The sequence below is a fragment of the Suillus subalutaceus genome, assembly GCF_016647625.1.
Source record: "Suillus subalutaceus strain FC151 chromosome Unknown DFJ58scaffold_98, whole genome shotgun sequence".
Taxonomy (NCBI): domain Eukaryota; kingdom Fungi; phylum Basidiomycota; class Agaricomycetes; order Boletales; family Suillaceae; genus Suillus; species Suillus subalutaceus.
The window spans coordinates 5,912-128,170 of NW_024540347.1; the positions used below are offsets into that span (position 1 = coordinate 5,912).

The following is a 122,259-nucleotide window of genomic DNA, read 5'->3' on the forward strand; positions in this document are numbered from 1 at the left end:
TTGAAAGAAGTATACTGTGGATTTGAAGAAAGAGACTCGTACCATCGATACAAGTATACTGCTAGTCCTTAGTGTTGCTGCGAGATTAAGCTGCCACAAGTTCGTTCTCACCTCAATGATTTGGAAGCTCAACTGAAGCTTTGGTTTAGCCGTGAATCGGATAATCTGGATTACATAATAAACTCATGACATCCACCTTCACGCCAGTACTACTAGTGTCCACTGTCGAGTAATTATCAACACCAATTACTTGTAGTTCCAGGGCACGACCTGGTGAGACACTCGCAACTAATCCGCTCTGCTAGTAGCACGCTTTTGTCTTTCTAAAACTATGGCTTTATCATCTTCACCCATGAAAGACTACGAGATATTCATGTCCACGGTCCAGAAGCCGCCCGAACCAGAGCAAAGCTTTGAGGTTTGCCATCATATTAATTACCCGTCGCTTCGACTCAATATACTACACCATCATCAGGAGATACGCGTGAAGGACTACGTCAAAGCATACACAGCGACCGGTCGACCACCAGCACCAGTCCCAGATCTACCAAATACCCCAAATGCTAGATATGCACTCGGCTTACCACCGATATTTTCTCCCATTCCAATAGAATCGACTACGAGCATCAGCTCTACAGGCACTGTGGCCGAGAAGGCCATAACAAACCCCAGTGATTTGCCCACCATCCAAGTATTTCAGGCGACTAAAACACCAATCGAAGGGCAGTTCCAGAGCATTACAGCACAGCCTACTTTCAGTTTATTCTCCTATGAGGTATGTAGTGATAATATCGCGCACTCGCGGCCTATTTTTCTTCATTGCTCCAGCCACCGGCTCAGGAATATTGACGACCGCCTATCGAATCCAGGAATTGCGGCTTTATGCATATCTTTCAGGGAACATCATGCCTCCGACCCCACTTCCATCAGAAATACTCTCTTCGGACAACGCGTCAACACAGGTCGTCCATCCATTTTACGCCAATGATTCAGCAGCAACTGCGTTCGCGCGTACCAGTGTGGGCCCTGACGCTCCAGATGCCTACATGAGCATCACAACGTCTCTCAAATTCAACAAACATTCATTCGAGGTATATCTCCCTATTTCTGAAGTGTTCCTTGCGGATGCTCTCATCTTGGATTTTTGCACTTTAGGAACTACGGCTAGCACACCATCTTTCTGGCAAGGAGCTTACCTCCATCGAAATTCCGACACGTGAGTCTCTAGAGTTAGAGACAGACGAAATCGATAATGTTTTTGGTAGCTGCCCAGGGTAATATTCTGGGGCCAAACCAAGGCCAAATCTCCGCAACTGTACCTGCCCCGGCTCCTCCACTCCTCCTTGGACGCCCCCGTGGCGAAACAATACGATAGCGAAACCTTTACATTCTTTTTGAGCTTGGTTGTTGTTTGTGTCACTTGCCGTATATCATCATCGTTTCGTGCTATCATCGCTTCGTACTTGTACCACAGAATCATTGATGTTGTTCTGGGTAATGATCGAGAAGTTTAATGTACACAACATGTATTCGAGTCAAATTAGGTTTTTGGGGTGTGTTGGTTAATTCATCATTGACCTCTCTGCTTATACCGCAACTTGCTCAATCCTCTCAGCTGAAGATTCAAAGTCACAAATGATTCTTCGAGCACTACATGGCCTACATAGGTAGTTCGCGTGCCTAAGCTTCCTCTTAATCAAAGGAAACGCTAACTGGATGGGAGAATTCGTTAACTTGGCACGAGCACCAACTGACGAAACACGCCCTTCATTCCCCACTCTCAGCACGAGCGTTTGTGTTCATGTGGTACCCTCAATTTTTGTTTGACTGTCATATTATCAGAGGCCATACAGACTCGACCCAAAAACGAAACGAACGAAACGACAGTGCTTTATCAAGTGGTTGATCTTACGATGCAACAAGTCAGAATTAGAGGAATGGAGTGATGAGCTCTTGTGTACGGGTAGAAGTAAGGAACGTTTGTGGAACTTTGGGAACGCATTACCATGCCAATGCAGGAAAACGCCCATGAGCCATATCTACCTTGACGGGGAACAACAAACGCTAGGTCATATACAAGATCATATGAATCAAATATACGAACGTTATACATGCGGTAGTTTGACTGGTCACAAATCTCGTCGCGAAAGAGAAAGTAGCGAAGTCCGACCCCAAAACCGATAGAAACAAGGAAAGTGCTGCAGAGAGGCCCCACTGATGTGACGGCCCCAGTATACTTGAGCACTTGAGCGCTTAAACGCATCTGGCAACGCCTTTGTCGACGGCGTTTTTGGTACTCCTGCATGATACATCCTACTATGGCCGCAAGTGCTAAGGCCTACGCTTGAGCAATTAAAAAAGCAGATTGAGCATGTAAAACGGATGCCTAAATTGAGTTCACATCTATTATACTAGTAGCGCCTATGCCATGCTATTAGCAATATCACCGATATTTCCTCCGAGTCAAATGACAGTTTTGTGAGGGAAGTCATCTAGAATGCTTCCCCCACCATGGTCATGACGCAACGAGGGTACTACCACGCCAATGCACAAAAACGCACATTAGCTGGCAAAAGATGAACGCCTATGAGCCATATCTGTAGGGAATGATAAATGCTAGGTAATAGACAAGGAAATGTGAATAGAAATACGAACGTTATACAGGCGGTAGGTTGACTGGTCACAAATCTCGTCGCGGAAGATAAAGTAGCGAATTCCGACCCAAGACCCCATAAAAACAAAAAGAACGGTGGAAAGAGGCCCCAAACTCCAAAATGATGCAAGCGCGAAAGAAAAGAGCGGAAGTACACAAAGCATGTAGATACGAGATCCTTTGGGCGTTATAATCGGCAATGTTCGTCGTCCTGACATGCGATCACCATCGACGTCGGCAAAATCTTGCGCATGGATTGTCAGAAGTATGACAAGCCCGCTGCAGAAAAGTGCTTTTATGCTCGTTCCGTCGAGTGAAAATTCCCTTGCTAGAATATAGATCTTGTCAACGAAATATTATCCCTCAGATGGAGAATGGCCTACACAGAATCAACAAAGAACCGAGTTCACTTGTCATATAACCTCCTGCGTTGCACAAATTCTTGAAAATGGGATGGTGACCGAGATGAACATCGTCATGCATGACCATGAACACGGTGTAAACCGCACTAGTTATGAACAAGATTTAAGCTGAAAATGGAATGAAAGGCCCAGGCAGAAAACCAAGAGTGCCCAGCGCAAGGTACGAGAATTCTCGACGCTAATGCGCCCGGACGCCACAGGACGCCATGGTTTGTTCAAGACATCTTCATCGGCAGAGTAGGATTGGTTAGACGCATTGAATTGAAAGAGATGGAACCAAAGCCAGCAGAGAGCGCAAGATAGGCCTAGCGGGCTATGGCGAGGAGATACAACAGTTGCAAATATCATCTACCACAAAAATTCAGCGTCGTGCAGTAAAAGTTGTTGCGGGAATGAATACCACGGGGAAAATTGTTGTCTTGAAGTCAGATCTTGTGAAAAGCCAAGCAGTCTCGAAGTGATGCAGCGCACAGCGCAAAGTGGTCGCTGCGAAGTGGGACATTGGTATTTGGAGTCTTTTTGCTATCTAACATCATTATATAGCTTGAAAGGACGGCCAGGCTGAATTTTTGGTTCCCGTCGTTCCATTTCGCATGAGCGATGACCGGCAGACATGGGCCTATTACCCAGCATTATACAGTTCGAACAACGGCCAGGTTGAATTCTCGCTTCCGGTTATTCCATTTCACATGAGCAGTGACCGGTGGCCGGCAGGCATGGATGTTCGCGATCATCCTGGCCTCGTTCAAGTAATACTTTGGGAGGACATTATCCAAGCTGCCGGTGTAGAGCAATTACAGTTCGCAATATGCGAGTGATGACGATAACATTCCTCGGCATATGGAAGTACGTCGTTTGTTTTAATGATGCGAGTAGGCAGGTTGCTTCGACTCCTAAAGGCGTCACTCTCGGTAGAGTGGTGTATAGTTGACCGCAAGCTATATCTGGGTCCATTTGAAGGTGGGCCCGGGAGCTGTCATGCATGAATTAATTGCCAGCCCTTAGGCCTCAATAAGCGCTCTATTGAATATCATTTTGTGGTTTGTGGCGAAAGCATGATGGAAGACAAGCTTACGAAAGGTACAGCACGGAGCCACATTGTGTCTGGATATCCCCTCGCTAGCTCGATCGCAACATAGAAACATTTCGATGTGTACCGCGATGAGGAATGCTCGCACTACCGAAAGTCGATCAAGTTCTGTGAAATCGCGCGTCTAAAACGGCCAGCAGGAACGGCGGACTGGTGGGGTACGCCTTACACCAGGGCATTCGCGGATTCAGAGGTGCGAACAGGGCACCGGGGGCCCCTAGACTAGATCGTAATGTCCTACATAGAGCTGCTCTGAAAGGACACAAATTGCAACAAAAAATTGACAAAATAAAAAAGTTCTACCACAGCATTGATAGCTCACTGTGATGGCTAACATATTTGTCCGAGTGTCTGAGTGTCCGAGTGTCCAAGCCCGAGCCAACGAGCAAAAAGGTCACCGTGGTGAAGATGGTTACCATTTGAATCTTTCTCGGTTCCTGCGAACGATTTCAAACCCTCAGTACTCAGTGAGCAAAAAAGAAAGTCCGCGGACACCCTCACGTAAGATCCGAATGATAACAGGTTATCATGAACTCTGGCCAGATCTAGGACCCCATGACGTGGAACAAGTAGGCCCGCTCAATTTCCGCGTAACAGCATTGCTCATGAACTCACTGATGTGACGGCCCATACCTGAGCTGGCGTCCATGCGAGGCCTACTAGCATCCCTCAAGTACAGATTCTTGTAACTTTAAAAGTCTGCAAGGCAGCAGAAATTTGGGCAGATGCATCCGAGTACATCATGATAGTGTCCTTGACTAGTCTATCCATTATTCTACTTTGAAGAACTTCACGATCTCAAAGGCCTCTGGTCGATCTTCGGGGTTAACAGATAAACATTTCAATCAATACTCCCTGTGTGCCTCTTTAACACCAGTGATTTGACGGAAGGGCTCTATTCCTGAGACTCTTGCTACAATAACATGAAACGGTTGCATTAGCCAACGATAAGGCACATGTTCGCACAACAGCTGCACAATATCAGCAACTTAACTTACATGGAATCGAATGGGAGTCTACACACCTGAAGCATGATGCAACCATATGAGTAAACATCTGCGGCTTTGGTGGGCATCACCACTCCTCCTTGTTCAGGTATAGCGAGCATCTCGGGTGCCATCCATCGCACATGACCTGGGTGGCAGTCATCGAAGGGAGAGTTTTGTGCTTCTATAAGGATCATCGAGAGACCGAAGTATGCAAGACAGAGGTTCCCGTCGTCGTTAATCAGAACATTGGTCTGTAGATTGTCGAGTTGTCATCCTGAAATATCATAGATGCAAATTTTTCACACGTACAGATGTCAAATCGCCATGAACCATCCCTCTGCCATGCACTAACAAGTTTATGAGCACGTCTGATCCAAACACTGAAAAAATATAGATGTACAGTAATCGAGGCCGGCTGCAATCTGTCTTGAATGAAGACCCATCAGGACTTGTCCTGTTTTGCGAGATACGGTGCGTACCATTCTCAGTTTGTCGGCTTTGGAAATAATATGTCCCTGTTTCAGGTGACAGGTAGGTATCGAGCGACCCATTTTCCGTCCACGGAGAAACTAGTGCTGGAAGTAGCCCGAAGCCCTCGGTGATGCCATGAAGGCTGGCGAAGTCGACATCTGCCATTCCAGTACGCCTAACGCTTATAAACCCTGTTGTCTCCGGTCATATTGTAATCTGGATGCGGATACACGCACAGATTACTGAGATTTTATCAACACGTAGTGCACTGTCATATCATGGATCCATGCCTACGATCGAGGAGCTCTTGATGGTCCGGAATTCGGAGTTGGAATACTACCGCAGTATCAGTTAAGGGTTAGTTACTGACATTGAACACGCCCTTCCCCACTCTTAGTATGAGTGTTTGCGTTCTCCAAGTGGTACCCTCAATTTTTGATTATGCCTGTCAGAGGCCATCCAGATTCGACCCAGAAACGAAACGAACGAAACGACAGTGCATTATCAAGTGGTTGATCTTACGATGCAAAAAGTCAGAATTAGAGGAATAGAGTGATGAGCTCTTGTGTTCTTGTGTACGTGTAGAAGTAAGGAGTAAGGAACGTTTGTCGGACTTTGGGAACGCATTACAAGCGAATAAACTATAGCTGGTAGGAAATTTTTAGTGGCCTGTAAGGGATGTGGGAAGCACCAAGGTCCAGAATGATTGCTCGTGTCGTATGTGCAGTCAATGTGGCTCCTTTCCGCTCACTGGATACAGACGCCCAATGACCGCCGGAGTCCATGATCCTGGCGCAACAAGGCAATACTACCATGCCAACACAGGGAAAAGCCCATTCTCTGGCAAGAGACGAGCATCCATGAGCCATATCTACAGGGAACAACAGACATTAGGTTACAGACAAGGCAATATGAAAGCATACGAACGTTATACTGGTGGTAGTTTGACTGGTCACGAATCCCGTCGTGAAGGAGAAAGTAGCGTAGTCCGACCCAATAACCGATAGACAAAGAAAATGCTGCAACGAAGCCCCAGGCTCGAAAATGAGTTAAGGAAAGTAGCGAAAGCACACAAAACATATAGATGCGAGATCCTTCGGGTGCCACAATCAGCAGAATTCATCGCCATTGACGTTAGCAACATCCTGCGCATGAATTGTCAGAAGGATGACAAGCGCGCTACAGGAGATCGCTTTTATGCTCGTTCCGTCAAGCGAAGATTCTCCTGCTAGAATATAAATCTATTCAACGAAATATTACCCTGAGAGGCTGAATGTGACTTACATAGAATCAACGAACAACCGACTCCAGCAGTCACATAAGCCGCTACATTGCATAAATTTCTGAAAATGGGATGGTGACCGTGGCGAAGATTGTCGTGAAGGATCATAAGCACAGTGAACACCCCGCTAGTTATGAACAGATTTAAGCTGAAAATGGATGAAAGGCCCAAGCAGAAAACCAGGAGAGTCCAGCGCAAGGTACGAGAATCCTCGACGCTAATGCGCCCAGACGGCAAAGGACGCCAAGGTTTATTCACGATATCCTCATCAGCAGAGAAGGGTTGGTTAGAGACGTTGAATTGGAAGAGATGGAACCAGAGCCAGCACACAGTGCATGCCAAGGCTAGCGGCTCAGGACGAGGAGATACAACGGTTGCAAATACGATCTACCACAAAAATCAGTGTCGTGCGGTAGTAGTCGTTGACGGAATGAACATTAATACCACTGGAAAAATTAGTGTTTTGAAATCGGATCCTGTGAAAAGCCAAGCAGTCTCGCAGTGGCGCAGCGCACTACGCAAAGTGGTGGCTGTAAAGCTGGACATGAGTGTTACTTCTTGTCAATTGAATGTGGATCTTCGGTTCGCGGTCGTTACATTTCGCATACTTAACCGTAACGGCGACCTCTGGGCGTGGATACCACTAGGTACTTGTATACCGCAACAAACAAAGGAAACTGTGATTAAGATGCAGCGCCCTATGGGGGTCCGCGTTTGGCATGATATGATACACTTCAAGTTCCTCCTCCTTAAGCCCTCCTCACTCTACCTATCCATCTCCTCTGCTCCCCATCTCATCACCCTCTCTTCGTAGACAACGAGATAGTAATAAGACACTGCACAGTGATTTTAAAAAGTTAAGAGTGGGTTACGTGTAGACACAATAACCGACTCAGTTAGCGAGAACCATGAGTTCTAGTGTTGTGGGCAGAACTATTTTGAGGCAGTTCTAGCAGAACCATGTTCTGCCAGTGTGGCAGATGGCAGAATCACGTGTTTTTTCATGGCAACATGGAATCAATATAGAAGCTTTCGTCACATGTCACGATCACATATACACAACTCAAACACTAAAACTACTTCAAGTTAGACAGGTACGATGATTTCGACTCCCCCATCAGCTCTCTTCAAATCCGCCGACCACGCCTTCGTCTCATCCACAGTCATCTTCAAATTCTCAATCCTAAGATTCAGCATCTCAAACGCGTCCAAACCCATAGGCAACCGCTTCGGTATATTTCCTCCCTGTACGACCTCGTACACAGTGCGTGTGAATTTGTCCGCGTCTCCTCCGAAGACTACGCCCTCTAGCATCTGACGCAACACGGAACCCGCAAAAGACTTGTCGGCGTATGCTGGATGCTGCGGTAATACCACTGCCCCTTTCATTCCGTTTGTGTGGAATGCCCCGGGTTCGATAATGCAGATCTGTTTTTTTGTCGTGAGTAGAAATTTATTGGTGAAGAGAACAACGTGCATTTATGTTCCAGGAAGCCGGCAGCTCTTTCGCAAGACCATCTGAGAACCCCTCCAGCGCTGTACATCAAATACATCATCAGCACTTTCCATTCTACACGCATCCAGATTCCTACCATGTTTGCTGCAAACCCATCAGTATCATCTCAACCAACATCAAATTCAAACCGCACTCACGTCGCAGCGTAATAACTCAACCCAGGGAGCGCATTAAACCCAGCAACCGAACTGAGCTGAAGAATCGTCCCTCCCTTGCCCGCTTCATTGACCTCCCTAAAAAATTTCACCGCAGCACGACTGACGTTTGTCGCGCCCCAGAAATTTGTATCGAAAAGCTCACGCGCTTTATCATCAGGCGTGCCTTCGATTTCTGTGATAATTCCATATCCCGCATTGTTGAACACTACGTCCAGCCGTCCGAACGCCGAACGCGTGCGCGCAAATGCTTCGTCGATGTCTTCTTGCTTCGTGACGTCGACTTTGAGCACGAGGAGCTTGTCTGCTGAGTATCGTGCTGCGAGATCTGATAGGACCTGTGGTTTACGGAGGGTTGCTACTACGATGTCGCCTTGATTGAGCGCGTACTCTGTCATAGATCTTCCGAATCCTGAGGACGCCCCCGTTACTGTGCGTGGTGCTTAGTATCGGTCGAATTACAAGTGAGTAGAGGAAACACTTACTGAACCAGACTTTGGGAGAGGACATTGTAGCTCGTTGATGAAATGATAGTTTCCCTGCCCTGGCTGTGGCTTTTATCTCATCCCATCGTTCACCAGGAATATCAGTCAGACATTTGTAAAATCCGTCAATACGTCAGAGAACTGACAGATCAACAGCTCGTATGCGCCGTTGAACGTACGTCACTTCGGCACTCTCGTCAATAGTTCATCTTCGGTGCTTTCAAAGAATCCATATAATCAATACTTGGTACTGGTCATCTACTCGACCCATTACTGTACTCCGCAAGTCTCGGGAATATAACTGACTAACGCTCTTCGGCCCCAGTTCATGGTCAAGATTATCCGACTACTTCGCGATTCGGACGTAGTAAGTTACTACTGATTTCCCCTCAACTCCAGGCTGAGGATGAACCTTGGCATTCACCATCAGCAGGCATCAGCAGGAAAATCATAACGCTGGAGATACTGTCTAGGCGTCATACTTATGTGGACCGTGCTCGCGTCAGACGAAACTGCCTTAATACCACAGTTGTCCACAACTTGATATGAGCTTACGGACTAGCTCAATCTCGCTGTCAATAGTCGAGAGCTCCTCACCTTACCTGATTAGAGCCGAATGTGTCGGGGTGAGCGCCACTCATAGATGGTATAGGACTGGTGTGTATCTGGCAAGCACAAGCGTACTAAATATAAATGAATTGAAACTCTGTGAAAACCGAAGTTCCCGCAAGCAAACTTGGCTTTGCCACGTCAGTTGGCCCTACTGCTCATGCTACTCGAGAGGGGCAAGAAATAGCAGGGAACGTTGAAAATCGATGGTACAAAGACAGGTCATAGTATGAATATTTGTTGTAGGCGGAATGGTTATACACAACACAATAACCGACTCAGATTAATCATTAACGAGAGCCATAACACATGCTAGTACTACTAGTACATCAACATCTTCATGGGAAAATTGAACGTCGACTTCCATTAAATCTTTGTTTGTCCGGGGTCATTTCATTTCAGATTATGCCAAGTGCATACATAATTATAAGTAGTCTGGACTCTCTACGCAGACCGGGTCACGAATCATTGACATGGGAGGATTGCTACAAGATTATTACATAGACAACTGTAGTAGAAGGTAAGAGAAGGTTCACACGCCTAACCCGAATCGGTTTCTATAAGCCTCGGTTCTGGATTCCTGGCATTCCTGCAGGCCCGTCACATTCAGAACATGGACCCTGAGGCCTGAGGCCTGAGCCGTTGCATTACAACGGATATCCCAACAGACCCTAGGCCCTAGTACCTTCGCAATAAAATAGAAGTGCAGAACATAAGGCCGCGTGCCACGAGGCAAGGTGAAAGTCAGCAGGGCCGGACCCTAATAGTTGGGAAACATAATGATTGGTACTACTGCGGGCGTCTCACAACTGATATATATCATCCCACAGTACACCAATCCGTGAGTTATGATTGGGTCTTTGGTAGGCGTCACAGGGCCAGCCACTGGCATGCCATCGATTCGACTCACAGGCCCCTTACGAGGTGGAGGTATACTTTGGTCTAGAACATGCTTGTCCATGGATTTTGTAGAGTAGCTCCGATGATGAATGACTTGAAAATTGTTATTAAGAACATTACAAATAACCTTCAGCAAAACCGCTGGCTGGAAGCAGACCAGTACCCCCAACACAAGCACGATTTTGAAAGTAAACGAAGCAGGGAAGCTAGGGATAATGAACGAAAACAACTGGAGCTGTCATCATGGAAAGAGGCTACGTGTGAACCATGTGAAAAATCAACCAATACAGATGAGAACAACTTCCTCGAGCGCTATTTAAGCAGGCCACATGCCCAAGCTTCCTCCCAATCAAAGGAAACACTGAACTGGATGGGAGAATCTCCCAACTTAGTCCGAACACCGACGGACACGATATGCCCTTCCCCACTCTCGATGTAAGCGCTTATGTCCTTGGGTTCCCAGTAGGCCGAGTGTGGGGGATCGAACAACGTCAACAGTTCAACATCCACGTTTTCCTCGCTCAGACTTCGTCTTCGCAGCGACCGTGAGCACGATTCGCGGCAGCACCAGCGAAACTGTTCGAAGGCGTTTGAACGAATTCCATGGGACGCTTGCCATCCACTCAGGGAGTGGGTATTTCCGATGTTCCAAGTCGTCGAAGCAGGGATCATAGGTAGGGAGTAGATGAGTTTCTGCTCTCGCGGGGGAGAGGAAGGAGAGGCGTGAAATTGAGGCGAGGAAAGCGGATCCCTCGGTAGTGCTTGTGAGAGGGCGCCATCGATTAAATTCCCCCACTAACGTCAAATTGTTGGTGCGCCAAGGAGGAGGGACACGTTCTAGGTCATTGTTGTGGATGTGGGAGTTCCATGCGTACTCGAGGCAGCCATAAAGAAGCCACAGACTTTCAAAGTCTAGTGCGAGGGAGGGTGCGGATAGCAGCACCGGCGCCAGTAGGCTGAAGTCGGCGTCAAGCTCAGACGTGATAGATGAGGCAAAGTTGCTCTGCACGGGAGCTTGTGGGGGAGGTTCGCAGATTCGTCCAAACCAAATCCTGTCTACGCGACCAGCGTAATCGAAACGGAGGTCATTTCCTTCTAGAGCGAATGCTTGCTGCATGCGCAGAGCACGGACGAAAGCCGTGACGTTGGTATATTCCGGGAGCAACACTGTGCGCAGAAGTTCAGGAAGAACGGTGCGTCTGACGATTTTGGAGACGTGGCATAGTGAGAGGGCAGATGCATATGGATTCTGCGACGCATCGTCGCTAGTTTCGACGAAAGTAGGTCTTGCAGCGTGTGCAAAGGTGAGGAGGATGAGCTCCGTGGAAAGATTTGCAAACGGAAATGGAGAAGTGGCTTGCATGATGGGAAAGAAGGGTGTGAAGCTGGTTGGATGATGCACAAATTCTCGTTGAGGCGCACCTTATAAACCAGTGATGATCCATATGTGGACTGTGGTCTGGGACAAAAAGGGTGTTGAACGCCAAGGGTCCACAGTCACTGCGGCGCACATTGTCCACAGCGGAGATATGCCAGCGCATCTGAGCAAATGTAGTCCACGGGTATTTATTGTTCCATTCGGTTGCGCGATCGCAGTACTGCGTGCTGTGGCAGACATCTATGGCTGCGAGAAATTTACTCACTACCAGTGTCCACGAGAAAGTTCAAATTGGGCCTGGTCGGGGAATTCGGTTGATACAAAGTTGCTGGCCGAAATAGGAAGGAACAATATGAAAATTGTGTCCGTTAGACTTCGAATTTGTAATTATAACCTAATAAAGCCTTCCCTTTGTACATCCTGCAGCGAAAGCGTTTTACAAGCCTTCTGAAACAGCTTGAAACACACGGACCTAAAAGTTACACAGCAATGTAGTACCTCATGTCTATCAGCGTGGCCTTGATACCCGGTCGGAGGTGCTGCGTATGATGTTATGCCGGCTTGAATCGCTTGGGCGTATCGTGCCACAATACTGGTTCACTGTGACTATATTGATGAGCAAATTTGTGGATGATTATGAAGCTTTGGAGACGCCTTCATAGGAATTTGGACAAGTTTTTCAGAAAGATACACCTTGCTGTGTGGCGTAGTTCTTGACAAAACTTCCGTTATCTACATATTGTAAGGATGGAACGTTTGATGCCGCGGAACCAATACGCCTTGCTGTGTGGCGTACTAATTCTTGACAAAGCTTCCGTTATTATCTTGTAATGTACAGCTCACTGATCCATCAGCTCATGAGGCCACTAGCGTACTTGAAATGGGTAATAGGTTCCTCCGTAATTCGTTGATTGACGACGTTTTGTACAGGTCTATGGCATCGGTTGGCAGCGAGCCAAACATCTTGAGCTAATATGTCAATGCTATCCCCTGACGAGGGCTGTACGCAGTCTCTTCAACCAAGCGGACCTAGCCAGACCCACTCAGAGGGAGGACAGGCATAAAATTTGTTCGGTCTATCACTACACCGTGACAATTAACATGTCTCCGCGCCAACTTAAACACGGCTGATATGGTCGCCAGTCTAGCGCTTACTATGGATAAATCCGTCGATGAGCGCTTGAACGTTGGACCACATAAGAGTGGGTCTTGAGTCAGGCCCAGTGATTCGCATCGGTGCAGGGAATTCTTGCGACTCGGAGGTTGCGCTTCATAGTAATCGATGTCCAGATGTTGTGCATGCTGAGCGGTGAATCAACAGAAGTTCCAGAACAGCCTTTCTTGCATTCCCTGCGACCTAATGGTTTGCCTTGACCTTATACCATCGCCAAGCCGATCCACAATGTCACAGCAGGCGATGCAAAGATCCGAGAAAATGCGTGAATTTTCATAATTATGGGGACCCAAACCTATATAATAAACTATACAGCAGTCATTGCAAACGAGAAGAAAAAATGCGGCAAGAGTCTATGAAGCAATCTGATGCGGTCCAAATACTAATCAAACAAGACACCCACCCTGCTGAAGCATGCAGTGAAGATTTTTTTCAACCTCTCCGACTCCTACTAGACCGGCGTTTACAGGGGAAGGCGCTGCTTCTCGCTCATGGAAGCGGGCTGAGCGACGATGTTCTGTCGTAAACAAGAAAGAGGAAATGACAATTTGTCAGAACGGGCACGATACCAGGACCGACGTTGGAAAGGGTTCCATAATCCGGGTACTGGCTCTGAAGTAAGTGGAACTGACTCACCTCGTCGTCAGCAAGGCGGATACGAGAGTTCTGAGCCTTGGCACGGGCGTTCTTGATGAATTTGGAGAGGATGAACATGCCGAAGAGGAAAACAGCAGCCAGAATGGCAAAGACAGTGCTGGAGATCGCGTTCTGGGAGCCATTGTGGACCCAGTCATCAGTAAGACCTGAGCTGCAAGCAGCGGCCCATTGCTTCTGGCTGGTAATGGCGTAGTTCTAGAACAGTGGTATTAAGTAAGAGCAATTTGAAAAAAAAACTAGCGCAGGTGCCTACCTCGATCCTGTAGATGAATTCCGTTGCAGCAATGTCAGACTTGTGGCCGAAAGCGTGGTAGGTCTCGAAGTCGCCGCGGGTGCCGTTCTTGAACTTGATCCTGACGAAGTCGCGGTCTTCAGGGGGAGGTCCGCGACGGAGCTCGAAGGCGAGAGCAGAAGCATAGTTCGCTGTAGTCTTTGAGCTAATCGGCTAAATGCATTGAAGTGAGATCATACGCACGGATACCGGCAAGCTCAGGGTTCTCCTTAATCATCTCAAGCATGTGGAATAGGGAGATAAACGGTTGGTAGGAGGTCTCAACGAGGAGGAACTGTAGAGGGTCGCCGTTGAATGCAATCCGCTGGAGGGAGTTCAAGACCGTGTGGAGGATCGTGCGGCCAGCCACTGAAGAAAATAAGATTAGTGGTGGACAGCGTACGTGAATTGAAATTAGCTCACAGTTACCAATACCACCGACGTGCTTGTCCGAGAAGATGGCATTCTCGTGGAAGTCAGCAAAACCACGAGCCTGCTCAACCAAGGTGGGGAGAAGGCGGTGAGCATAGGTCTTGTTGTGAGAGTGCCCAGTCGAGATGTAGTCGTAAATCTAGAAGAAGTTCAGCACGACATCAGTAATCTAAGTTAGATGGCGACACACATTCCACTAAATCACAGAGGTAATCAGCATTTGTATCAAAGAATGAGAGACGTAACCTACAGCGTTCTCAAGAGTAGTAGGGCGGCCGAAAACGTAGTCCCTAACAGCACCGAAGAAAGGACCAGCAGCCTTTGCGGTTGCCTTGAACTCAGAAGACGAGTACACCTTGGCGATGTGTTGCTCAAAAGCCTGCAGGTCATGGTGAGGTCGCGGTTCCCCAGGTTTGAATCTTTGTATTGCTTACCGGACAGTCAATCCATGGCTCAAGGGACCTGTCGTTACCGGGATCGACGGTCTCGATGGGAACGTACTGGTAACCGCCAAGGGGAGCAACGACAGTGGTCTCGTTGGCAAGAACAATCTTGTTGGCAGGGTTGGGAGGGAAAAGACCCTGGAGGAGAGCGACAGCAGAGTCAAAGATGACAGCACCCTCACCGCCAGCCTTGGCATGGACGTGGACCTCATGGGTGTCTACGAGGTCGGTTTTCATGTTCGCGATGTATGAAGGAGAAGACGAGGACATGTAGGTCGAGCGAAGGAAGGATCCGAGCTGGTGAGACTGGACCTGTAGTGCATGCTGCATTAGCTAGGGAAGTTACAAGCCGCATGCCAGTGACTTACAACACCAAGAGCAGTGCTTTCGGTGTAGGAGCTCTCATAGGTCACAGGGTCCTGGTAGTACTCTGTGCGGTCACCATTACGGGCGATGATGAGAACACCAAGAACGTCAGTCATGTTGGTATTGGGAGTAGGTAGTTGGTGAGTGTTGAGGAATTGGAGAAGAGGAATGCTGCTGTTCTGTTGTGACAGTTGGAATTCTCGTCCTTAAATCATGGTAGAACTCCAGCCTCTGCGCCATGTATGCCTTGCACTTGTCACTCTAGATCACATTAGGTTAGCAAGGAGAAGGCTTGGAAAACGCAAGGAGGGGACAGCACGGAGTTAATGCATAGAAGCTTGCGGAAAGCAGTATGATGGCCGTTCTGTAAATTGAAAAGTGCATGCTTACACTTGCTTCCTGACGGCAGTAGGGCCAGCTGAGTACCTGAGTACTGATATACGGTACTGAGTTGGCAATTGAGGGCTCCAGCGCTGACTGTACCCCACGTGACCGTAGCATGCACAGCAAGTACTTGCTAGAATCAATTTCCGTTGAATACCGTTACACAGCAAGTTGCTTCACAGCTTCATCCTTGCTCAGATCGTCACCGTAGCATAAACTCCTGGTTTCACGACTTGTCCTTTCCGCCTTCCCTCAAGTTGCAGCTTAGACTTTTTCGATTTACGTTTTCGTACGTCTGAAGTTCCTCGAGATAACCTATATGATGTCTAATCTAACCACACTGTTGATTCTTGAACACCAGTGCTGATCTTTCTATTCCAAAACTCGCCAATTGTGTCTTATCATCAACCTTTCATCATGAGTTACCAGGATCAATGTCAGTATTCACATCTCTTATCTCTTTCGCATTCTAACCTCCTCAACAGCTCGATCAATCGAAGGAACTTGGGAGAAGCTTTCCCAGGTTGCTGTCAAGGGTGCTGAATATGACTCCCGTGAACGCCAGCCCCATCCAAAATGTCTAAAAGGAACCCGGGTGGACCTCCTCAACTACATCTATGGGTTCTTAGACAAGACAGATAAGAATCGACTTATCTGGCTGCACGGCACAGCGGGCGTCGGAAAGTCTGCTGTTGCGTTCACTGTAGCTGAAAAGATGAGAGGTCTGAAAATGACAGAAGAGACGAAAGTTGAAAAACGGCTCGGGGGAATCTTCTTTTCTCCCGCAAGCACACGAAACGCCGTACTACCGGCTATTTCTTTGCGACCCTTGCCTATCAGCTTGCCAGTAATTTTCCCAGCGTCCGAGGGGACGTGAACAGAGCTATCATTGAAAACCCCGCCCTTCTAGATCCTGACAAGTCTCTTCGGGATCAGATGGAGGCGTTGTTTCTCCGACCTCTCCGGAAGCTTACACTCAGACTTCGCAATTGTCCGCCTTTGGTGTTTGCTATCGATGCCCTTGACGAATGCACGCCCGAATCACTCTCACTCGAATCTGAATCACTTGATGAACCCACCTCTGAAAGCGAGCTTACTGATCTCATATCCCTGCTTGGCGAAGCTCTTTCTGAACCTGATCTTCCCATCGTCCACATTCTGCTCACGAGTCGCTCGGAAGAGCATATCCGGAAAGCCATGCAGACCGAAGAGATGCGCCCGCTGCTGTGCGAGATACCAGTGAAGACTTCAGGAAAAGGCGTTGCTGCGACCATCTCATTAGATGGCGCAGATGTTGACAATGACATATACGTTTTCTTGCAGCACTCGTTCAGAGAGCTAGGAAGTCGCCATCCAGATTTCCCACAGCCATCGACCGATCAACTTGCACGGCTGGCGAGCCGAGCGGGGAGACGTTTTATTGTTGCATCTACGATGATGAAGTTCCATCGACGATCGAAACCATGATCCCCGTGATCAACTTCAGCTCATGCTCGAGCTAACGAGCGAAATGCTGCCAGGGACGGAGGTGTACAAGCTCTACGACCGCATCCTCTCCACGTGTGCCGACCCGACGCTAGCATACCTGCACTTGTCTGTCGTTGCTGCCCTCGCAGACCCACTTCCAATGTCGCAGATATCAAAACTTCTTGGCCCTGGCCATGGCAGGGATGTCGAGACAGTACTGACACAGCTACGATCTATCATCAATGTTCCCACCGACAGCAGTCTCCCCGTGGATATCTATCACTCGTCCGTTCGTGACTATGTTTCCCACCGCTCAAACTGCAGCCTCCGTCAAGTACAATACATCACATCACCGCACTCCCTACTCGCTCTTTCCTCTTTCCGCTTGATGATGCGGGACCTTCCAGATGGCACGGCCCTCGTAGATGCGCTTTCTGAATTGAAGAAGCACAGCCAAGCTACGCAATCCCAGGACCCCCAGGACTTGAAAACGTCATTATCCTTCATCGTCCAGCCACCGGAGCCACTGCAAGTTCTTATAGGTCTGCTATGGGTTCGTGGACATCGTGGCTCGGAGCTGCAATTCTGGCTAGAGACCCTTGATGGGCATGCCTGGTTGCAGACTCGGGAAGGGAACGACTGGATGCTGACTGACGGGGGGAGTCAATGGTTATCGACCGAGGGGGGAAGGGATTGGTTGCAGACCCCGGGCGGGCTAGACTGGCTACAGACTCCAGCCATGAAAGTCTGGGTGCGGACCCAGGATGGGTTAAAGTGGCTACAAAATCAGGCCGGGTTAGAGTGGCTGCAGACCGAGTACGGACGAGACTGGCTGCAGACCGAAGATGTGGATGGCTGGGTGGAGACTCAAGGTGGACGACAATGGCTGCAGACGCCGGATGTACGGGAATGGCTACTGACCGAGCGCGGGCGAATTTGGCTGCAGACACCGAGCGTACGAGGCTGGCTGAAAACCCGGGGTGGGAAAGATTGGCTGGAGACCTCTGGCGGACACGTTTGGCTGGAGACCCCAGACGGGCATGGTTGGCTGGAGACCACGGCTGGGCGAAACTGGCTGCAAGCCGGGGACCATAGAGACTGGTTGCAGACTTCGGGCGGGAATGACTGGCTGCGGACCCGAGGTGGGGAACACTGGCTGCCAACTGCAGATGGGAAAACTTGGATGAAGACCCCGGGTGGGCGAGTCTGGATGCAGACCTTGGGTGGGAAAGACTGGTTGCGGACCCCAGCTGGGAGATACTGGCTGCAAACTGCGGATGGAAGAGCCTGGGTGGAGACCCCTGGTGGGCGAGTCTGGATGCACGCCGAGGACGGGCGAGAGTGGCTGCAGACCGAGGACGGGCGAGAGTGGCTGCAGACCGAGGACGGGCGAGAGTGGCTGCAGACCGAGGACGGGCGAGAGTGGAATAGAGGCATTCTGTTCAACATGGTGTCAGGGTCGCGGAACTTGGTGCGGATGAAGGTCGGGTCACAGTGGCTGTGGCCCGAAGACGGGGGAAGGTGGCTGCGGACCGAAAGCGGGCGAGAGTGGCTGTGGACCGAAGACGGGCGACAGTGGCTGTGGACCGAAGACGGGCGAGAGTGGCTGCGGACCGAAGATGGGCGAGAGTGGCTGCGGCCCGAAGACGGGGGAAGGTGGCTGCGGACCGAAAGCGGGCGAGAGTGGCTGTGGACCGAAGACGGGCGACAGTGGCTGTGGACCGAAGATGGGCGAGAGTGGCTGCGGACCGAAGACGGGCGAGAGCGGCTGCGGACCGAAGGCAGACGACGGCGGCCGATCTGGAGCGCGAATAGGCGAGGGGGAGAGTGGCTGCAGACCCTGGACGGGCGAGGTTGGTTGCAGACTGTGGACGGGGATGAGTGGCTGCAGACCCTGGACGGTCGAGATTGGTTGCAGACTGAAGGCGGGAGAGACTGGTTGCAGACCCTGGATGGGCGTGGCTGGATGACGTCTTTGGATGGACGCGCCTGGCTGCAGACCCCGAGGGGACAAGATTGGTTGCACACCTCAGACGGGTACACCTGGATACAGTCCTTAGGCGGTCAAGACTGGCTGCAAACTCCAGGCGTGCAAGAGTGGCTGCAGACCCCGAGCGGTCAGCAGTGGTTCCACACCCTGCCCTCGATCCCTCAACCTTTACTGCCATCCTCCGTATCATCTACGTTCATCTCCCAGCCATCCTCACAACCACCTCAAAATAAGGAAAATCAGCTACAGAGCTTGGACGAGGGAGCCTGGTTGAAGGTCCCAGGCAGCCTACGTTGGTTGCAGACCCCTGACGGGCGAGAGTGGATGCAGTACCGTGGAGGGTGGGATTGGCTCCCGACCCAAAGTGGGAGAAATTGGCTGCAGGACACAGGCGGTCGAGACTGGCTGGAGACCTCGGGAGGGCGAGACTGGTTGCAGACCCAGGGTGGGCAAGACTGGCTGCAGACGTACGGTCGAGACTGGTTGCAGACCCAGGGTGGCCAGGACTGGCTGCAAACACCACACGGTCAAGCATGGCGTTTGAAGACTATTTGGGTGACTGTCGAAGAATTTTCGAGCACATTAGAAGCAATCAGGGAGTACATAATCGCCCTAGAACTGCCTCTGCAGCCAGCCTTTCAAGCAATCCAGCAGTTCAAGTCCCTGCCCGATTTCTTGATGTTCCCGGCATTCCTGGCGTTAAGGCACCAGGATCATTCCACCTCTACATTACCGCAAAGTTTCCCACCAGACATGGAGATCATTCATGCTATGAAGGCTTTTTCAACTTTCGCATACGAAGCACGCGTACGCAGTCGAACAGCTTCCTACGCCCTCAATTATGCATGTCAAAACTGGGCTATCCATCTCTCGCGGGCTCCAAATCCGTGGGACGAGAGGCTCGCCTATTTGTTCAAGTCTTTCTGGAATCATAATCTCCTCTCCTGGCTCGAAAGGCAGTGGAGTTTGAAGGATGTACCGTCTTGTCTCGCTATTTTATTCGAGGGCCAGAAACTTGCGATGGTGGGTGTTTCCAACGCTCTCTAGACTCACAACATCGAGGCCTGATCTGTGCATATAGGAACATCTTCTTCAGGCTCCAGGGTCATTTTAGCCACGAGTCTGACGGTGAAGATATCAAGATGCCACATGCCACGCTGTCTTGTTACTGTACACTCATGTATTCCTCTCACGTTGCTCAAGTATGCAATATTTATAGTGTCGGACAAAGTGATGTGAACGAAGAATACGAAAGTTATGTAGATGGATGTTTGACTGGTCACTGGTCACGAATCTCGTCGCAGAAGAGGAAGTAATGAAGTTCGACCCAGAACTGATACAACCAAAGAAAATACCGCAGAGGCCCCATGAGGCTCCGCAACGAGGCAAGTGCAAAGGATAACAGCTGAAATGCACAAAGCATGTAGATGCGAGATCCTTCGGGCACTACAATCGGCAGAGCTGATCGTCCTACAGAGGTGCGATCACCATTGAGATACGTGAAATCATGCGCATGAGCTGTCAGGAATCATATGACAAGTGTGGCGCAGGGAGATGTTTTATGCCCCTTCTATCAAGCGAAGATTCCCCTGCTAAAACATTAATATGGTCAATGAATCATTATCCTGCCAGTGTGAGGCAAAATTGCCTACATAGAACCAACGGCTCGTAACAATCATGACTCCAGCAGTCAAAATCCGTACATTGCATGAATGAAAAGGGGATGGTGACTGAGACGAAGATCGTTGTGCAAGATCTGAAACGCTAGAGCAGAAAACAGGAGTCCCCAAAACAAAGAACGTTCAACGAGAATCCCCGACACTAATGGGCCAAGATGCCGAAGGTTGTGAGCAAAGTAGGATTGGTTAGAGACGTTGAATTGGAATGGATGCAATCACAACCACTGAGAACAGAGATCATTGAAGTGAGGGTGAGTGACGGGTTGTGACGAGAAGATACGAAAGTTGATTGCAATTACATAAGGAACGCTGTCAATTTCAGTATCTTCTCTCGACGCAGCGCACTAATGGTTATTGCAAGAATGAATATCAATGACTGGGGATATCCATTTGTCGGTTCACAGTCCTGTCGTTTCTGATAACTGCTTCTCGAATCGGGATGGGTTTGGGGGGTTGTGTGAGCCGTCACGTCGACGGCAACACTGACAATCAGGCAGTAAGGTGGAAGAGCGTATGATTGACGATACGGTAAAAGGAAGATGAGATTCGAGTATGTATGCGTCGAGCTATATATACGAGTCGATGTGCATCGGTCCAAACACAGAACAAATAGTACTCGCGGTGTCCAATCAGGGAGAAGTGAGCAAGCCGCGTCTGTCACGTGGTATGCGTCATACTTAATTGCGTGTCCAGAGTTGGCACACATTTTGAAAATATGACGTACAAGGACGCTCCGCTTCGGTCGGCTCTACGACAACTTATTGTGTTTGCAGTAGTAACTCATGGAGGACAAGCACTGGGAGGTCACAGTCACTAGCAGTAAATGTATCAACATCACAGCAGTTGCCGCATCAGTCTGATCACTCAGGTGCATTTTCACGATGCCCCTCCATGCATCGGTGCATCGATGAGCGCCCGGCGTTGGCTGTACTCTATATGTGTGGCAGCACGCACAGCAAGTGCCTGACTCTTACTGGAATCACTATCCGGTAAATCTCAAGTAACCTTGGGGATATCTAGTAATTTTCTACTCACTCCACAGTTGCTTCACAGCTTGATCCTTGCTAGCAGATCATCACCGTCGGACTCAGACGGACTTACGACGCCAATCGTTTTCGATTCACGACTTCTCCTTCCCCCAGCCCTTTCCTCAGGTTGCAGCTTAGACTTTTTCGATAAACGTTTTCGTACGTCTTTCTTCGAGATAACCCATACGATGAGTCTAACCTGTTGATTCTTGAACACCAGTGTTGATCCGTCTATTCCCAAACCCACTAATTGTGTCTTATCATCAACCTTTCATCATGAGTTACCAGGATCAATGTCAGTATTCACGTCTTTTATCTCTTTCGCATTCTAACCTCATCAACAGTTCGTGGCAATCTTCGATCAATCGAAGGAACTTGGGAGAAGCTTTCCCAGGTTGCTGTCAAGGGTGCTGAATACGACTCCCGTGAACGCCAGCCCCATCCAAAATGTCTAAAAGGGACTCGGGTAGACCTCCTCGACTACATCTATGGGTTCTTAGACAAGAAAGAGAAGAATCGACTTATCTGGCTGCACGGCACGGCGGGCGTCGGAAAGTCTGCTGTTGCGTTCACTGTAGCTGAAAAGATGAGAGGTCTGAAAATGACAGAGGAGACGAAAGTTGAAAAACGGCTCGGGGGATCATTCTTTTTCTCCCGCAAGCACACGAAACGCCGTACTACCGGCTATTTCTTTGCGACCCTTGCCTACCAGCTCGCCAGTAATTTTCCCAGCGTCCGAGGGGACGTGAACAGAGCTATCATTGAAAATCCGGCCCTTCTAGATCCTGACAAGTCTCTTCGAGATCAGATGGAGGCGTTGTTTCTCCGACCTCTCCGGAAGCTTACACTCAGACTTCGCAATTGTCCGCCTTTGGTGTTTGCTATCGATGCCCTTGATGAATGCACACCCGAATCACTCGAATCTGAATCACTCGATGAACCCACCTCTGAAGGCGAGCTCGCTGATCTCATCTCCCTGCTTGGCGAAGCTCTTTGTGAACCTGATCTTCCCATCGTCCACATTCTGCTCACGAGTCGCTCAGAAGAGCATATCCGCAAGGCTATGCAGACCGAAGAGATGCATCCGCTGTTGTGCGAGATACCGGTGAAGACTTCTGGGAAGGGCGTTGTTGCCACCATCTCATTAGACGGCGCAGATGTTGACAATGACATATACATTTTCTTGCAGCACTCGTTCAGAGAGCTGGGAAATCGCCATCCAGATTTCCCGCAGCCATCGGCCGATCAACTTGCACGGCTGGCGAGCCGAGCGGGGAGACGTTTTATTGTTGCGTCTACTATGATGAAGTTCATCGACGATCGAAACCATGATCCCCGCGACCAACTTCAGCTCATGCTCGAGCTAACGAGTGAAATGCTGCCAGGGACGGAGGTGTACAAGCTCTACGACCGCATCCTCTCCACGTGTGCCGACCCGACGCTAGCATATCTGCACTTGTCTGTCGTTGCTGCCCTCGCAGACCCACTTCCAATGTCGCAGATATCAAAACTTCTTGGCCCTGGCCATGGCAGGGATGTCGAGACAGTACTGACACAGCTACGATCTATCATCAATGTTCCCACCGACAGCACTCTCCCCGTGGATATCTACCACTCGTCCGTTCGTGACTATGTTTCCCACCGCTCAAACTGCAGCCTCCGTCAAGTACAATACATCACATCACCGCACTCCTTAATCGCTCTTTCCTCTTTCCGCTTGATGATGCGAGACCTTCCAGATGGCACGGCCCTCGTAGATGCGCTTTCGGAATTGAAGAAGCACAGCCAAGCTACGCAGCCTCAGGACCCCCAGGACTTGAAAACGTCATTATCCTTCATCGTCCAGCCACCGGAGCCACTGCAAGGTCTTATAGGTCTGCTATGGGTTCGTGGACATCGTGGCTCGGAGTTGCAATTCTGGCTAGAGACCTTAGATGGGCATGCCTGGTTGCAGACTCGGGGAGGGAACGACTGGATGCTGACTGACGGAGGGAGACACTGGTTGTCAAGATTGGCTGGAGACCTCGGGCGGGCAAGATTGGCTGAAGACCTCGGGCGGGCATGGTTGGCTGGAGACTACGGTTGGGCAAAACTGGCTGCAAGCCGGGGACCATAGAGACTGGTTGCAGACTTCGGGCGGGAATGACTGGCTGTGGACCCCGGGTGGGCAAGACTGGCTGCAAACTGCAGATGGGAAAGCCTGGATAAAAACCCCGGGTGGGCGAGTCTGGGTGCAGACCATAGGTGGACAAGACTGGTTGCAGACCCCAGCTGGGAGACACTGGGTGCAAACTGCGGATGGGAGAGCCTGGATGAATACGCCAGGTGGGCGCGTCTGGATGCAGACTGAGGAGGAGCGAGACTGTGACATTCCGTTGGGGGTGAGCCTGTGGCTGCAGACCCAGTGGTTGCTGCAGACCGATGATATAGAGTCGCTGCAGTCCGAGCATATAGAGTCGCTGCAGGCCGAGGACCGAGCCATTCTGTTGGAGGTGACAAACTGGCTGCAGACCATAGGTGGGAAAGAGTGGCTGCAGACCCAGGACGGGCAATTTTTTTTGCAGACTGAGGGCGGGGAAGAGTGGCTACAGACTCAAGATGGGCGAGATTGGTTGCAGACTGCGGACGGGAGAGACTGGTTGCAGACCTTGGATGGGCGTGCCTGGCTACAGACCCCCAGCGGACGAGATTGGCTGCACACCTCAGGCGGGTACGCCTGGATACGGTCCCCGGGCGGCCAAGGCTGGCTGCAAACACCAGGCGTGCAAGAGTGGCTGCAGACTCCGAGAGGTCAGCAGTGGTTCCACACCCTGCCCTCGATCCCTCAACCTTCTCTGCCATCCTCCGTATCATTTGCGCTAATCTCCCAGCCATCCTCACATCCACCCCCAAACAAGGGAGATCAGCTACAGAACTTGGACGAGGGAGCCTGGTTGAAGGTCCCAGGCAGCCTACGTTGGCTGCAGACCCTTGACGGACGAGAGTGGATGCAGTACCGTGGAGGGTGGAACTGGCTGCCGACCCAAAATGGGAGAAATTGGCTGCAGGACACAGGCGGTCAAGACTGGCTGCAGACCTCGGGCGGGCGAGACTGGCTGCAGGCCCAGGGTGGCCAAGACTGGCTGCAGACGTATGGTCGAGACTGGTTGCAGACCCAGGGTGGCCATGACTGGCTGCAAACATCACACGGTCAAGCATGGCGTTTGAAGACTATTTGGGTGACTGTCGAAGAATTTTCGAGCACATTAGAAGCAATCAGGGAGTACACGATTGCCCCAGAACTGCCTTTACAGCCAGCTTTTCAAGCAATCCAGCTTCTCAAGTCCCTGCCCGATTTCTTGATGTTCCCGGCGTTTCTGGCGTTAAGGCACCAGGATCATTCCACCTCTGCATCACCGCAAAGTTGCCCACGAGACATGGAGATCATCCATGCTATGAAAGCCTTTTCAACTTTCGCATACGAAGCACGCGCACGCAGTCGATCAGCTTCGGACGCCCTCAATTATGCATGCCAAAACTGGGCTATTCATCTCTCGCGGGCTCCAAATCTGTGGGACGGGGGGCTCACCTATCTGTTCAAGTCTTTCTGGAATCATAATCTCCTCTCATGGCTCGAAAGGCAGTGGAGTTTGAAGGATCTACAGTCTTGTCTCACTATTTTATCTGAGGGCCAGAAACTTGCGATGGTGGGTGTTTCCAATGTTCTCTAGATTTATAACATCTTAATGTCTGACCTGCGCATATAGGAACACCTTCTGCAAGAGGGACGTCCACCACAAACCAAGGTAGCTAGCTCCCCAAGACTTTCAAAACGGTCCTAGTTAACAATCACCTTAGCGCGGGCTAGATTTCAGTGACAGCGACAATGTCGACCAAGACACGTCAATACCTCGGAAGCAAGGAAAGGTGGCACTGACCACATCTTGAGATGATGCCTGCAACTGCGCAGTCGCTCGTTCAGAAGAAAGAAAAATAACATTGTATACGGAGGAATCGGACTACAATGTAATAAATACAAGGACTCCCCTTCGGTCGGCTCTACGACAATATGATATCATGTTTACAGTAGCAACTCAGGAAATACAATGTCAGCGTCGTCTCTGCAAATAGATAGTGTCTCTTCGCGTTCTCACTTTCGACAACACCATGCACAATCGATCATGAGCGAAGGGATCAGTCCAGAGGTCGAGCACGGTTTGCGTTAGGGTCAAACCTTAACATCCATTTAATGTAGTTGCATATGCGGGTCGCAGGGGAAACTGTTTTCGGTTCGCTGTCCATGGCGAACGGTTTGTATGGAATGCGGGGGATGCAGCGGCTGTCAAATGTATTGAGAAGTTGGAGATTGGTTGAGGAAGCGACGGTGCAGCACGACGACGCACACGCGCGCGTTTCTGATCAATCCCATTTCTAGCAAGAGGTTACATACTCCAGGATGGGTTAACATCGCAAGATAGTCGAGTGTGTATTCTGGTGCGTTCAATCGAGTCTGCTCAACTTCTTTCAGGCTGTCATAAGATTCTACATGACTTCGTCAGTGAAATGTGTGATTGCGATGCTTACAAATATCGCCTGGCAAGTTGTCTAGAATTTTGTCACTGAAAATCCATCAACATAGACGTTGAGAGGGGAAAGGAATGCACGGTCAAGACAGCTTTCAGCGTCTTCGAGAATTGCTAGAGGACGTCAATGGTGTCGTCGAAGTTTGTGGTCTAACAACGCCGTGAAATGAAGCAGAGGTCCCCATAGTACTGAGCAAAGAGCCGTAAAGAAAACAGAACATGAACGTTAAGAGGAGACAGAACGCAACAATACAGCATGACGTAGTGGACGCAATAGCACCCGATGCCGGCGGTATCTGGTGCTTAATACATGTAGATAGATGAATTGTTTACACTACAGAAAAAGACGTCTTTACAGTCTCATGAAATAGAAATGAAGCAGAGGTCGCCGTAGGCAAAGAACGGTGTTCGCAGTGGACGGAAAGAGCCGTGAAGAACGCAAACAACACAGCATGACGTATGGACAACATCGCCGGTGGTTACAGTATGGGGAAAAATATATCTGATACGCGATGCGCAGTGCACACCTCTTGACGTATCTGATGAACCTCTAAGTAAAAGCATTCTTCAGTTTTGAATTCATGGACGATTTCCGACACTTCACCATGTAAAGTTCCAAGACCACACGACCCACGCACGAATCCGTCGTCTAGTGCAATACATAGAATAATGCTACAGGTATAGTGTATGATCCACAGATGCATAGTACGGACAGCAATGCTAATGACCATGCGAATATAAAGTGTAAGTATGTATGTAATAGCAAGACCCTCACGTCTCACGCGCTCGCAGCAATCACAGGCGGAAGCTCCATAGCCCTTCCCTGCCCTTGTGCTTGCGGACCCGGTTTCTTCTTGCCTCCTCCAGCTATACCCAAGGCCCCCCCCACCCCCTGCTCCATTGGTTCCCCCACCTAATCCATTAGTGCCACCACCGCCAGCTCCAGCTCCACCAACATCTCTTCCCTCCACCCCAAGCCCATTGAATGCGCGCATCGGTTCCACTGGAACGGCATCCGACATATCGGGCATTGACATTAGCACTGGCTCCTTCGCTTTGTTCTTCTTCTTGACAGCCCCTGCAGCAGCGCCTGTCTTGAGTACCTGACCCAAAGGTCCAAGCTTCGCCTGCGCAGGTGCGGGTGCATCGTCTGGGACCGTGATGACCCGTGTGAACTCGCCTGATGAACTTGGTACATAAGGTAATGGTGGAACGCCAGGGTGAGGAAGTAACCCAAATTGAGGGACAGGTGGGAGATAAGGGAGACCTTGGAAGGTGCCGGGAGGTGCGAGTGCTGCAAGCCGCATGTGAAAGTAGGGACGCAATAACCCGATCTGATCGCCAACATTCTTGCTCGTGATAGGAAGTAGCGAAGGCGGTGGTGGATATGGCGGTGGCGGTTCTGTGGGTTTTGCTCTGAGAGAGGAATAACATTAGACGAGAAATCGAAAGACTGGATGGACAAGACGTACTCGATGGCAGCCCCTGCCGCTCCCCGTGATTTCCCTTTGAGTAGCTTCTTTGGGATAGTAAGACTCGATAGCCCCAACTCCGCAGCAATGCCAAGCTCCCGTAACCCGAGAAAGTCGTCACCAAGTGAGTCAGAAAACCCACCCATGACAAACGCACTCTCGTCCTCTTCGTCATCCTCGCCAGCGAAAAGCGCATCATCATCGAGAACTTCCACCTGTGTCTGTGCATATGGTGAGTACAAGAGATGTTGGTCCGTGAAGGAAAGACTAACAGCTTCGCGATACGCTCCAACAAGCTTTTTCTCGAGGTCAACAAGGCGCGAACCGTGCCGGACGACGTCGTCCTTGATGTATCGCTCAAGATCTTGAATTCTCGTGACTCCACTTTCGAAGAGTGTATGCAGGATGATTTCCTATAACACACTGCCAGTGAGTTCCAGGTCAACGATGGGAGAGAAAAGGTGAGACGCACCTCTGGCGTCATGCTCTTCGCATACTTGTCGCACATGAATCGTAGCGTTCGACCGACATTGAGGAAATACTCAGACGTCACCCCCACCATCACATCTAGTGCAGCGCTTGACGCCCCTGGACATACAGTAAAAGTAAGTACACGAATCTCTAGCCGCCTATCACGCCAAACAAAACGATGATGACGAAGGAAGAGTATGGAACGCACCTTGGAATCCTTCATGCTCTAGCACCTTCCGATTCATCCATTTCAGACATTCGTCCGCATTCTTCTCACCCACTTCTAGTTCCACTGGTCCCTTCACCTGTCTAAGACCAGCATATCTCGCTCGCCACGGCCGCTCATCTATCACCTCATCAACCATGCCTTCTTCCCCCAGTATCTGGCGGCTCATCTCCCATTCCACCCTCTTCTGTGTTTAGGTTGAGCGCGGCAAACTTAGCGTGGGTACGTCGGACCCGTTTAAGAGTTTTAATGTTCGTGTTCATGAGACTGAGGAGGGTGTTGGGCGCGGGAGTATCTCTGTCCTTGTATTTTGCTAAGGACTGAGGGCGGAGTTTCCGTCGCTTGCGGGGCCTTGCAAATTGTGATGAGGATGTGGGCTGGGATTGCGGATAAAGAGGTCGATGCAGCGAAAGGCTGAGGAAGGGCTGGAAGTCCATTGGCGAGATATGAGTCGGATTGAACAGAGGACCACCAAGGCGAGTTTGGGTCGTCTGCCGTGGGAATAGGCGCAAAGGGAGCAGGGCTTAGACGTACGCGTTTACGAGGACGATAAGATGAACCGTTTCTGCATCGAATAAGCGAAGAGGTACCGCAATCAGTATTTGCCGATCAATGTACGGAGGATGCATTGGTAAAGGAACAAAAAGGTGAGGCTCACAGCTTGCGTTTCTCCCCCGAGTCATTATCTATTGACATTAATGTTTCGTCTGCTTCGCTGTCGTATTCATTTGTAGAAGCAGATGAACTGTATCCATTCGGGATGCTTGATGGACCGGCTTCTGACTCGAGTGAATGGAACGCAGCCATACCGTGTGGCGTACGCTCAAGCGCAGGGGAATCGGCAAAGGGAAGATCCATGCGCTGCTTCGGGGTGATGGTGCTTTGCGTTGCGGTCAATGACGGAGATCGTCTGTGGGTGTATGTCGTGCCATTAATCTTGGGCCGTGCCGTCGCGTTAGGTCTCATTGGGATGGGAGAAGCGGAATGCGAAGGCTGGGATAAAGCAGCAGGTAAAGGAGGGTCAATTCGTTCCTTGCGGTCCGTGATGTTCTTCAGTAGTCTATCGGCTTTCTTCTTGAGGCGCATTGCGCACTGGCGGAGGGGGTGGTCCTGCGCGGCACAGTGGGCCTCACCACGCGTTTTCACGACGGTGATACATACCTCAGTCGCATTGTAGGTGAAACAGTTTGACCATATCAGATCTAGATCATCCGCAAACTCGCGCTTGGACTTGTATTGCTTTGATTTGACCTTCTTGAGCATGGATTGAAGGTCCATGGGGTTTGCGATCACTGGATGGTATGAGACGAGACATGTTGAGATAGGATATGTGCGCGCACCATCGTAGTAGTCGGGAACATCGGATTTCGCAACTGGTTTAAGGAATGCCTCTGCGTCGTGATTATCCTGTGTATGATGTCAGCGGGGTAAGATAGCGTTGATCCGCATGCACACACCATGGTCACTGTACGCAGATCATGAAGTAGTCCCTCAAGGGAGTCATAAAACGGTTCTGATACCTTGGCATCGAAGCTTTGGCGCTAGAATGATTTAATGCATTATTTCTGCTTTAGGCACAGCACGGAACAACAAGACTCACGCGTGCGTCCTTGACAGCACTCAGAAGGAGTCTGAGGTCAGGCGAGGGCTTAACCTGGCTCTCGGTGAGTGTCCTGAGGAGGTTCTGCATACTGTTAGTTGTGTATGGATGGATGGCTTGACGAGGCTTACATTCATCCTCTGGTCGCGCCGGCTGTCATTAACCGCGCAACGGACTCAGCGGGACAACTGCATTGTTCAGTCGGAGTTTGAATGTCTATGGAAGTTTCCGACCAAGGACAATGTGCTTATGATGGGATTTAGCCTATGTAATGGTTGGCTAACTTTTGAGTCGATTTATACACTAGTACTTGTAAAATAAGCAAACACAATATCCAGTGACATCCATCCTCCAAACGGAAGTCACCCCCCCTTCCCCACGCTGGCCCACCTCCTCCTACAACCTCCTCAACTAGAAGTTCATCGACAAAAGTCTGCAACCAAATCTGGTCCCTAACCCCTCACGAACTCACTGTCTCAGCAATACACTCGCCCAAAACCAAATCTGTATCCGAGAATAACATGGTAGCGTCTTTCGCGGTGAGTACCTATCACGAGCGCGGTCTCTGTAATTGAGCTTGGTGCATCTTTTAGATCCTGTGATTCTTTGCCGGCCGAGACGGTGATCTTTGGTGGTGATTAGAGAAAGCGTTGTTTGATGGGCGTTGTACTCGTGAGTTATTGGGTTTAGAAAGATGGTGAATGCTAATGCATGTTGTAGCGTTTGATGCGAGCATTGCGAAGCTGTTAATGAACATTTGTGAATCTCTGCTTTTGTCACTGTGTTTCTGTGGTCGATCGTTCAACGTTATTGATCGGAGCGGAACTATCAGGTTCAACAAGATATCTTATCGTCTAAACAAAACGTAGTTTTGTGGCCTCCGGATAAATACGTCAAGCTAGCACAAGGTGCACACCCCCTCAGCCTCGACAACACGGTTAACCGAAAAAAACGACAACAGGGCTGACAGAATGTATTCCACCACTGCGACAGCGACCGCGCCAAACTCCGAGACCCCCTCCGTCAAGGGCACAGTATTAGCCAAGCCAAATATGGTACGTCGCGACATTTCTTCTCCCTCACTCGAGTTGCTCCTCCGCAAAGTTGCCCTCTCCCAACTCGCTCTGCTAAAACTATGCGAATCCAAAACGGCACAGCTTCCAACGTCACTGGCGCCTATGGTGCTGCTGCTGCTATCTGGTTTGATAGCTTCGTTCGCGCTTGTGTAGTTATCAAATTGAGCAGGGCACTTCAGGGTCTTGTATTTATGATCAGTATACTTGAAGTGGTCGTTTTGGGATGGAATCAGGAGTGTGTACTTGTAGTTTCTTGGTAACAGCAACGAAATAATGCATGTGACTCATGTCTGCTTTCTTGCAATTATCATACCAATAATATCGGAATATGATCTGACGCAAGTCTGTATTGACATCCCATCCTTCCCGCCCATCATGTTTGCTGTCTCAGCTTGCTTTCTTTCGTGTTTGTCCACTTCCTTTCATTTCTCGCTTGCCCATACCGATACTAGGCCTATCGTAACATTCAGCCCAACTTGAAACCGGCCATTTCGGAGATGTCTTGATTTCAGCCAAATGACAAGTCGTTAGGTTATACTCGTGCGGACGGTCACATGAATACTGCAATCAAGTCAGTGGACGACAGTCGTGTGAATCTGGTCTGCCCTACCCATAGCAATCTCGTAGATTCGGAAGGAAGACACACCGGCGGTTTGGGGATTTTGCCTTGGGCAATATTTTAATCGAAATGAGAATAAATAATTAGCCATTCGCACTTTGAATTTTACTACTGGGATAACGGCAAATTGCGACTGAGGGCAAAATGCGAATGCAACACAACCCATTTTGACCAATATTTTCAGTCCGGTCTAGTATTTAAAGTTTTCCGCCGGGAAAATGACAATGCAGATATTAAACTTAGCAATCCAATTTTGTCTGAAGGAAAATGCAAAATTTGAGGCGAATAAAATGGTCGGTAAAATATTATATAATGACTGACATTCATATTCCCGTTGCAAGTATAAATTTTCACAATGGTAAAATTTGATTGCGAAAACAAGAAATTTTATAAATAGTAAAATGACCTGCGCATCCGGCGGGCATTCATCGCGCGCTCACAAGGAATCCATCGGGCATTGATCGGGCAGTACAACTCGGGCATTTTGGCAATTCAGAACACGCGAGAACGAAATGCTTATTTTGTGCAGTAATGGCAAGGAGTAATAATACAGGCTTCCAAAGGTACTGTACTAAATGTCATTGGTTGAAGGAGGCAAGATTTTCTAGACCAAGATTACTGAGGGTCTCAGCGTTACCCTCTGAATCCCTCCTACGTTTCTTACTAGTGGGTGTGAGCAGTCCCGTCACGTCCTGCGAGGCGCACAGTGACTTCGTATACATATGACGTCCATTGGGTTTGTCAATCGGATGCAGTTTTCGCAGTACAGCCGCATCCTTATCAGGCCAGCCGGGTGATTCAAGGTGTTTGTTGTAAATATCGATGACGGCCTTGTGTGATTGCAGTTTCTTCATCCCCATCTCCTTCTGGTAGGCAACCGACTCCAACAGGACTTTTTTTGCAGCATCTATAATCCTCCACTGTACAGCCGTGGGCGCAGGCCCAGCTTCGTCATCAATACATCCGTCCAATGAGAGCCGCAATTGTACAAGCATCTCCTGTGCCTCAGGGGAGACCACAAAGTATCGATGCGAAAAGAACTGCGCGAATTCAAGAATGACATTGTCGAGCGGTTTGCAGTCGACGAATATATCCTGTGGAAGATCAGTTCTTGCGATGAGCCAATTCGATTTCGCGGATCCTCCGGACCCCAGTAGCGGATCAGCATCGAAAACCTGCAATATAAACTGTGTCCGATCAACGGAACTCATGTAGCTCTCCTTGAACATCAAGGCTGTCCACAAAACGACATAAAGACTGGACTCTAGGTCATCCTCTACACCATGGACGGCATCGATGTTTTTGACGAGGTGGGCAGACATAACCTGCCAGGTTCCCTAAGAATCAGCAAAATCAGTGCAATATGAGTGTGAGCGTGAAATGAACATACCGTACGGGTTGTCTGTCGAGGACCCTGAATAATAAGTAGCTTTGCTAAGTCCCAATCGATAAGGAACCCCTTCCCTCGGTAGATGACGATATTCCCGATGCTCAGATCTCGGTGTAGTATTTTTGCATTTTCAAATGCATCGTGATGGGCTGGATAGTAGGGACATCAGATAATATGCGAGGCTTTAAGGTTAAAAATACATACCAACCAATGCGTCACGAACAGACTGAACAAGTTGACGAGAGCTCTCGAAGTCAGTTAACTTCTCACCCACAATATCAAGAACCAGGCGGTGAAGAGTGTGAGGAGTGACAGCTTGGTTAGGACACGCCCATTTGGCATTCCGAAACTTGACGGTCTGGGTGTTTTGCTGGGGGACAGGGTGGATTACATCGTGAAATGCGATGCATGTCGCGACATTGCGAACTTTCTTTGACTTTAATAGTCTGTAAGTTTCGCCTTCCGGGAGAACATCCTTGATCGACACGCGCCAAGAGTCCTTGAACATCACAACTGTCTCATTGAGGATGTCAAATGCAGGGCACGTGCGAGTCCAACGCCCAACAAGTGGATAACCTTTTGCAACAGGTTGGGGAATAATGAGCGTCAACCAGCCAGATTTTTCGGCAGCTGGATCCTGAGGGACCGCAACTTTGAACATGCATATGGTAGGGGCAAGTTTGAATGCTGTCCTTGCGAGGGTAGCTTCTTCACCGCTAGCTAGCGTTATGGAAGTATCGACACCATGCAGTGCAGGTGATGCTCATGCGAAACGATAAAAGAAATCGGCCAAGTGAGGTTCGTGCTGGTAATCGAAGGCGTTCATGACGATAGCTCCCTCCCTATCCCATCTGATGAGACAAGCACGGTTACGAATGACGAGGACGGAGAATAAATGGGTATGATATTGAGCACCGAGCTGAGTGGCAGCATAGCTCGTTATTTGACCGAGTGTACCAAATGCCTTGTCAGTCTGAGAAACAATAGGCTTATCAACTCCAGGATTTTTGCTGAATGCGTCGAGAGCATCATTCCACTTGAATTTGATGTGTACTTCGGCTTTGGTGATACCACAGCTGTCAGATGTTCCATCGGCGTATACGCATACGTCCGGCATGACATTGAACGTAAATGATGTGCAGTTCTTCGTATCTGCATGTTTCGAAGTGTTCACAAATGATAATTGAGGGGCAAATTCTTGCATGCCGTTAATCTGCACTTAAGACTGTCAAAAATCTCAATATTATAATTGCGAGGTGACTCACGAATGGTTGGTAAACGTCCTGCTCTCTTTGAATTGATCGCAAGTTGAACACATCGGATTCTGAGGCCGAAGCGAAGCGCGAAGTGAAGTCCGAGATGTCATTATCTCCAGGGTTCAGTAGGAACTTGTCGATGAAGTCCTTTACCGGCATCGGGCCAATGATATAATCCTGCATCTCCTTTCCCATGGAGTTAAGCGTATCGACTCAACATCGTGAAGGGTAGTAATGTGGAACTTTCCCGTTTGATGGGAGTGTCAGTGATAGCCAGTGACGAGGCAAGCGCAGCAGGCTGTTCTAGTATTGGTGCTGCAGCAGGGCTTATGATCCCTGTAGAGCTATCAGGGTGGACTACAGTAGCAACAGTCCCGTCAGAGCTGCCTATGTCGCGACTAAGGATCATGATATTGAATAATATAAGTATGTATGGTCAAGTGTATGTACTGGTATATGGGTATATGGTAACGGCAAAAAACCGGACCGCTTTCACAAGTGCGTGCCTACAGATATGGTATAGTAACAGGAAAAAGGGTTACAAATACAACAAGACGAGGTTTATATAGAGAACGGAAATGGAACTCAGTCCGGATTTTCCCGCTGGGAGCGTGTATGATGTAGAGTATATGACGTAGAGTGTATGACGTTCATCTAGTAAGGTGCATGGTAAGACGTGACTGTTCTACAAGACAAATTTGATCAAACCGCATATTGACAACAGTTGAAGGGGAAATTGCAATATCAGCTGTGTTCTTTTTGAGGTGGCACTTAGCTACATTGCAAACAGAACCGCGATAAATGCCGTCTAGAACAATACACTGTTGATTCTTTTTGCACGGGGGGGCTGGGCTAAGATCTGTAGCAGGTATATGATAGTGCTGGATTGCAGCACCTGCACCATTCAATGAGCAGAATACCGCAACACAACCCTCGGGGGCTGGTCCGTTAAGGCCGAGGAAGGGGTCAGGACAAGCTGTTGACACGAATCAATTGTGTAGCCTGCCTCGCATGAAAGAGGGCGAGACTTTCAACATCGTGTGATAGGTTGTGAATGTGTAGGAAAATTCCTTGTTCATCAGCCAAGCTAGTGGGGCTAGAATGAAATAAGTGGGAATGCTGTGACGATTTGTTGAAGAACTCACTCTCTTTCGGTTTCTCTCCTCCATCAGTGCCATCCAGCACGTCGTTGATATTGACACTCCAGGGGTCGGGCGCAGCAGCCTGTGAGGGACTGAGGCTAGAAGGGTTGCCTGCCGTGACAATATCCTCAGAGCTGCTGGTCCAGGTGGTCCACGTGGATGATGACTTGTCTATGGTGGAAGCTGACAAGCTGGAATGGATCTTTTCAGGGGGAGGGGTGACGCTTCGAGGTGGTGGGGCCAAGTACAATTTTCTGCGTATCTCGCAGAAAGATAACATCTCAGTTCCTTCGAGCATGATGCCGTTCAACCTCATTCCATACCTGTATACACTTAGAATTAATTCGCACATATATGTACGTGTTGCTTACCTAGTAACAACATCCTTGAGTTGAATCGTGGTGCGCTGCTGCCCATGAATGGCAACAGTGCAAGTCTCAGATGAGAAACTGTACAGTGTGGCTTGGTAGCCCTTGCGGTCACTGCCAATAATGAAAACTTCTTGCCTGATGTCTTTTTTGAAGGAATCTAAGCTGGCATTTTGTAATTTGATCACGAATCCGATGGGCACATTGACCTGTCAGAAATCATAGTTAGACATGCACGAGGCGAATCATTAAAATTACTAACTAGTGAGTGATCAATCTCAGAGAGTAGGGTTAAGTGAGCGTTTATAAAGTCAACCCTTCGAATGACGCCTTTTGTCGTATAATTTGGACCACAGGCGACTCTCACAACATCTCCAGGCCTGACATCATAACCTCTGTCTTGTGTAAACTGCAGAGTTTGGAGGTTGGGGATTCGCTGAGCAGCTACAATGGGAACTGGAATAATCAGTGATCCATCCTGAAACCACAAATAGTTCCCTCCTTTGGAGAGCCAGCGCACGATGCCAGTTTTCCCCATGTGCTCCTCAACAAGCACATTTACAGAGTCACCAATTTGAATGGCATCAATATCAGGGGGGGGGCTTGAAAAATTGCTGAGTTGGCAGCTGTGCTTGCAGGGTGTGACTGAGCGGGCGACGATCTAGGTAGTATTTGGAAACTTCTAACTGTGTGTTGTGTCAGACAGTATTTTTTGAGAATGATGAGACATTAACCTCTTCCTTCGAGGCGTGCTGACAAAGGCGAAATGTATCATCTGCCATCTGAATAATGTGCCCTTCCACGCCCAAGTATGGACCTGCTATCACTTGAACTGTATCGCCAACCCAAAAAACGCGATCTATGTCATCTAATCGGATGTCGACTTCCTTTCGGCGACCACTCAAGGTCAACTCCAAGGTAGCAGAATTAGCAGGATGATCTGTTGAGATGACTTGACTGGTCTCTGAACTGAGGTCTCCTCTGACAATTCTAACCCAATCGCCTGTGCGCAAGAACTGCATAGAGAACATAACCACAGTTTTCTTGAGGAAGGGTTGGCCCCACCCAGATTGTAGGTGGAGCCAAATGTCATCAGCATGAGGACAAATGACAAGTTCTAGGCGATCACGGTGAACAGTCTTGAGTAGGAGGCCCATGTAATATTTCTCTCCCTTGTATGTCCATCCTATGACTTCCTCACCGCAATTAATGTTGGAGACCGCGTCCCCATTCAGAAGGCGAGATCGGTCGAGTAGTGAGCGAGATCCCCGAGGCATGGGATAGGGAAACTCTCATGGGGGAACCAAGACTGCGACCATATCATTCAGTAAGTTCGAATTGAAGACTTGGGCTATGTCGCCCTTGTACTTGTCATGCTTGAATCTCACCCACGCTGGGTTGGGGAGTTTTCTGCAGGACCGCTCGACCACTTGACGTTCCTCATCCGATACAATGACGTATTTTTTTACGGCGAGGTAAAGTGAGAAAGGAAGGGCATCGGTGATGGTCTTAGAACTGTCCGCCACCACAGTAAATCTGACCTGCTAGCCAAGCCGACACTGTGACGCGGAAGTTCTTCTTCTGAAGGTGTTGAGCAATGAAGTCTGTGACATTTCCTGTGATTGATGAGTGATGAATGATAAATTACGTCTTTAGAAAGACTTACGGTGAACATGAACTAGATACATCCTCCCATCTTGCGATAGTGCCGAAGTAATCAAGTCAGATATTGGGGGAAGAGGCCGGTGATCTTGAGATGTGTTACGCTGTGTATCTTCAATTCTATTGGCGAGACCATCGATAACCACAGCGAACCTCGTGGCTGATGAGGATCCTGGCAAGCATGTAACACTCCGCAATTTGGAGTGACTCTCGTCGGCGCTATCCTCCTCTTCCTCCTCATCCTCCTCATCCTCCTCATTATCTTCTCCTGCGTACAAATTGAGATAGGGATTTTTTGACTGCAAATGTTATGTGAATATAGATAAAGATATCATAACATTTCACTTACTTTGGCTGGTCTGCGCGTAGGTCGAACGTGCGCCTGGGACAATCGCCTGTCCGTGACAGAATGATCTTTGGGTGCACAAGAGGCCGGAGATATGGATATGTGCTTCGCCTTTATGGCGCGAAGGTTTTCTAAGGCGACATTGTCGTCACCGTCACTGGAGAATAATGCATCTCGGGCTTCCTTCCATTCGCCTTCAGTATATCGATCTCCCAGGTATGATAGAAAAACTTCCTCCATCTTAGGATATGTCATGTCGGTAGTGAGGAAGTCCTCCATAATTCTCCAGGCATGTTCATCGTTCAGAGGTGCTGTCTGACTCCCTGCGATACGCGTAACAACAATATCGACAACACCTTATCATTACTTACCTTCATCAGTTCTCATGCGCTTCGCGGAAGGCGTGTCATCATCTGATGCAGCGCGTTTGGACATCGCTCTGTACTAGTTCTACCATAATTAATTTAGCAGCATTACACAATGAACTTGACAAATTACACACTGTGTTCAATGAGTATGTGCCTACGAAAAGTCTACACTATGTAACATTGGAAGATTTGCTATTCGTGCCTGTTATGTCGTGTCGAGGTAGTGGTAATGGAAAGAAAACCATCGAGGCGCAAGATCAGTATTTGTAGTGAACGACTAATTGTGGACTAGCTTACGTGTGGACTGTGAATATTATTATTTGCAGAATTGTGGATTTGAAACATGAAACAATGATTGGTGGACCCATGATAGCCCGGTTTTTGTTTCTGACTCTTGGGCCAAGTACTGAGTACTGAGTGGTCCAAGTCCTGCTCGCCCACTAACAAATAACTTACAAAAGCGCATTTGATGCGGAATATAATGAAATAAGTGATAGACTCTAGTACTAGTCCATCGCCCGCTACGTATATACACTATTCACGCTCATTGTAATTATGAGTGGGTGGTCGGAAAAGGAGTCATTCTGGCAAACGCCCACTGTAATATAGAGAATGACTATTGCAATTGAAACCCAGCTATTATGTAAACATACATGTTGTGTCGTTGTGTCGGGCGCATCAGGAATTCTCCGGCGGAGTTTATAATTATGTAGTCGTTCACTATATAATGGCTGCCTTGTCAGCAATTAACACCTTTCCGAACTGTTGAATCTGAATAACCCTACATCTATTGTACTGAATAGCGTACTGTATAGTGTCCTGTATAGTGTATTGTACTGTACATGTATCGAATTCAGTGCATTGTATAAGTGTATAGCGTATTGACTTGATGTCATTATGTCTCAACAATAATCACAAAAACACTTTCGAGGAAGTCAAGTATTGGCGCTTGCCCCGCACATCGCATTACGATGAATGAAAATGGTATTTCGCGCCCAACATGCATAACTTGTCTACTATATTAATACGTTAATACAGCAACTTACATACCGAGAAGAATCACAGCCTGCGACTCGCATGCCATCCATGTTTGATGCAGTCTTTCCTCTGCCTAGTGAGTAACTTATTTTCATTCGAGATAATGATTGCTCCTCCTTCGGTGCTCAATATATTGCTCCACCCAGGTGTGAATATCATTCATTAGTTGGGTCGCGTGGTCGAGCCAAGTTTCGCCAGATATTTCCCAACGACTCGAATGAGATCGATTGTGGTCATTGTAACACACTGCAATTGAGTAAGTCACCACCTTCTGCAGTTTCATGCGAAATATGACATACGACATGGCTAACATATGCAAAGCAGCGCTATTGCGATAGCTAATTGTACGGATTCCGCATACAAAGTTTTTGAGAGCCTTCCCCAGTGGTGGACGTGCTGTTTCAAGATTCTCCTGTTGGCGGCTCCAGATAGAGATGACTGGCTCCGCATTGTTTTGAGATGTTTGCCCCAACAATCATACTGTGGTGAGTCCCGTCCATAAGTCTTATAGTCTGTCAGGCGCCGCTAACTTATGGGTAAAAATATTATCGCACTGTAACAGTCTGCACTCTCACCTTGTTCGGCATGTTTCAAAACTTGCTTGAGGGTTCCTTTCATTTTTATCGAAAACATATATGACGCCTGCGTCGCTGCCACCAACCACCACCACGTCAGTCTTTTTTGCCAAACACTACTTGTTTTGGAAACATTTTGATTGGGTTGGTATTGTAGCTTCGGATGCACACTGCATCGTCCAGTCGATGCAGGCATAAATCCATTCGTCACATTGTCAATGAGGAACAGTGTTTTGAGCATTGTCCACTGAAGCGTGCCCGCTTGGTGAAATGTAAAGGAATGCCATTTTTATCCAATGATATCACTCACATTAGGGGTCCGGCATTATTCATAGCAATTATGACTCGTCTGTGCCCCGAAGCGCATGCCTACAAGCAAGGTATGTTAGACTCATTGTGAGGATCGCAGTTATCGACCTACACCTCTCCGTCATACATCCCGAAGACTAATATATTTCGACTTGCAGTGCGGTTGAAGTTGTATCGTGCGTGGATCGTACTATTTAGCTCAATGCTGAAAACCGGAATCAATGGTCCTTTGAAATCAAATGACCAAACTGCACACGTCTGTCCCGTGTTCCGGGTAGCAATGCGAGTGTCGTCTCCAGCGTGATCATAGGTAATGCACATAATTTCTTTACCTGTGCCGATTCTTCTTGACACTTTGGCGTCAAAGTCCTCTATACCTTCGCCTTGCTGCTGCCAGATTCCGATGAATCCTAGTCCTGTGCCATAGCACAATGTCTCGCGTACCGCCTCTTGGCGGGTGATCCAGCATGCACATGTCACGGGATCGACTGGATTTTGAAGACCCATGTTTTGGCGTGGAGATGGGAGTTGAAGTCGCCGTTTGAGGTCCCAAATTCTCATGCCATCTGAGCCTATTTCCTAGTAGGTCTATGTGTGAAATTGACGCATTTACAAGAACTTACCACCGCTTGCCAACAGACTGCCATTGTTCGAGATAGTCAAACAATTGATGGTGTTCTTGTGCCCAATCAGGCGCCCTTCAAGGCGATATTCCTTGCAAGCTTTAGCAGGCATAAAAAACATTGGTGGTTACGATGTAAGTTGATTTCTATTTTTCGGATGTCTTTAATGGGTGACCGTATACAATAGTCGGACTGTATATCTACAAACACTTGGTGACAACAGGCAACCCATGACAACATCTTCCTGGTAAAATGGAAGGTAGAAATCCTCGAAGCGAAGCGAAACTACATTAACACTACTAATTATAACTTTGTTCTCTAGCGGCGGGCGCTGAGCGCTGATTTCCCGATCAAGGATGCTTCCAAACGGCAGTGATAAGACATTCCGAATGTGTAAGTTTGAACCAGTCCAGCATGCCTCATACCTGTGTACATGTCCCCCCGTTCTATCAGGCGGATGGTCCCCCCGCAGCAACTTCCATTATTGACATATCACACAGAGATACTCTATCCGACAGCATCATTCATCTTAATCTCTCCGCAAGAAGAGATAGGCATTCTCTACCCATACACTTCGCGGACGCACTCGAGCCCCATCGCGAGTCTTCACAACTTCAACCCTACCAGTCCCCGCTGGCCCCCCCTACTCCCAAACTCGTCACCTCTCGCTCCCCTACTCCCAAATTCACCAAGGCGGTCTCTTTTTCAGCAGACCAAATTTCCGGGAATGGCGAGTCGGTAAAGATGTCAATGTACTCCTCTTCCATTTTATCAATGGACTCCAACGACTCCAAAATCCCCAAACCAGACGGCGAAGCAGGGCGCCCGGCTCGTGGGGGATACAACCTGGAAAGGGCACTCAACTGGGATTCTAGTCAATTCAAGTTGTTAAGGGTGAGGTCTATGCTTTCGAACCAATCTCATATTCATACCCACGATAGGACTTTGTCCACCGATCGATCGACAAACATTGCGACACTAGCAAGAGCAAGTCAAGCCAAATGCCTGCAGCACTGAATTCTGTTGAGACAGAGGTATGTCTGTGGGTTCTACAATTGTATTTACTGACCTCTATTCAGGCCGTCGTTCAATTTCCGGAATTGAATGACTATATGGGGCGCTGGCCAGTGGGAGATCTTATACAAATGCAATTGAAAAATCTTTCTGCTAAGGAGCGACAAAGGCACGCGAAGAAGAATAATAGCCACAAGTAGACCGAGCATCACAATTGAGCATCACAATTGAGTGATTCCATGGAACGTGTATCTCAAATAGTTCGATTTAATCAATCGAATGAGTCCGAACTTCTGTTAACAAGGTAGTAACCTCTTTCACACCTATAACCTCCGTGATACCGGACATTGGGTGATCCCTCATTGAGGCGAGTATTTTTTTAAGATAAATTGTTCAAACGCTGAGTGAGACTTGACAAGATGTCCCGTTTAATAGCTTTGTTTTCCCCACATTCCGATGGGGAATTGATCAATGTCGAATCTCACCCGCTCCAGGAATTACGTCCTGTGCACACATATCCACCTGCATCTCAGCCCACTACCTCTGCGATAATCCACACTTACCCGCCCGAGCCTACCCCGACCAATGAGGACTTTAGGATGAGTATGAGAGAGGAGGAGGAAGAGGAGGAAGAGGAGGAAGAGGAGGGTGTCAGGCTTTCGCTACGGATGAGAGAAGAAGAAGAGGAGGAGGAGGAGGAGGAGGAGGAGGATCAGCATGACAACCCTTTGGTGCACTGTAGGATGAGAGAGGAGGACGATCAGCGTGTCAGCCTTTTGGTACCTCAGTTTGTATCTCTGAGCTAACGTTTACTTAGCCCACCAAAGTTGTTCTCAAGGAAATTGATCAGTCATCCAAGCTGCGTGATGATGTACGTGAGCTATGTTATAGCCACCATGAGCTTTTGGTTCGAAAGCGCAACATGCAGGTAAGGCAATATTTCGCAAAATATATTCATGTCTCACTCGCCTCCAGACCAACGCTCATTACCGCGAACTGGAGATGCGATCAATCGCTGACCAGTATCGTGACAAGAACGGACATCTTGAGCTCGAGAAAGTTGAGGCCCTCGCCTCATTGGAACAGCAGCACCGCAGTGAAGTCTCGTTGATCCAGGTAGGAGATCCCTAATTTTACAAGTTGGACTTGTCGTGATTTCTATTGACAGAACCGAATGGCACTTAACATTGAAGAGGTGCAACATGCCGCACGCGCGGAACGAGATCTCTTATTAGATGCCGCACGCGCGGAACGAGATAACTTATTAGCAGAGAAAGATGCTTTACATCAACGCGAGACTCTCTTAGCAAGGCAGAAAACTGATTCAGAATGAAAGGGAATTAGCCCGCCTGACTGCTGGTTATGATTCCAAAATCGCTTCATTAGATGTGCGTCTCGAGAGTGTTAGTATAAAGAACTCTAACAATTTCCGTAGAATCAAATTCGACAGGCAAAAACTATCACGCCTGCGTTGCCTCCTTCATGGCGTCATGTTGTAGGCAAAAAACCAGTTGCTACCTGCACTAACATCATCGGGTTTTCGCCAGTAAGTCAACGTCTGTATTACACCTCTGTATCATCCTACTCATCGTTTTCCAGATTCCTGATGTACTCTCAGAATCCCCTGTTGACGAACCTATCATCACTGATAATAGCAAGGATGGACTTCGCTTAACTTCACTTTTGAATCTTCCTATCGAAGACGCCACGGTCGGAATGCTCGCTGAGGCGCTCGCGAAGGCTCTCCAGTGTCAACAAACATCCCCTAGTAGACCTCGCTCGAGACGTAAAATCCCTGAACCCTCTGGAATATTTTACCGATGATCAGCATCGAGAAAACAAGGTGAGAGACTCGCCGTTTGAAACGGCTTTGCTAATCAAACCTCAGGCGAATGTGCGAGATTTATTTAAGGAGACATTCCATCTCACAAAAGATGATGAGTACATGCTTTACGAGGGAGCAGCGCGCGAAGCCGTATCGCTTTTCGTAGGCGGCATAGGCCCCGGTCCTGACCCGCTTGCGTTGCAGTGGGATATGACGGCCACGCACAAGTCGGATTGGAATCAAAAGGTCATCGATCACCTCTGTTCCCTGTATATGACCATGCAGGAGAGCAACCGCTGGACCGGGCGATCTCAGCAGTCAATCAGACGTGATATCACCCTTAAATTCGATCAATGCCGCAAGTGCTGGAGAAAAGCCCGTCCTCAGGTCGCCAGTGATGGCACTCACGAGACTATGCAACAAGTGGGAGATCGCCTGGTGGATCACACGAACGAGCGGTTACGGATAGCTAGGGTCCTATCTCGTAGAACAACAGTAAGTCGTTTGCATGTGTCCCTTGTAGAATGGACAGATTTTAACTTGTTTTTTTTAGAAATTTGAAACCCGCCGGAAGGTCACGTCAGCCCTGCTCAGTGACCGGAAAGCGAGCCGAAAGGACGATTTACCTGTGTGGGTATATTTGAACTCCATCGTGGAGACTCTGGATAAAGACGGAATGAGCTCTGATGAGAGCGAGACTGAAGACTGCGGACTCCCAGTCTTTCGGCTCAAGACGATGCCGTGGAGAGCTGATTTCAGTCATGAAATGAAAATCATCGACGAACAGCGTTTAGCGGGGGCAGCTGTCTTCACTCCCAGGGGAAGTAAGCCCGCAAAGCGTCTTCACAATGCCAAGCGGGAGTCTGTTTGGCCAGCAGTCGCAGGTTTGCCTAGATTATTCTACAATTTATCGTGGTTGAGCGACCAACGTCCGTCGTTCAAGGTATCTAATGAAAAGTTCCAGAGAATTGAAATTATGGTTTCACGCAGGTGATCCCGGATTGTTTCCTTTTCTTGTACTGCTGTTCGTGATTTGTACCTTGTACCTTGTATCAACCTTGCACCGCACCTGTACCACCTGTAACCTGTACTATGTACTATAAACTATCATGGCTTTGATATAGCGCGCTCCCTCTCTCATTAAAATACATATGTAAGTCATCTAGTCATATGTGGTGCAACCTGCACTAATTTACATCATTATCAGCTTTCTTTTCGGTTTCCATTTGGTATTGACAGTTTCCACCATTACACTTACAAATTCGTCATTCACTACAAATACCGATTCCGGACTTCATGGTTTCTTTCCGCTACTAGCACGACATGTATATGATACAGCAAGCTTGCGCAGTCACTTAAGTTGTCAACATCTCAGTTGGATACCCTCCTGGCATTCCAGCAAGTGAACCTAATGCGCGTTCATGGGAGATTGCAGTACATCAAGGTCTGTCGACGCACCTGGCTTATTTCTTAATCCCAAAGTTTCTGATTTCTCCCTTAGAATTGTTCCGAGGGAAAACAATCTGCAAATCGTACGTGTTATGTTGCATGGATCATCGTCAGTCTTCTAACTAACAAAATCAATCAACATTACTGCGATATTAATTTATTGCCTCACATCTTGTTTGCCGTCGTACTTTTGCGTTTCTCTCCACCTTTGGAGCCATCCGACATAATATTGTCTATCTCTATGCCCTCCAATGCACCCTCCAATGCTGCACTGATACGCTCGCGCAAGAGGTCAGTAGTCGGATGACCCGCCTTACAGTGACGTTCAATACATTTGCTGATGACCTTCTCTAGACTGCGCATAAGTTTGCTTTTCTTCGGAGACACATGTCCCACAGCTTGACGGTCATTGGCAGCATTGGACGTGATTAGCGCCTGAAACACCATGATGTTAGTCCATGAGCTTGTTATCATATCATATAATTATACTAACGTTACTGGCCACTATATCAAGTCTTGTATCGGGAACGGACGTCCCGTCGGGCGAATTGGGTTCGTCGATGACCATGGCGGATCCCATCCACAACTGGGAAGGTTCATGTCAGTGTTCGATGACGAACTCTCATATCTTTCATCTACTTACTGCATCTTCTAGGTGAACCTCGTAATTCTCGATATACATAGCGAGTCTCCTCACTAGAGGTGCTGTGGTTGGTTTTCTTGATGTACTCATGTCTCACGAAGGTCGAATGTAGGGATTGAAGCGTTTGCGATGAGCTGCAGCGGTTTTGCTGCGAGGTGATGCGGACGACATAGTGAGTTATCAGATACACCTTTCGTGTCGCTCTTAAGTCAGGCCCTGGCAGTTGTTACGGTTTCTGGGCTATATCACCCGCATGAGTTTTCAATTGTGCTTCTTCCTACTCGCTTCCGTAAGTAGTCGTACTTTTACAAGGTAACGATCATGATCATGATTTATCATTGTCAGAACCTTCTGGTTATTCCCTCTGCAAGTGATTAAATCTCTGGTATATCCCCTCTTTTTTAAACAAAGTCTTTCTGTTTTATCCCTCGTCATGGATCGATCATTACGTTCGCCCTTTTGGGTCCAAACAATAAACCTCTGCGCTCAGACTTCGAGTCATTTAAAGCAGGGAGCAGGTGTAGATTACCTTCAAACATTTTACGATGGGAAACTCGATAAGTCACATCTCTGGTAGACAATCTGGCATGGTGAGGCTTATCAAATATGTAGGCTTATAGGCTTTCACTGACCCCTGTTTGACAGAACGTTAGCACTAGTCCGCAGGATACTGCGCAATCCTCGAAGCGTAACATTGAGTTTGATGATTCGGCATCCCCTCGAAAGCGACGTCTCCTGGAATCCTATTCCACGGGTGATATCCACCAGGTTATTGCTACACAGCTACAACCCTCAACTATATATCGTTGTCACACCGACTTTACGAACCCCGTAGCCAAGCGTTTGTACAGGGAGGCGGTATGCAAAGACTTGCCGTATATATTGTGCTCTACTGATCTCGATTGCAGTCTGACGTTTCTTGAAGCGCAAAGCGGATACTCAACTCGATCCCTTCTCAATGAAGCGTGTAAAACTTTATGAACCTTGAAACACCACGGCGTTTATTTGGTCCCTGCCTGCGGAAATTCTTGTTCTTATCGTTGCTCTTCTGGGAGCACGGGATATGCGCTGTGTAGCACAAGTTTGTTCTCTATTGAGAGAAATTGCCGGACCGCTCTTCTTCTCCAACCGGAACTTTCCAACTTCCCCAAGGGACCTGTTTCACATCCGTGTAGATTCTCCCAGCTTTGACATTTTGTCTACTTGGGATACAGATGGATGCCTTCCGTCCCCCACGTATGATGTTATGTTGGTTGAATTCTGATTTGCGAGCTTCGCAGCTATCTGCGTTTTTGCACTTCCTCCAATCCGTCCCTCACAAATCGATACAATACATCACACTTTTCTGGAATTTCGACATCCTCGCTTCGCCAATTCTCCCCCCAAATCCTTACATTCCTCGAGAACATCCGTGCCTCTGGCTGCGAAGAACTGACGTGCATGGGGTTTTACCATTTCGTCGGCTCATCGGGTGTCACCAGACTCACCCGAATGCACGGGCACATGGGTGTGAATCACCTCAAAGCATTTGAGGCATCCTCGGGGGTGTTATTTTCCCCAGAGTTCTTTCCTTTCACGATCCAGACTATCTGTTCTTCCAATTTGGAGAAGCTTCGACTTAGCTACATCAAACTCAGCTCTGCACACTGGGAGAAACTCATGCGGTACTTGACCATCTTAGCGCTCGTCGAACTCCGAGTTGACGCTGATTGCGCACCGTCTACTCTTATTCGTTTTCTGGCCCGCCACCCTGCTATCCATACACTCTGTATCGTTCCGCGACCTTGTGGTACCTGGAGGACCAATCGAATCACAGCTCGTTTGACGCTCCCTATATCTAAGCTAGATGGACCTTTGTCCCATGTCCTTCCAGTCCTTCGGAGTCTCCGTACACTGCCCACCCTCACTTGCCTTGCACTTTCATTGCAAGCTCATGACGCATCACCTGACTATCTTAGCTCAGTTTTACAATGTGTCGACCGTTGTGACAGTGTCGAATATCTCTTCATTTCTCTACCTTCACAGATTCACTCCCGTTCGGCAATGATTTGGCCGGGCACCCAATCAGCAGTGCGCGTCAAACACTTGGCGTTCGACTCTTCAGACATTGTAAGGACATCCCTTCCTTTTGCAGAAGATACACTGGTATGTGTTTGTTTGAGCACTGTTTCAATACTCATCGTGGCCATAGGCATTGTCAGCGCAGTGGATTCAAGCCTTCCCTGAAGTCAAACGTGTTAGTATGCGAGGTTACTCCGCCCTCGCTGCTGGAGATCTTGTTGATATTGTGCGCAAAGTTGTTGCTGCTGATGTCGAACTATCTGTGACATTGCATAATTGAGTGGGCGCTGAGTGAAGTGGGCGCTGGGTGTTAAGTTTTGCACTGTACGTTATATGTCGAAAATTTCTCTCATACAGCTTCACGAGTCTACTTTCCTTTTTTACCATTTAACTTTGCGAAATCACTATCGCAACTGGCTCGATTCAGTTTGCAGTTTGCACTCGCATGATCAGCAGTGTTGCACTGTGCCTGCTGAGCCTGAATTTTTGGCGGAGTTTGATAATGGTAGTCATTCACTACATATGCGTTCCTTCCACCTAATTTGGCTCCCTTTAGCTCTCTTCTTGACTACTCGTTACAATTCGCTACAGTTACAGTCAAGTTACAGTTGTATCTTTTTTCATTAGAACATAGTAGAAGGTAGTTCATATATAGATTTACAAAGACTCGATCAATGACAAATGACATAGTTGGCACGGGGAAAAACTCCGAGAAAACCCGAGCTGGGGATGCTGAGGCCAAGGCTTCGTCGTCCGCTTTAATCGAATAGTCGTAAGCATTAATATTATAATTTATACCTGTTCAGCAACGCCCCGAACTCAACTGTGTTCTAGTTGCCTCATGTTATCCACCGCTCAGAGATGAGCGCTGCACAAGCGGGCGCTGAGCGTCATTATCAGAAGTCTCCAAGGCGATTGAACATTGTACTTTGGCAAGTACACCCTGTGCCTTCTGAGTCTAAGATTCTCACTCCTTTTTTCCAGTACATAACCCTTCGTCAACACACCATCTATCTTATCAAGAGGTAAGATCAGCAATGGCTTCAAAATCATCATCTAATGTTCATTTAGATGCCTAGCCGAACTTTCCTTTGCAAATGCGCACAATGCTGCGATGTCGGAGTGGATGGTGTGCCCAGAAATGTCGGTGGCAGAGACTTGCCCATCACCATAAAGCAAGTACATCTAGCGCACGCGGCTAACATGGCGACCTCGTCTGAACGTACAAGCTCCATACTTCATCTCGCCCGGCAAACTCTTCATCCCAGCCTAGATCGCGAAACACCGTCTCCTCAATATTTACAAGGCGAGCACCCAACACATCAGTCCGAGATGTCGACACCGGTGGACGATCTCGCCGCCGAACTATTTGCTATGACCTTAACCGATAATGAAGCCAATTCAGATGGTCACCACAAATTGTGGGTTTCGCGTTCGGAAGTCCAACGAGGCAAGGCAAATGCCCACCTGGATGCTGAACTCACTGGCAACGACACGTGAGTCCGATACATATATCACACGTCACGTGTACTTACTTCATTTCAAAGACATATCACCCGCGTCCTGCAGGCTGCTGAGATGCAGCGCTGGTCCAGAGCTGAAGTGGCTTTGGACGTAATGGAGTCACGAATGGAAAGGATTCGCACCCGGCTTTCCCTTTCAACATCTTGTGATGTATTGCGCTCCATCCGTGATGAGCTGTCTGCGATGATCCGGGCCCTTGCGAAAGTGAAAAACAAGGTCTCCTCCACCATCTCTCGCAGGACTCAGCTAGAGACGTCTTGTGATGAAATGCAAAAAATTCTTCTCAGCAAGGAAGATGGGCTTCCCGTGTCGTCTAAGTCAGTCGAATTTGATTCCTGTGAGTTTTGTTTATTCCCGCATTCTGCTTGTCCCGCTAACATCAGACGCAGCACATCATTACAATCCGCCCATTGATTACTGCGACGAGATCGCCCAGGTATCCCTTTTCCTAGGAGCTGTGTCTGTCGTCATTTTCGGCATTGGTCGCAGACACGGGGAGTTTCTGATGGGCGTTCTTTCGCTCATCTTGAGCCTTGCCATGGATAGCCCAGACCCTCATTCAAAGTCTCGTGGTCAAAACATACATTCTCAAATCCCCCGAACGATGGAGGCTGCCCTTTCACACTTCAAGCTTGACGGCCAGACCACCACCTACGCGGTCTGTCCTTTGTGCAATTGCACGTTCAAACCGAGGGCCAATGTTGACTCAAGTAGTGCGCGCTATCCCCTCAATTGTTCTAACAGACCGAAGCCAGAGGATGCACCTTGTGGCGAATCGTTACTGCAGCGCTCCTCTAGTGGGCAACTGCAACCAATAAAATCATTTGTTTATCATCACTTCCATGACTACCTCGCTGGACTGCTGTCTCGTCCCGACCTGGAAGCTACAATGGACACACCATGTGATAATTTGCTAGCTTCACTTGGGAGCGTGCCGCCGCATATCATCAAAGATGTCTGGGACGCCGACTTTTTTCGCAATTTCAAGGGTCCGACGCAATCATTATTTATCGATAGAGGCATTGAAGGTCGATTCGCTTTCACGCTCAACGTTGATTTCTTCAACATCGAAGGCAATCTCCAGCGGAGCGCATCGACTTCCACAGGAATAATCTCTTGCGCGTGCTTGAACCTCCCCCTCGATATCCGGTATAAGCCAGAAAACATGTACTTGGCCGGAATTATTCCAGGACCTTCGGAACCCTCAGGAGATCAGTTGAACCACTTCCTTGATCCCGTTGTTGACGACTTCGTAGAAAGTTGGGAATGTGGGATACGTTTCTCCCGCACAGCTCTACAGGCGCATGGTCGGGTCACGTGCAGCATCATAGCATGTCTAGTGTGCGACCTTCCAGCAGTGAGAAAGGCTGCTCAGCTAGCTGGTCCAACAAGCCACTTTTATTGCACTGCGTGTCATTGCTTTCACAGATCGACTTGTGGTAGAACAGATGTTCATTCTACAGATTGGGTTCTTTGGGACAAGAACGAAATGCGTCGCCTTGCTGAGCTGTGGAAGAATGCTAGCACTTCTGCTGAGCGCAACAAGTTATTTTCATTACACGGGGTGCGATGGTCAACGCTTTGGAGACTCTCTTATTGGGATCCCTCTCATCAAGTCGTTGTTGACACTATGCATTGTCTACTCGAGGGTCTCGCGCACGATCATTTCCGGGAATTTTTGGGTCTTACAGCTGATTCAGCGCAGCGAAAGACTGATTCTCTGCCTGCTTTCCATCATCCTTTTCCCGACGTCGATCTCCACAAGCCTGAAGATTTCTGTGAGAAAGATGTCAAGAATATCAAGTACATTCGCGGCCTCCTTACCGCAGCGATTCCTGACCTCGAGGGCAATGACACTGAACTCATCGAGTCCCACATGACTGAGTTGGAGAAGAAGCTTTCTTTGAAGAAGGTCGCATACCTTCAGTTCGTGGCAGCAGAACTGGGCATTGGGCCAGACGTTGCACACCCTGGAAAGAAGGTTTACAAGGTTCACTGGGTAAGGTCACTTATTACTTGGGTGTGTCGTTTTTCTAGTCTTCGTGCACACCTTCTCAAACTGCCGCTTCACTTGCCTTTATAGCGTCGAACAAAGCCTTTTACTATTGAATTGCCGAGATTGCGCATCAGTACCCCTGAAGTCATGCAACGCATCGTCGATGTTATTCGAACGACAGATACGCCATCTTCATTACGATCAGTCCCATACAACTTCGGAGAAGCCAGAGCTGGATCCCTGAAAGCAGACGAATGGCGCACGTTGACGACTGTGTACTTACCCATAGCGCTGGTCAGTTTATGGGTGAAGGATCTCAACATCGAACCTCAGAAGTTTCAGCCAATCGTCGTGCCATCCTCGATCACACCATGTCCCTGGTCTCTGCAGTTCATATTGCATGTCTGCGATTTATGACAGCCGCTCGAGCACAAGCGTATCACGGATACATTGTGGCATGGATACGAGACTTACAGGTTTTACATCCCCATGCACCCCATCGTACTAATGGTCACATGGCATTGCACGTCTGGGACTATCTGCAGCTCTTCGGTCCTGTTCGGTCATGGTGGTGCTTCCCATATGAGCGCCTCATCGGACAGCTGCAGCGTTTGCCAATTAACCACATTTTTGGTGACAGTTTCACCTTTTTTTCGTACGAACCTTCTAACGCTAGTTCTGATAAAGGTCAGCAAGAATCAACGCTCCTTTCCTCACACATCAAGGCTGCGAAGTTGAAGCACTGGCTGAACCGGCCTTCCTGCCCTCCGGTATTCAGAGATGTAAAATCTTTATTTGACAGATTTGTTTCTCCCACAGTCGACGCCATAATTGAAGATTCCCTAGTACCTACTACACCAAATGAAGATATTCCGGCAGACCTCCGATCTCTCATTAAGGTCAAGCGAGCCGTCCTGCATGCCCGCGTAACTTACAAGGGATCAATCTACACTCGTGAATCCACTCATGTGGGAAACAGCCTGGTTCTCTACTATCCTGACGGCGTTATGCACACGCAAATACCAGGAACCATTAGATACATTTTCAGGACCAAGGATGGATTGGGCTTTGCTGTGCAGCAACCACCTCCCGCTGCACTCTTACCCAGACCCTTTTCGCCATTATCCTTACTTCCCGGCTCAATTACATTCGTCATCGCTCGCTGATCACCTTGAGGTCGTCAGGCCTGAGTGGGTAGTGTCGCACTTCGCACGGTGGAACTTTTCTCCACAACACATCGTTGCCGTGTCTCTGTGTCCTGTGCGTGTCCCTTTCTCTCTGACACGTTTCAACGGTCTCACAAATTAATAGGATTGAGTTCTTGGCAGAACACGAAAAGAAGTCAATGTGCTCTAATAAATAGTCTTCCGCGGTGCAGATTTTGTGTATGGAAGTATCGTGAAGCCTGACAACAATGCGAGCTGATGTTCTGTATAGATATGCAGTTTCTTTATGTTTCTGATCGCGTTAAGTCTCGCAGAGATTTGTAGCACGTAGTAAGCAAGTCATTGTACCTTGCGCATAGCCCAACAATGGGAGGACTTTACTTTTGGGTTTGCAAAATGAAACCAGACATGCCTATCCTTGGCTGTAAGTGTTATTCGACATCTGCTGCTCTTGAGGAGCCGAAGACAAATCCTGAAGAACCCAAGGGCCAGCAACTGGACAAGACGACACTAGAGCCACCCGCACCGTCAGCTGCTGAGGAGCAGAGTGGCAGCACCCCTCCAGAAGGACCCAAAGAGTCAAAGAAGGAGGTGAAGAAGCAGGATTCGATACCAAAGGAGGACAAATCGAAAGCGCCTCCTCCTGCGCCAAAGGTCCCTGGTAATCGGGGCGAGACAAGAGTAAGCAGCATTTTATTCCTGCTTTGTCAATGTTGACGTGCTTCGGCCCTTAGGTTAAGATGAACCGTATGCGCCTGCGCATTGCGGAGCGTTTGAAGGAATCACAAAATGTATTCAATGGCTATGGCGTATACTGGCGATGTCTGGTGGGTGCTTGTCCTAAATATTCTCTAAACCCAACAGGCGCTTGATCTCATTCAACTCCTCCCATAGCCGAATCACCGCCTCACGCCTATCCTCCACCATCAATGCAAGCAGGCATTTGTCGCGGCGCGACATCTGGATGGGCGGGTGAGCGGGGCGAGGCGCCTCTGGATGAGCATACGCGAATTCCGTCCTGTCTTGTGCGATCTCCTGTGCGTAGTCCCATAACATCTAGATATATCAGAATTTGCTAACGGAGATGACCAACAGTTGGACTTACCATCGCGGATCGTGTAACGGCAAAGGTCTCGGCACGCCCTTCCTCTACCCCAGCCTGCTCCTCTGCCCCAGCCTGCTCCTCCATCTCCCCAACCTCCCCATCTAAAGACTGATGTATCGTTAGCTAACTCACCCCACTTACACTGCCGTAGAACGTACATTATCATCTTGATTAATGTCAACTTCCTGCAGAAACGCGTCAGAACTTTAAATGCAACGATCAGCTACAACTCACATGTTCGTGCACATCAGCCATGATTGTCGTGGTAAGACGAAAGTGTGGTAAGATGAGTGTTTGCTTATGATAACTAAATCTCTGAAGTCAGCAAGATGATGCGTTGCGCTTTCAATGAATGAATACCTGCAGTCACTTCGTGACGCAGTGTCACACTCACACTCACATATCGACGCTGATCTATTCTACATACATAAGTGTAGACTACTTTTTGGCGCGGTGAATGCTCAGCGCTCAGTGAGCGCCCAATGAATGTGCAGTGATCGCCCAATGAATGCCCATTAAATTTCACAATTAAATTAACTTTGCATTTTCCCGGCGCATTTCAACGTTGGGCAAATTTTAACTTTCCTGGGGTGGCAAAGCGCCAGCTATTATGTAATATTTTTTGGAACATTTTGCTGCGCATCAAAATTTTGGATTTATCTGTGGGTAAATGTAAATAAACAAGTTAATATTTCGACCAATATCTTTCGAAAAGGAAAAAATTCGAATTTTTCAAACACTTAAATTGGTGTCGAAATGGGTTATTATGCATCGGCATTTTCCCCTCAGTCGCAATTTGCCCTTGTTCCAGTAGTGAAATTCAAAGTGTAAATGGCTAATTAATCATTCTCATTTCGATTAAAATATTGCCCAAGGCGAAATCCCCAAACCGCCGGTGTGTGATGGGCCTCACATCTAAGAATTTCTCTTCTTCCTAACAACCTCTTGGTAACATCAAACCCTCATCTGAACTTCCAGCAACTGACGATCAGCTCCAAGTCTAGGACGCAAAGTGCTCTTGGCTGAGTTGGGGATCTCAAAAACTACTACTATCAACGGTAGGCCTGCAGCATACGAGGAGATCTTACCGCCACTCCTTCAGACGCATTTAAATAGTCCATCCCCAGCAAGCTGGTTACTTGCCAATCTCGCTTGCAAAAATATAGGTCATGGCATCTACATCGACGCGGCCTCCAGCTTTGGCGACCAATATGAGTTTGACACCGCTAATGACATTGAAGGGTCATGAACAGGGTGTTTCATCCATGTCCTACTTCCCAGATGGCAAGCAGATCATCAGCGGATCTCGGGACAAGACCGCTCGAAGATGGGATTTACAGGAGGGTAAAGAGATTACAAAGGCGCGGAATGTTTGTGAAGAGGGCGTGTATGCGGTGACGGTATCAAGGGATGGTCGATATGTTACTACTGGTGGTGGGGAGATTGACACTGGGGAGCTTAAAGCCTGTGAAGTTGAGACGGGGATCGTGAAAAAATTTCGAGGCCACTCACAGAGGGTTGCCTGTATTGATATCTCCGCAGATAGCACGCTGCTGGCGAGCGGATCATGGGATACTACAGCGCGAATATGGAGCTTGGACACCGGTAAACTCGTCGCTGGTCCATTCGCGATCGTTGATTGGCCGGGCGCAGTTCTATTTTCACCAGACTCGCAGAAGCTCGCAGTGAAGTCAGAGGTGGGGACCTGCCTTGAGGTCTGGGATATTCACACAGAGACTTTGGACATCAGAGCAGGTCAATCTGGCGGCAATTCGAACATGACATTTGCGCCAGTGTTTTGGACCAACAAAAATAAAACCATCATAGCAGCATGCAACTTCACGGATAATGACGAAGCTATAACGATCAACGAGTTCGACGCGTTGACGCTGGAGATTGTCGGAGTTCCCTTCGAAGGCCATACCAAATGTGTCACCGATCTAGCACTTTCATTTGGCGGTGCTCTCCTCGCCAGCGCTTCCCAGGATCATAGCATCAAACTGTGGGCCTTCGAGTCTCGCCAGCTCCTCGCCTCTTTTCACGTTCAGAATGTCGAGTTTCTCATGCCCTCACCTGACTCACGCCACCTGGTTTACACGACCGCTGGTCGCGATATCTATATATGCAACACTCCACCCGCTGTGCTTACTGCGCTGAAAGCACAGTCTACCCTTCAAAAAGTGTGTCTTTGTGCAAGTCTATCTTCTGTACACTGACCTTCTCTTGAAGTCCAATAAAACGCTCGAACGTTTACTTCAGGTATATATCACGTACATTTTGAATGATCTATTAATTCTTATGAATCGTTGCAGTCCGATGCAACCCGTCGCGCTGCTGCAGTGCGTCGTAATCCAGGGACATTGCCTGCCATATCCTTTACCCCCAGGCAGCAAAGACCTCTACCTACTACAGACCAGCAGCATCCAATTTACCTTCGCCTTCGCAAACTCTTTCACCTCTCTTCTCGCACGAATGCAGTTACCCCTGTTCGGAACAATCAACCTCGTGGTCCCCTAGATGTAGGTCGTTTATGTCAGTTCTTTCACAGCTGACTCGACAGTGGTACCGCAGTTCCCTGCTACGTTACCTCTACCATCCAACCCATCTCTCTCTCGGCAGGTCGCAACTCAGTTTGATGACGTTAGTCTTCAATTTTAGTCAACTCGCAATGTATGACTGACTCGGTGTATTTCCAGTTCGAAATAAGTTCTCCGCCTTACTCCTCGAACGGAGTCACACAATTTCTACGGCAGCACCTTCCTTTCCTCGTACCCAGACATGGCCATGGGCCACCGGTCGTTGAAGTTTCAGCCGGGCGGAAAGTCACTGTAACATATATCTTCTCATATCTCCTTCCCTTTTTGCTCATTAGTGCCCTACAGCGTCTTGCTGCTGCCAAATTTCCCGAATACAGGAAAGTCGATGATACACGACATCCTTCTAGCCAGCAGCCTGGTGTGCCACAGGACGTTGAATCGGCTGACATTGATTCACTCCCAGACGTGCATTGGTTGAAGGCGTTCCTTTGTTATTATTCATGCTTGTCTCATGGAAGACTGAGGATGCCACCACGATGGCGCTTGGAGCGTGTTGACATACCCCGCCAGGATGGCGCGACGAGTGGCAGCCGTGGTGGTGGTTAGCTTAATGTGCACCCATCTGATGTTTTCAATCTTCTATTCCGGTACGGCCACTGTCGATCACTTTTGTCCCCGATCACACACGAACTGGCCCCACGCCCTCTCCAATACTTGTGATAGTCCATGAACTCCGACACATTCAATACAGGTGCCAACTGGTATTTAGTATGTAACGCGCCAAGGTGTTTTATGGTATCTTCTTTAACAGACCTGAGGTATACAGTACATCACACGTACTTTGGTGGTTTGAATAGTATCAAAATCAGGAGAGTGCAAAATTGAAATTTGCTCGCCTCGCGATGGAAGTTGAGTTGTTTGTAATTGTGTGGTAAAAGCTTCTAGATCAAACAAAGTCAAACAAGTCCTTGTTCCAACTTGAAGGCAGCAAGTCCTGGCCTTCAAGTTACCCTGACTTGCAAGGTTTCGCAATGCCCGGAGAACCATCGCGGTCGACTCTTATAGATGTGTAGGTTTCTGTCCTCTGATTCACTATGCCACTTCTTTTTCTCTGACTATTGTTCTATGCAGAACGAACCAGCAACTACATTCCTTCCTCTCTGGCAGACTCGAGGGCTCATCCCCGGATCAACTATGCGACATCATATCTGCGCGTTCCTCGCAACTTCGAAATGTTGCCAATCCGTATGGAAAGCCCACACTGACGTCACGAAAAGCAGTCGAGGCCGGCTCAGTCACGCTCGCGGATGGTGTTTTGCTGCAAGTCGATGAAATCGAGAGGGAGTTCACGCTTGCAATTAGTGATCGGTTCGGGATTGATGAAATTCAGTCGTTTGTTCTCCTTCGGTCGTTCCTATACAATGAAGGTCTCTCAAGCAATGGAGGCTCAACCGATAAAGGCGTTGTGGACGAGCTCATCGTAGCAATCACGCCATTCTACTACTCCGAACGCCTCTTCGTATTTCGCGTCCTCATTCCACTGTTTCGTGCCCACGAGAACACTGGCGACTCAATACATGCTGTTGCCACGAAGTGTCTTCCCAAAATCATCCAAGACGGTCATCAATTCACACTTGACCTCATAACAGAATACCTTCACAAAACGGAAATGGATATCCCGGATGTTCTGCATGCCGACGCGCGCATTGCCTCTCGTTGGGCTAAACAGAACATGAAGGAGCAACTCGTGATGCTAGAGGTCCTCTTTTGGACGGTCTGGGGGTATGTTCCTTGCGACGGACCTTTGGTTGTTCGAATATTTGAAGCTGCTTACAACACGAACCTTGGATCCTCGCAGAAAAACTCGACGCTCTTGCTAGATGATGAAGGCAATCGGCTGCAGCACGACTGTGCAGCGTTATGGATACTCGTCACTGTAGAGGTGCTCGAGCTGGAGAGAGTGGCGGAGGATGGAGGAATAGAGATATCGGCAACTCCTTCCGACAAAACGTTCTATCCCTCTTCACCAGAGTCGCTCAGACGGATCCATGAGATCGTGACATCCAACTTGTCTAGCCAGCACGCGTGCACACACCTAGCATGGGCCTTCGTTCTGTCGCGGTTGACTTCAAAAGCTGGTCAATTGAAAGAAATTCCAGAACCGTATCGCAGGTTTTTGGGCTCCCTGCATCCACATCACAATCGCTCTAAGGAAAGGGAGCCGTCGCATGTACTCATGGCACGGGCGGCTTTTAGTCCAGAAGCAGGCCTTTTCAAGCTCTTGTTGACTCTCCTCACAACCTCCCCGTTATTTGTTACCTCTGTTGCTTGGAAGACAGGGTCGACTGTAACAGACCCAAATGCTATTGCTTTCCGCTCTGTGCTCAAAGGTGACAACATTCTTCTGCGTGAAACGGTACACTGAGGATCATTCTTCCTCAGGCTTTGTCATTGCAATGGTTGAACTGGTCCCTGTTGAACTCATCCCCGACTTCGACTCTTTGGTTGAAGTATGGATTGCGCTGTTTGGACGCAGCGAGCCTCAATCTATAGCAGGGATATGTCGACAATTCTGGCAATCGGATTGGCGACAGGGTCTTGCACGTCGCGCCATATTTGATGTTGCACGAACACGCTTCCCAATTCACTTCCGGCCGCTTGTCCGCCTTCTCCGAGCAATGACTGCATCTGGATTTATTGATACTGATCCACTATCCACTGCGGCATCGTCCAGCCAACCTCCTGCTGACGAAAGTGACGATGGTGATCGTGAGATTTGTAGTCGGCATGTATTTTACTACATGGATAAGTTGCCTACTTTCTCGCTGGTCATCCCCCTGGCATCTTGCACCGGCCCTAATGCTGTCTATGAAAAAGCACAAGCTGCTGGTCCATCCCTTGCATACACAAACCTACGCGCTATTCGCCTTCCTGGGGGCTCGGTAATGCCTGCGCGCTCGAAGGGTCGGCTGTTGAGTGGGGATGGTGGGGATCATATTGCAGTGTGTTGGCAACATGAGCACAGCGGATGGAAGGTGGTTTTGGACGTGCTCACTGAGTACGTGACTCGGCGGAGGATGTATACGGGCACTGTGGACCTATACCAGGACGTTGCGTTCGGCCGTACAGGCCCTGGATCTATTCCTTTGACGCTAAGGCTTGAAGACGTCGGGATGGAGATTGATGAGGGGGGCGATGAAGCACTTGCGACCGATGCTCTTGACCTCATTCGCAGCGTCATCCAAGACAACGAGGCGCTGGCGGAAGAGCTATTGGAGTCTCTCGAGAGCGGTGGTGACCCTAACAACTCTTCGGACAATCAGCCGCCTGATCTCGTCCATCTCACGACGATGATCCTGGAGGAAGCACTCAGTCGTTCACAAGCTCGAAGTTTTTCGCGAACTCAGTTGATCACATCTGCAATGAGTGTTCTATCAGCACTGTTGTCCTTGCCAAAATACTCTCTGCGCGTATGGCTCTATATACGTTCAACGAGCGTGCTGTTTGGCCCTAGTCGTACGTCAGGTTTCGCGGCAATTGCTCTTGCAGCAGAGCGGATCTCTGGTCACTATACAATGACTCTCGCATTGCTCAATCTCGTCCAACAACTCCTCCACGAAGCGTTTGCGTCCGTACTCACAATTCCATCCGACAATCAACGCCTTAAGCAGGTGAAAGAGGAAGTTCTCCTCCGAGCAGCCGCATTCGTCCATGGGGAGATATGGGTAGAGCACCTGAGTTGGAAGTATGCCCAGCTCGGCGACAGGTTTGAGATTGGACGACGAGTATCTTCGTTTTATGGCTATGTTCTCAAACAATCTCCTCCTGCTTTGGGCGATCGTCCCTTCCCTGCCCTGAGCCAAGCTGTCGCTGACGCTCTCCTGCATAAGGCCACGACGTCAACTATCAACCCACTTGTATCATCGATAGCAGTTGCCCCCCATATCCTCGGCACCCTCTACGCTTCGCGACGCTATGGCGATGCCAGACGTCTGATCTACCTCCTGGAGTCACACCTCAGTCTCACTAGGCTAATCCTCAGCTATAAGCAGTCCATTCCCAATTCCTCAAAACCGTGTCTTCTCGAGCAAGCTCTGTGCGCGCGAGTAGCGGGAGGCGCCGGGTTCACGGATTCTACGAGATCCAGAATAGACCCCGTCGACGTCCTGGCGAATTATGTCAAAGGGCGGGATATTGGGACGGCTGTTCCTCTGGAGTCGATAAGAGTTCTCTATGCTCTCTGTGCATCCTTGTCTGTGACTCAGCCCTCGCCTGCGACAATCATCGGTCATCTATCGAATCCAGAGGCCACTGTCGCATCATTCGTGCGAATTGTACAGCACCCGTACGAAGATCTCGCCCTGCGCAACGCCGTTTGGAACTTCATAGCCCTTGCCGTTGATAAGGAACCGGCATTAGCCAACCTCTTTGTTACAGGACAATTCCGGGTTCCGAACAACAAAAACAGGAACAAGGAGAACGCTAAATCACAAGGAGATGATGATTCGAAGAAGCACATGAGCGCGCTCGAAGTTGCCAACGAAACCCTTACTCGCTGGAAAGACTTATGGGAAGCCAATCCTCAACTCTTAGCATCAGTGTTTCGCTTCATTGATGTCGTATGGCAACACGGGCTTGAACACAAAAATCTCATTGATGCTACTCGTGGTAATGACGAGTTTTGGACCAACGTAGTTGCTGTTGTTAAAGAGGAGCTCGGTCCCGACCCTGACTACGAAACAGAGACATTCATCATATTGGACGACGAGCGTCGATCAAGCCTCCATGAAGCAGTATCTATTCAATCGTATCGCAACATGGTGAAGTCATATGCCGTGCGTGTCATTGGACAGGACATTTTCCTTCAGCCGCAGCCTGGACCCTGTGAGCCCGCGAAGAAGCCCTTGAGTTACAGCAAGCTAGCTCCGTCATTCAAGTCCGAAGATCAACTCAACGAATTGATACTGGAGGCAGAGAGCACTTCATATGACCCCAGTCTTTCTGACAAACTCGCCGCACAGCTTCAGCAGGACTTCCCGAGCCTCTCCCTTACTCACCTACAATCGCAGGATCTCAGTGACGAGCGGCAGTTTGGCGATGACTTTACGTTCTCCATAGCACTTCTGCGCAGTCGTCTGCAACAGTGTGCGTCGGGTGATGATAGGGCAAATGCAGTGGAGGAAGTGGAAAGGAGAATCGCGTCTTTGAATCTCAATCTCTCACTCACCTATGCTCAGACAGCTTTGACGGAGTCGTGGCAGTTCCTTTTGCGCCAAGTATTGCCATTTGTGCGGCCAGTGCCAGAGATCCGGTCGAACCTCATATTGCTCTCCGCCACGATATCCAGAGACCTGGCTTTGGAGAAAAGGTCGGGAGATATGATGGCGAAACTCCATGGCACGCGACTCAACTTGTTGTTATCAATCCTTGAAGTGGTCTGGTTCTCCGATTCGGATACCGACAAGCACATCACGTCCTTCATGAACCTCGTGGATAACATGCACAAAGTCTTGTTAAATGAGGCGCAACCTCCCTCTCAGTCATTCCTGGGGCGTATGTCCGTGCCCTTCCATCAAATCCTGCTCCAGGTCATCTACTTCTGTGTTCGCCAGTGCCGGAATCTTGCCAGGCGACCCAAAGTCCTCACCGCTAGCAGGCGCCTTGCCATTTCTGGTTTGGTGGACTCAACGCTTCCATTGGTAATTGACGCTCTCCGCCTTACCTTCGACTCAGCCCGCACACGGCTTGATCTCGATCTCGATCGGGATATGGAGCTACTGGTTGCAGTCTTTGAGCAATGCACGCGTCCTGATATCAACGTCTCATCTTTAACATGGCTGACTCGATGCCAAGAGACAGATGTCATCAAATCCAGCTTGGAATTGCTCACTCGGACAGACGTGATCGGCCTCACAGATCTGCCCCTGCTTCGCACACGCAGGCAACCTTTGTACGCGCCCCACATCCTCCTATTCCACATGGCTGTAGTAAGCATACCATCCGGTGCTGAAAGATTTGCCAGTGAAGGCATTATTTCGGCATATAGTAACAACGGAATTAGCCTTGCGGCAAGCTCAGGGCAGATCGATGTTGTGTTGCCTGAGCTTCCTGGAGAGAGGAGCCCAGCACACAAGACATATTGCTCGATGATGGCCATAGTTTCTGCCGTCGTCTCTGCTCTCAGGCGGCAACACCACTTCTTCGACGCAGAGGCTTGCGGATTCGTACAGCTGTATGGCAAGCAGATTATCCGGGCGCTGAGCTGGAGTGTCGGTGATCCGATTACGCTGCCATTATTGGAGGAGATGGAACAAGTGGTTGGCCTCTTTTACGCGCTTGCAGAGAGTGCTCCTCCTACTGCCTCCCCAAACCCAGCAGTCGTGAAGGTCCTGCGTGTGTTCACAACCCACGCGCTCATGCTCCTTCAGCAACTCAACTACGCGTTGACGCACCCTAATCACATCGCTAGTCTCTTGGAACCGGTGACTGCGGAAGAGCGTGCATTGCTGGAGAAGGAGCCTACCGCCGCATCCTCCCTGGTAGACATGGCCGACCTGCAGAAACATCCGTTGACCGCGCGTCTTGTTCATCGGTTATTTAGGCTGTCAAGCTCCGTGGTGTCTACGCTGGTCAGCATCAGCCGAGCGTATGATGTTCTTCTTGGTGAACAAGAAGAGTGGCCCGTTCAAGAAGCAGTGGTCGTTCCTGTACGTAGCTTCGCATTCTGAAGTAGAACCTTTGTTTACCGTTTTCCTGCAGCATTCCAAGGTGGTACCGGGGGAACCAGCGTCTTTGGGGACCTTGCTTGAACTCGCAAACTGTACTCTTGATGTCCTACGACACCTCGTCGATCGCCCAGCGGGTCAGGCCATCGCCCCCCCTGCGTCCCTCAAAGAAACGCCGCTTGATGTGCAGGAAGGCATGCTTACAGCCCGAAAGACATTGGAGGCATTACTCGTGTATGCGGCAACGCAGCTTGCAATGTGGCTCTCAAAGCCAGAATTTGACGCTGCTGAAATGGACTCGGAAGATCACGTTCCACAGACCATTGATATGCGAGAAAGCTCAAAAAGACCATCTAGGGCACTCACAGACCGAATTAGAAGGGGGATGCCGGGAGAGATGGCGACGGATCTGGAAAAGTTGCTGAAGCAAGCGAAGCCTATTCTTCAAAAGAGTGTCGATGACAAACGAAATGTCAAGGGGGATCTCACACAGGTGCTGCTTAGGTTTATGAGTGAGTGGGTAATGACCACGTCGTCATAGATGGGTTAGGTACTATGTAGATGTATCAAAAGTAACATTATATGTTCCACGTTGTCAATTTGTCCTGGAAATGAATAAGTCAATCACCGCGTTAAAACATCTATGCCAGTCTCGGTGATGAGAATCATATGCTCTGCTTGAGCGCTTCGTGCACAATTCTGCTCAAGTTGACCGTTAAGAAAATATTCAGGCTTATAGCAGACCAGCCATACCTCCGTCGATGCAGTCCAGCCATCTGGGAAAATCCAGACGCTGGGATTAGAACCTTGAACGAGAGAAGGCTGAAAGAAACAGATGTTAGCAGGAGGTCACGACATGCACTGAGCTGTTTGCCTCTATGGTAAAGCAGTGTCCAGGAAGCATTACGCCAGGTTCTTCATTTACTGCAAAGCAAATCTCAACAATATTCTTAACATGGGAACGAAATGTGGACTTGCGAGTGTGGTATATCCAAGGGGGTCGGTGGAAAACGGTCCCTATGCCGTGCCCGGCGAAGGCAGGACAGACAGAATGACAGGTATTTCGAACGATTTCATGTATAGCCCTGCCAATGCCATTGAACGGTCTACCAGGTCCACACGCATTAATCCCAGCCTCGAGTGCAGTATTTGTGATGTGCACGAGGTCTCGGCCAGGTTCGTCCTGTCGTGCAAGTAAATCACGAAGAATGTAATTGTTCTATTGGATGTTTCTTACAACATCTCCGACAAGGAAAGTAGAAGAAGTATCACCGTGATAGCCATCGAGGTAGATTGTTACATCAATGTTAATTATATCCCCGTCCTCGAGAGGTCGACTGTCATCTTGTTGAGTCTTAAAAGACAGCTCATACAAAACGCACTCACTCATCTGGTATGCCATGCGAAACAACATTATTAACACTAGTGCAACATGAACGGGGAAAGCCCTTGTATAGTAGTGGTGAAGGATATGCTTCATGTGCGATTATAAAATTGTGTATTGCAGCATCTATCGAATTGGTGGTCACACCCGGCTACCGACGAATTATCTTGCATCCGCATGGTGGACATTGATAAATCTCACCTGCACAAGCGAGCCAGCATACTGGCGCACATTCTTAGCAAGTGTCGCAGCCGCTCGCACGCGCTTCTCGTCTATGCTACCCAGATTTATTCTTCCGTCTCCTTCGTACTGCTGTTCATGGTCTATCGAGGGATCATTCTGTACGGCGTATTTCGGTCGAATAATATGACTTGGAACTGGACGCCGGGTGATATGGGAGACGCCCCATACGAACGGCTCCTCAGGTAAGATGACATCGTACGTCCCAAAATCCTCGACTTCCCGCGATTCATCAGAGTCGAATGCGGGTGATGTTGTTGCATATCTTTTCAAATAGCTGCGACAAATGACTGCCGAGAAATTGCGTAGACGAAGAGAACGAAGAGGGGGAAGCAACTTGTTCATGATCATGCAAATGAGCGAACCAACAACTTTTGGCAGGTTGAAGAGGGCGGGCCGGACTCGACCGTTACGTTGCTCGACCGCGTGCCTTAGTGGCTATGCTGGAACGACTCTTTAAGTGAATGGCTTAGATACTAGTCTAGACATATCTATGTAGAATCCCGAAACCTTGATTTACGTTGTATATCTTTGACTGTGATAGGCTCAGGAAGTTGCAACCTGAGCTTTTCAGTCTGGGACTCCTTCAAGGCTTCAACTCCCTGACATTCTCGCCATAGCTACTACTCTCTTCCGAAAATCGCCTGAAAATTCACCCAACAAGTAATGTGATATCGAGTAATGAAGGAGATGATCATGGTGCTTGGAAAAGAGAGGAATATTGCTACAGTTACCACACCAGGCAAGTGCGACCGTTGTTCCAGTTGTTAGTGGAGACTATAAGCCATGGGATATGTATGCAATGGTAATTGAGCTACCAAGTTCGACACAATCTGGACACTCCTTCTGGCAATGCTGTTCGGGCAGGTTATGTTCCTAACTTCTCTGCCAGTGCATCGTGAGGTACGATCTCTTAACGCCCGTGGTCTAAGATGTCCACAGGAGGAGCTGCCTGCCCAGTTGCTGGGTCTGTAGAAGGATCACACGAAGCCGTACGAGTGGCCGACAAGAACGACCACGGTTGTTTTCACTCGCCTACACCTTTTTTGCATCAGATCGAGGACTCCAGGATCATAGACCCTATGTTGGACATGTTCCGCCATATGCAGTTTTTCTGTTGTGTTCGCCTACCACTTCAGCTTGAGTGGTCACATCGCTTGCGATGACCGCTTAATTGGAAACAATAATGAAGAGAAGGATTAGCGAAGCAAGTTGCTCTCAGATGCGCACTGCATACCAAAGACTCCAAGTTGGCGTCAAAGCGAAGGTGTAGTAACTTAGTAAGTATTGGGCGTGTCGCTGGGAAGTAGATATTTGAGACGGCTAACTGAAGAAAGTTGATTGGCAATGATTACATGTCACTGCAAATAAACCACACACTGAAGCTCGAGGTGCCTCCTGATGGTAGCCAGCACAACAGGTTGTGGTTGCCTCATGATCTTGAAGTTCAGGATACACATCAGTGCTGCAAAAGTGACATCCTGAAGATTGAAAACGTGATTATATAGTGTAGGTCTACTCTTTCCAGGGGTAATCAAATTTTGGCTGGTCCTTACGTCTCCACAATTTCTTCCTAGAGATGTTCCATCAGCAAGCCATAGTAAAATTGTTTAGAAATTTACATACTTCTTTTTCGTGGGGACGTGCTCTGCAAACACTTCAACGCAATGCTTAGCCTTGAACTCACGAATAAAGCGCGGATCCCTGTATCAAGATTGAATAACCAAGGCAAAACACCCGCAATGACACTCACCAAAGCTCGCTCGCTATTCCAAGATCTTTACAGCATCGCATAAGGGCATTACTCTTGCAGCCTTCAGTTGCCGTAGGAATATTGGATGGATCGAAGTATTCTTGTTCACCACGGGCAACTGCTACCAAGCTGCAGGAAAGCAAATTCAGAAGTTGTTGTGCAAGACAAGGAGATACACACCGGCCCTGGCAAACAAGCGCATACTCCCTGCTGACAACTTTAGGCCCGACGTTTGTCTCACTGCGAGGGGCGAGTCCCCATCCGCCTGGTCCAAATGCCTTGTTGAGGACGCGACGATATTTGATTTCTGGAAGGTAAATCAAGCCATCTATGAATAATGTTCAGGAACATAAATCGCAAACCATGCACTCGAAAAGTACCTGGCTTCATCTCTATATCCATGTCATCCACAGGAGTCAACAGAATATTAGCGATATCCTTTGAGAAGGCTTGGGTAGAGAGTCCATGGTAACTCGTTGACCAATCAGTGGACCCAGCGTCGCCACCTGCTGTAAAATCGCCAGGGAAAGGCGAAGACAGAGATGCAGAAGAAGGCACGGTCTCAAGCGGAATACTTCCATTCATGGCTTCAGAAACATCTATCTCTTCTGACGTACTGGGTAGGTTCTCTGTTATGCCTGGGCTACCAGCACCTGCTACGCTCGTACTAGCAGTTGCCTTCACTACTTTGGGTGGGCTAGAGGATGGAGTTGACGTCTTTGGTGTCCATGTCCGCGTAGACGCAGCGTACGTTCTCGAAGACAAAAAAGGCCGTGTCAAGGAAGGTTGCCGAGTCGCCTTTATTCCCAGTAAAATAAGTCGATGCGCGTTGTTGGTCAAAGCCGACATTATTTAGCTAAAACCAACCTCTGCGCGGAACTTTTTATGACAGGAGCCAACAGTGTCGCGGGATCTTAAATTTCAAACCTCGCACAAGCAAAGTGCCGACAGCTGCTCGTTGTAGCCATCAGCGAGCACGATACTATGATGAACACACCGCCCTCGACACTGTCGGCCCGTCCTCACTCTCGCGCGCTCAATCAACGTCCATCTTCCAGTTTGTCCCAGCGTCCACCATCAAGCGCGTCATTCGCAAGACCAGTTTCAAGCGCGTCCTTACGACCCCAATCACGCGTTTCTCGACCAAGTTCGCGTATTTCGCGACCGGCCACCAGACAGTCCACGCGACTTGCGCCTTTATGCCAGAAGCTAATCACACAAGTCACTGGACTCACTTTAGAGAACGATGAGGAGGACTTTCGTATTACCTTGGATTTCGTTTCTAGGAACCTAGAGCATGCTACGGCAACGAAAGGAGGTCCGAGTTCTGATATGGCTACCATGGACAAACATTTTCACGGGTACATATAGTTGTCTTATATGAAAGTGTTATTCAGCCGATACATGTTCCTTCAGTTTCCTCGAAAAATCCCGTATACAGTCCAATGATACCCTTGCAGAAGCTTTGGAGATGTCGTACCGGAAAGTGAAAGATAGCGCGAAGGAACTCACTAATATCGACGGTGACATCAAAGTGGAGTCCCTTGTTATCGTGTGTGAGAGCAATACTGAAAGGTTCCTTCACAGCTCGCGCATCTTCCAGACCACCTGCAACTGCTTGTGAGATCATATTCATCCTATGTAGTCGAGAAGCCAACAGCTTGACAGGCACTTCTGTCTGCTGCACCAGTGGAATCTACTCTCAAGCACGCAGATGCATATGTTGAAGCGATCAAAAATCCACCAGAGCCACCACCTTCTCTCACCTGGAAGGACATCCTGGCCGAGGAGCCCTTCGAGGGACAACACTGGGAGGGCGTTTATGGTTTGCCCTCAGGAAGCACGGTAGAAGGTTGGGAAAATACGAGCGATGGTAGCACCCCTTCACTTTCACCCTGGGATGATGACTCGGACGATTTGGATGATAATGATTCGTTTCCTTACACTGAAGATACTCCATCATCTCCTAGTCCTGTGGAACGAGTCTCATCTTATGGGCAGCCAAATTTGAGTCTTTCATACCAACATCGTAGGGTTGTGGAGGAGTTGGAAGCTCGACAGTACTGGAGAGAAGAATGGCGAACAGATGCCGATTTATCTCGGCCATTTAATCTGGGCGATGCATCAACACTTGGTAGCTTGCTTGTATTCTGGGGTTTGCATTGCTGATGACTTTATAGGCCCTTCGTTGAGCCGAGCTCTTGGTGAAAGAACAGCTCTTTTGATTGATGGGCCTGAATGCGAGGTCAGATTTTGCGACGTTAGAACAAGTGATAATAATTCACCGCTTTTATAGAAATACATCAACGAGCATGACGCTGTTCGTGAGGTGCTCATGTGCCTCCAAGGACGCAAAAACCTCATGATCACTAGCAACTCAAGATCTCCGTCGCTCATGGTAGGTACCTGCAGCGTACAAATTTACACCCCCCTTCTGATCTTATACAGCGGCCATCACCAAGTGCTCCCCGTCTCGTTCATTTGACATTAGGATCCCAAACTTCTATCCTATCGTCCTTTGCGCAACTTGCTAGCACCATGTCCCACATCAGAAAATTCACTTCAGCAGTTCTTTCCAATGTATTTTCAACCTCAGAATCACCTCTGAGTTCAACGCACCTTCTATCTCACGGCACACGTTCGCAGACCATCGAAGCTTTCGCAGATGCAGTCGATTCTCAGCTACAAAAGTTCGGCCGCTGGTGCGCCGACAAAGAAGAACGGATATGTTGCGCTCACGCTGGCCTTGGCAACCAGCTGGTCGTCAGTCTACTGGGGCTCGAAAAAGACGTCAGAGATGCATTTTCAGTAACATTCGACCTCCTTTTGGCCATTCTGCGAGAGCTGATGGGCTATGTCATGCAATCGGATAATACGTCCGACGAAGGGATCTGGTTATTGGTATCCCTGTCTAGTCGCGTGCCGCCAGCGGCTGTTACTACCCATCTACTAGACGCATGTCTGCGTGCTGTGGAGGAGCAGTCTTCCCTAGGAGACAAAATCACTGCTGAAGCTCTCACTGAAGTGTTCGTCAGGTCCGCACAGCCTGTTTGGGCGATGGTGGGCCGCTGGGTTGGTGATGGGATGCCAGTGCGGGACACGTGGGAAGTTTCTGATAATCAGACCCTAGATGAAGAGTTCTTCGTCGAGGATCACGAGCTCCCACTTATGGACCCTGATTTCTGGGCAGATGGATACGTTCTTAGAACTTGGAGTGACTTTGAAGCGCCCACAGCAGATGCGAAGGCACTTTCCGTCCCGGTATTCCTGGAACGTATAGCTGATCGTATACTCGAGACCGGAAAAGCAGTTGGTCTGCTGCGGATCTTAGGGATTCCTTTGCTAAATGATGCAGATGGCGATGTTCACTGGCCATCACTCGAAATGCTGATAGGACAGCACAAAGGGGATACTTCAGATCCAGAGGGTCTCGCTCACCTTATCTCCGACAAGATTGCGCCCTATTACACGTCTTCGGGATCTCGACTCACCCATGTGCTAACCGAGGACTGTGATCTTTCACGCCACATCACGGCCATCGAAGGGCTATACCTGATGACCAGAGGAGACGTCATCGGCCATTTCGCCGATGTCCTTTTTGCAAAGGCAAGTGTTTATCTATACCAGTATGCAGGTGCTAATGCAGATCGTCAGATGAACAGCCAGCAACGCTGGCAAGACTTCCACTTCCTGAACAGCGCCTTTAGGGACGTTGTAGATGCCAATAACGCCACAAAGTACATTGAGACTTCCCTTGTTCGCCTCTCCTATCGGGGAAGCAAAACCACCGTCATAGCACAGACGGTGAAAGCTCTTGATGGTCTACTCGTTGAATATGCCGTGCCTTTTCCACTGGCGTATATTTTCACGTCGCGTGTATTTTCGATCTATGGGTCGATCTTCGCGTTTCTTCTGCAAATACGGAGAGCGAAAAATGTTTTGGAGCGCATCCTTGTACGGGGCGACATAGGGAGTAAACGACATATGAAGCATGAGTTGAAGGTATTTTATGCGATGAGGGGCAAGTTATCGTGGTTCATCAAGTGCGTTCATTCGGTGTTGCGACGGCTATTCGCTGACTCTACTGTTTGTAAGCACGCTGTTGAACTTCCTGACGACCCATGTAAGCTTCCTGGCTATCGAAATAATGCGGCTCTGATCATCTATCAAGGTCCTGTACTCTCAGTTAGCGATGTTCCACAAGAACTTCAAGGGGGCAGAGTCCCTTGATGAGATGATCAAGATCCATAACGACCAGTAAGGTTGCTTGCACCTGCGCTACAATAACCTTACTCACATGCGCCATTGAAGCTTGGACACAATCCAGCGCGGTTGTCTGCTTCATCCCGAAGTGTGTCCATTTTTATTTTTGTCTTGTTTGTCGCACTGACGACTATTCAAGACTTCTGCCCTCCATCGTGCTGTCTTGTCAGCACTTGACATGTGTTTGCATTTCAGCAGTATTTTCGTCTCGTTTTCAGGTGATAATACCCATGATATCTCACGGCTCTCTATCGTTATGAAACGTCACCGAAGTCGCCGCCAGAGACGGCTTCGTCGAGACGTCATTGGTTTCTCTACCCCAGAGATTATCTCAGATGATGAAAGCGACGATGATTATCACCATGACGAGACGGTGGGCGATGCACTTGAGCCTTCGTTTTCTCTGGCTGCCTCAGTTGCGAACTACGAGGGTGATCTCCCCGATCATATGGATAAGTTGTCATTGGAACTGGATGGTGTTGTGCGTTTTGTTCGCAGGGGGAGTGAGGCCTGGGCGGGAAGTATGTCTAAAGCTGCGCCTGCTTTCGGGGCTCTCGCGTTTGCATTGGAAGATTGGGATTTGTAATTCAATATTCATACTTGTCAATTACTAAGGCATGTACATGGGTGGTATAGTATTTACTACAGTAATTTTGTGCATTACCGAGCTGACGACAAAACCTGTGCCTCATAAGATAGAATATCTCGCCACATTGCAATCTAAAACTTCCTAATACATAACCGCAGCACCACCCTTGGTATCCACACGACGATTGATGCCACCGAGGAGAATTTTGATGAGCATCTCAGCATTCAGTTGGCCGATATAGGGCGTTGTGTCCACAATATCCTAACGGGTTTTTAGTAAAATAATGCCTTGACATGTAAGACTGCGACATACTCGTATTTGATGTGTTTGCTTCAAGTTATCATCCAACTCTACTAGGAATTGAGTTGCGCGTCTCGAATTCCCTATCTGAACGAACTGTATCCCAACCTGCGCAAAAGCGTTGTCGGCAACTACTGCAGTAAAGAAATAATGTGTAGTCACCTGTGCAAGTGGCCACTTATCGGCATCGAGTCGCTTAGCAAAAGAGACGATTACACTCTCGGGATCGTCCGCTACGTGACCAGGTCAGCGGACTCCACTATTAACTGTTCTGTGGACTCACTTGGTGCCCCATCAGTGATAACGATCACATTCACGGGCTTTATTTGCTTGCGTGCAAAATAGTCACCAGCATCCTCCTGTCTTTTAGCAGCGTCCAAGTCACGGAAATAATCCCCGAGGATTACATCGAGCCGGTGCCCGATAGGGGTAGGGCCACAAGGCTGGAGGTTGGCAAATTGTTCGTGGATAGCTTTGGACTCCTACAAAGGGTAATCAGTACCAATTTGTGACGTACAAATAAGGTACCTACTGTAACTCCTGTCATGCTTCCGTAATGGTTCAAAAAGTGAATATCGACGCCATTAGCATCATATTGGCTCGCAACATCAGCGAGTGTGGCTAGAGCCTGTTTTGCCTGGACATGACGATTTCAGTGCCATCAACAAGCAATATAACAAGCGTTATACCTCCTTCCATAGCGAACCAGCCATCGATGAGGAATCGTCCATGATAATAATTGTGTCATATTGGCGCAGCGTCTCGAGCGCATCTTCCAATGATTCCGCACGCAGAGGTTGGCGGAGATACGCTACTCGGGCTGCTATCGCAAATTAAAATTAATGTGACGAGATTTTGGAGGAACCAAATACCTTCACTGGCATTCCCAGGAGACCAGTGCGTTGCTGATGTGGCAGAGGTAGTATATGGTGGGGGGGCCGATTGGTAGCTGTCACCACTGTGTCCAGCAAGGGATGATTTGATGTTCTGTACATGATCAGCACTGAAGTCCCCAGGTTGTCCCCTGGTACACCGTGATCGTGACTTGGATGATCCGTTTCCCATGATAGTAGTTTGTCTTTCGGTGTGTATGAAAGGAGGGGATTTATGACGGTGTTACGGGATTCAAGTTAGATTTAGCACTCGTGGGAGTAATCAATGGAGGTGATAGAAGCTAGGATCAGGAAAATTTGTGCTGGCACTTTATAGCGTTTGGGTTGTGGACGAATGGAGAATTGTGGCAGGTATACCTGCCATATGTTGGCTTGTGACTCTGCAATGCATTGTGCCAGGTCATTGACAATGGATAATGGCCAGTGGACAGTGACTAGTGACCAAGCATTCCTCGTGGAAGGTTATGTGATCCATCGTGACATGCTGTGCAGTGCCTGAGGCCCGAGGCCCGACTCGGAGTGTCTCAAAACACTGCCTTTGCACTGTATCGCACATTGAAATCTACCGTATCAATATCATGCTTTCTGCTGTATACTGTCGATTCTCGAATATGCACTGTTTGGAAGCCATCGTTTCTGTCCTCCACAGGCTGCACTGCACCTTCTCACAGCTTCGCGTTCTACTGATTTCTCCAGTATAACATCCTGATGAACAGTTACTAGTATAGGAACATCACGCGTACAACAAGACAGCTGTGTTCTTGAATATTATCTAGGATACTGGTGCAGAACGATCCGCTACTCTGGGAAATGCGTTGGCACTAGCTAACACGACCATCTTCTTCTCATGCGAGATATAACCTCTCATATATCCCTGGTAGATCATATTCGCAACATAGCATTCAGCTTCCTCCATCGAAACGTCGATCCCCTTTAATCGTAACGAGCAGTGGAACATAGATACGGGTATCCGCGTGCTTTGGTCGGTTGCCACCCAGCTTAATGAAGGTAGTTAGTGCATATCCCACGTCATCGCTCGCCAGTGATCTACGTACACGCGTCTAAACAGACCCCTGATACACAGTTCTCTAGCTCGTTCCAGCGTCAACCACAGGTTGAGCTCGAGCAGGCGCCGTTCCCACTTGTCTAGTGCTGCATCGTACGCAGATATATCCCCAGCACGTATAGCAGCAATGAAGGGCGCGAATAACTCGTTAAGCACGGGGAACCTGTCCATCAGGTCTCTGGTTGGGAGATGCCCACGGAGAACACGTAGCGGAAGTAAGTACGTCAGTATCCGTCTAATACCCGGGCGTCAATTTGTAAGCACCAGCCGATGAATAACATTGCTTACTCCTGATTACTATGTGCCGGGATATAGCATTGATAAAAAGCCAGTGTTAGTTCCTGTTCCGACTGCAACCGCTAAGTCTGAATGACGTCGCAACATGATTATGCCCGTACTTTATTATAATCTTCATTCAGAAAACTTAGCATGCCCAGGTAGTAGCGGTAGGTGACCTTACAAATCGTGACATCAGTGGTCCTCAGGAATAAGTGCTATGCGAACGTACTTGATGCGAGCGTGGATACTCTGAGAGAGGAGGTATATCAGGATTAGCGTTGAGCGCTCTGAGGATATTTTTCGACAACGATATTCGTTTAACCTGGGAATATTCAGTGGGCAATGCGAGCGCCGAATGAACAAAGAGGACGGACTCGGAAGTAGCATTTTAACACAAGCCCGACAACGTAGTAGACTCCCCATTTACGAGATTCACTCGGTGGTGAAGTTCTAGCGAGGTATTAGGCGCTTGTCAAAAATATGGGGACAGGTTAACAGGTACAGCACCTGTCTGTCATGCAGTTGCTGAACGCCTTGACAACAACGCCGGCAGCACTCTCCATACACTCGCTTTTCTGATTATTGTATTTAGCGTAGTTGTCGGCCTACAGCATTCAATAAGAGTTCAAAAGTAGAGACGCGACGTCTCACGTCAAAGGCAAGATCTCGTAGGTCTCTCAACATCGAGAACAGCGCAGGAAGTGTCCATCCAGTATTGTTGATAAAGTAACGGAAGAACTGGCTGTGAACGAGTGAGACAAGGAGGTGTTTAGCAGTACACAGATACGCACGAGACAAGCTGCGACTGCTCGTTGAATGCTTCCCCAGCGCGTTTGCGGGCAATGTGTGTTGTGACCATAACATATCTGACAGCGATGTCGTCCCATGGGCTCTCAATACATCCACCGTAACGCAACGTGAGTGTTTCGCGCTGGAAATCCGTTCTGAACGTCGACAGTGTTCTGAAAGGGTCAAAGACGTACTGTAGGATTACGAAACTCCTTGACGAGATCCTTTCCATGAGGACTGGTTGGGCGTAAAAGGTAGGCCAAGTTAGGTCCATTTTCTGACTGTATTGTCTCAGCGAGTGTCATTATGAAGGTCGAGAAGGTCATCGCCATGTTTTGGGGTTGATATGGTACGAAGGACTGGCCAAGGTGACTATAAGCAAATCCTAGAACTGTCTCTGATTTATTGCTAAGCTTATTTATTTTCAGCGGTCAAAGTGGAAGATATCGACAACAACTAGGATACTCACTTCGAGCAAATTTGAGATCTTCTCTTAAAGTTGGGATTCTTCTCTTTTGACGTTGAAGTTAACGTTAGAGTATTAATGATCACGTGATAGATAACTCCTAAGTATAACTTGAACTTGAAGTTGTCAAGTGATCGTATCTTCAATTCAACGTTTCAACGCTCAAGTATCATGGCTCTTCAACCTTCCCTTCGACCGACTATTATTGCCGGAACTCACGACGCTCCGCATACCATTGATATCTTCCGTGAGTCAACGAATTGGTCAAGTGCCTTGTGACTAATTAACGAGGGGGTACAGTGGACTACGTTTGCCCATTCAGGTTGACGTCCACAGACACCGATCTGAAAAGCTGCTTTACTAACCATGTTAATCGTACAGCGCAAAGTTATCGCTTGCAATCGATAGCATTTTGAAGCCTCTGGTGGACGTGGGAGGTTTATATTATGGCAAAGTAAAAGTTATCATGAGGCTCCAAGTCCAGCCTTGGCATGCCACTTCAACCTACACCCATGAGGCTGGGCTTGCTGTAAGCGCTTCAAACCGATATACTTTAGATGGTTGTAATGCTGATTTGATCTAGGTTGTGCGTGCTGCTCCAGATAAATTCTGGACGTTCTCCCTCGCGGTAAGCATCGCTTGTAATCACCGAAGTCGAAGTGACTTCCGCCAAACTAAATCAACTCGATACGCAGCTTTTCAAGCAACAGGCCGAATTCTTCGATGGTCCATCTTCCAACATGACTCCTCTACAAATTCGTGAGAAATTGGCCAGCATCGCTGCCCAAGTAATCACAGAGGAGCAGGTGGTGATGTTCAAGGATCTTCTGAAGTTGAAGCCTACTCCGAATGGCGGAATTGGAGTTACAGATGATCTTAAATATACTAGTGTGTCTTCATTTTTTTTCGTGGTGGTTTGAGTTCTCATACCTTTCATCGTGTAGTCAAGTTCGCCAGGCAGAATGGCGTACATGTTTCTCCCACCGCTCTCTGGGACGGTTTGATTGCCAATCAAATCTCTAGCTCTTGGGGAGAAAAGGAGTGGACCGAATTTCTTGCGAAGAACGTTGCTGTCTAGGTGTGAAGAATTGCATTTTTTGGGCCATACTAAGAAGTCTGATGTGATAACTACAAATTCAATACTGTGTTCTGCTGAGAATGAAACGCATTCAATTGGTCTAGTAAGCCTTCATACTTGCGTGTCTGATAGTCTCCACCTGCGAAAAAGTTGTATCCACTTTTCATTCAATGCCATAACGCCGCTGTTGCAGGATGCATTAGAATACTGAAATGCTCCAATGGCAGTGATGCTTGATCAACGAGTTGCCTCTGCTCGACAATGACAGCGCTGTGGAAGTGGGGGGCTGGTGACGTAGCAAAGAGTTTGATCGCTGCCGCTAAAGCTGCACCCAAGGCAACTACTAGTAGCAGTCGTGGGAGCTGCTTCTTAGGAGATACATTCCGGTGTGCCCACTGCCAGCTGTCCGTATCTTGGTGCATTTATAAGGATGCTCTTCATATCAATTCAAAACTCAGAAAATCTATTGAAAAAGGTCTGCCTGCATTCAATCCAAGAAAGTGGAGATTGACATCGGGATATCGGATGAGCATCTGAGCACTATTGTTACACTTTGATCATTCGCGATACTACCAAGTATGTAAACCTATGTAGACGCCGTATGATACTATTTATATTGTACTACATTGCTTGCAAGACATCAGAAGCCATATCTATTCGCCGGCCTGATGGTGTAGAAAGCACTAATATCTATGTCGGGCCAATCTTCGCACGAGGGAACTGATAAGTTCACGTATGCCATCATCTCGCGGTGGCAGGCCAAAAGATCGCTTCGCGTCTTAAATCGTGTCTCGGGGGTGTGGCGCTCCATGAACCGGAGAGTAGAGTTGTATCGAATGAGGAACAAATCGCATAGCTCCCGCAGTAGCGTAGTGATCTTGGGGGGCGCCGTGAATTTTTTGACAATGGGAAAGTCAAGGTCAGCAAGGTATTTCCTCTTGCGCGAGCCACCTATGGCCCGTCCCCCCTCATCGATGACATACTCCTCGTCAAATATTTGGAGCAAGGTGTTCCTGTCCTCGACGTTCGTCGCATTGGGGAGGTATCGGACCATAGTGTATATCATAACGTGCAGGAAGGATTCCAAATCATCCGCCAGCACATGGTGCTTGTCCTGGGTACTTTGGTCCAACAAAGCACCAGACATAAAGGGTGGAGTTCCCTGTCATTTGAAGTCGTGTCAGTATTTCGACATATATATATAAACGTTGCATGTACCATCTGGATTTCCAATAGCTCTTTGCGCGATTCGGGAGAGCAGCACTCCCAGCCCATGAGAAGCCCGCACCCCTCACTGGTGATGCCAATGTTCTCCATACTGATGTTCCGATGCAGAAGACCAAGATATTTGTAAGCACTCTCGTGAGCTACAGTGACCCGTTAGAAACGAACAATTACTTGAGAAGTGGAGATGAAACTCGCCTGTGAGAGCATCCTTGAATACAGTCAGAAATTCTTTGGGCGTCTTGAACGTGCTCAGGTTCCGTTCAATATTACCAAGGATGATTCGATGTTGTACGAGCGGGAGGCGTGCCTTGTGGTTGGGTGTACAGCACCACCAAGCCTCGTTGAATAAGTGGGTGATCGTTTTTGTTCCGAGGGCAGACATGTCACCGCCGTGCTCAAAGGTCGGGATGTTGGGAATGCGACGAGAGTGTAGTTCCCTGTATACTTCCGATTCCGTGCTGGTACCTTGGGAATGAAGTCTCCAAGTTTCCTTGAAGAAAACGACTCTCTTCTGCGCAACGTCCCACACATGGAAGCTACGAGTTCGTTGCTCGAGTAGGCCGCACTGCTTTGGGGCGGGACGTGGGCCGACGTAAAAGTGATGAGTTGGTAAAGGACGGCCTTCCGCGTCTTTGGGGTTTTGGAAGGCAGTATCGACGGGAACGATGTATCCATACAGAGGGTCGGAACTCCCAACACCCAGTAACTCCCGAATAGCGCTGTCTTGAGAGTCTGGAAGGGAAGTGGGAACCACAGACATGTCGACACCGCGATCCCCAGGCGACGCACGATTGAGCCTCCATAGGAACTCAGTCAATAGGATGAAATTTCTCGTGTAGTCGAACCGCCGAGACACGACAGCACCAGCGCGGTCCCAGTACACAAAACGTGCTCGGGAGCCACAGATGAGGATAGAAAATCCAAAGCGGCGGAACTGTGTTTCGAAGAAGGCATTGGTGCACGCCACCATATGCGCGCGCGTTGAGATGGACTGCTTGTCAGAGGACTCGAACTTGGGATAGTAGTCTCTTTTAGTGTCCCAATATGGCAGCAGGTCCTCCTCAGGACAAGGTATCGGTGCAGTGAAGTCCTCATTTGACGGCGGGTCGATGAAGGGGTCTTGTTGTACGGAAGGCTTGATGATGATCCATGCCTCCATCGTAGACATATCTGTCACTCCGTTTCGAGTGCTTTCACTTTTGTATAACCCCACGGTTGGTTGGAATTCATACCCACCCACGACGACAGAGGGGTCAGGACAACCGGAGGTGTCGACAAGATCAAAATTGGTGGTGAATTTACGCAGTAACGCCAACTGTCAAGGGCACCAAAATCAGATAGGTCAGAGAAGTGTTTATGTGAAATTCTTACAAGCTCTTCTTGTGACACCACCTTGGGCGTCGCTGGACGACCGTCTGTCTCAGGCAGGAAGTCAAGAAACTGGCACACTGGCATTGCGCCAACGAAGCGGCTTGGGAAGGAACCTATAAGCCTGGCTTCAACGGCTTCTTTGGATGTCATTGTGACTGAAAATTGAGATGCAGGAATTGTATAAGCGATATGATAGAAGGAAGATGATTGGAATTGAAAAGGCGAGATGAATAGACCAAGATGTCCAACTCACTATTTATTGATCCATGCTGTGGATATTCCACTGTGTCAATAACCACAACAGCTTTAGTGGACAATGCTCGTCAGTTGTAGCCGCTTACGGATGTGGACACTCGGAGATCCAATGGTTTGGAGTGCAAGTCCCTAGAATTGATGCAACTGACTTAAGCACAAAGGGAAAAGGGGGCGAAGGTTTGCATACACAAGGTAGGCGACAAAAGAGGGTTACTCTGCTACGTCTTCATCCCAATCGTCACCCCAATCAACTGCCTCCGAATCATAGTCAGCTGCGCTGTGTGCTTGCTTGATCAACTCAAGAACGGCACTATAATCAAGCGCGGGACCTTCTCCTTCATCCGCTGACAAAGAGCCTGTGCTGGATATGTCGTCTTCGGTGGTGCGTGCCTCCACAATAGAGTCTTGGTCGCCACTTTCGCTTTCCGCGTAGTTCCCTAAAGCCCCCAACTCGTCTCGTGTCCGGCTTGCCGCTGCTTTTTCCAATGCAGACTCACTTTCACTTCCATAGTCACCGACGAGTCCTGAGATCGCCTTTCTCCCCGCTTTCGTACTTAGCTTTCGTCTTTTTATAGCTCTGACGTCGTGCTCGTGCTCGTGCTCGTGCTCGGACATTGGCGAGGGCTGACCCCTTTTAACCACAATATTTCCAACGAATGTAGACGAGTCCGGATCGTATACATGGATGGTGGGGAATTCAGCGAAGTGCGTATCCTGAAGCAAATCCTGAAGAGTCTGAGAGGGGCAAAGTTTATAGTAAGATGGGCCAGTCTGCACTCCGACGCCTGGATAATACGGAATTCTGGCCAGGTCCATTTGCGCAGGTAAGTAACAGAGAGGATTTCTGAAGCCTTCGGGATCGTCTGGATGAGGGTGGACAAGAGAAGTAACCCAGTCTGGACAAGGATGTTCTTTCTTCGGTTTGGGATGGTCCTTGTTAGAATATGTATGCTGAGGAACGTGTCTCTGAAGAAGGGTGATTAGAGAGGAGTTGATGGGATTGCGATGCACAAGTGTGGTATATGGAATTGATGCTGCGGATAAAGAAGATTGCAAGGGCGCTCCGAGGTAAAACTTGAACTCTATCGTCAATAGTGCAACCTGCGTCCTGATGAAGGTCAGCACGCGCGTAAGGACGGAAGACAAGAGCGCACTTTGCATCAAGAGTCGACTGGTTTACCTTTCTGCGTTGCATTCCGACGGGAAGGACATCCATCTCGATGTCCAAACTGTCTAGATGAGCTTTTAGCAGATCTCTTTTAGATGATCCACCACCCCTTGAAGTCCCCCTTCCGCCTCTACCTCTTCTGCTGGCTCCACGTGCTCCCCCTCTTCCTCTCATGTCTTTTACGTTTGCTGCGTAGCCTTCACGAGCAATTTCTCCGCCCCACTCACTCACTTTTCTGCCTACTTCTTCAAGAAAACAATAGTCGCGCATCATCGGCCCCCACCCATAAGCGTTCATCTGTACATAGGCCGCCTTATTGCGTTCACCGCTACATCCAGTTTTGGATTTGTGGGTACGAGAGCAGGGTAGAGAACATGTTGGAGTACAGCACCTCGGGCAAGTATAACGAGCAGGTGTCGAGCAAAGCGTACAAAGACGAGTTGATGACCCACTGGCGATTGATTCCATAGGCGTGATGGTTTGCACTGCAGATGTAGAAGTTAAATGAGTATACGTATCATGTAGTCGTGAAGTGTGTTGATGTTTTTTTCGAACATCCTAATCAAATCAAATCAAATCCTACACAATACTACGTACTTACTCCTACAATGTTTTTGCTATTGCTTCAATTACAACCCGTTGAGGGTGATGTAGTTTGAGGACAAGGACATGACACGCGACCATGATGCTAGGCTTGAGTCATGACATGGGTCGACCCGGGTCATACCCGCACCCGACCGGGCCGACCCGCGGGTACTGAGGCCTACCCGTACCCACCCGGGTCAGAGCCTCACGCGCACGGCCCGCGGGTGCAGGTCAACCCGGTAGTACAGGTCACCCGCGGGTGACCAAGTTCAAACACTGGTATTTGGAGCCCAAACCCAATGTATACCAACAGTTTCCCCGGCCACTGATCTCAATCAACACAAATTTGAGTTGGGTTTCTACTAGTAGTTAGTGACATCGATCATCCACAGTTGATCTAACATGTTTGCCTCCAATACATCGCTATCAAGTATCTTGGCGGTCCGAAAGTCGTTCATACCTGCCCTCTCACCACCTTATCCAAACTCTCTGCAAAGTATCTTATGTTGTGCGTGTTCAGTCCAGCCATCGAAATCCGTCCGTTGGCCGTCAAGTAAATGTGGAAGGTGTCTATCAGTGCTTGCGACTGAGATGGGTTGATTCCAGTGAAGCTGTCGTCCGTTGTCAGTACGATGCTCATTCACAGGTCGAATACGTGACCAATAGCACAAACTCACCTGAACATGCCAATCTGGTTGATGATATGTACCCAACTACCTGGAGTTTTCAGCTCCTCCGTCAGGAGTCGATAAAGCTCATTGCGCATGAATATAATTCGCTCAGCCATGGTCTTGATGTCACGGTTCCAGTCGGCAAAGAGGGCACTGTCGTTGAGAATAAGCGAGACCTATTCCCCACCCCTTAGCAGGTGAGCGCAGTCCATATTGGAATCGACTCACTAGGCGTGCACCGTAAGACGGTGGGTTGCTTATTTCACTGCGCTGTAAAACCGACAGCTGACTCTTAACACGATTTGCAGCATCCTTCGTAGGTGGGACGATGTGCAGTGCACCGATCCGCTCGCCGTACAGACCTGCGTTCTTGGCGAAGCTCTGGTCCAATCAGCTATGCTGCAGTAGTCCAATGAGTGGCGCACTGACCTGGCACACAAGCATCGGCACACCCTTCTCCACGAAGTATCTAACTGCCCACGCATCGTTGTTGAGGTCACCACTTGCAAAGCCCTGGTAGGCGCAGTCGAAGAATGCGTAATGGTTTTTAGCGATGATGACTTCAGCGATGTGTTTCCATTGGTCGCGAGTAGGGTCAACTCCTGTGGGATTGTGGGCGCAAGCGTGTAGCAAAAACACCGAGCGCGGTGCAGCACTTTGTAGGGTTCCAATGAAACCATCAAAGTCTAGGCCAATGGTAGCCGGGTCATAGTAAGGATAATCTATAGGTTGGATTCCAACATTCTTGAAAATGGCATGGTGATTAGCTGCAGGAATGTTTAGTTAACCTTCCGTTACACCCATTCGTACAAAAACTCACCCCAGGTGGGATTGCTCAAGTAAATCTGCTTGGGGGCATCCCATTGATAAAACCTGCTTAGAAACAAGGCTCCCAAGTGATTTGCGCCAGTTCCGGAGATGGTCTGCACGCTAACAGCACGCCCTTCTGCAATAGCAGGCGAATCGGCGCCAAGAATGAGTTTTACCGCACCGGCAGTGAACTCCGGTAAACCCGTAATGGGGAGGTATTCGTGATCGAGGTTAGGATCATTCAGAAGAATTTGTGTGGCCTATGGTGGCGCAGCGATTGAGTCTAGAGCGTGGTTAAGATGTAAAGAAGACGCACTTTCTTGATGACAGGAAGGACCCAAGGTTTATTGTCATCATCTCTATATGCTCCAACACCAAGGTTAACCTTCTGAGGAAACGTGTCCGCCTTATACGCCGCGGTCAATTTGAAAATGCTATCAGTGACTTTCAGTGAAGGATGAAAATGTGTTGTGGCTTGTACACACCTGTCGGGTGGAGCAAGAGGAACATCCTCCCATGTTTCTGATTCATGAAAGGATTTGAATGCCGAGCACAGTGACACGATTATGACCGGTGCTTACCCGACGACATCGTGGGCTTTGAACCTGAGAGGTGATTATACACTTGTCTTATCCTGTCTGACATGTTGGTTAGCTCCGAGATAACCGATACTGTAGGAGCCATAGATCATCACGATGGGGCGAGTCGTGGCGTGAAACCCATATGCCATGTGATTGTACGATCAAGCCCGTCCCTGCCCGTCCCGACTCCCTTGTCCATCACTTAACATCCAACAACCTGGCAGCGACGGCAACTGAACACGAAGACCCAAGTTACTCACTAGTATCTGATTTGAAGGTAGACCAAGGTGAGATCAGGATGGCGATAACAAAACGATGTCACGGTATAAGTACTAATAGTAACGCCAGCCTCATGACTAGCTTGTCTCATCTAATATAGCTTCAACTTGCGTTTTATCCCCCCAATGGAATTAAGAATAACTTCTTCTGGCACTGAATTAGGTCTCGTTGCCCGGCGCCCAATTTGCAAAGGTTCTCAAACGTGCAGAGGATTTTTATCGGACTCATTTGAATTTTGTAGTACGACATAGGTTTAACATAGGTCCTTAGTATAGCCAAATATTGACATAACACTGGACCCGAACAGCTCAAGTTGTCGAACTCTATATCTTCTCCTGGTACTAGTCACTAGCCGCGTCTGGAATATGGGTCATTACTACGCGATGTGGGACCACGCCATTGAAAACGCCGCACAACCAGTAGTACGCCCACTTGGTGATAAATCCGCTAGGCTTATTAGTACCCTCCTTTCTCCCCCGCTCTGGCTCCGGGAGCAGCTTAATACAGAGCCAATCGATAACTTCCCTGGAAAATTCGAATTTGTTTTTCGGTCGAGTAATATTTGGGCTCCCGGGGGCCGGTATCGTTGTCACCAGTCGCATCTTAAGTTGCCCTCTCGTACGTCTTGATATTTGATACTTAACGAAGTCCTCGTCGTAGTTCTACCTCAGCGCTATTCTTAACGTCCGCCGCCGCGGAGGTATGTATCATCCCGTTACTCGTACCCAGTCTCGCTAACATGTACTCTAGACTTTGCACTAAGTAGATCTAATTTTAACATTGTTCTCAACATCTGCTGACTCGGAGACTTTGCTCTAGCTCCTACTGGGGGGTTTTCGCTTCAGATACCCGTGGCATGTACATCGTGTGGGATCACGATGTTCCCTGTGGTCGTAGAAATTCACACATACATTATCCATACCTTCGATGGCAAGTTGAGTGACCGATGTTCATGTACCTTTAGCATGTACTTGACGTGCTGGGGTATCGCTGGAGTGGTGTATCCGCGACTGTGTGCCTGCGTGTCACGAGCAAGGCAAGAAGTGGTGAAGAGCACTACGTGTCCCCTACTCTATCGCCTGACGAGTTTGAGATCCAACACGTCTCTTAACATTCAGTTTAAGATAACTATGAGGGCACAGACGCTCGTTGAGTAAGTCAAAAGTAAGTATACATCGTGATAGCGTTAAACACTGGATTCGAAAGCAAAAAGCACAGCATGACAGGACAAACATTAAAAACTTCCTCCCGAGATTGTCTACTTCGCATTCTCCCTGGACATGAAATAGCTTGGGAAGATGCCCATTAGCTCCTCGAGGTACCAGTAATTCCCCGAAAGCTCGTCCAGAGGGCCTTTGCCTTTGTTTCCGCGTTTTGCGTTAGACTTCTTCGGCGCTTCGTTGTCCGCCTCCACCTCCTCGCGCACGATCTGCACCCATAGCCCCCCAAGCCCCATCCCGAGGCTCAGCGTATCGAGTACTGCGGGCTCTACGACCAGGACTATATCATCTTCATACGGATTGTGCGGCTTGCCGGAACCGTCGCCTTCAACCTCGCCGTCGGGCATAACCACTACGCCGCGGGAGGTCTTGCGAATGGATGGCTTCGGAATATCGCTCTCCTCCCTCCCCCACGGGCTCATGACAACACGCGCAAACCTCCGTTCTAACTCATCCTCCACCATTCCCGCTGCGTTAGCCTTGATCTTTGCCTTATCCTTCGGGGGTAAGTGGATCGCTTTGATTCGGCGCGTGGAGGACTCCACGATCCCTGTGGTGTGCGTCAGTGGGAAAGAGGTGGGACCCAGGAGAGACGTGAGCGAGGGCGGCGGGGAAAGCCATGAGGGCTCAGTCACTTCGGGTGCAAATGAGAGTGGGGCGGAGTCCGCACCCCATTCGTCATTGTCATCCGCAGGGCCCCATGTGCCGCCATCGCCAATGGCACCCCAGGTGTCAGAACCTACGGAACCCCAGCCTTCGGTGTCACCCGTGGCACCCCACCCGCCGGCAACGGTGTCTGTTGTGTCTGCAGACCAGATGTCGGGTGGTGCGGTGGTAATAGGGGCGGCGGTGTTGGCATTAGCAACGGGGACAGTAGTGCGCATGTTAGTAACCTGGATCTCCATGTCAACGTTGTCCTCGATGGCATCTTTAAGTGCCGTTTCCTCCGTATCTGGGAGAACAATCTCCGTTTCTGCACCATGCTGATCGATAACAGTAATAGTCGCATCGACTGAAAATGGAATATTAACTCATCGATAAGCCATCACGTACGGATGGCTGATAGTACCTGGAGCAGGCGGATCATCTGCCTTTTGGTGGTCGTCAAAGGACCATTCGATCCCGCCTTTCCGGCCAAAGCACTCCTTGCAGCCATCACTGAACACATCGGGTAACGCCTGCCCGATCTTGTATGTCAAGGGAAGCTCCTTCTTCCCGAGCTCCACAATATCAAGGGCACGACGGATGCCACGTTCATGAGAGGCTTTCGGGAGAACGCGGTTCCGCAGAACAAAGTTCAAAAAGAAGCTGATGAGGTGTGGTGCGTTAACGAGGTTCCTCTCCGACCTATGAAATACTCCAATGAGAAATACGTTGAGAATTATTATTGAGAGACAGACCAGATAAGGCCTTGTTCACGCATGTGAGATGACAGGAAAATTGTCACCGACTTCTCCGGGTCGTTTAAGAACACGATCAGCTTCTCCTCGCGTTGTTCCTCTAGATCAGATTTGCGTGCCTGCAAAGTACCTTCGTCATCATCATGATCGTCCAACTCAACAGAGTAAGCTGAGCGAGCGGGATCCTTCGAGGAAGGAACTGATCCAGGGGTGTCCTCCGCGTTGATCTGGATATTAGACAGACCATCCTCGTCATCGTCGTCATCGTCATCTGCTTCTCCGTCCTTGCTCGGTTTACGATAGACATTTGGATTGACAAGGAGTCCAACGTACAGACGAAACTATGAGAAACCGTGAGGTTGATGTAAGCGCAAAGATGAAAATAACTACTTGGTCCCAGAGCTGGCTGACCCCAGACGCGATCGGCGGCCAAGTGCGATTGACTCGAAAGTCGTTTGCGGCATGAAAGAGGCGATCCACATGAGACATATTCCTAGCAGGCTGATCAGCAACAATTCACCATATCGTGGATCTCAAGATGGGATCATGGGTGATAATAAAAGACCTACGAATCGAACTTGCCCTTCGTGATGCGCAGATCTTCACCTTCTTCCCACTCTTCGTACCACGGGACCTTCCTTGCAGGCACCCCTTCTGCAGCAGCAGTCTTCTTCTTGCGTTTCCTCTTGCGTGTATTGCTCTTGCACTCGTCAGTTAAATGCTTTACGCGCAACTCGACGGTAGGTATCCCCAGGCCATCGAGCTCCATGTCTTCCTCGTTCGGGCCGCCAACAACTTCACCGAATAGCTGTATCCCGCGCGCCCTGAAATCTTTGAAAGGGATGAGTGTCACACCTGATGGAGGTTTCGGGAAGGGCGGAAAGGTAACAAACGGCAACTCCTGGGTTGCTGTCGTTTCCGACGCAGAGGGCTCAGCAATCCTTGAGGGCATTTTGACGAACGTTGTGGTAGATAATCAAGATGGGATCGATAACTAGGATATAAGACCTTTTCGGTGCTCGTTCAGATATAGCCTGCCGGAGCATCCGAACCCTGGTGAGTATATTATCCTCAGAACAAATTGAAAAAAAAAAACATGCTCCTTCCAAATCTAGACCACGCTACTAACACCGCCTGTTACTTACACCGACAATGGTACAGTGAAGTGTTGTACAGTGCGATTCTATAATGGAATTCGTAAAAAAAAAACATAAGACTAAGTCATACAATAGTCCGCTAACACCACAATGAATCCTACCGCACCTCCTTCGGCGGTATCCACTCTGGTATCTTCCCCCATTCGAATTTCTCTGCCGCGAACGCAGCCTTTACATCTACTGGTAATAGGTCCATGTAGTTTGGTGGCAAAAGTGCAGCATATCTGTCAGGTTTTATCTGTACTTTAGATCGTGAAAATCCAGGTGCTGATCCAGACGGTTTCGAAGCATCGGTTGGGGTTGTTGCCATTGGAGTTGCGAAAGCAGTAGCAACCACAGGAGCAGGAACGCCAAAGGATGAAGCTACGGTGCCTGTGCTACCGAACGCAGATGTCGTTGGCGCTGCTCCGAAGGCTGACTGGGATGCTGTGGAAGACCCGCCGATCGGGCCTGGTGCAGACGGCGTAGAGCCAAAAGCACTTTGTGAGGGTGTCGCGGAGTTAAAGGCACTTTGTACCTGTGTCGGTGCAGCAAATGCACTTTGTGTTGGCGCAGGGGTAGGGGCTCCAAACGACGGCTGTCCAAACGCCGATGCTTGCGTTGGTGCTGACGTAAACCCAGATGACTGGGATGCAAAGGCAGAAAACCCGCCACTGGCTCCAGTTCCAGTGCCGGTGTTCCCAAATGCTGACGATGGAGCCCCAAATGCGCCTGTGGAAGGTGCCGAAGAGCCAAATGCACCTGAACCAGGTTTAATCAATGATGATTGTCCAAAAGCCGAAGTTGGCTGAGTGGCTGAGCCGAATGCAGAGGGCTGCCCAAACGCAGAGCTTGGCTGCTGACCAAACGCTGATGTCGTCTGAACAGGCTGCCCGAACGCAGAAGTTGGCTGCTGCGGCTGGCCGAATGCAGACGCTGGCTGTTGTGGTTGCGCGAACGCAGATGTTGATTGTTGTGGCTGCCCGAACGTTGACGTAGTCTGTGCAGCTTGTCCAAACGCAGACGTCGTTTGTGCAGCTTGTCCAAACGCAGATGTCGTTTGTGGAGCTTGTCCAAATGCAGGTGTTGCTGCGGATGCGCCGAACCCTGTCTGGCCAAACGCAGGTTGGCCAAATGCAGATTTTCCGAACGCACTGGAAGTTGTGCCAGATACCGATGGTTGAGGGCCAGAACCAAACGCTGATCGCCCACTAAAAGCGGAGACAGGACCGAGTGCACTCGACCCAGGTGCAGCTGCTTCCTTGCTCAATTTGAAAGCAGCGTCGTACAACTGTGAAATGTTGCTCCTGGCGCTGTTATACGCCTGCTCTGAGGCAGCTATCTTGTCTGACTCATATTTCATCTATAGATAGCTTGGTCAGCCATTGAAGAAGGATATCCTTCCTTATTAAGCTACGCACATATTCGTTGATAGTCCCTGCCTTCAACGCAGCCACCGCCTTCACGCGAAGTTCCTCCGTTGACTCGTCCAGTCCAGCGATAACCACCGGTTCATACTTCGCAGCGCCATAGGATGATAGTGGCCATAAAGGCTTATCTTGAAGAGCGGTAACATCTTTTGCCATTGATTCAATGCTACAAAGCATGGTGTTAACAAATTGGACCGTATGTCGACCTTCCTGCGTCGTAGATCCCGAACGACTTACTTATATGGAACTATCATGTCTCTCGAATTATTATTGGTCCAACTTTGATCTAATCATTATATGTGAGAATGTGAAAGAAAAGCCCAGAGAAAGTCGAGACAACGTACTCCCAAAACCACCCTGTTGTGCTCTGTCCGCTGGATGCTCGTTGCGACATCTATCGCCGTACTTGCATGTGCCACGTAGATAGTACGTGCAGACTGTCTGACATTACGACCGTTAATGCTGCCTCAAGTTCTCAGAGTGGTAGCGCACCATTGGATATCGACTGGTCGGAATGAAGCAGGGGAATTGCAACCAAATCGAGCTTGTTTGCGCAATGCGTGTACTTACAAATTATGTAATGGCCTTAGAATTAAATAAGGACAAACAATAGTTGAATGGTGACTTCATCCCGAGTCGCCGATGCTGGTGACTTAGCCTGGCGCTGCCAGTATGAAAGAGTAAGAGCATTGAAATCAAGTACACGTTGATCCTATCTCTTAAATACGCTATTTTTTGAACTTCAGTCTAGAAGAAAGGGTGCTGATCCAAATGATACTTGCAGGGCTCTCAAACTTTCTGTGTGCGCTGGATGGCGAATGAGGACAATTCGAAACAACGTTCTGTCGCACAATGATACACGATATGGTAGTCGCTGAGAGAATTTCACTGGCACTTGACATTATTCGATAGACCGAAGTGTCGCAGTACAGTTGTCTAACCCCTGACAATACTTGATGGAACAAAACGTCATAGAACCATGCCCTTTTATCGGAAATCACATTTGGATTGAATTTGTGCCATAGCTCAAAAACTTGATCTTCGCTGACGTAGCCCGTTTCAATGGGGTTCGAGTTTCTGCCCACGGCAGTGTGCTTGATGCCATGTGATATGATCACCGGATGGATTACGATTGTTAGGCGTTAGGAGCAAGGCAAACCCAGGTTCCTTCCCATCCGCGGTGTCGAGAGAAGAGGGCTGCATCCGAGTACATAGAAAAAAAATAAAAAAAAATCACGTGCACTTTGAAATGTCCAAAAGCAGCCCAAACCTTATCCCTCGTTCTCTCTCCATAGCGGCTGGCAGAAAACATTTGTAAACAATGTTCAGCCACCGTAGCAAACCCTTCGGACCTTGAAAATTAACTGGCAACTTCGGAGGGAACCTGAAAGTTCGAAAGTTCGAAAGTTCTGTCCCACCCGTCCCGCCCGTCCCGCCCGGCCCGTCCGTCCCATCCGTTCTGTCCCGTCTGTCCCATCTGTCCCGTCTGTCCCATTTGTCCGCATCGTCCGGCAAACAATGATCACGTTGAAATGTGCCGCTGATCATCTTTCAGGTATCTCTGGCCTAATGTTAGAAGTCGCATTTGTGTTTGCCTCATTGGCAACAGGCCTCAAGGACGATATCATTCTCACGCAGCCGGCTACATACAACATACGCGAGCCACCCTTGTTTCTTCCTCCTAGCATTGTCGCTTTTCTGAGCATTGCCTGCAAATTGTCACCAGCATCTGTGAAGGTGTGCTGGAGGGTCCTGAAGAGTAGTATCTGGGCTGGCAATTTTACCGTTTATGAGAAGATGAAAGACTTATTCGAGATGCACGGGCACCCTCATGGCCTTAGTGAGTGTTTTTCAATGTATATCCACGAGGCTGAACGAATCACTTTGATAGCACAACGCACATTCTATCCACCGTTCAAGATGTGTCCCAATTCTACCTGTGATCGCACACGAAAAGGCTTGCTGCTCAGCAAGGCCGAACAGCGCAAAGCGGTCTACTTTGGCCACTCCGGTACAGTCCCTGCCTACAGTGTTCAACTGTATTGTGAATGTGAGTGCTATATCTATCCGACGACACGATAATGCAGCTGCTAAATCCTCCTCAGCCTGCAAGACAACTTATCACACGAACTATAAGGTCATTGGTGACCGACACATTTACTATGATTACATCACTGCACTGCCAGACATCGTGCAGATTGCGGATCACTACTTCGTTGACTATCAAATAGCGAGGTTATGGAAGGCCATGATGCACGCTTCCTGGTATGTAGTATCTTCGTATTCTGAATCTGCCCCTGCTGACCATACACTCAGCACATCAGCAACCAACTGCGCACACATATATAACATTGCACTTGCAAATGCAGAGTCCACGCAGTTCCCGGGCACAAAATGGTTCGCCAAGGATGTATGTAACAATGGACCATGTTTGGAACACCTTCATCATTTGCACACTCCTTGAAGATTGCCATGAACGCCATTGTGTCCTCAATGTCGGTCAGACCATCAACCAGAACGAGCACTTTGTCGAGGCAATGTCAGACAGGAACCGACGCATGCGGATCTATAACCAACCACTTGCTCGTCGGCACTTTTGTGTTAAGTGTACCCGGATTTACAATCATGGTGATACTGGTATATATGCATCCTGTGGTGTTGTTCTGCACTCACGTTTTTACAGCCAACAAACTGGTTTCTGTCGTTGTGGTGGATGGCGTTGTTGTGAGCCGTCCGTGCTGCTCTATCCCCAACTGCTGGGTCCATCTCCGTACCCCACAAGACCGTTTTTGTCCTACCCACTCTTCCCGCCTCAATCAATGTGCAATCAAGGGCTGTGCACGATCTGTCATGTCGGGTAGCCTTATGTGCGACATCCGTGCACACCAGGAGTCTGAAGCACTGCACACTCTGTGGGGCAAGTCTCGATTCCATCTGCATGAACACCTCGAGTGTTCACGGGCTATCCACGGGCGTCTTGCAAATGTCCAGGTTGGAGCTGATGATGATGCAGACGACGATGACGGAACACAAGCTATCGGAGAGGAGGAGTATGACGTGAAATTGGGAAAGAAGAAGAGGCTTCGTGCGCAGTTCACCCACAACTATACTCATTGTGAGGAGTTGATTGTCGCGCCTTGCGGAATGATTCATGCTCGTGAGACCATGCACAATGCTGAGGGAGTAGGAAGTGTTGCTGAATTTATTCGCCGTGTCTTCCGGGACCCAGAGACACGCCCAACACACGTGTTCTTTGATAACAACTGCCGACTCGCGCTGCACGTTCAGAACGATCCATTCTTTCAAGATATTGGCCTTTCTGTCGATGTCTTCCACTTTGAGTGCAAACATTCAAAGCAAGACACGTTCTGCCAAGAGAACTGTAACCCTGCTGCATTTCCAGAGCTGAAGACAGATGATGGGGAGTGGTACTTCAACTCTTCGGCTTGTGAACAGGTCAATTCGTGGTTCGGTAAATTCAATCCTATCACGTGAGGCATGAAGCCAGTGAAGTTCGATTTCTTCCTCGACGAGATGATCTTATGCAGGAATCAGGAGACCTTGAAAAGATTAGAGAAGACTGGCAAGAAACCCGCAGTTTGGACCTCGGACATGTAGTAGTACCTGTTGTGAACTATGGTGTATAAATGGTTCTAGGGTATTGCGAATAGTCAGCAATATTTTGTGTTCATGGCACCTCTCACTCCGCCTTAAGCCTGTCTTTGGGTTTCGCTCCCAACTTCTGGCCCTTACCGACGCCAAGCACCTTGCAGCGCATGTGCATCATATGTGAATACATGACCCACAGCCCTGCGAGAACCAGGAGTCAGCGACCAAATGCAAAATGACATGCACAACTCACCAGGCACCCAAATTGACACCATGCAAATTCAAGATGATGGGGGATTCTTAAGGTGGGTGAATACCAACCCTTGACGGCCTATACTCACTATGATTAGCTTGATGCGCGAATACTTCGCCTCGCTTGGTGACTCTGCGCATCCAGAGTCTGCAGATCCTTGAACAAGGGTGATAACACGCTTCCAAGAGCTACTTCTCATCTCGTTCCGGGAGTTCACTGTGATTTCTGATGAGACCATTCTCTCCGAACGTAGAAAGCACAGAAACAAAATCGTCAACAGCATTGAGTCCTTCTCTAAGCGCTCGGCAATCAGAAACTTGAAGACGCTCGAAAGATTTACCAAAGAGCAGGCTGGGTTCATATACGATGCTTTGTACAAGGCCATGTGTGAAGTTCCACCACCACCAGCTGTTGCTCCACCGCCATCGCTCTTGGCCACAAATGATGGGCACCAAGAACGAGTGGAGACTAGGATTGGTATACCGACTTTTGGGGAAAGCGCTCAACGATTCCCCAGACCAGGATGAGGCGCGAGGAGACCTGTGTTACGAACTAGGATGGTTCTGACGTATGGCTACTCGATAAGAGTAATCGGCCAAAGTCGGTTCAAGGCTTCGGCGTATACCGAAGTTCAGTAGTTTCTAAGACAAGTCTAGGAGAGTGTCCTCGACTTGAATTACGTTCAATCCGACTTAAGATTGGAGGTCTTAAGCGAAGGAAGTTCCAGGTAAAACCTAGTAAGATTAAAGTAAAGAACTACATAGTACAGGACGAGTTTATATAGTAACCGGTAACGACTTTAGGGCCGGCACGATGAGGTCATAGAGATGAGTCAAAGATAAGACGAGTCAAAGATAACAAGAATAGGTCATCTAGCGACGGCAAGATGCGATCGTGATGTAATACGATGACGTAAAGCAAAGAAAATGAATAGAGGCGTACTTGACTGTAACATTACCCCGTTGTTATTGTTGAAGTCACCGATTTCAACAATCAAAGTTATCGTAAGCGTCATAGTTGTCACGATCACCTGCGCATTGAACGAACATTCTCTCATCTTCTTCGACTAGAGATCTGCTCCAAGGCGGCGTCCTTGTCAGCCTCCCATTTAGCGAGAGCCTCATAGAAGCCTTCATCCGTCCATACTAGTGGAATAGGTTTCTCGCCTTTAAGGTCTTTACAAAAGACCGAAAGATGCCCTGGTGCGAGGTTACGACATACGCGGCAGAAATACGTTGGGCAGTTCTTGTGACGATGGCCGAATTCTTTACAGTAGCGACATTTGAAATTATCAATGGGTTCGGTCTTCACGATGGTGACGGAGGATGATTGCGGAGGCGGGGATGGTGTTTTGGAGCGCAAAGTGCTGTTACGCGAGGGAGGGGAGACGGAGATCTCTCGTTTGAAGGGTCGTAGACGAGTGGGGCGTGGGCGAGGGGCGGTGGTTGCCGGGGCAATCGTAAGAGCAAACGGTACGACTGGTACATCAGAAGGAGTGATAGCATCAGGCGTATGCTCAACGGGAGATAATGTCTCAACCGGAGGAGGGATGGGAACTGCGACGTGAGGGGATGGCGGTCTGGCGATTGGGTTTGTTGCAATTCGTTCAGTGACGATATGGATGGCTTCTCCTAACAACTTCTTTGGTAGAGGCAGGCATGAGACGTATCGCAGAGTTGCGAATGCGAATATGAAGATGACGGAAAATGGCTTTGAAGCGTTGGTCATTCTCGCTTTCACTGAGAAGGCCTGCGGTACGCTTAATGAGGTTGGCGGCGCGAATAATGTTAATGAGGAGCGTGCTAGAGAGGGCCCCTTGTTCAGCAAGGAGGCGATCTATCTCGATAGCGTATTGCTCAGAAAGGAGGGCGGATTCAAATAGCGTGTTGGTTTCGATATCGTCAAGGATGGTGAAGTAGTTTGGCGATTCGATGGTTTCGGTCAAAGTGACGGACGTTGTGGATGGGGAAGTAGCAAGGGTTTCGGACATGTTATCAATGGTTCTGACGAGAATTTGGAGTTGTAAGAGGCAAATCTGGAGAGTGCGGAGTTCTAAGAAAGACATCTTTCGCGACGATTCTTATATCTGATGAGCTTTCTTATAAGCAGCGAGGATTGCAGGAGGCGTTGCCAAGATTTTCTGTGGGAATCCATTCGTTACTGGCGGATGAATATCCTTTCCAGGATACGAGATAGCGTCTTCGTTTACCCGTGCCCTTGTGCGATAAGATTGCTTCGATTTCGTATTCTTCTTCGTTATCGATGATGTCAGGTGGAGGATCAGGGAAGTTAGGACCGTGGATTTCGGTCTCATGATAGGACGATAATTCGGAAGCATGGAACGTGGGGTGAACCTTCCATTGCTTTGGTAACTGGAGTGTGAACGTGATTGGTGATAGTACCTGCGGTGACTGGTAAAGGGGCCGTAGCGTTTCGGAGCGAGTTTTCGTGATGGTAACTGCGTGATAAGATTCTTTCCAGATAACCAAACCTTATCGCCAACTTTCCACGGTTGGTACTTCTTTCCGTATGATCGTGCAGCCATTCGCTGCATTGCAAGATTGTGGCAAGAGATAGCTTCTTCTCGTATTTTCTGAAGGAGACGAAGTCGTTCTTCTGCGGCGGGAACAGTGGAGTCTGGGAGTACGTGGGGGAGAGCCTGTGGCTCGTATCCCATCATGAGGAAGAATGGGGATGCGTTGCGAGAGTCGTGTTTGCGATGGTTGTGAACGAATTCGGACATGGGGATATGTTCAACCCATTCTTCTGGGTTGTTACGGCAATAGATTCGGAGATAGGTTTCTAGTTCTTGATTTAGACGTTCGGTTTGACCGTCTGTTTGCGGATGATAAGCGGTGGAAGCGGCGATGTCGTATTTCAAAAGTTTTGCAAGGGCTTTAGAGAATTTGGATACGAACTGTGGGCCTCGATCTGAGATTACTTTCTCGTGGAGCCCGAAGCGGCGATAGACGTATTTGAAGAATTTCTTTGCTATGCCTTCTGAGGTGATAGTCTTCGTACAAGGGATGAGAATTACCCCCTTCAGTAAGACCATGGTCTACCACGACCATGATAGAGTCGAACCCGTTACATGGGGGAAGATCGGTGATGAGGTCGACAGAGACTTGGGAGAACGGAGTAGAGACCGAAGAAGGGATGGGAACCAGCGGAGGTGTCGTTGGATGGGTATCGGATTTCATTTGCTGACAAAGGGCGCAACCCTCAACGTATTTACGGATGTAGGTCCCCATAGATGGCCACCAGAAGTCGCGTTTAACCAGTTCTTCGGTTTTAAAACGGCCGGGATGTCCTGCTGTGGCGTGGTCATGGGTGCGTTCTAAAATAGAGTGGCGTCCGGCTGGACGGACATAGGCACGATCTTTGTAGAATAGGACATCATCTTTAATCGTCCAATCAGAGAGAGCCGACTTCATGGGAGGAAGGCAAAGGCCGTTCAAGGCATCGGAGGCGGCTTGGAAGATGGGGTCGGTATCATCAGGATCAGGGTTCGCAAGAGTAGTCATGAGCTCTTGATCAAGAAGGCGAATAAACATGGAATCGGGGAGGAGTGTCATATCTTCGTTATCGATGGAGTCGGGTGCATGGTCAGGTCGGCGTGATAAGGCATCAGGTGTGACAAGCTTGGTCCCTGGGACGTGGTGAAGTTCGATATCGTAACAAGAAAGAAGGAGTTGCCATCTGGCTTGGCGACGGGTTAACTTTTGCGCGGTTCGGAAATAGAGGAGGTTTTTGTGATCGGTGAAAACAATAACTGGATGGGGGTTTCCTTCTAAATAATGACGCCATTCTTGGAGTGCACGGATAACGGCTAGGAGTTCTCGATCGAAGATTTGATAATTTCTTTCAGCGGGGTTCAGGGATTGAGAAAGATATCCGCATGGATGATATACGCCATTCTCGTCGGTCTGTAGTAAGACAGCACCCGTTGCAACAAGGGACGCATCAGTGGCCACTGCGAATTGTCGAGATGGATCAGGGTTACGGAGGACAGGCTGTTTTAGGAAACACTCTTTTAGCATCGTGAATGCATTTTGACACGATGAAGACCAAAGGAAGATGTTATCTTTCTTTGTAAGATCAATAAGAGGTCGTGCGATATCGGAATAATGGGGAATGAAGTTCCGGTAGAAGTTACAGAAACCCAGGAACGACCTGGTTTCTTTAACAGTGGATGGGGTTGGCCAATCGCGGATTCCGTCAGTCTTAGCAGCGTCCATAGCTACACATCCAGGGCGAATAATCATGCCGAGGTATTCAACTTCTTGCGCGTCAAAGGTACATTTCTCTGGTTTCAAGAAGAGTCGTTCGTCTCGGATCTTCGTGAGAATTCGACGGGTACGAGCGTGATGTTCATCAAGGTTATTCGAAAAGATGAGGATATCGTCCATATAAATCACCAACCATCCTTCATTGATTTCTTGTTGGAAAGTGCGGTTCATGTATGCTTGGAACGTGGCCGGGGAGTTGCAAAGCCCGAAAAACATGACATTCGGCTCATAGAGCCCGAATTCCGTGGTGAACGCAGCTTTCCATCTATCATCAGGGTGAATGCGGATATTATTATAACCGGATCGGACGTCCATCTTGGTGAAATACTTTGCTCCATATAACCGTGCGACAAGGGATAAAGGAAGCGGCAAAGGGTAGGCGTTTTTGATCGTCCAATCGTTGATATATCGATAATCTTGACAGGGTCGGAGATCTCCACTCTTCTTTCCTACGAAGAAGAAACCGCTGGCTTGTGGCGACTTGGATTCTGAGATAAAACCTTTCTTTACGTTTTCGTCAATGAATGCTTTGACAGCGGTTCGTTCGGCGATAGAGAGGGGATAGATCTTCGACGTTTTGGGGATGAATCCGGGTTTCGTTTCAATACGATGGTCGATACCGGGTCGTTCAGGAGGGAGTTGATTAAGACCGTCTTTAGCGAAGATGTCAGCGAAGTCGTGGAGATAGGAGGGTACGAGTTCTTCGAAAGTTTTCTTCTTCTGTTCCAAGCCCGCAGCTAGAGCGAACTGCTGAGCTTTATTACTAACTTTCGCGTATTCCGTAGGCCGTGGCAAAGGTTTGACCGTGGGTTTCTGTTCAGAACGACTGGTACCGTCCGGGGTCAATGGCGTATCCATGGTAGTATTTGAGATTACCCGGAGCTCGGATGCGTCAATGGAGTATTCCACCAGAAATTCGTCATCATCTAGGTTATACGTAGAGACTTCTCGCACTGGTGCGGCAAAGTTCTCTTGCGTCCAGACATCTTCCTTGGTATCAAAAGTCTCATCGTCTTCGTCGGGGATGGGGAGTAGATCAGGTAGTGAATCAATGGTGGGATGGACGTGTGGTGCTTCCTTGTCAACGATTTCTTCGATGGTTGCCTTAGGATAAACGACAGGGGTTTCGGCGATTGGTGCTTTCTTAAGTTTGGATTGCTTCCAAGTCCGATCTATGGGTTCTTGTCGAAATAGAAGTGGAAGGTCGTTCTTCTTCCTTTCTTTGTCGACTTCTTCTTCAACTTGATTACTCTTTTCCGTTCGAGAAAGGATAAGAGTTTCGGCTGTCCAGTCAATAACCGGGTTCATAGCCCGTAGCCAGGGGATCCCTAAGAGAATCTGATCTCTCCTGCCAAGACGTGTGACGTTAAACTTCCCTATCATAGTTCGTTCGTCAATCTTGATGGTGAGAACGCAGTATCGGCGTATAGCTCCGCTTTTGGAATAGCTTCCATCGGCAGTAGTAACCCGGAAAGGTTTACTAAGGGCGTGGGTTCGGATCTTGTATTTCTTGACGAAGTCTTCTGAGATAAAGGTTCCGGCTGCTCCGGAATCAACAACTGCGGTGGTTTCAACGGTTTTCAGACGTGTTTTCGAAATGAGGGAAAGGGGAACCCGAAGTTCTTTTCGTTCACCAACTTTTCGTACAAGTCTTATGGGTACATCGAGAGATACTGACGTTGATCCAGTCTCCCATATCAAAAATCCTCGTTGAGACGGCGGACTTCTGCTTCTTCTTCTTCATCATCACTGCTTTCTACTTCTTTGCGGCGTACCAGAGTCTTTCCTTTCTTCTTCTCTGGACAGTTCTTAAAAAGATGCCCGGTCTTGTGACAGGTGAAACATTTTCCGGTGCGGAAATGTTCCGCGTGTTCTTCTTCAGAAAGCCGATCGATTACCATAGCATTGGGATCTCTAGATGGCACGTATCGGTTGGATTCGAAGTTCTTCTTCTTCTGGGGTTGGTTGCGCGCTCTGATAGCGTTCAGGTGGAGGCGTGAGTTGTCGAGATTGATACAGGTGGAGAGGACAACTTCAAAATCGTCCGAGACATCACCCGTGCCGTAGAGGCGAGCAAGCAGTCCTGGGTGGAGTCCGTCTAAGAAAAACTGTTTCTTGGCGACGTCACCTTGAATTCCTGCCCGTCGTGCGAGCATCAAGAACTCCGAGATGTAATCTTGAAGTTCGGTTCCCTGTTTAAGGTTACGGAGCTTGGCTAGCGCTGTTCCCGAGGGATCAAGCGGCCTAAACGCGCTTTTGAAGTCGGCAAGGAATTCAGTCCATGTACCGTATCCTTTAACAAGGCCTATGGTGGTTTTATTGTTAGGGTCTTGCGCTTGTCTGAGGAAATCTTCCTTCCAGTAGCGTGCGTTCCCTTCATTCATGAAAGAGGTTACAAAAATGATCTTCTGTTTGTCGTCGACGTAGATTTTCTCGTTAATATCAAGATAGGATTGGCATGACAACAAGAATCCGTCGGATTTATCTCTATCCCCGTCAAAGACCGGGGGAGAACCGATTTTGATTTCAACGGGTTTCGTAGAAGACATCGGGGGGTTCAAAGGTGGTAGGGGTGGTACAGCACCTAGGTTCAAAGCGCCAAAGATTGGTGTCAAGGACGTCAGCTTGTTAGCTTCTGGGGACCTGGGGTTCTATCTGTCGTGATGACCAGGATTTGTTCAGTTCTGGGTTACAACGCGTGATGGCGATGTATTTGTAGAAGACTTTAATCTTTTGTTACGAACTAGGATGGTTCTGACGTATGGCTACTCGATAAGAGTAATCGGCCAAAGTCGGTTCAAGGCTTCGGCGTATACCGAAGTTCAGTAGTTTCTAAGACAAGTCTAGGAGAGTGTCCTCGACTTGAATTACGTTCAATCCGACTTAAGATTGGAGGTCTTAAGCGAAGGAAGTTCCAGGTAAAACCTAGTAAGATTAAAGTAAAGAACTACATAGTACAGGACGAGTTTATATAGTAACCGGTAACGACTTTAGGGCCGGCACGATGAGGTCATAGAGATGAGTCAAAGATAAGACGAGCCAAAGATAAGACGAGTCAAAGATAAGACGAGTCAAAGATAACAAGAATAGGTCATCTAGCGACGGCAAGATGCGATCGTGATGTAATACGATGACGTAAAGCAAAGAAAATGAATAGAGGCGTACTTGACTGTAACAACCTGGACGACAGTTGTCGGGAACGGGGAGCGCACAAACCCAAGGAGAACATGCAAGACTTCAAGGGTGGCGAGCGACTGCACAGGTGCAAGGGCGGAGAATGTGGATTTGTATGTTGCAGGAACATATGGATGTAAGAAATATGCGAGAGTGGTAGAGAAATGGTTCGATTTGTATGTTGCAGGAACATATGGATGGTAAATGACATAGGCCCATCCTGCTGCAGATAATCCATTGAACGCAATTAAATAGAATCGCACAGCGAGAGAGGGTCCTGTAAATCATATCCATGAGGTCAATTTGTAAGTTTCAAGTGTATTGTCGTGTTACTTACCTCATGAGCAGGCACTTGGTAGTTTATGGTCGTTACTTGGCATCTTGGATCCTGGTCGTTGCACTTGGAAGGCTCACTGATAGGCAATATACCTATGGTCCCTGTAAGTAGCAAGTAGTACATGAGACAATTGACATACCTTAATCAAGAGTAGCAGACGAGTTTTGTTCAACGAACCTGGTGGTCTGCAGATGCGGACGCGCTGGAGCTAGACAACAACAACAACAACAACAACAACAACAACAACAACAACAACAATTGATGAGAAAGAGGATGGTACTGAGTCTAGCGGGCATCCATGTGAGTCATACAGGAGATGCGGGAGACATGCGATTTAATTTACACGAGATGAGCTCAGACAAAGAGGTACGAGATGAAATAAGACAGAGGTGTGAGACAAATTATGTGAGACGAACTATGTGAGACGAACTAAGACAAACAAATGCGAGACGAGATGTACAGAGACAACATGACATGAGATGGACCTCTAGAGACACAAGATGAAGACAATGAGATGCTCAAGGAACTCAGGACCGGGTCTCTGCCATGAACTTCGACCATAGACCATCTTCTGTTCGCCCAGCCTTGATGAACTTATCCATAACATTGGCGGGCGCATCCGCCCAACGCTTCTTGTGAGTGTGATATGTTGTGCTAGCGTAAGGGACCCCAAACATCTTCTGGAACACCGCACCAACACCTTGGCGACGCTTGCTGATTGTCTCACAGAGTCTGAAGCCCTTGGCAATATCACATGTGTAGAAATCACCTGGCCGGACCTTGACATCATTGTCCACGTCAATCGGATCAGAGAGTGTGCCTCCAGATATGGCTGCATGAGCTGTCGATGAACCTACCAAAGGGCGTGCAGTGGCCCGTTCGAGTGGTTTACGACGAGTACGAGGTGGGGGTGAGCTAGAGTCCACACTGGTCGTGGGACTACGTGGACTGCGACGGCGGACATTTCGTTTGAAAGGTTTGGGGGGCGGAGACGGTGTCCCAAAAGATGGAATTGAATATGCTGAATATGATAAGGAGGGCTGTCTGGAATGAGGTTCAGCAGGAGGAGGACTAGGTGAAGTTTCCAATGGAGGTTTGGCTTTACCCTTGCCCTTTGATAGCAACAGGGCCTCGACCTCCAACTCAGACGGCGAGTTGCCCATCTTGACATTGTCCTGAGCGTAATGCGGCTGAGAATGCGAATGCGAATGAGCATGAAAGACGACTTCGTTGGGTGCAGGCAAAACGTTATGGTGCTGACGCAGCTCCTCACGGACTGCAGCACGGTCGGCAGCCAAGTGAGAGCGGAGGTTAGGTGGGGAGTCGCTGATGCTTCGGATACAGCTATCGAGATCCACACACTGAGTTACGTTTGGGTTCTTGAGGAGGACAGGCTGGCCTTCGACGACAGTGATAAGATAGCCTGGCTGTACACCTCGCCATTCTCGACGTCGATGGTTCCATACATGAATGATGGAGGCAGCACCTACCCCTTCGTCAACACCAGCAGTGGCCAGTCCCATCAGGGATATAACTTGGTGGTTTAGTGATAAGTGGGGCCAAGTAAATGACGATGTGCCCGACTGGAACTCGAACATGTTGGGCTGACCACCATCCTGTGAGCGTGATGATCAGTGTCTACTGCGTAGCAGAGAAGGAGCGACAAACCTTTACCCAGGAATACACAACTGTATGGTACCATGCACGATTCTGCGCCTCAATCTCGTCAGCATGGCGCTGACATTGTTCTTCCTCACGTTTGGATGTTTCTGCTAGTTGCATTGTGAAGACTTCAGGCATTTGCATATGATACCGAGGGCCACTGTCTGGGGAGGCGCGATTGCATGCGGGCGCAGTTCGAGCCCTCGTCGGCTTCTTTGCTTGCAGGTTATCAGGCAGATGCTCGATGTGAGTCTCGATAATGGGCGCCGCAACACCTGATACATCATGCAGATGAGGAGATGGTGAACGCGACAGGCATTCAATGGGTGCAGGGTCGTCGTCATCTGGCAGCCCAGCCACAGCATCTTGATCATCTTCGAGCTCCAACCCTTCAGCGCCGTTTGGATCGCCAACATGGTTGAAAAGGTGGCAGCCACCCAGGCGCCTGCAGTGTTTGCGGCAAGTTGACCGGGTACAGTTCTTATTGACACAGGTGCTGCTACAGCCCACAACCATGCACACACGGCGCTTCGGTACTGGTAGGCGGGCACTTCTGGTCTGCTGATGAGTATGAGTATGAGCGACGGCTGCCGGAGAGGACCTTGGCGATCCGAAGTGCACAAAGTTGCACTTCGTACCATCCTGACTAACATCAAAGCACTATGCGTCCCATCAACACATTGAAATTGAAGGAGATGGAGGAAAGAACTTACAATTGCTTGCCAACGGCCGCAGTTTCTATGTTCATTAGATTTGCACACCGTCCATGGACATGGTCTATCGCATGTTGTGCATGAAACTTCATAACTAGGATGTGGGCCTGTGGGTGGCTGAACTGCAGAGTGTGGCATCACAAGCGTCTGGCCAGAGTAACAGTGTCAGGAGAGCGACAAGAGAGAGACAAAGACGCAGAGTGATGAGAGAGAAGTGAAAGGTGGCGGGTTGATATTGATAAACAGGGCCCTTTTATATTCCTGAGGGCAGGGGCATACTGTGGGCGGGGGCATACTGCCAGAATGCCTTAGGACAGCATGAAAGACGGCTCCAGGCTGCCTGTAAGTTGAGCGGCACCCACAGGAATTCATATAAACTAGCAGTGAGTAAGGAGTGCCGCCTGCACAAGATTGAACTCACCATGCCTCTAGGCCTGTTGTCAGCACAGGGTAGAGCAGAAAGTCCGTTAGCATAAACGACGCCAAGTGACAACAAGCAACGAGCAAGGCGTGATGCACAACTGGCAAAGCGACACCCAAAGTGTGTGGAATTTCCGACGGAGAATATATTCCGAGATTTCGGAGAATTTCCGAGGCGTCCCCGATTGCCAAATTTGGGGTGGGACAGACGGGACGGTACAGACAGGTGGGACGGGACGGACGGTACTTTCCAAATTTCCGGTATATACCAACTTCAAAAACTGAACTTAGGGTTTAAATATTTAATTATGTAACATTACCATATTCCAGACTCGGTGACATCGATAATTGATCCATGGCGCCTTCTCTTGCTTTGATTCGTGCGCGGACAGAGGAGGTATTTGGACGCAGGGCTTGCCTTTGGCAGCTCAGAGTTGCTGAAGCTTTTCTGCTCCGAGATCGTGATATTATTTGCATTGCTGGGACTGGGAAGGGCAAAACTCTTACATTCTGGATGCCTCTACTATTTGATTCCACCAGTATACAAGTCGTGATTACTCCTTTGAATTTACTTGGCGAACAAAATGTCATGGACCTCAAAAGAGTGGGAATTTCAGCTATATCTATACACACAGACACTGCTACAGCACATAACTTTCAGGTCAGCAGGATGGTATCAATAGTACCTAGTAATTAATGATCATCTATGTACTAGGCAATAGAGAACCTCGAGTATCGAGTCGTCGTTATCAGTCCTGAACAGGTTATGAAGGATGGCGGAGGATTCAAGAGGCTACTCAAAAATCCTTTGTTTGTGTCACACCTGATGGGTGTGGTTATAGACAAAGCTCATTGTGTCAGCTCATGGGGAGAATTTCGCCCAGAATACAAGGAGCTTGGTAGACTAAGATTCATCCTCCCCCTGGACATACCATTTCTTGTGACGTCTGCGACTCTCTCCTCGTCCATGCTGCAAGATGTCACCAGACTTCTCCATCTACAGAGCGGGGACAAACTCATCACTATTCATCGAAGTATAGATCGGCCAAATATAAATATTGGAGTAAAGCCCATCCAGGGAACATACCAAAGCTTTGCAGACCTCGCGTTCCTCATTCCCGACCAGTGGAAACTCAGAGACCCACCCCCTCCTAAGTTTCTCATCTTCTTTGACAATATAAACAATTATATTGAGGCCGCAAAGTTGCTGCGGTCGCGTTTGCCACAAGAATGTCAAGATAAGGTCAAGTGGTTTAACGCTGACATGACGACGCACTTTAAACAAGATGAGGTGAAGAATTTTACTGAAGGAATCACATGGGGGTTTTGTACAACAGAATCCTTTGGAATGGTAAGTTGAATTTAGGGATATTATTGATCAACAAGCTTACCGCAACACAGGGTATTGATATCAGTGATATTCGCATTGTGATTCAGTGGCGGGCAACGTGGTGTTCGCTGGCTACTATATGGCAGCGCTTTGGTCATGCAGTTCGAAATATGTCGTTGGAGGGGACTGCGATACTATTTGCTGAGAAGGAGTACTTTGATGTATATAAAGCAGAGAAAGAGAAACGGAGAGTGGAGCGAGCAAAAAGAAAGGTTACATCTTCAAAGAAATGGCGCATCGTTACTACCGGCGAAAATGGTCCTGTTGCCGCCGTGAACATTCCAACAGGAGAAGAGAGATCTGATGGATCTGATGACGAGATAGAAATTAGCAGCACTCACGTTCAACAAACTCACGCCGGTGATACAATGGATACCTGGCAATTACGGGCGAAGATGGAGGTGCCTAGAGAAACAAATATTAGCCAGCCTCAACGGAAGACCTCCCAACAAACTGGACTTGAGCCAGCTATGGACTACTTCATTAACGCTGATATGCGTCCTGGGATTGGTTGTCGTCGTAAGATACTGAACGTGTTTTTCAAGAATGAGGAAGCGGGTGAGACTTACTTTATCTGGCTTACTTCAAATTCCCCCGCCTGATTCATTGTTAAAGAAGCTGATCATCACCAATGCGATGCTCTTGAGACCCCGGGTTGTCTTCGGTGTCTCATCACACAGTCCAACATCTGTTGCAATATTCACACTCCAGCGTATTTTGTCCCATTCATCTCCACAATCCCAAAACAACAAAAACAACCTTCACGCTCGCGCCTTGTCAAGTTTTCTATGGCCATCCTTGATTTGAAGCTGACTGATGCGCTTGATGACTGGCGGGAGGAAACAACTATCAAGCTCTATGGCCATGCTCATTTGCATGATCTTGGACCTGGGCTCATAATGCCTAATAGTATTCTAGATCCCATTGTTGAATGCGCGCATTTTTCCAAGATCAGATCCACAGCCGACTTGGTCAAAGAAACTCGTTGGTCAGGAGCCAACAAACATGGAGATGAGATTATCGCATTGATTCACCAAGTCTGCCCACTTCCTACGCCCTTGACATCAGCCCTGCTACAGCCTCGTACAATCTTGTCAAATGCTAATGCAAGTACATCGGTCCCTCATAATGCGAAACGAAAGATGTGATGTAGTGCTTGTGGGGAGGAGGGCCATAATGGTGCGTGCTTTACTAGTGGCTAGTGCTTGATATATACTTACTAGCACTATCTATCAAGCTCGTAATCGCCACTGTTGAGAGCATCCTGCAAACCGATCATCTTCTTCCAAGGAAAATGCTGGCACAACCTGGATTATTATGCCACCGCATACAAGTTTATAACTCTCCTACAACGTCTTCAGTTGTAGGTTGCTCTACCTCATCTACTATTTTACCATCGTCTTCTGTACCTATTCCCTTCCATCCTTTCTCAAATAGCTCGTGCCCCTTGTCAAGAAGATCTGGGACTAAGTATGTGCTTTGTTGTCCGGGTGTATGAATGTGTGGAGATGATGATCGCATCTTCATTAGTAGTCCTTCAAATGTTTTTTTCATATCAGGCATAGCCTGCAAACTCATTCTCCCAGTGTGCATGAAGTTAGTTTCGATGACGGAATGGGCATTTCGATAGACTTCAACCAGAGGCGACTCGAGAATGACCCTCGCGACACTATGGTTTGAGCCGTTCCCTCCATTTTTCACTTTGATGAATAGATTGTTGAGCTCTATGCACCAGTCAATGGCACGGAAGCGTTCAGGTTTTCCGGTTGGGTTGACTAGCCAATGGTACTGTATTGCTTTCCTGTCAAAATATTAGTACTTGAGTCAATGAAAAGGTGTGCTTCCTACTGCAAACCCGCGGGATAATTGAAGTGCAAGTTTATCAAAAACTCTGTCATGCATGTGGCATATTTATGTTTGCCCGTTGCCTTGAAGATCAATGTCCATGCGATGATGCAGGTTTCAACGTGCGCAATGTCTCCGATGTTCATCGCATAGGATAGCTCCTCATACAATAGAAAATACTTGTTAATCAGCAAGTTGTTCTCGTACTGTTTATCTCGTCGTTCATCAGGCTGCCGACGAGCTCGTGTTAGCTTGTAGGTAGCAATATATTCTCGAGCGAGTCGGTTGGCAATCTCCTTTAGTTCCTCTAGGCTCAGTTTTAGAATGGCAAAGTCATCGAGCGTTTTGTGAGCATTGTTTATTTTTTCAACTTCTATCCGCCAACAATCCAAACGCCGACAGATCCCATCATGGACAATGAGCTGGTGCATCATCTGGAACCCAGGCTTGGATCCGAAAATCCCTGTTTCACGTGGCTGCAGCTGTGCAATATCGTGCATCAGACTCGTCTGGTCCTGACGTGCTGACATTGGCCGGATTAATGCCCTCCATATTGCATCTGCGGCTGCCATTTTCAAGTGGAACAAGCCAGGCATGAAGACTATGTGTTGGAATCGCCGCCACGGAGTTGTTTCAATGGACCGACGTTGCTGCATCGACGAAATGTGTTCGCCCATGCCCAGATCTCCATGGACAAGCACCACATACTCTGTAACATCAGGCGACTTGCCATCCTCCACATCCGCTGGATCAAAGACACCACCTTGCGCCATCAATCTCTCAATTGCCTGAATGTTTCCTGCGACCGTTGAGTTGTTGACATCCATTGCCGAGGCTGGTATGATTGGAGTTTTTGCAACTGGTATTTGTTCCAACACCTGGGGGGCTGATATTTGAGACTGAAACTGTGCAAAATATGGCGGACCATGATGGCAAAGGTCATGCAAAAACTTCCAGGAGTTAAATTGGTCGCATCGAGAGAGACCTGAAGAATGCGAGACATCTTGGTGTAGTGACAGTAAGTCTTTCCAGGTTCGTCCAATGGAACAATCACTTAGAGGGTTGAGTCGTGATTTTCGCCACAGTTCATAGGAACATTTTAGGTCATCACGAGTGACTCCATGTTGTAGGGGAAACAGTAAGCCCGATGTCAGATGTTTCAGAGTGTCGGTAGATTTTTCTGCAGTGGGAACAGTGGACTTCAGATTGATGTCGAAATTATCGTATGCATACGCCGCTAGAAGTGTTTGTCCAAGATATTGTAGCACATGACTTGATTCTGCAGATAGCGAACGGACTGTATCATGAATTGCATCAACGGATATCAAGAGACCCATCTTCGCCATCGTTTCAATGACTTTCTCCGGTGCATGTGTTGAATGCAAAAATATTCTGAGTATGCTTGACAGCAAGTTGGCTTTCTGATTTGTGCTTTTCTTTAGAAGCGAAACAATTACTACTTTCCACTGGACGAGGTCTGTTTAGATCAAGCACAAATTTTATCTATATTTTCCATACCAGCATCATTGTTGCACTATGTTGAGATGCGAGGCGTTCAGCTCTCGATATACAATCACCAGTGATGCCTTCTATAACACCTTCTAGGTCATCTACTTGAGCCCAGTATTCTGAGTCCTCAGCTTCTTGCACATCCGATACCAAAATTCCGATCTCCGTGTGCCCTTTGCTTTCGATTTTCGAGACTTGAAGAGCTCTCGCGGACAAAAGGGAATCAAGCAGGGCCCATAGCACTGGTGCCTCTCCCGCGATCTGTAGAGCCATATCATCAATTTGGAAGCCCTCTATTTGCTCAGCTTTCGCATGCACAGCGCTAAAATGCGACCCATTCTCCACTTTTGTGAGCTCTTGAACCTCCCTTGCACATTCTGCGCGAATGGCATCCTTGGCCCACCCAATTAAAGGGTTATATAGATTCTGGTGTCGCGATAAGGTGCAGATAATGTTACCTATGTTGGCCAGAAGGTCAACAACTGCAGGGTGGTTGGCAAATTGAGGTACTGTGAGGATCGTGACGAGGAATTGTGAAAGACTTCTGTCTCCATCAAACATATCGAGGACGCTGCAGTATGTTTCCATATAGAGTATAGATTAAATATTTAAACCCTAAATTCAGTTTTCGAAGTTGCCAGTTAATTTTCAAGGTCCGAAGGGTTTGCTACGGTGGCTGAACATTATTTACAAATGTTTTCTGCCAGCTGCTGTGGAGAGAGAACGAGGGATAAGGTTTGGGCTGCTTTTGGACATTTCAAAGTGCACGTGATTTTATTTTATTTTTTTCTATGTACTCGGATGCAGCCCTCTTCTCTCGACACCGCGGATGGGAAGGAACCTGGGCAAACCTAGACACTTCGATTGTTCCTTGAGATGATGTAAGCAAAAAAATTATTTAAATATCGGTGCGCCTACAGAGCACAACAGTACCACCATATCAATCCCACCACCCCCACGTCCTACCCAAAACAAACACAGCTCCAAGACCCGTCAGCCAAGAGACACTAAGCACGGCCGTCGATTCAGCTTTGCGTGCATCCACATTCCCGCATTCATTCGTGACCGCAGTCTCGTCGCAACCACTATTCAGGGGAACAGTCGAGGTCCGAGTGTACGGTGCAGGTTTTTCTGTCAATCCCAATGGTTCTAAAAGGATATCAGGATATTCGGAGATGAATAGCAAAACTGCAGATGCGATATATGGATGCCTGATCGCTGAAAGTGTTTCAGCCGTTCAGGAAATGTTGTCAATAAGAGGCGAATGACTTACACCAGATATTGATTCCTATCAGAGCATGTGAAACACAGGAGAGGGCAGTGCTTGAATTGGAATCCGAAGTGCTCAAGGTAATTCTAGCAGTGCCCTGCAATTTGGAAGTGGCCGAGAGAACAGCGCCCAAAATTTTGGAAGGCCCCCAGATTATAGCGCCCCATAATTTAGAAGGGCCCCAGAGAATGATCCTCCACAAGCTAAAAGCGCCCGAGGGAATGATACCCCACAAATTTGAGGCGCCCGAAAGAATATTGTCCCGCAATTTGGAAGCACCCGAGAGAATAGTCCCCCACACTTTGATCGAGTGGATGCCGAAAAGGTCTAAGTCTCTGTTAGATCGTCTGCGAAGAAATCAGATCCCTGTTGACGTACATGATTTCATATCTATGAGTCGCCGCACCATCTTCTGGTATTGCTGAAACATTGGCATGTCAGAGCTCCAGTAGCGATACATGGAAACCTGATGACTAGAAAATGTGCATCAAACCCATCAGTCAAGGCATGATAATCAAGAGGTGAATAACATACACTAATTGTTTAGCCTCTGTCAGAGCATCAGACGTATGAGAGAGGATATTGCCCGATACTGTCGGCCAGTCTATGTTTGGCAGGTGTATATCTTTCTTGGACACTTGATTGCTGAAACGAGTGTGAACCACATCAGTAAGAGGCATGCATAGTCAAGGGGCGAAGGACCTTAGTTGTTTGACCTCTGCTAGAGCATCAGACGCACAGGAGACAACAACACCCGACAGTTTTGACCAGTCAGGCAAATTCACATCAGGTTGGGACATGGCCTGATTGCTGAAACATATTGAGTTACCATCAGCAAAGGACATGCCAGCGTATAGTACTCATGGGGCCAATAACCTCATTTGTTTGACCTCTGCTAGAGCATGAGAAGCACTGGAAAGAACGGTACCCGACAATTTCGACCATTTATCTTCCTTGGGCATGGTTGGACCTGTAGGCGTGAAAGATCAATACCACAGGCTTTGCAGGAGCGACCAAGCGCTCATGATTATCGACGCCAGGCCTGGATCATCAACTGTTGAACTCCCACGAAACCAAATCCGAACTTGTCAGACTTACCCTTTTCACAAAGTCATATGCCATCCTAAATTTTACTGCATACGTCGAAGCCACACGTTTGGCATGTACATGGCTTACATGCAGCTCGATTGCGACGACAAGCGGGAAGACATTCACAATTTCACAACCGCGTGACCAATTCAGAGTCAGCAGCCCGCGTGAAGAGCGCAACCGACTCCGCGCGTACAGTTGGCTCAGCGAAACAGAATTTTGCAGAAGGTGGTTCATAATTACAAACTTACTCTGGCGTCGACTCAACACCATGATGATACTTCCGGCACTCAACAGTACCGGGGTCATGCACAACCCTACGAGGAAGCGCAAGTTTTACCGAGTATATGAACACGTCACTTAGTAAGTTAGTTTTGTCGATATGGCTCCATGATATTTTATGTTTCTGGCACTAGTACTGACTACAACTCCCTCCAGATCAACATACACGTTATCAACATTGCCCAACAACCCCATCAATTCCACCACCCCCACGTCCTGCCCAAGACAAACACAGCTCCAATAGCTGACAGCCAGGAGACGCCAACCGCAAGTATCAATCCTACTTCAAGATTTGTGTTCTCGTCATCATCAACGTTCGCTGATCTCAGCGCTTCCAAGTCATCGTAATACTCAGCAGCCCCGTATGACTGGAATCTTGCAAAGGTAGAGTCCTGTGGCACGTAACCACCATATATGTGGGACTGGTACTGGGATGCCAATGAATCTGTCATATTCGCGTTTAGGGTCATGAGACACCTGTAGTTGATTGATTGGGATGTACCTTTCGCTACGCCATATCTCCTGAAACCGAAAATATACAGGATGAACCTCCCCAAGAGCTTGAAGGGCCAGAGGATCAACCGAAGTGGGAGGAGACAGATATAAAGTGTTGTTCTCCCTGTGAGCCGTAGTGGCGTAAGTAAGATATCAGGACTGATAGAGATGCATATCAGAGCTCCAGCTGCGACATATGGATGCCTGATTGCTGGAGAGTATTTAGTATAAACAACGTCGTGAAGAAGAAACAAATAACCTACACCAGTTATTCACCTCTGTCAGAGCATAAATTGAAGAGGCGAGAATAGTGTCCCGCAATTTGGGCCAGTCAATGCTGGGCAAGTCTAGTAGAACTTGCTGGGACATGGCTGTATGCGTGTGCACTTGAAGGACAAGACCCCAACTAGACAAATTTGTTTATAAAGGCAGCGATAGATAGTAAGCGCCGAGTGACCATGCCAGTGGATCACGTTTCCATGAATCAACCCCGCGTTGTCATTCTCTAGTTTCTCTTGACAAGGGTTATATATATATACGCAATATCATCGGCTCTTCGGCCTGGTCACTCGCAAGCCTAATCCCTCACCCAACAGCACAATCTCCTGGTTTCCTGGTTCGGATGTTCGTCGCGTAACTTAGTGGTACTAGTAAGTAGCACGGTCTGGCAGGCGTTGTGAGTTTGATGAAAGTACAGATAAACGGACCTCAAAATGACTGATTAGTTTGAGCTATCATCGGTAGGCGTTCACTCACTTTAATAATGCGCAGGAACTTATGATAGCACGCATATACCTAGCAGGCCAGTGAGGACTTTCTTGCGCACGATTTCGTGTACAAAGACCTCGAGAGCATTGTTTCGCTGAGCAAAGGAGCACGAGTGTCTGATTTTTAGAAAATTAAGCCCATCAACAAAAGGTGTAATCAAGAATCGAATCACCTGTAAACACCCGTCTGGCCCATGACTGTCAGAATACAAGAAAGCAGCGCCTGACAATCAACGTTAGGCAGACCTAGACATTCCTGGCATATGGCTGCAGGCATGTATCAGTGGATCGAAACCACAGCCCTAGCCAACACCTGCACTCCTCTGTACTTTATACATCAGTCACGAACAACTAGCACCGGTATCCATCAAGCTCTTACAAAATCAACCCAAACGTTGACATTCTTTTGAGAATAATTACAGGCATACCTCAACAATGATCTCATTTCAACTGCATTCGATACAATACAATACCAGTCAGCTCATTGGAGCCACCACCCCCACTCCCGGCCTAAGACAATGGCAACTCCAGCATACGACAACAAGGAGATAAGCGTCGATGGGACTATCCACGTGGTGGCCCCAACTGATTGGAGATGCGAGAATCCAGAGCCTCGTGGCACAGTACCGCCGTAGTAGTTGGACTGATATTGGGATGCAAATGAACCTGTTATGGCGTGTTTAGTTAGCAAGTGGAAACCGTTGTTTTTGTGTACCTTGCGCTACTCCTTGATTCCTGAAGCCACAACACCAGACGATGAGCTGCACCGGGAGAAGACACAAGAACACCGCAATTGTTCCCGTTAGCTGCAATAATGTCATGAAAACTCCAATATTTGCGATCGCAGAGATGAATATCAAGGCTCCGGCTGCTGCATATGGATGCATGATTGCTGTAAAGTATGTATCAGTACCATATCATATATCGTGATCAAGAGCTGGATGACACCTACACCAGTCATTGGCTTCTGTCAAAGCGAACCAAACACTGGAGAGAATAGCGCCCCACAATTCGACCCTAGAAAGTATGCATCAAGCGCTCCCATTAACGAAGACGTAAAAATGAAGTAGCGAATGCCATACAACAGATGTCCAGCCTGTTTCAGAGCATTGAGAATGTCGGCCCATACTTTGGACAAGTCTATGTCTTTCTGGGACGCGGCCTGATTGCTGTGTATCAAACCGCGTCAGCGAAGGCGTAATAATCAAGAGGTGGATAACATACGCTTGGGAGAAAACACTGCCCGCCAATTTTGACCAGTCGGACACTATGATGATTGGAGGCATGAAGGGCAATACCACAGGTTTTGTGATAGTGTGGACGAACGACCGGCGTAAGTTATAACCAACGTCGAGCTCCCACGAAGCCAACCCTCAGTCATTTGACAAGCCAGTCATCTGTCGGAAGCTTAAATTTGCTGCGTGCCTCGAGGTCACACAGGTTTACCCATATGTAATACTGCATGCATGCAAATCGAGGTCGAGTTCGAAGCCAGAAGCTTGGCCAAAAGCAGGAATGAGCTAAACATTTATAATGCACCGCATTGCAGGCCTCAGCTGCATGTCAGATAGTGCATATCACAGAAAACATCTTCCGGAAAGTCAACTTATTAGTCAAGCCTCTATGTCGCATAGCTAAGGCCTCAGTCACAGCCAAATACAAGGGGAGTAAGGAGAAGCCGAGTATTAACTGAATGAGGACTGACATGCGAATCATAGTCAGTATCCTGCGCAAGGACCGCGTACTCCGCGTGTGTTACGATCTCTAAGCTGGCCGGTCACAAATTCACACTAGTACTGTTACGGAGCACCCGCCAAGTGCCAACACTACCCTAAAATTGTGTCAGTTACGAACAACCTACACCACGGCATCCATCAAGCCCCCACGGACCAACCCAGAACTCTGATTCATTTGACCATGGTGACATGCATACCTCAACAAGATAATCTCTTTTCAACTGCATTCGATACAATACAATACCAATCACCTCATTGGAGCCACCATCCCCACTCCCGGCCCAAGACAATGGCAGCTCCAGCATACGACAACGACGAGACAAGCGTCGAGGTGGCTGTCGGCATGGTGGCCCCATATGATTGCAGTTTCGCAAAATCAGAGCCTCGTGGCACATTACCATCGTAGCGACAGGACTGATATTGGGATGCAAACGAACCTGTTATGGCGTGTTTAGTTAGCAAGCGGAAAGCGCTGTATTTGTGTACCTTTTTCTACTCCTCGACTCCCGAAGCCAAGATGCCAGATAATCAACCGCACCGGGAGAAAACACAAGGTCCATAATGTAGTTCCTGCGAGCCGCAATAATGTCAGAGACATCGCAGGATTTTCAAACGCAGCGATGAGTAGCAAGGCTCCAGCTGATTTATATGGATGCCTGATTGCTGAACAAGTATGTGTCAATCCAACAGCATCGCGATTAAGAGTTGAATGACACCTACACCAGTTATTGACTTCTGTCAAAGCGAACAAACCGCTGGAGAGAATACTGCCCCAAAATTTGGTCCATAGGTTGCGAAACATGTCTAGATTTCCGTTAGATCGTCTGCGGCGTATCGAGTCGCATCAGCAAGGGCATAACAATCAAGGAACGGATCACATACACCAGTTGTTTGGCATCTCTCAGAGCGTCAGACGCACGGGACACAACATTGGCTGACAATTTGGACCAGTCAACGTCTTGTAGGTCTATATCTCTTTGAGACGCAGCCTGATTGCTGCGTGTTGAACCGCGTCAGCAAAGGTGTAGTAGTTACGAGGCAGAGAACATACACGCGCTGTTTGGCCTCTGTCAGAGCGTCAGACGCACGGGAGACAACATCGCTCGATACTTTAGACCAGTCGATGTTCTGCGGGTCTAGATCTTCCTGAGAAATGGTTTGACTGCGGAGGTATGCGTATACATTGTACCGCATCAGCAAAAAGGCTAGCAATCAAGGAGCGAATAGCCTACACTCGTTGTTTAGCCTCTGTCAAAATGTCGGACGCTTGGGAGAAAACACTGCTCGCCAATTTCGACCAGTCGGACATGTCTGGGTGTGAAACTTGGTCAACTTGAATACCAGAGGTTTCGTGATAGACGAACAACTGTAAGCGCTCATCGGCTCGGACGTCCATCAATCAAGCTCCCACGAAATCTAACCAAGCCTGTCGTTAATTATTTGACAACCCATCTTCAACTTGTGGCACCCGAAATTTTGCTGCATGCATATTGCATGCAGCTCGATCGAAGTCGAAAACCTGGAAGCTCCGAGTCCACGAGCATAAATGGACCAACAGTCCCATCTTATCGGCAACTGGATATCATGTGGTACACGTCACTGAAGGAATGCATCTGGAAAATCAAGCCTCTATGTGACCCTCAGCCGGGAAGATGAGCATGACTCTGACAGTGCGGACTAATTTAGAGTCAGCAGACCGCGATCGGACACTAAGGGTCTCGGCAGACTCCGCGCAGCTTCCGCGAGTCGCATGTTACAGACTCTAATCACAAGTCACGATCACATACATACTCATGTGTTATTTTCAACACAACACTTTCCAATACTAAGCAGTACGACGGGGTTACGCAAGTTGACGACAAATTTACGGGAACGCGTCGTTCTACTGAGTAGACGAATATGCCTCATACTTATAAGTTGCATCAGTTAATGAGTATAGCATCACAAATATTGCATGTTGCTGACACTGACTCAACTCCCTCCATCGAACATCCACAATACCGCCCACAGCATCAATACCACCATCCCCACGCCCTACCCAAGACAAACCAAAGTCCAATAAATGCTATGAAAGACACAGGAGCCGCAAACGTCGATTTTGTTTCGTCTCCGTCCTCAAGATCATCGGTAGCCCCATGCGTCACGGCCTGGAATTTTGAAAAGGTAGACTGCGGTGGTACGTAGCCACCATAACGACGGGATTGGTATCGGGCTGCGTATGAACCTTTCACGGCGCGATGAGACAAGTCCTGTAGTTACTACAGCTGTGACGTACCTTTTGCTACACCCTCTCTCCTAAAACCGAAAATATACAGGATAAACCTAGTCAAGAGCTTGAACGGCCAAAGGATCAACCGAAATGGGGAGAAGCATATATAACGCGCGAGCCGCAATGGTGTCAGAAGGAGTTCAGGAGTTCCAATGATGCAGAGTAGAGCTCCAGCTACGATATATGGATGTCTGATTGCTAGAGAAGGACGCATATTTTTTAAAAAACGATCAGTCATGAACAGTGAAGAAGAAGCGAAAACTTACACCAATCGTTGAACTCTGTCACAGCACAGCTAGTAAGACGGGTACTAGCGTCCCGCAACATCAACGAGTTGAGGTCAACCGGGTCTAGGTCTTGCTGGGACATGGTTGTATGCGGTCAAAACCATCCATAACTTAGGAAAGTGGTTTTATAGGCACCAGGGCAGGATAACTTTAAGTAAGCGCCGGGCGCCAATGCCATCATCAACTGACACCAACCGCGTTATTCGCTTGGCATATCGTGCTACTACTCTCCAATGTACGTAGGCTCGAACTTTACCTTTACTTATACGTCAAGGCCACACATTCACTCATGCAGTTCAGTGTTGACATTAACGATGACACAACATCTACTTGTCAAAAACTGGAAGTTTGGGTGTCAAAATGCAGACATATGTTAGACAGCCAGGAAGTCAGATCCATGACGGGGACGACAAGATACATAGTATGAACAAAGACAGCGATTGATACCTTGGAGTATTTGTTGGTGGGTGGGAATGCGTGAAAGGCATTCGCGTCATATGTGTGGCATCTGCATCGGAGGTGCTGGCGAGTTGAGATTATGTTTCGAGTGACAGATCAATTGAAACATTACACAACTCGCAAGCGCCAAACGTCAGGCGTGCGTAACAACCTGGACATATTTTGTATGAGCATCAATCGAGAATATCTATGTGATGTGGCACTTATGAGAACACCTGAGATGGGCGACATAACATACTAGCAGGGAGGCTTCGATAATACTCGGTCAACATATGCCCAAATCTCGCCCAGCTGGGACAGCGTAGTGACGTGACAAGAAAAAAGTTTGCATTGATTCGTTTGTAGATCGTCGCACTACAAACCTCGCAACGCAAACATGTGCCTAGAGAAGCGGGGGTTCTGAACAGAAAAACGAGGCACGCATCTTGTTCGTCTCGAGTCAACAATATTCCTGGGAAGCATGAGCCGAAGGGAGCTACTTTCGATGCTTCCAAGGGGCGACTACAAAACACATGATATTGAATTAGCAGGACACATACAAGCTCTGCTACCCAGGCAGAGACGGTGAACTGCACGATAGGGCGTCCGCGTGGCACGCAATGGTGTATATATCGGGCGCTGGTGAGTTAGGCCGTGAGGAGTATTACCGCACAACTTCATACCAGTGTCAGAACACGCAACCAGCCCGATATTTTGAAGTACCAGGATCTCGGTGGACACGCACTGATTGAAAAATAGCATCGACAGGCGGAGTGGGATCAAATCAGAAAAATATCATTTGAGTGCGCAGGAGCAGTGAAAGAGAGCCATTAAATAGGGCGCACCGTGATAATGGGTAGACGAGATATTGACGCCATAGTAACGCTATGACAACATGATCTCGCCCGTCTGCAGGCCTGGCCTGGCCTGGAACGTTGAACTTCATCTGGGTACAAAGACGAGAGGGAAAAAAACTTTGCAGTGGAGTATTTATAGGCCGGTGTATGAGCAGGGAATTTATTCTAGTCTCGAGTCAATCTTTCATGATGCAAGTGAAGGGTTGATATAAAAAGTCCACGAGGTGCTTGCAGCTTGGGGGCATCGGCTTGACCACGAAGAAGTTCTTCCAAGACGACTCGGATCCCAAGTTATCACGGAACGTTGTGATCACGGTGTAGCAACAGGATCCGACTCGGTTGAGTTCAAATAAGGCGCTTCCGTATCGCGTAAATGGGCAAGTAGAGACACGATATGCATGTACAAAGTCGAGAAACTCACAACTTGACTTTTATCTGTGTTTGTCGTTGTTTGGATACTGGGTCTCTCGGATTACTATCGGACCTTATAACTTTACCCCGAGACGGTCGTTAAGAACTGCTGCAGCTCACGTATATCCAGATTATACTCGGATCTTGGAGGTTCACTCCAGCGCGTTGTAGGGAGTAGAAGAAATAATATTCATTTGGCGAAAGCCCAACTGAGAGAAGTGAAGTAACGATAAGGGAGAGTGATGGTAATGATAAGTTTTTGGGCGAAGGCGCGCAGCGCTTTCCGGCCCCAAGGGAAAGAGTCCAAACCTAAGGGAAGAAGAGGTGAGCTGCGATTCCCATACACCAGGAGTCCGACGACGCATCCAGCGAAACTCGGGTGCCCAGTTCTTAGGAGATGGACGAGGGTGACTTACATCTGCGTGTTTCAGTGTTGCGATCAGCGCACTGATGGGAGGGTGAAACGAAGGAATTGTTCTTGGATGTTGGGAGTGGCTTGCATATATGGGGCCAGGATCTGGGCGTGCCTCCGCAGGTACACGAGGAATGCATCGCTTGCCCAGCGTCCTTTAACTTTGACGACGTCGAAAGGAATGTTCCGTAGGAGGTATTCTAGGGTGGAACCGATGCGGATGCCGTGGCCGTGCACTGGTTTGCGACCCGCAGCTCTGGTTGCAGATGCTAGTCTGTTCAGGAACTTTGTCTTGGTGAGAGGACGGTGGGAGTCTTTGAACCTGTAAGAGAATAGCGCGGCATTCGCTGGAGGGTCGTTGATGCGGATATGGTTGTTGAAGGCTTCTTCAGGGTCTGAAGGGCCGTGCTGTTGTGCCCAGTGCACGTCTTCTCCTTCTAATGCTGACTTGGTGCGCGGAAGGTGGAAATTCTTCGTTAACAGGTTCTGTCTGTCTCGGACACCTGAGACGTTGTTGCGGGTGACGTGCAGGTTGGGGTCAAAGGAGTCGAGGCGGGGGTACCGTGAATTCGCAGGTCCTTGCAGTGGCGTAAAAGGTCGTCGTTAGGCAAGAGAAAACTGACGCATCTAGTGGGTTATTGAGGTCTAGTTGGTCTCTTATGGCTGTGATTAGCTCGACGGTGTAAGGTTCGCGTTTGCTTCGTTGTGCACTGGTTGGGGTGAGCGAGACGGTTGCTTTGAGTAACGTCTCGATTTGCATGTCGTTAAGGTCCCAGGTGATGCTGTGGAGTACGTGCCATGCCCGCACACCGAAGATGTAATTGGCGATTGTTTTCCCGGAGTAGTTCCCTGCCATGGCCGATATGAAAGATTCGATTAGGATGCTGCTAGCTGGGGCGCGTTGGGTCTCTGGAATGGATTTGCTGTCACAGAACACATGGTAAACGAGGAGGCCAGAGCCATAGGACTCGCGAGTCCCTTCTGAGTATCCATGTAGCATGACGTCGCGGATGCGTTGGATGTCAGAGGGTGCCAAGGGGACGAGTCTTCCTTGCGCGTCTTTGGTTGACCGAGAGGATTGTGGCAACCATAGATGGAGCCGATCCTTTGCGCTGCAGTGAGGACGGAGGGCAGATGGGATTGGAGTCAGGTCAGTGTTATACACTGTCATTTTGAGAAATGTGAGTGGCCGTTTCACGAGCCAAATAGCCTGTTCAACTTACTAGCCTTGCGACGCTTGGTGGAGCTCTTCTCCCCTCCGCTCAAACTCGCGGTTGATGAAAGCGCGGCGTCGGAGCTCGAGGTCGAGGTGTTCTTTGCCCATTTCTCGAAGCGATTGACTGGTAGCGCGGCTTGGGGATGGGAAGTGGGAGTTATGGCTGGGCCAGGTGGAGGAATTGGATGTGTCGAGTTCTGAGACGTCGGAGATGAATGCTTGGAGTTCACTTGGGATTGGGATTGGGGGAAGTGCATCACATGTGGGGGGATATATCCCTCTTGAGGGGCCGTCTGCTGGGTTTTCCTTGCTTGGGATGTATCGAGTAAGTACTGTGCATTTGGTACTCGCGACGACGTGATGAATGCGTTTGAAGACGGCATTAGTGGTGCGGCTGCGACTACACCCCTTCCACCATCCTTCCACAACCCCTCGATTGTCGCCATATACTTTGAAATGAATCCCGGGGGGGCAGGCCTTGATGATAGTGCGAACGAGGAGTTCGAAGCCGACACTTTCTGCCCATCCAATGTCCCGTCCGTCTCGCTTCCAACCAGGTGTGAGGACCCAGGCTCTCCATCTGCCGTTGATGACGATTCCGATGCCATGACCAGAGCTAGCGTCCGAATAGGCATTGAAGTCATGTACCACGCACGGTCCTGGGATGTGACGAATGAGGTTGGGGGAACTGAGGGTGCTTTTCCACCAGTTGATATCTTCGGGGGTGCTACGAGGGGGAGTTCTGGGCAGGTGTGGGTGCTCTCCGAATATACCCAGCATGCATTCCAGGCTCGTGAGGTAAGCGCGGCCCATCGGGACGATAAGGCAGGCATGCAGCAGTTTTCCGTAGAGTTTTTGGACCTCATGGAGTGTGTGGGTGCGTTTTGACTGCCACGTGTTGACCGCAGTGAGGTACTTGGCACGCTTCTCAGCTGATAAGGCCACTGTTCGGTCTTCAATGCTCCAGGTGAACCCAATGAATGGGGGGGTGGGGCTAAAGGGTTTGTCCTTCGATACCTCCCAGAAGATGCCGAGAAGTATGGAGAGGTGGTCAATGTCATCCATGCAAAAGGAAAATTGCAGGTCTTCGCGTGATCGTGGTGAACGAGCTGATAAATCCAAGATGGGAAAGTACACGTCTTCGTCGAACTCTTCTGTGGAGCCATTTGGCCATGTTGCTCCTTTAAACCATTTGCGCCCACCTTCAATGACGACACCCTCGTTGTTGGCAATGTCTTTGGCCCAGGTTTCACGTCGCTTATTGTACTCGGCCAGGTGTTCTTTTCTGATTCGGAAGAATAAGTGGTCATCGACCCATTTGGATAAAGGGCCAATTCCCTTGGCGCGAAAAATGTCTGCACCTGCATCTGCAACGGTTCCGTAGATTCCCGCTGATGGGCCGAACCCGAAGCAAAATGATGTGTCAACTGCAAAGGTGTCTTCCCCTGGGAGACGGATTGCCAGGCCTGGCCATTGAGACGAGTGCAAGGGGACTGTTCTGTATGCCTCTGCCACGTCTCGAACAGCTCCTTGCGACCCTGGAGGAAGACACCATATTGTTCTGCAGATGGTGGGGAAAGTTCCGTATGTGCAAGGAAAAAGATCGGAATCGACACGAGAATTAATGGAGCTAATGGGGGGAGAGGGTCTAATAGGGTATGATAGATTTTGAATGAGACGAAATCTTCCAGGCTTGCCTGGCTTCGGAATAATGGACAAAGGAGCTGTTTGGAATTTACCAATGATTGATTCGAGGGTTTGCAGCATTAAAAGGGCCAATAAAACGACCCTTTGCAAATTCGTGACTGATGATGTTTGCAAAGGCTTCGGAGTGTTCCTCGACGGATGGGTTATTAGGTGGTGTGTATGTACAGGTAATGGGGGGGATCCCCCCAGAGAAACCAGATGCGAGACAAGCAGGGACAAAAGGGTATCTATGTATAAGGCCCGTCTCTTCGAGGAGACGTTGCCATTCAACTGGGTTATAAGGAGTGTGGGCCTTAAGCTTTCTCACTTCAAGGGCACTTCTGGGCTCCGTGCTCCTTGCTTCCGCATCCTGAGCATTCGTGTGACAGCTCGTGGTTGGTGGCTTGGCAGCCTTTGGGGCGTTGCCACTTGAGGCAGAGAGGTAGGCCTTGGAGGTTGGTGATTCGGCCGTCTTGGGCTCGACGACAGTGGCCATTGGATCCGTCCCATAAGTTGTGGGATTCGCACTTTTTGATGTCGTGTGCAAAGCGGCCCAGGCAGACTGCGCAGGCTGAACGGCCGCGTGAGCCTGCGCTGCGGGAAAAACCCCCGCGTCGTTGACGGTTATGGGAGCTGCCCCGTGGGGATGGAGTTCTGCTTCTCCTCGACTCGGAGGTGCCGCGAGATGGGGAGCGTGAACGAGAGTTCCTGTAGCGGTACTCCTCGTGGCCAGAGTCTCTGGGATCACGATAGCTCGACCTCCGATTGTGGCTGTAAGTCGTTGGGGTTGCTCTGCTCGTGGGCTGTGGCACGTAACCACGTATGCCAGAAGGGTCGTGCATCCGCGTTGAACAAATTGCGGGCATTCGCGGGGAGTGTCATCGCGAGCATCCGCGGGAATGTCATCGCGGGCGTTAAAGGATGGTTGTTGGCAGTTGAGCCGGGTGTAGGTTATGTTGGGGTGGGGGTGGAGGAAAAGGTTCCAAGGTTGGTAGGGAAAGAAACCGTTTGTTAGTGGAAAGGTTTAGACGTAGTATTTACATAGAGGGACCCACCACAATTAAAGCCCGAGAGCGAATCTTGTCCCATAACTCCTCGTTGATCACGCGGATGAGGTTCTCGTTAATCGATGCGATATTGAAGCCTTCGTTCCGTTTGAGCTTGTCATGCCAGTCTTGGCGAACACGGGAGGCGTAGTTGAGGATGACCAGGTCACCAATCTCGCTGTTGTTGCGGATGGTGTGATTCTCGAGGTGCCAGAAGAAAAGGGACAGGGTTTTGTCTATGTGGGTCTGGGGCCATTTGGCCTTGCTGATCTGGACGAGATACAGGTTCTTAGCCCGTAGGAAGGTGGAAAAGGATAGTTCGTGGTCGGCGAGGGCAGCTTTCGAAGCTTTGAAGGCTGACGCTGGACGGACAGTTAGTTGGCCGTCGATTCTGGTGAGGCCAAGGTCGTTCTCGGCGATGGACCGCGAGGTCTTCAAGGCTTCTTTGCAGCCGTCTGGTGAGAAATACCAGAGTTCTACGAACTCAAAGTTGGTGAGTTTCTGGATGGCATACTGAGCGGGTCGAGGGGATAGGAAGTCCCCTACTGATGCGGATTGGTCAAAACCATTCATCT

At 48.7% G+C, this 122,259-nt stretch overlaps 41 protein-coding genes across 41 annotated transcripts in view; 12 read left to right on the top strand and 29 right to left on the bottom strand.

The window, feature by feature from the left end:
• DFJ58DRAFT_801597 (uncharacterized protein) overlaps nt 1-122 on the bottom strand; it is a 1,230-nt gene extending 1,108 nt beyond the window's left edge. The window contains exon 1 of the mRNA XM_041390893.1: nt 1-122. This exon is cut by the window's left edge and continues 754 nt beyond it. The gene's annotated coding sequence lies outside the window, so the exon portion shown is untranslated.
• Nucleotides 123-185: 63 nt separating this feature from the next.
• On the top strand, nt 186-1,640 carry DFJ58DRAFT_801602 (uncharacterized protein). The gene is made up of 4 exons (XM_041390894.1): nt 186-418; nt 476-775; nt 870-1,091; nt 1,156-1,640. Exons 1-4 carry the CDS (start codon nt 332-334, stop codon nt 1,276-1,278), a joined length of 732 nt encoding a protein of 243 aa, XP_041240892.1. The 5' UTR covers nt 186-331; the 3' UTR covers nt 1,279-1,640.
• A 729-nt stretch (nt 1,641-2,369) lies between these two features.
• DFJ58DRAFT_801613 (uncharacterized protein) lies at nt 2,370-4,006 on the bottom strand. The gene is given in 7 exon segments (XM_041390895.1): nt 2,370-2,597; nt 2,656-2,981; nt 3,037-3,161; nt 3,269-3,423; nt 3,476-3,596; nt 3,609-3,618; nt 3,862-4,006. 5 exon segments carry the CDS (start codon nt 3,575-3,577, stop codon nt 2,535-2,537), a joined length of 771 nt encoding a protein of 256 aa, XP_041240893.1. The 5' UTR covers nt 3,578-3,596; nt 3,609-3,618; nt 3,862-4,006; the 3' UTR covers nt 2,370-2,534.
• Nucleotides 4,007-5,010: 1,004 nt separating this feature from the next.
• DFJ58DRAFT_730997 (kinase-like domain-containing protein) lies at nt 5,011-5,790 on the bottom strand (the record flags this gene model as incomplete). The annotated part of the gene is made up of 5 exons (XM_041385971.1): nt 5,011-5,136; nt 5,190-5,405; nt 5,464-5,501; nt 5,555-5,569; nt 5,634-5,790. 5 exons carry the CDS (start codon nt 5,788-5,790, stop codon nt 5,011-5,013), a joined length of 552 nt encoding a protein of 183 aa, XP_041240894.1.
• Nucleotides 5,791-7,903: 2,113 nt separating this feature from the next.
• Nucleotides 7,904-9,189, bottom strand: DFJ58DRAFT_801619 (uncharacterized protein). Its single transcript, XM_041390896.1, has 5 exons — nt 9,064-9,189; nt 8,561-9,008; nt 8,500-8,507; nt 8,385-8,443; nt 7,904-8,335 (listed from the first exon to the last, which is right to left on the bottom strand). Exons 1-5 carry the CDS (start codon nt 9,086-9,088, stop codon nt 7,994-7,996), a joined length of 882 nt encoding a protein of 293 aa, XP_041240895.1. The 5' UTR covers nt 9,089-9,189; the 3' UTR covers nt 7,904-7,993.
• Nucleotides 9,190-10,636: 1,447 nt separating this feature from the next.
• On the bottom strand, nt 10,637-12,270 carry DFJ58DRAFT_801623 (uncharacterized protein). The gene is made up of 2 exons (XM_041390897.1): nt 11,117-12,270; nt 10,637-11,088 (listed from the first exon to the last, which is right to left on the bottom strand). Exons 1-2 carry the CDS (start codon nt 11,933-11,935, stop codon nt 10,885-10,887), a joined length of 1,023 nt encoding a protein of 340 aa, XP_041240896.1. The 5' UTR covers nt 11,936-12,270; the 3' UTR covers nt 10,637-10,884.
• Nucleotides 12,271-13,378: 1,108 nt separating this feature from the next.
• DFJ58DRAFT_801626 (histidine phosphatase superfamily) lies at nt 13,379-15,706 on the bottom strand. The gene is given in 9 exon segments (XM_041390898.1): nt 13,379-13,416; nt 13,436-13,641; nt 13,704-13,976; nt 14,035-14,204; nt 14,257-14,421; nt 14,476-14,623; nt 14,735-14,863; nt 14,919-15,239; nt 15,296-15,706. The coding sequence occupies 8 exon segments, from the start codon at nt 15,407-15,409 to the stop codon at nt 13,588-13,590; spliced, it is 1,374 nt and encodes a 457-aa protein (XP_041240897.1). The 5' UTR covers nt 15,410-15,706; the 3' UTR covers nt 13,379-13,416; nt 13,436-13,587.
• Nucleotides 15,707-27,324: 11,618 nt separating this feature from the next.
• On the bottom strand, nt 27,325-30,353 carry DFJ58DRAFT_907203 (uncharacterized protein; the record flags this gene model as incomplete). Its single annotated transcript, XM_041395046.1, has 13 exons — nt 30,304-30,353; nt 30,173-30,256; nt 30,030-30,113; nt 29,913-29,979; nt 29,231-29,864; nt 29,035-29,137; nt 28,754-28,949; nt 28,555-28,713; nt 28,348-28,463; nt 28,148-28,288; nt 27,876-28,096; nt 27,439-27,819; nt 27,325-27,406 (listed from the first exon to the last, which is right to left on the bottom strand). The coding sequence occupies exons 1-13, from the start codon at nt 30,307-30,309 to the stop codon at nt 27,325-27,327; spliced, it is 2,274 nt and encodes a 757-aa protein (XP_041240898.1). The 5' UTR covers nt 30,310-30,353.
• Nucleotides 30,354-32,445: 2,092 nt separating this feature from the next.
• On the bottom strand, nt 32,446-34,708 carry DFJ58DRAFT_731006 (uncharacterized protein; the record flags this gene model as incomplete). The annotated part of the gene is made up of 5 exons (XM_041385972.1): nt 32,446-33,204; nt 33,258-33,406; nt 33,462-33,977; nt 34,032-34,470; nt 34,523-34,708. The coding sequence occupies 5 exons, from the start codon at nt 34,706-34,708 to the stop codon at nt 32,446-32,448; spliced, it is 2,049 nt and encodes a 682-aa protein (XP_041240899.1).
• Nucleotides 34,709-35,502: 794 nt separating this feature from the next.
• DFJ58DRAFT_731007 (uncharacterized protein) lies at nt 35,503-37,300 on the bottom strand (the record flags this gene model as incomplete). Its single annotated transcript, XM_041385973.1, has 6 exons — nt 35,503-35,609; nt 35,659-35,978; nt 36,027-36,232; nt 36,286-36,654; nt 36,704-36,709; nt 36,758-37,300. 6 exons carry the CDS (start codon nt 37,298-37,300, stop codon nt 35,503-35,505), a joined length of 1,551 nt encoding a protein of 516 aa, XP_041240900.1.
• A 232-nt stretch (nt 37,301-37,532) lies between these two features.
• On the bottom strand, nt 37,533-38,466 carry DFJ58DRAFT_843869 (uncharacterized protein; the record flags this gene model as incomplete). Its single annotated transcript, XM_041393012.1, has 4 exons — nt 37,533-37,639; nt 37,690-37,984; nt 38,035-38,354; nt 38,403-38,466. 4 exons carry the CDS (start codon nt 38,464-38,466, stop codon nt 37,533-37,535), a joined length of 786 nt encoding a protein of 261 aa, XP_041240901.1.
• A 3,267-nt stretch (nt 38,467-41,733) lies between these two features.
• DFJ58DRAFT_634519 (uncharacterized protein) lies at nt 41,734-42,122 on the top strand (the record flags this gene model as incomplete). Its single annotated transcript, XM_041381255.1, has 3 exons — nt 41,734-41,838; nt 41,886-41,978; nt 42,024-42,122. Coding segments are annotated over 3 exons (297 nt in total), but the record flags the coding sequence as incomplete, so codon positions are not given.
• Nucleotides 42,123-43,852: 1,730 nt separating this feature from the next.
• Nucleotides 43,853-44,447, top strand: DFJ58DRAFT_629018 (uncharacterized protein; the record flags this gene model as incomplete). Its single annotated transcript, XM_041381168.1, has 2 exons — nt 43,853-44,278; nt 44,337-44,447. Coding segments are annotated over 2 exons (537 nt in total), but the record flags the coding sequence as incomplete, so codon positions are not given.
• A 950-nt stretch (nt 44,448-45,397) lies between these two features.
• Nucleotides 45,398-45,914, bottom strand: DFJ58DRAFT_843872 (uncharacterized protein; the record flags this gene model as incomplete). The annotated part of the gene is made up of 3 exons (XM_041393013.1): nt 45,398-45,667; nt 45,726-45,818; nt 45,876-45,914. 3 exons carry the CDS (start codon nt 45,912-45,914, stop codon nt 45,398-45,400), a joined length of 402 nt encoding a protein of 133 aa, XP_041240904.1.
• A 506-nt stretch (nt 45,915-46,420) lies between these two features.
• Nucleotides 46,421-46,798, top strand: DFJ58DRAFT_731013 (uncharacterized protein; the record flags this gene model as incomplete). The annotated part of the gene is made up of 3 exons (XM_041385974.1): nt 46,421-46,465; nt 46,521-46,733; nt 46,784-46,798. 3 exons carry the CDS (start codon nt 46,421-46,423, stop codon nt 46,796-46,798), a joined length of 273 nt encoding a protein of 90 aa, XP_041240905.1.
• A 568-nt stretch (nt 46,799-47,366) lies between these two features.
• On the top strand, nt 47,367-48,216 carry DFJ58DRAFT_731014 (uncharacterized protein; the record flags this gene model as incomplete). The annotated part of the gene is made up of 2 exons (XM_041385975.1): nt 47,367-48,020; nt 48,067-48,216. 2 exons carry the CDS (start codon nt 47,367-47,369, stop codon nt 48,214-48,216), a joined length of 804 nt encoding a protein of 267 aa, XP_041240906.1.
• A 4,814-nt stretch (nt 48,217-53,030) lies between these two features.
• Nucleotides 53,031-53,516, top strand: DFJ58DRAFT_731016 (uncharacterized protein; the record flags this gene model as incomplete). Its single annotated transcript, XM_041385976.1, has 3 exons — nt 53,031-53,303; nt 53,357-53,431; nt 53,487-53,516. 3 exons carry the CDS (start codon nt 53,031-53,033, stop codon nt 53,514-53,516), a joined length of 378 nt encoding a protein of 125 aa, XP_041240907.1.
• A 32-nt stretch (nt 53,517-53,548) lies between these two features.
• Nucleotides 53,549-53,982, bottom strand: DFJ58DRAFT_731017 (uncharacterized protein; the record flags this gene model as incomplete). The annotated part of the gene is made up of 5 exons (XM_041385977.1): nt 53,549-53,582; nt 53,629-53,678; nt 53,728-53,835; nt 53,886-53,912; nt 53,962-53,982. The coding sequence occupies 5 exons, from the start codon at nt 53,980-53,982 to the stop codon at nt 53,549-53,551; spliced, it is 240 nt and encodes a 79-aa protein (XP_041240908.1).
• A 3,254-nt stretch (nt 53,983-57,236) lies between these two features.
• On the top strand, nt 57,237-63,688 carry DFJ58DRAFT_514194 (nucleoporin subcomplex protein binding to Pom34-domain-containing protein). The gene is made up of 4 exons (XM_041380768.1): nt 57,237-57,333; nt 57,396-58,654; nt 58,707-62,971; nt 63,024-63,688. Exons 1-4 carry the CDS (start codon nt 57,296-57,298, stop codon nt 63,528-63,530), a joined length of 6,069 nt encoding a protein of 2,022 aa, XP_041240909.1. The 5' UTR covers nt 57,237-57,295; the 3' UTR covers nt 63,531-63,688.
• DFJ58DRAFT_717565 (peptidase M24, structural domain-containing protein) lies at nt 63,614-64,958 on the bottom strand (the record flags this gene model as incomplete). Its single annotated transcript, XM_041384368.1, has 7 exons — nt 63,614-63,688; nt 63,743-63,811; nt 63,864-63,913; nt 63,953-64,172; nt 64,227-64,326; nt 64,376-64,524; nt 64,560-64,958. The coding sequence occupies 7 exons, from the start codon at nt 64,956-64,958 to the stop codon at nt 63,614-63,616; spliced, it is 1,062 nt and encodes a 353-aa protein (XP_041240910.1).
• Nucleotides 64,959-65,839: 881 nt separating this feature from the next.
• Nucleotides 65,840-67,229, bottom strand: DFJ58DRAFT_706349 (mitochondrial genome maintenance MGM101). The gene is made up of 6 exons (XM_041383728.1): nt 66,747-67,229; nt 66,547-66,694; nt 66,367-66,495; nt 66,240-66,317; nt 65,994-66,186; nt 65,840-65,940 (listed from the first exon to the last, which is right to left on the bottom strand). The coding sequence occupies exons 1-5, from the start codon at nt 67,213-67,215 to the stop codon at nt 66,129-66,131; spliced, it is 882 nt and encodes a 293-aa protein (XP_041240911.1). The 5' UTR covers nt 67,216-67,229; the 3' UTR covers nt 65,840-65,940; nt 65,994-66,128.
• An 80-nt stretch (nt 67,230-67,309) lies between these two features.
• On the top strand, nt 67,310-71,208 carry DFJ58DRAFT_915677 (Spc98 family-domain-containing protein; the record flags this gene model as incomplete). Its single annotated transcript, XM_041395445.1, has 11 exons — nt 67,310-67,727; nt 67,783-67,900; nt 67,954-67,986; nt 68,035-68,521; nt 68,547-68,611; nt 68,663-68,764; nt 68,815-70,409; nt 70,462-70,489; nt 70,538-70,623; nt 70,678-70,717; nt 70,769-71,208. Coding segments are annotated over exons 1-11 (3,369 nt in total), but the record flags the coding sequence as incomplete, so codon positions are not given.
• On the bottom strand, nt 71,209-72,858 carry DFJ58DRAFT_801685 (uncharacterized protein). The gene is made up of 7 exons (XM_041390899.1): nt 72,391-72,858; nt 72,208-72,341; nt 72,051-72,155; nt 71,802-72,000; nt 71,681-71,751; nt 71,531-71,626; nt 71,209-71,479 (listed from the first exon to the last, which is right to left on the bottom strand). The coding sequence occupies exons 1-7, from the start codon at nt 72,581-72,583 to the stop codon at nt 71,360-71,362; spliced, it is 918 nt and encodes a 305-aa protein (XP_041240913.1). The 5' UTR covers nt 72,584-72,858; the 3' UTR covers nt 71,209-71,359.
• Nucleotides 72,859-73,120: 262 nt separating this feature from the next.
• On the bottom strand, nt 73,121-75,128 carry DFJ58DRAFT_801687 (uncharacterized protein). Its single transcript, XM_041390900.1, has 11 exons — nt 75,015-75,128; nt 74,740-74,958; nt 74,548-74,687; nt 74,408-74,498; nt 74,264-74,361; nt 74,131-74,206; nt 73,986-74,078; nt 73,876-73,932; nt 73,766-73,827; nt 73,467-73,712; nt 73,121-73,409 (listed from the first exon to the last, which is right to left on the bottom strand). Exons 2-11 carry the CDS (start codon nt 74,875-74,877, stop codon nt 73,184-73,186), a joined length of 1,227 nt encoding a protein of 408 aa, XP_041240914.1. The 5' UTR covers nt 74,878-74,958; nt 75,015-75,128; the 3' UTR covers nt 73,121-73,183.
• On the top strand, nt 75,124-76,281 carry DFJ58DRAFT_801694 (uncharacterized protein). The gene is made up of 6 exons (XM_041390901.1): nt 75,124-75,258; nt 75,312-75,333; nt 75,393-75,540; nt 75,595-75,639; nt 75,707-75,899; nt 75,956-76,281. Exons 1-6 carry the CDS (start codon nt 75,183-75,185, stop codon nt 76,087-76,089), a joined length of 618 nt encoding a protein of 205 aa, XP_041240915.1. The 5' UTR covers nt 75,124-75,182; the 3' UTR covers nt 76,090-76,281.
• Nucleotides 76,282-76,729: 448 nt separating this feature from the next.
• On the bottom strand, nt 76,730-79,003 carry DFJ58DRAFT_894139 (uncharacterized protein; the record flags this gene model as incomplete). Its single annotated transcript, XM_041394822.1, has 4 exons — nt 78,688-79,003; nt 77,488-78,631; nt 77,308-77,456; nt 76,730-77,251 (listed from the first exon to the last, which is right to left on the bottom strand). Exons 1-4 carry the CDS (start codon nt 78,835-78,837, stop codon nt 76,730-76,732), a joined length of 1,965 nt encoding a protein of 654 aa, XP_041240916.1. The 5' UTR covers nt 78,838-79,003.
• Nucleotides 79,004-79,060: 57 nt separating this feature from the next.
• Nucleotides 79,061-80,658, bottom strand: DFJ58DRAFT_514369 (uncharacterized protein). The gene is made up of 2 exons (XM_041380769.1): nt 80,097-80,658; nt 79,061-80,050 (listed from the first exon to the last, which is right to left on the bottom strand). Exons 1-2 carry the CDS (start codon nt 80,576-80,578, stop codon nt 79,153-79,155), a joined length of 1,380 nt encoding a protein of 459 aa, XP_041240917.1. The 5' UTR covers nt 80,579-80,658; the 3' UTR covers nt 79,061-79,152.
• A 366-nt stretch (nt 80,659-81,024) lies between these two features.
• Nucleotides 81,025-83,126, bottom strand: DFJ58DRAFT_801704 (pyridoxal phosphate-dependent transferase). The gene is made up of 9 exons (XM_041390902.1): nt 83,018-83,126; nt 82,758-82,814; nt 82,662-82,698; nt 82,493-82,610; nt 82,187-82,436; nt 81,796-82,133; nt 81,595-81,747; nt 81,373-81,542; nt 81,025-81,306 (listed from the first exon to the last, which is right to left on the bottom strand). The coding sequence occupies exons 2-9, from the start codon at nt 82,765-82,767 to the stop codon at nt 81,150-81,152; spliced, it is 1,233 nt and encodes a 410-aa protein (XP_041240918.1). The 5' UTR covers nt 82,768-82,814; nt 83,018-83,126; the 3' UTR covers nt 81,025-81,149.
• Nucleotides 83,127-84,153: 1,027 nt separating this feature from the next.
• Nucleotides 84,154-86,785, bottom strand: DFJ58DRAFT_801710 (uncharacterized protein). The gene is made up of 5 exons (XM_041390903.1): nt 86,226-86,785; nt 86,047-86,149; nt 85,657-85,997; nt 85,326-85,603; nt 84,154-85,268 (listed from the first exon to the last, which is right to left on the bottom strand). Exons 1-5 carry the CDS (start codon nt 86,606-86,608, stop codon nt 84,295-84,297), a joined length of 2,079 nt encoding a protein of 692 aa, XP_041240919.1. The 5' UTR covers nt 86,609-86,785; the 3' UTR covers nt 84,154-84,294.
• Nucleotides 86,786-87,099: 314 nt separating this feature from the next.
• Nucleotides 87,100-88,660, bottom strand: DFJ58DRAFT_629050 (uncharacterized protein; the record flags this gene model as incomplete). Its single annotated transcript, XM_041381171.1, has 4 exons — nt 87,100-88,155; nt 88,214-88,388; nt 88,460-88,508; nt 88,567-88,660. Coding segments are annotated over 4 exons (1,374 nt in total), but the record flags the coding sequence as incomplete, so codon positions are not given.
• A 1,080-nt stretch (nt 88,661-89,740) lies between these two features.
• DFJ58DRAFT_731030 (uncharacterized protein) lies at nt 89,741-91,717 on the top strand (the record flags this gene model as incomplete). Its single annotated transcript, XM_041385978.1, has 6 exons — nt 89,741-90,062; nt 90,114-90,272; nt 90,328-90,487; nt 90,539-90,632; nt 90,727-90,859; nt 90,906-91,717. The coding sequence occupies 6 exons, from the start codon at nt 89,741-89,743 to the stop codon at nt 91,715-91,717; spliced, it is 1,680 nt and encodes a 559-aa protein (XP_041240921.1).
• A 387-nt stretch (nt 91,718-92,104) lies between these two features.
• DFJ58DRAFT_731031 (uncharacterized protein) lies at nt 92,105-92,611 on the top strand (the record flags this gene model as incomplete). Its single annotated transcript, XM_041385979.1, has 3 exons — nt 92,105-92,136; nt 92,182-92,210; nt 92,271-92,611. The coding sequence occupies 3 exons, from the start codon at nt 92,105-92,107 to the stop codon at nt 92,609-92,611; spliced, it is 402 nt and encodes a 133-aa protein (XP_041240922.1).
• A 7,800-nt stretch (nt 92,612-100,411) lies between these two features.
• Nucleotides 100,412-102,294, bottom strand: DFJ58DRAFT_731034 (uncharacterized protein; the record flags this gene model as incomplete). The annotated part of the gene is made up of 3 exons (XM_041385980.1): nt 100,412-101,500; nt 101,553-102,192; nt 102,260-102,294. The coding sequence occupies 3 exons, from the start codon at nt 102,292-102,294 to the stop codon at nt 100,412-100,414; spliced, it is 1,764 nt and encodes a 587-aa protein (XP_041240923.1).
• A 740-nt stretch (nt 102,295-103,034) lies between these two features.
• On the top strand, nt 103,035-105,217 carry DFJ58DRAFT_731035 (P-loop containing nucleoside triphosphate hydrolase protein; the record flags this gene model as incomplete). Its single annotated transcript, XM_041385981.1, has 4 exons — nt 103,035-103,340; nt 103,395-104,030; nt 104,081-104,627; nt 104,685-105,217. The coding sequence occupies 4 exons, from the start codon at nt 103,035-103,037 to the stop codon at nt 105,215-105,217; spliced, it is 2,022 nt and encodes a 673-aa protein (XP_041240924.1).
• Nucleotides 105,218-105,404: 187 nt separating this feature from the next.
• Nucleotides 105,405-107,984, bottom strand: DFJ58DRAFT_717574 (uncharacterized protein; the record flags this gene model as incomplete). Its single annotated transcript, XM_041384369.1, has 5 exons — nt 105,405-105,870; nt 105,918-106,800; nt 106,969-107,380; nt 107,667-107,800; nt 107,882-107,984. The coding sequence occupies 5 exons, from the start codon at nt 107,982-107,984 to the stop codon at nt 105,405-105,407; spliced, it is 1,998 nt and encodes a 665-aa protein (XP_041240925.1).
• Nucleotides 107,985-108,449: 465 nt separating this feature from the next.
• DFJ58DRAFT_514565 (uncharacterized protein) lies at nt 108,450-109,629 on the bottom strand. Its single transcript, XM_041380770.1, has 5 exons — nt 109,396-109,629; nt 109,228-109,338; nt 109,072-109,166; nt 108,697-109,020; nt 108,450-108,634 (listed from the first exon to the last, which is right to left on the bottom strand). Exons 1-5 carry the CDS (start codon nt 109,536-109,538, stop codon nt 108,573-108,575), a joined length of 735 nt encoding a protein of 244 aa, XP_041240926.1. The 5' UTR covers nt 109,539-109,629; the 3' UTR covers nt 108,450-108,572.
• A 629-nt stretch (nt 109,630-110,258) lies between these two features.
• Nucleotides 110,259-110,928, bottom strand: DFJ58DRAFT_731038 (uncharacterized protein; the record flags this gene model as incomplete). Its single annotated transcript, XM_041385982.1, has 2 exons — nt 110,259-110,770; nt 110,823-110,928. The coding sequence occupies 2 exons, from the start codon at nt 110,926-110,928 to the stop codon at nt 110,259-110,261; spliced, it is 618 nt and encodes a 205-aa protein (XP_041240927.1).
• Nucleotides 110,929-111,807: 879 nt separating this feature from the next.
• On the bottom strand, nt 111,808-112,612 carry DFJ58DRAFT_843889 (uncharacterized protein; the record flags this gene model as incomplete). Its single annotated transcript, XM_041393014.1, has 4 exons — nt 111,808-111,992; nt 112,042-112,218; nt 112,308-112,495; nt 112,551-112,612. The coding sequence occupies 4 exons, from the start codon at nt 112,610-112,612 to the stop codon at nt 111,808-111,810; spliced, it is 612 nt and encodes a 203-aa protein (XP_041240928.1).
• A 230-nt stretch (nt 112,613-112,842) lies between these two features.
• Nucleotides 112,843-114,415, bottom strand: DFJ58DRAFT_894232 (uncharacterized protein). Its single transcript, XM_041394823.1, has 6 exons — nt 114,295-114,415; nt 114,114-114,224; nt 113,945-114,058; nt 113,783-113,886; nt 113,549-113,725; nt 112,843-113,499 (listed from the first exon to the last, which is right to left on the bottom strand). The coding sequence occupies exons 1-6, from the start codon at nt 114,369-114,371 to the stop codon at nt 113,315-113,317; spliced, it is 768 nt and encodes a 255-aa protein (XP_041240929.1). The 5' UTR covers nt 114,372-114,415; the 3' UTR covers nt 112,843-113,314.
• A 442-nt stretch (nt 114,416-114,857) lies between these two features.
• On the bottom strand, nt 114,858-115,756 carry DFJ58DRAFT_514653 (uncharacterized protein). Its single transcript, XM_041380771.1, has 3 exons — nt 115,598-115,756; nt 115,338-115,529; nt 114,858-115,286 (listed from the first exon to the last, which is right to left on the bottom strand). Exons 1-3 carry the CDS (start codon nt 115,698-115,700, stop codon nt 115,075-115,077), a joined length of 507 nt encoding a protein of 168 aa, XP_041240930.1. The 5' UTR covers nt 115,701-115,756; the 3' UTR covers nt 114,858-115,074.
• Nucleotides 115,757-116,154: 398 nt separating this feature from the next.
• Nucleotides 116,155-117,305, bottom strand: DFJ58DRAFT_915685 (uncharacterized protein; the record flags this gene model as incomplete). The annotated part of the gene is made up of 5 exons (XM_041395446.1): nt 116,902-117,305; nt 116,740-116,800; nt 116,617-116,646; nt 116,440-116,578; nt 116,155-116,228 (listed from the first exon to the last, which is right to left on the bottom strand). Exons 1-5 carry the CDS (start codon nt 117,000-117,002, stop codon nt 116,155-116,157), a joined length of 405 nt encoding a protein of 134 aa, XP_041240931.1. The 5' UTR covers nt 117,003-117,305.
• Nucleotides 117,306-122,259: the final 4,954 nt, after the last annotated feature.

Coding starts and splice junctions, on each gene's coding strand:
- DFJ58DRAFT_801619 (XM_041390896.1), bottom strand. CDS start 9,088: ATGTCCTCTCCCAAAGTCTGGTTCA. Junction 9,009..9,063: donor CTCTCCCAAAGTCTGGTTCA/GTAAGTGTTTCC, acceptor CACCACGCACAG/TAACGGGGGCGTCCTCAGGA. Junction 8,336..8,384: donor CGGCTTCCTGGAACATAAAT/GCACGTTGTTCT, acceptor ACAAAAAAACAG/ATCTGCATTATCGAACCCGG.
- DFJ58DRAFT_801623 (XM_041390897.1), bottom strand. CDS start 11,935: ATGCAAGCCACTTCTCCATTTCCGTTTGCAAATCTTTCCACGGAGCTC. Junction 11,089..11,116: donor TGCCGCGAATCGTGCTCACG/GTCGCTGCGAAG, acceptor AGTCTGAGCGAG/GAAAACGTGGATGTTGAACT.
- DFJ58DRAFT_514369 (XM_041380769.1), bottom strand. CDS start 80,578: ATGGAATCAATCGCCAGTGGGTCATCAACTCGTCTTTGTACGCTTTGC. Junction 80,051..80,096: donor CAGTCGACTCTTGATGCAAA/GTGCGCTCTTGT, acceptor GACCTTCATCAG/GACGCAGGTTGCACTATTGA.
- DFJ58DRAFT_801602 (XM_041390894.1), top strand. CDS start 332: ATGGCTTTATCATCTTCACCCATGAAAGACTACGAGATATTCATGTCC. Junction 419..475: donor AACCAGAGCAAAGCTTTGAG/GTTTGCCATCAT, acceptor CACCATCATCAG/GAGATACGCGTGAAGGACTA. Junction 776..869: donor TCAGTTTATTCTCCTATGAG/GTATGTAGTGAT, acceptor TATCGAATCCAG/GAATTGCGGCTTTATGCATA.
- DFJ58DRAFT_801687 (XM_041390900.1), bottom strand. CDS start 74,877: ATGGCGATGACCTTCTCGACCTTCATAATGACACTCGCTGAGACAATA. Junction 74,499..74,547: donor GAGCAGTCGCAGCTTGTCTC/GTGCGTATCTGT, acceptor ACTCGTTCACAG/CCAGTTCTTCCGTTACTTTA. Junction 73,713..73,765: donor CCGGCACATAGTAATCAGGA/GTAAGCAATGTT, acceptor CCCGGGTATTAG/ACGGATACTGACGTACTTAC.
- DFJ58DRAFT_514565 (XM_041380770.1), bottom strand. CDS start 109,538: ATGTCCTTTGCTGATGGTAACTCAATATGTTTCAGCAATCAGGCCATG. Junction 109,339..109,395: donor GCAGAGGTCAAACAACTAAG/GTCCTTCGCCCC, acceptor CACTCGTTTCAG/CAATCAAGTGTCCAAGAAAG. Junction 108,635..108,696: donor GATAGGAATCAATATCTGGT/GTAAGTCATTCG, acceptor TTCAGCGATCAG/GCATCCATATATCGCATCTG.
- DFJ58DRAFT_514653 (XM_041380771.1), bottom strand. CDS start 115,700: ATGTCCCAGCAAGACCTAGACCCGGTTGACCTCAACTCGTTGATGTTG. Junction 115,530..115,597: donor GACAGAGTTCAACGATTGGT/GTAAGTTTTCGC, acceptor GTCCTTCTCTAG/CAATCAGACATCCATATATC. Junction 115,287..115,337: donor GAGAGAGGGTGTAGCAAAAG/GTACGTCACAGC, acceptor GCGCCGTGAAAG/GTTCATACGCAGCCCGATAC.
- DFJ58DRAFT_801710 (XM_041390903.1), bottom strand. CDS start 86,608: ATGCCCTCAAGGATTGCTGAGCCCTCTGCGTCGGAAACGACAGCAACC. Junction 85,604..85,656: donor CGTGAACAAGGCCTTATCTG/GTCTGTCTCTCA, acceptor AGTATTTCATAG/GTCGGAGAGGAACCTCGTTA. Junction 85,269..85,325: donor AGATGATCCGCCTGCTCCAG/GTACTATCAGCC, acceptor TTCCATTTTCAG/TCGATGCGACTATTACTGTT.
- DFJ58DRAFT_801613 (XM_041390895.1), bottom strand. CDS start 3,577: ATGTCCCACTTCGCAGCGACCACTTTGCGCTGTGCGCTGCATCACTTC. Junction 3,162..3,268: donor AAACCATGGCGTCCTGTGGC/GTCCGGGCGCAT, acceptor GTTCATAACTAG/TGCGGTTTACACCGTGTTCA. Junction 2,982..3,036: donor CGGTTCTTTGTTGATTCTGT/GTAGGCCATTCT, acceptor TCTATATTCTAG/CAAGGGAATTTTCACTCGAC.
- DFJ58DRAFT_801685 (XM_041390899.1), bottom strand. CDS start 72,583: ATGGGAAACGGATCATCCAAGTCACGATCACGGTGTACCAGGGGACAA. Junction 72,342..72,390: donor TCCTGGGAATGCCAGTGAAG/GTATTTGGTTCC, acceptor AATTTGCGATAG/CAGCCCGAGTAGCGTATCTC. Junction 72,001..72,050: donor GAAGCATGACAGGAGTTACA/GTAGGTACCTTA, acceptor TACCCTTTGTAG/GAGTCCAAAGCTATCCACGA.
- DFJ58DRAFT_801626 (XM_041390898.1), bottom strand. CDS start 15,409: ATGACTGACGTTCTTGGTGTTCTCATCATCGCCCGTAATGGTGACCGC. Junction 14,864..14,918: donor AGCCATGGATTGACTGTCCG/GTAAGCAATACA, acceptor CATGACCTGCAG/GCTTTTGAGCAACACATCGC. Junction 13,977..14,034: donor AATTCATCTACAGGATCGAG/GTAGGCACCTGC, acceptor CCACTGTTCTAG/AACTACGCCATTACCAGCCA.
- DFJ58DRAFT_801694 (XM_041390901.1), top strand. CDS start 75,183: ATGGCTCTTCAACCTTCCCTTCGACCGACTATTATTGCCGGAACTCAC. Junction 75,259..75,311: donor GCATACCATTGATATCTTCC/GTGAGTCAACGA, acceptor GAGGGGGTACAG/TGGACTACGTTTGCCCATTC. Junction 75,334..75,392: donor GACTACGTTTGCCCATTCAG/GTTGACGTCCAC, acceptor TTAATCGTACAG/CGCAAAGTTATCGCTTGCAA.
- DFJ58DRAFT_706349 (XM_041383728.1), bottom strand. CDS start 67,215: ATGTCGGCTTTGACCAACAACGCGCATCGACTTATTTTACTGGGAATA. Junction 66,318..66,366: donor GGAATAGCGAGCGAGCTTTG/GTGAGTGTCATT, acceptor ATCTTGATACAG/GGATCCGCGCTTTATTCGTG. Junction 66,187..66,239: donor CACGTCCCCACGAAAAAGAA/GTATGTAAATTT, acceptor GAACATCTCTAG/GAAGAAATTGTGGAGACGTA.
- DFJ58DRAFT_514194 (XM_041380768.1), top strand. CDS start 57,296: ATGCCCGGAGAACCATCGCGGTCGACTCTTATAGATGT. Junction 58,655..58,706: donor TTTCCGCTCTGTGCTCAAAG/GTGACAACATTC, acceptor ATTCTTCCTCAG/GCTTTGTCATTGCAATGGTT. Junction 62,972..63,023: donor AAGAAGCAGTGGTCGTTCCT/GTACGTAGCTTC, acceptor GTTTTCCTGCAG/CATTCCAAGGTGGTACCGGG.
- DFJ58DRAFT_801704 (XM_041390902.1), bottom strand. Junction 82,437..82,492: donor TCCTTCCTGTCATCAAGAAA/GTGCGTCTTCTT, acceptor GCGCCACCATAG/GCCACACAAATTCTTCTGAA. Junction 82,134..82,186: donor CTTGAGCAATCCCACCTGGG/GTGAGTTTTTGT, acceptor ACATTCCTGCAG/CTAATCACCATGCCATTTTC.
- DFJ58DRAFT_894232 (XM_041394823.1), bottom strand. CDS start 114,371: ATGTCCGACTGGTCGAAATTGGCGAGCAGTGTTTTCTCCCAAGCGTCC. Junction 114,059..114,113: donor ACAGAGGCCAAACAGCGCGT/GTATGTTCTCTG, acceptor TTCAACACGCAG/CAATCAGGCTGCGTCTCAAA. Junction 113,887..113,944: donor AGAGATGCCAAACAACTGGT/GTATGTGATCCG, acceptor GATACGCCGCAG/ACGATCTAACGGAAATCTAG.